Below are 121,896 nucleotides of genomic sequence, written 5' to 3'. Positions count from 1 at the left end.
AGTTTGCCAGGGAAACAAGCAGGAAGGAAATGCATTCCAGGCTGGCGGAACTCCAAATCCCGCATTGAAAGGCCCGGAGGTCCCACTGGGCATAGTGGGTTTGGAGACATAAAAAGAGACTTCCACGGTGGAAGATAAAGTTCATAAGGAGTGAACCTGGTTGGTAATCAGGGGCTGATTACTAAGGACCTCTTATGCCATGAAGAAGGTCGAACAAGGTGGCTCATGATCAGATTCATGTAATAGAAAGATTGCTTGGGGACAGAGTAGATCCACCATGTTGGGACCAGAGGGGTCCTGAGACCAGTGAAGACATGAAGGACATCTCCAAGCATGAGATAATGACTGTCTCAATTATGGCTGTTGGTGGTGTAGAGGAAAGGTACAAGAGCTGTTCAGGGAGATAGCAATGGTGAGTGTGGCAGAAAGCAGCAGGAGAGAGGAAAATAAGAACATAGGTTTCTGGTCTAGGACCCTGGTGATGGTGTTATCTGTGGTGAGACGGAAGCAGGAGGAACAGGTTTGGGGGTTGAGATAAAAATCCAGATGACACCATCCCTAATATCGTACTTTGATAACCACAAGGCCAGGGTTGCTCCTCCCAGTCTTGGGTGGTGCAATAGCTCATCAGAGTGAGCCTTGGCATACTTGAAGGAGCCACAGGGCTTGCCACATTGCAAGGCTCCTCTATGCATTTCTAAGAAGAGAAAATGTAGGCACATTCATGCTCTTCCTTTTTAAAAAAATCGTACAACCTATGTATGACAATATGCTTGTTGCAAAAATTTAAGTAATATAATTTACATTTGCTAGGTTTTATCAGAATAGATCAGAAGTTCTCAAACCTTTGAACTCAGGATCTCTTTATACTTTTAAAAATTACTGAAGACTCCAAAAAGCTATAGTTTATGTGATTAGTATCTACTGATATTTATCACATTCAAAATAAAAAATGAGAAATTTAGAAACTACTTATAAATTCATTTTAAAAGAATAATAAATGTTAACATAAAACCCATTGAATGTTAATGTAAATAACATATTTTAAAATAAAAATTGTATTTTCCAAAAATGTAATTACTGAGAACAGTGCAATAGTTACACAGTTATGCCAACCATTCAATGACAGGTTTAATATTCTCATATCTACTTCTGCTTTCAATCTGTTGCGATTTCATATGTCACATACCTCTGGGAAACTTCAGTGTACACTTATGAGAGAATAAGAGTGGTGAAAGGAAATAATAGTTTTATATCATTAGGGAATAGTTTTGACTTCACAGATCCCCTGAAAGTATCTTGGGGACCCAGAGGCTCCTGGACTTTGAGAATCAAAGTAGGCACATTGGGGAGTGCCATGGTCATAGTGTAATTGGGTTTCAGTGAGGTATTTGGCAGTCTCAAGCGAGACAGCCACAGCTGACCACCCAGCTTCTCACTAAATACAACTCTGCCTCAGAGCTTTGTGCTGACACGTAAAAGTCACACAGCTCCTGGGCCTCAGTTAGATCACCTGAGAAATGAAATGGTAAGACTAGAACATCTCCGAGGACTCTTCCCCCTCTAAAATTCTGTGTTTATAAGCCTGCATGTAATAGGTGCACAGTACATATTTTTTTTGAATGAATATATGAATAAATGAAGAAAGAATGGATGATGTTGTTGAAGGGACTTTTGCATTGAGTGGAAAATTGGACTAGAATTCACTGGTTACAAACACACATACCTTTGGACCAGGTCTTGAACAGATGAAACAGACAGATTTGAGACAGTGAGGAGTTGTGGGGTCTATGATGAAATGGAGGGCTCATATACTACTTAAAGGAAATAAAATTGAGATTTTGTATTAGACACTATTTTAGACTAAAAACACAGGCAGATGAGTTGGGGCTTCTAAACCAGATAGCCACTTGGGTTCTTTCTAACTTAAAGCAGAACCTTACTGGACCTCTTCCTGGAAGACCAGGTACCTCATGTTCCCTTCTCTCTCCCCTCAACCTAAAACTCTTCGTGGGAAAGGACCTAATAAACTCATTCATGGAAGACAACCTCAACCAGTGAGACCAATACCATGATATATATGCATTTTTATTGGGTTAATCTTAAGCCACAACCAGGGAGCTCTGATTATGGAATTTGGGCATCAGTGATCAGGCCAGAGCAAGGAGCCTTGGCCATGCTCCAGGATCCATGCCACATGTGCCTACGTGCCCTAACCTGGGAGCTGACACACTACCTATAAAGACCTTCTCTACAGAATCACCAGGTGCTTTGATCGTCAGAAGCATTTCTCCTGGGAATCTATGTCCCAGGGACATCTCAGCTACCTGGAGCCAGGGCCCTCCTTTCTAATAGGAATTCACTTTCTGCAGCCACCCACACCCAGAAATTTGCTACAGTTAAGCAACGTCTTTGATGTCACATAACAGGGTTTCCTGAAGAGCTGTACTTCTTGGGTGGGATTTTTAATAAATGATGAGATGAGCAGCCTGGTAACTTCTCAGAAAACAGATTGGGAAGTAGGTAAACCCCTTCCTGAGTGCCCTGCCCTGATCCTCTGCATTCCATAGGCCCAGGTCACTTGAGGAGGGGAAGGTACTAATGGCTCAATTGAGCCATTCCTGGAAGAACCGAGGAAGAGTGGGAGAAGGGAGAGGGGCTCTTCCATCTCCTAAGAAGTGGGGGATCTAGAGTCTGAATTGACCATCAACTAACCAGTCTTACATAGCATCCTGATTTGCCAACTGACTTCACACAGACATCACCCTGAGAAGCCCATGGCCTCAGACATGAGAATTCTCTCTGTCTCTGGTCACGGAGGGTAATGGAGCTTTCTCCACTAGTAAAAATTAATGCCATCACAACCAAGATCATTACAAAACAAGGTTCCAGGCTCAGGGAGGACGCCTGCCCCCCCCCCCCCACACACACACTGTCTTGATCTGTGTGGAAGGAGGGGAAGATGGAGGAGTTTGAGGAGAGAGTGTAGTGGAGCCCATTCCTTCTGTTCTTCTTTTTACAACATCTGTGATTGAAGGCTGACTCTCTTGAGTCTCTGGAACCAGGGTTTGCCTCAGGCATGCGGGAGGTGAGGCATCATAAGCCTCTTCCCCAGTGGAGGAACAAGTGAACGCTTGAAAGTGGAAGTCCCCACTGGGCAGGGATGTGGCCCGTTAACTTTCCTCACAAAACTCAACCAAAGTGTCTCTCAGTCTAACCTTGTATTTTTGTTGTTGCTTGTTTCTTTCTTTGATGATGGCAGCGGGTGGGGCTTATAGGGATGGGACTTCACTAGGCTCTATTCCTCCCTATAAAATATAAGCATACTTCAGAACAAGCTGCCTGGCCACCTCCCCAAACACCTCAGACATGTCCTGGGTGTGGTCCTGAAGTTCTCCCCATTCACATTGGTTTTAACTTGAACTTCAATGAACTCATCATGATATTTAATGAATATTTTAAAACTTGTTTATTGTTTACAATCTATTTTCCTCACTAGAATATGTATACTTTGGGGACAGGGACCATGCTTGTCTTATTCCTAGTTGACTAGAACAGTTAACAAGGTAGATATTCAGCAAATATTTTCAAATAGTTGAATGAATAATTTCATCACTGGGCTTTTGTTTGGTGGCATGTTTGCCCAGGTGTATTCTACATTGTGTTACTTTTAAATTCTTAGGTGATGTTTATACTCAACAAAAATGCTTGTATATTGCCAATGTTCCCTTCCTTGAAAGGATCTCTTGACCTGGCCTTGGCTTTCAGTGTAATCCAGTTCCAGTAATACCTATTGAGTGCAGAGTCTGGAGTGTAGGCTTCCAAATCAGAGAGACCTGGGTTTGAATTTTGGCTCTGCTATTTTCTAGCTGTGTGTCCTTGGGCAAAGTATTAACATTCCCAAACCTTTGTTTCCCATCTGCAAAACAAGGACAAAAATATTTACCCCATAGAGTATTCTGGTTGCAAGGAGTAAGAGAGAGCATATGTAAAGCTGTTAGTCCACTGCCTGATGTATTGTAAATGCTACAGTTATTAGTATTGGTTTTTCCTCAGTGCCTACTTCTAATGACCGACCCTGTGCCAACCACTGAGGAGACAGAGATGAGCAAGATGCCTTTTGAATCTCCCAATCCAAACAAGAAGTGAGTGGCCTAAGCACCAGACCTGGGTGTGAGGGTGAGGCAGGAGTGGCTTTCAGATCTCTGAGCTTGGAGCTGAGGTAGGTGTGACAGAAGGAAGGGAAGGCCCAAACTCCACCAAAGGCAAATCGATAGTCCAAAATGGTTGGTTATGATGAGACTCGTGGAAGAGTGAGAGTTCAAAGACTGGGAATCCAAGGGTGGCAAGTGGAGCTGGAGAAGTCCCTGAGCTGTAGGTTCTTTTAATAAGGTCCTGGGACCTCAAGCCATAGCAGGAGGGAGGTGTTGAGGGGTGGTCAGCTGGGCACTGTTCTCAAGACCTTAGAGTCTAGTATGGGAAGCCAACATGTAAGCAAACAATAATACAGGCAGGGATACACATGCATGCAAAGTCCAGGGGAAGCACGGAGGAGGAAAGGTGTGGGGAGGGTGGTAGGAACCAAGAAAGGCTTCAGAGATGAAGAGCCTAGGAGGATTTGGGAGGATGAGAAGGAATGTAGTGCAGGTGAGGGATGCAATGGGTGGAGGGTTGGGACGTAAAGTGGAGGAATGAAGCAGAATAATGGCATGTTTGTGTGTGCTTAAGGTTCTGCAACGATTAGGGCTTTACCTGGGCTGCCAGGGATGCATGGCCTGGGCTGAAGGAACATTTTGGGATCCCTTCCAATGACCCCAAATAGTCTGCTTCTCTAGGGTATGAACAAAAACTAATTGTTCCAGTACATTTCCAGATTCCAAGAACTCCTAAAGCCCTACTTCCTTTGAGGCCACGCTTGGGTTTGCACTGGGAGCCCTTCCTCTATAATGGCTGTTAAATGACAAACTCACACAAAATGTCTAAATGCATATTGAAGAGTAGATGTGAGTTAAAGGGACGTGTGCTGTGGCAATTACTCTACAAGTGTCCTGACAGGAAAACAAATCAATAAATCTAACCGAAGATCATCTAGACTAGCTCCTATGTCATCCTTTAAATCTTCTTAGCAATCCCTCCATCCCTGTTTTACAGACCCAAGCTTAGAGAGGCCCAGTGATTCTTCAACACGATTAAGTCAGTAAGCGGTGGGACTGGATTTCAAACACAGGCCTGCCCAACCTTGAAGCCTAGCTTGGAAACTGTCTCCTTCATTCCACACTTGTAGCCTTGAGAACAAATCTGGGGACCATCAGATTGGCTCTCTTGCAGGGTTAGATGAAGTCTCTTTAAATACGAAGATTCTAGGTCACAGAGTAGAGCACACAGAATGGGCAATCCCTTCACCTTTTTGACCCAAAGACCTGCTGCTGAATTAGGTCTGCATGTGCCTGAAGGGCACTCCTCTTGTATCATTTTCATTCATCCTCAGAACGGCAGCTCGCTGTTGAAGGCGATAACCTCTAGAATTTTGGCTGAACTGGGTGATTGAGCTCCTAATTTTTGAATTTGGCAGAGACGGCTCATGAGCAAATGAAGAATTTGTGCAGTTTTACAGCGTTGTCCTGAACTTTATGATGTGAGTTGACTGTTTCATGTAGCCCTATAAAACAAGTCGGAGATGGCAGAGGGTGACTGCATCACGCCCTCTGAGCTACCTAGAGGTGAAGCCTTCTTTAGTGCTTGAGATATTTCCTGATGCTCCGCTCAGGCCAGCCCAGTTTTCAGATTTTAATATGTTCTTATAATTGGTGTGGAGGAGAGAAAAAAAGAAGGCGGCTGGGAAACCTATTAGCCCAACTAGTTGCACTGCCGTTCCTGGTAATGATGAATGATTAATGCGACAGCAGAGTCCCAAACTCTACAGAAACAGGCCTGTTTGGCTTGGGCACTAAATAAATAAGGCAGTTACATGTTTCTTGGATGGCTGGCAAAGGTTTATGTCGTCATAGCAACTCCCCCATCCAGCTTGCTCTGCTTATAGGAGTTGTCAGCCTCTGTCCCAACCCCAAGCGCCCCAGGAGGAGGAGCTGGGCCTCGTGCGCTTCTCATTTATAACTAAGGCCCAGTGAGGGGGAGGGACAGGCAGGGCTGCCTCCCGAACAGGCTGCTTGCCCGAGTTCCAGCCACAAATGCCTTGGAAGCAGCAGGCTCACTGCATCCTCCTCATCACATTCCTGGGTGTGTCTGGGCTGGTTGGCGCAGTTACCAGGACATACCACATTGGGATTGTGGAAGAATACTGGGACTATGTACCCCAAGGGAAGAACATTATTACCGGGAAAAGTTTCGCAGAAGACAAGTGAGTGAACGTGGGATCCTTATAGACTCCCAGGTTGGCTTCCTTTTCACACGACACGTGGAAGGTTGTATTCCCTGGGTGGTTGTAATGGGGGGTGTTGATCTGAATCAACAGGAGGGCTTTGTGTTTGCCTGGAGAGCCCTAGCCTGGGCGGGTGTGCAGTTTGGAAGAGATTCTTAACTCCATCTAGTAGCTGAGCCTTCTATGCTCAGCCTTGTCTGTGAAGAGACATGTACGCAACCAGGTGCTTGAATGATGGCTCATCCTATAAGTGGACAGTCTTCACTAGATACCTCTAGTAACTCAAGGAGGTTCTAGACTCCGTTTGTTGAGAAAGAAAAAAAAATAATGGTAATTCTTGGGATAGAAATTTGAGAATTTTTAAGGGAATTCTTCACTGTTAAAATACAGTGTTTTCTTAGTTTTTATTTTTGCAATGAAACATCATCGTTGGAAATAAGCATGCTGTAAGTAGTTATGTTTTGTTCTTGCTTTGCAATGTTTAAAAGAGGGACAGTTGCAATAGATTTGGCTGGTTTTTTAAGAGCTTCCTTGAGTCCATTAGGAATGGCTTTCTCACTGGTGAGAGGCTTGTTCCAGCCCCGACTCATTCAATCTGAGGGCAATAGCCTATCCCCAGAACCCATAGCGTAGTTGGGTGGGGTGGTTCTAGAATGTTATATATCCCTGATTTTTTATTTTTGCCCAAAATAGCCCTTGTTTCCTGTCTTCCTTGCAAAGTCTGGTGTCTTATCTCTCTCTCTCTCTCTCTTTGCAAATCTTAGAAAATTATTTTTCTCAAGATATCGTAGGAACTCAAGTCCTAGCACCCAGTGGGAGAAGGGATTAATCTCTCTTATTTGTTCCCTGGAGCTCCCTCTGAAGTCACCCCCTGGCTCCAGAGGTTGTCATGCATATGTTCAACTTCAGGCTTCATGCTTTTGAGATGCTCTGGGAACCACTGTTGGATATCCTGATGCTTCCTTCTTTTCTGACAGGCAGAGCCCATTGCATTTAACATCCAAGTTCCATTTTCTAAAGATGAGGTTAGTTGCTAAGGTTCAGGAACAGCACAGGGTCTGCCAAGAAGTCTTTTAGAACCAGGTCCCCCTGCCCTGGGCAAAGACTGAAGATTCAGTTGACTTGGACACACAACTTCCAGGTTATGTCACAAAGGTGACACAGCCATAGTTTTCTGGGTGTTTTGTGTGTGTTTTTTAAATTAAAGAAAGATGATCCTTGTGCCAGCCAGGCTGCCAAGAAAGACTTTTCCTTAAGCTTCGTACCAGGAAATTTACTGTCCAGGGGCTATTTCCAAAGAAAGCTCTGACTTCTTTGAATCCTACATGTGCAGATCATTGGTGGTGGTAGTCTTCACAGTGACAAATGGATATGAAATTGAAAGGCTATCCTAAATGCTGGTGCCCTTCCCTAAAAATAAAACCCCACTTTCCTCAAAAAATGCTCAATAGAAAGTAGTCATTGTGAGCAGCTATTGCACACAAGACAACTCGATTGTGTGATGGTTTAGTGAGTATATTCCTCGAGCTCACTGTAATATTGAAAGACCTTTTCATATGGTTGAGTAAAACAAGAATTCTGTCTTTCTCCTCAATGTTTGTGTCAATATTCTTTGTTCTTTGTTCTTGCACAGGAATTCCAGTAGAGACTTTTAATTCATTGCTGCTTGTACATGTTGTTATTCCCACTTTACAAGCCAGGAACTGAGGTTCCACTAAGTACTTGATGGAGTTTATAGAGCGAAGGCAGCACCAAACACAGCTTTGGCTCCAGAGGGTTGTGTGTGTGTGTGTGTGTGTGTGTTCACCATGAAAACTGTTTCTTGGCAAAGGTGATCTTTTCCTGCTGAATTAAACTCAGCTTTGAGGAAGTCAGGGATTCCAGTAATAAGAAGTTTCTAGAAAGACCCAATTCTTACCAAAGGCAGGCCCAGTCCACTAGTCACTCTTCTCAGAGAGACATTGAAAATGATCGCTGGTATCAGTGACCAACTGGTTACCTGTTCATTCAGAAGCTCAAAATACTTTAAAAACTCAAATACTAGAATGCTATTTCCACAAAACTGGGTGCAGGAAGGAGTTAGGCATTCTCCTTTTTGCTGTAAGATAGTGCTTTGAAGATAGCACAAAAAATGTACAGCCCTGACTGGGTGGCTCAGTTGGGTGGAACATTGTCGCATACACCAAAAGGCTGTGGGTTTGATTCCTGGTCAGGGCACATACCCAGGCTGTAGGTTTGATCCCTGGTCAGGGCATGTATGGGAGGCAACAGATAGATGTTTCTTTCACATCGATGTTTCTCTCTCTCTCTTTTCCTCTCTCTCTCCTTTCCTCTCTGTCTCAAAAATCCTTGGGTGAGGATTTAAAAAATGTATAAAACTAGTTACGGTGAAAAGAAATGGAAAAAAAGAAAAGAGCCATGACTAAAACACAGTTTGATATCAGATTAGAGCGAGGTGGTTTAACAAACATTGTGGTTTCATATTAGAGGACTCTTGCCTTTCAGGGGCAACTAGCATATAGGGGTCATACTGGATGCCAGAGTTCCCACATGTATCCTCCTGGTGTGTAAGAGACAGATTAAAGCAGGGTGGCTCCTGACTCTTGAGAGGGGAGCCTGGTTGAGTGCGCGATGTCTACTGGTTTTTATCAACAATCATCTCAGGAAGTGCTACCGGTGTGGCAGGTGGCTCAGGGCAAATCCCTAAGAAGGCTGTTGATCTTCGTTTGAAGACCACAGGACACATGTCTCAGGTGCCACAGGTGTCACATGTGAAGACATCACGATTGTGAAATGTGTGTAGAGTTCAGTATGTGTGCTCTGTGTGGTGTCATTTTCCCAAGAGCCAGGAGTCCCCTTGGATGATGTGGCCATGCTTGTCACTCTGCTCTTGTAGGATGAGTAGGTAGCATTTCTGAGGACAGTCTGCTATTTAGGATATTCAGAACCAGACCAAGGCCTGGTATTTAGAGGTCCACGGGAGCCCGGTTCCCAGCATTCCACTGTGAGTGGAAGGAGCCTGAAATAGAAATCAGGAGGCCTGACTTCTAGTCCTTGCTCCAACCCCAACTTGCTGTGTAACCTTGAGCGTTACGTATTCTCTCTCAACATCAATTTCTTTAATTTGTAGAACAAGGGAATTGAAATATAATCCCTAAAGTCACTTGCCAAAAGTTAGGGGGATAGGAAGGTGAGTGCCAAAGCTTCAACAATGTAATAAAGCTTGGAAACCAAAATCAGGCAGCAACAAGAGCCTAGTAAATCTTGATTCACAAGGATGAGATGGGAAATGCATTGAGATAATTTTACCGAGACACTATGGCAGTCAGATGGTGCAATTTAACTTTCCAACTTGGTACCTTTGCTTGATTATAGGGTTCAGAAATATAATTGAGGTTGTATGCACTAATATTTTCTAGGAAGGATAGGTTATAGAAGTTATATTCTACCTAGAAATATTTTTCCTGATGAATACATTCCCCCTCTTCCCTGCTGTGCTTAATGGGGACACTCCTTTGATTTGCCTGGGGATGGTGTCAGCATTTGATCCATCGTGTCAGTCCTGCTCGAGCTCATAAAACATTTAATTAGGGTGTGACTGTGCTTCAGTGGCAAAACTTGGTCTTTCATGGAACCAGAGTGGGGTCACCTTATTTAAAGCCACAGTTCTCACCAAAGCCCTCATTAGGCAACCAACACGTGCAGGCTTTTCCTTCCCAGTGGAATGCAGAGGTTTTTGTGGGCACTAACTCATAGGCAGAACCACACTTGGCATGAGTGTGGCTGACAACTGTCAAACCCCAAGTTTGTAGGATCTGTTAAGGGAGTTCACCTAACCACAGCACTGTGTAAGCCCAGTCGATGGCAAAGGGTGGTTTGTTTTTGTTTTTGTTTTTTGGTTAATCAGCACCCCAGGATATTTTTTCCATTGATTTTTTTTTTTTTTAGAGAGAATGGAAGGGAGGGGAGAGAGAGAAAGAGAAACATTGATGTGCTCACATGGAATGGTTGCCTCCCACACACAGGATTGAGCCTGCAACCCTGGTACATGCCCTTGATCAGACTCAAACACTTGACCCTTTTGTGTGTGAGCTGATGCTCTAACCACTGAGAAACACTGGCTAAGGTGATGGCAAAGGGTTTTGAGCACCCACTAGGAGCAGGCCCTAGGATGGATGTGAAAGAGATACCCATATGTCCCTCTGAAAGAGCCAACTCTTTCATACCAGGGACAGCTGGTATGACAGGATATAAGAGGCCTTAAAAATTTCTGACCCATCATCCTTAGCATGTGATTTTACTTCTCAAGGAACTTCATGGTCACAAGACGGCTGCCGAAACTCCAGCCTTCTTGTTTATGTTCCAGGAAGGAAGAGAGGGAGGGAAAAGGGGAGAAGGAGCACAATTCCTGCTGCATCAGCCCTTTTAAAGGGCTCTCTTGGAAACCCCACCCAACCAATTCTACTTATAGCTTATTGGGCACTCCAAGCCATGAAAGGGGCTTGAAAATATAGTCTTTCAGTTATGTGCTTTTGGCCTGAATAACAGCAGGATTTAATTCTGTTATTAATGAGGGGGGCATGAATTTTGCAAGGCAGCTGGAAGTCCCTGCCACCTTCCCCTTCCTCATTTCTCCCAGTTTCCCATCCTTCATGAACATCCTCTTGGTTCCCCTCTTCTCTTTCTCACCTCCAGATAGTGTAGCCCCAAGGCCTGCTTAGTGGGGATCTAGAGAACTCACAGACAACGTTAATACCTAACTGTCATTGAATCCTTACTATCTTCCAGGCACTGTCATAAAAGCTTTCCATGCCATGCAGAGGAGTGACAGATCTTCTGCCCAGTCATGGGGACCAGGAGGCCCAGGGTGGGTTTCCCCAGCCATGTGTGGCCCAGCAGTGGTCTAACAGATGCTAAGGCAGCCTGGCTTGCTGGTGGATGTGGGGCTCTTGCATCAACTGAGAAGCTTGGAATTCTTGCTCCACTTGCCAAGCAAGTAATTGAATCTCACTTTGCCTCAGTTTTCTTATCAGTAAAATAGGGCTAATGATGGTCCTTGCTTGGTGGTGATGGTGGTGGTGTATGAGTTTTCTGTGGCTGCTGTAAAAATTACAGTGGTACCTCGGTTTTCAAATGTGATCTGTTCTAGAGACAGTTCGAGTTCTGAAATGTTCGAAAACAGGGATCAACAGCCGACAGCTAGGCCTCAGGATCTTGCATTCAGCAGAAGCCATGTGGCATGTTCGACCTCTGAGGCGTGTTCGAAAACAGAAGCATTTCCTTCAGGGTTAGGGCATTCATAAATCGAAATGTTCATCAACGGAGACGTTCGAAAACCGAGGCACCACTGTACCACAAACTGGATGGCTTAAAACAATAGAAATGTATTCTCTCCCAGTTCTAGAGGCCAGAAGTCTGAAGTGAAGGTGTTGGCAGGGCCACACTCCCTCTGGAGCCTCTCAGGAGGACCCATTCACTGCCTATTCCAGCTTCTTGGCTTGAGGAGGGGGCATCACTCCAATCTCTGCCTCCATTTTCATATCACCTTCTCCTCTGTGTGTGTCTAATCCCCCTGTTATAAGAACAATTTTGGTGCCATTTGGGACCCACCAATATTGCAGGATCATCTCTCATCTCAAAATCCTTAATTTAATCACATCTACAAAGGCCCTTTTTCCAAATAAGGGGATTAGGATGCAGACTTATTTTTGGAAGCCATTATCAGCCCCTAAGACAGGTATCATAGGTGAAGCCGGGCACTGGGTTGGCAGGCAAAACGTGTTGGTCATCGGGGCACCTCGCCTATCTCAAGGGCTTCGAGAGAGAGCAGGAGCTCTGTGGGAAAGACACTTCCGATGGTCCCATTTTCCTCTTTTCTAATTAGGCCTTTGCCAGAAACAATCATGACTTCGCTTCAGTAACTACCACTGACTCACGGCTGGGACCCTGCACACGGGGCTCCTCCTCTCATTCCGTTTAGTCCCCACGATGCTCTGCCATGGTCATTGGTCAACGGCCAATGGAACTGGCATGTAGAGAAGCTAAGACCTTCCCCAAGACCTCACAGCATCAAGTGGGGAAGTTGGGACCCAAGCGCACTCTCCTTTCCCTTTGCTCAGCAGACTCGTGTCCCAGGGGCTCTCGTGGAAATGAGACGGGAAGAGGGAGAACTACAGGCTCGGGTGTGCTGGGGAACCAGGTGGGGGGCGTCGCTTAGGGGGGATGGCTTCCAGGCCATTACTCTAACTAGGGAGGGGGGCTGCGCCCGAGTTGCAATCCGTAATCACCGTCTCCACCCTTTGCCAAGTGTCATTTGTATCCATCTGGTCCTGTTTTTTCCTCAGGGAGCAATGTCCCTTCTCAAGCTCAGACAACGGTTGCTTATCCATATTGTTACAATGATCTCACATGTTTGCCCTGAATGATCTCACATGTTTGCCCTGACCATACCTTCTGTTGATGTTACTGCGAAGTTCATCTCCGCTCTGCATCCCCCACACACACTCAGACATTCAACTCTATGTGATACACTTGCCACTTAGTATGGAAAACTGGGTGTTGCTATTTATTCTCCAATGCGTATGCTTTGTCTTCCCAGCCAGATGGTAAGCCTTCCAGACCCCAGCTTCTAGATTAATGTCCCGTATGCAGTAGAGGTTCGACAGCTTACTCAGTGGTTGGATGGATGGGGAAGAATCCAGCTAAAAGATCCAGGTTGTGGGGGACAGGTTCTGGCAAGGTGCACATCCCCTGTGAGCTCTGCAATCCTTGGAATCTAACCTGGAGTCCACCTTTGCACTGGTTAGAGGATCCCCACAGGCAGGTTCATTCCCACAGGGGTTAACCTCACCTGCTTTGGGAAGGTGTCTCCTTCCGCAGTACTGTCCTTGGCCTTGGCAATGTGAATGTTTTACATCTCCTTTTGTCCTTAAAGCTGTTGCTGTTGTGAAACCTCCTAGCCCAACTGGATTCCTTCACAGCAGGAAAGAGGTATCTGCTCAATTTGAGTCAAAATGTTGGAATTCATGTTGGGGGTGAGCCTGAGAGGTAGTGATGGCTCAGTCTCTCACAGCAGATCTTCCTGTGGCTACGCTGTAAACAATACGCAGCCACCAAAGCAAGCATTCTAATGCGGGTACTCCAGCTACACCTCAGGCTGCTTCCTGTGGATGGCTTGCTTGAAATTGCCCCTTGCTTTGTTTTGGGGCAAGATTTGCATCTTTTAGATCTCATAGGAGCTGGAGTTTCTGTGCTACTGTTACAAATGCATAATATCTTCTTAGGGGTGGTTGGCTGCATAGGCACCCAAAAACCTGCTTTCTGTTCCTTCCATTCTCTCCCTGCCTTCTCCACTTTCAATAGTTCCTGTGGTTTCAAATATTTACTATAGTTTCAGATCATTTCTATGGGTTTTTTGCTAAGTATTATAGAAACGTGATTTCCAAACTTTCATTCACATCAGAATTGTATGAGTCAGAATAAGACAGGCAGTGCTATAGTTACAAATAACCCCCAAGTCTCAGGGGCTCACACCACAGAGGTGTATTTCTCACCCCCTGGGGTTCCCCGAGGGCCATATAACTGTGGGACTCCCGGGCAAACTAGCCAGCCAGGCTGCTTAGGTCTGGGGGCTTCACTGTCTTCTCTGGATGCTTCCCCTGCAGCAGAGGAAGTAAGGGTGTCTTGCAATGAAACATCCCGGCCCAAAAGTGGCACATGTCACTTTCACTCACAGCCCATTTGCCAAAATCTCATGATCCCCCTAACTGCGGAAGTTCTTTGCTCTCCCCTTCTGCTGGGAGGCAAGAAGACTCCGAATGGGCAAGCACTGGAAAGCTCCGTCGTGAGAATCGTTTAGTGAGCTCAGGAAACATATAGATGCCCTGACACCAGAAAGTCTGATTCGATTGCCCTGAAATGGGGCCTGGGAACCTAAATTTTTGGCAAATGTCCCAGGTAATTCTGATACAGTTAATATATAGGTGGACACTTGGGAGCCACCGCTTGAGTAAACCTAATCCCTTCTCAGGTGACTATTGGCTGTTTAGGTGATAAGACTGATACAGATCCAGGAAAGTTCCAAACAAGTCAATACATAACTCAGTGCTAAAATATGCAGCGCATGCAAGAAGTGCTGTAGGAAGTCAACACATAGTTCCCCTCCCTTTGATGATCGATTCTTGTTTGGGTGGTTCTGCCAGACAATTCATAATGAGTTTTTGCTCAGCATGTATTTGCATATGTGTTTACTCATAGGTGTGTGTGTGTGTCTGTGTGTGTTGGGAGCCCAAAGCACATAAGTGAGGGGATCAGACGTTCGACAGGATTTTTGATCCACAACTGGGAATCCGCATTTGGGAATTCGAAAATATTGTTTTCTATCCGTGGTTGGTTGAATCTGTGGAAGTGAAACCCAAGGATACAGCAGACCAACATTTTTTATTGAAAACTATCTGCACGTAAGTGGATCCACACAGTTCAAACCCGCGTTGCTCAAGGGTCATTTGTATATCTGATGATGCCTGGGTCCAGGGTAGAGTTTGTGGCTACAAGGAGATATCCAGTGAACATCTTTCCAGATATCCGTCAAGTAACCTTATGAGCTTTGGTTTGCCAGGCTTGCCTTTCAAAGACTATTTTCTTTCTCCCAGGGGTCTGCTAACAAGTAGGGTTTATAACCACCTTGCCTTTTTGTAATTTATAAACTGAAGCTTATTGCATAGCAAAATTGAAAAGAGAAGCATTTAAATACACCATAGCATGGTTTTAAAGTTAAAAAGCAATTTCTTCACAACTTTAATACTTCCTCACTCTAAGCAACTGAGGCACCCAGCCTGCCCTAGACCACCTAAATTGATCATAGGACATGGTCAAACCTGTTAGCAAAAGCCCCTTTTAATGAGAACGGCCTTGGCCTTGGAGATGGGAGAGCTTCCAGGGGTCTTCAGCAGAGCCAGATTAAGAGGTGGAGCAGCTGGGCCTCCCCTCTGAAGGGCACTAGAACATCTCTGGGGCGCTGGAGGCATCGTTGCGCAGACCAAATTCACTGGAAATGATGTTGAAGGTGGAGAAAATGACAACTTCCAGAGCTTCTCTGCTTGAGTTGGGGTTTGGGAGGTAGAAGGAGGAGACCTCAGGGTATATGTTCAAATAATAACAGGTGGTCACTTAAGTCCCTCCAAGGAGGACTGGTCCAGTGAACTGTAGTGTGGGTTCCTTCTTCTTGTGACCAAGGGGAAGGTGAGAACTGCCACCACCAGACCACCTTCTCCTCTCCACAGCACTCAGTCTTTTCACCAAATAAGAGGTGAACAAGGATTTTTTGCAAGTATCAGTTGGAGCCACATATTAGTTATCTGCCCAGAGCACCAGATTACTAGCCTGCCCAGGCATCCACATGTGCCAGCCCTGCCTAATTCCATTGGGTGGGTAGGCCTGGATCACAAGGCCTCCCTCCACAACATCTGAGGGGACTTGATGTCTGATCGGTTAGGCTGAGTCACTTGCTCTATCACTAGAGCTGGGGTGGAGCCCCCTCCAGAGCACTTAGCGTGGGAATGGGGAAGGTGTGTTATCAAATCAAAGAATGGAGTGTGGGCACTGAGTCAGCAGAATCCAAAGTGTCTACTACCTCAGCCCTTTCCATATCATCGCTTGGGTAACTCCTCTTTGATCTTTGATACCATATTTAGGCATTACTTCCTCTGCGAAGGCTCCCCTGATTGGTCTTCCCCTCTAGAGTGATGCCCCAGAACATAATTGGTGTTCTTAGGATTGTCTTTTTCAGAATGAGAGCTCCTTCAAGGCGTTGCCTTTTTTCTCTGTATTCCAGGACTGACATAAAGTTTGCTGAATGACTGAGAGGGAATGCATGTGTGTGCCGGTGCAGGAGTGTTCATGAGGGTGGGACCAGCCGCTCACCCTCAGAGGGGCACAGCTACATTAGGGTGGCTGCACCTGGGAGTGGTGGAGCTTTTACTCAAGCAGAAGCCAGTACTTCTGGGGTTGGACCCTGAGCTAAGCAAAGACCGAGAGTGGGGAAGGGAGCTCCATCTTCCCAGGAGAAGATTGTATGGCCACTTCTGAAGCAGTGTCACCAGTGCTGCTATTATCTCAAGCTCCCAGACCCTGGGACTGAGTGTTGCCTTCATCCTGGGGTCCCAGGAGGGCATCTAATCACATCACATCTTACAATCCTGTTTTTTCACATCTACCCCTTTCTTTCTATTGCAACACTACACCCCACCCCATCTCTGCTGCTCTCCCTACAGCCTCCCTTCCCCTCACCTTTGCTCTCCCCTCTGCCTGACTCCTCTAAAACTTGCACACCACTGTCATAAGGATGGTCCTTAAATACTGATTATCATATCACCACTTCATGGAAAACCAGTGCTTCCCAGATAAATCCTAAATTCTTCAACCTGGAATTAAAGTTCGTGGTCAGTCTTTTTCCAGATGTTACCTGCATCCATACTTCTCACTCCCCCCCTTCCAGACTGGGGTCCCAGCCTATAACCTCCCCCCCCCAATACTATGTGCACTGCTTCTTTCTCATTGCTCATGCTCTGTCCCTGCTCAGTGTCCTCACTTTTCCATTTTGTTATCTAATCCTACTTCTCCTTAACTCCAGCATTTTTCATGAAGTGTTTTCTTACCTCTTCTACCCCCTGCAATCTTTTCCTTTTCTGAACAAATATATTCCTAGAATATTTGAACCTATATCAATGCATCAACCACTCACTTGGCACCTAATCAAATACTGCACCCATGCAACCCCTTAAGTTTTCTGTTATTAGGTAATGAACTCTTTTGTGTCCCTCTGCAGAACCCAGAAAAGTGCTGGGAGAGCAGTAAGTGCATATTAAGTGTTGGTCCAACAAAAAGCAAAGGGGAGGTGTGGAATGAAAGGGGGCAAAAAGTCTTTGGGTTTTATTTTAATTTGGTTGTGAATACTATTTGTCTTTTGGCTTGTCACTTAACTCTCTTAACCTCAGTTTTCTCATCAGTAAATTGAGGATAATCTTACCAGCTCTCCAGTGGTTACCAGGTTATGGTGAACAGCAAATGAGAAATTATATGTTCATGTACTTTATGACTTCTTACGGTATGTTATCAAGATTTTTCTTTTAATTTCCATTTTAAAATATTTTTCTTCTTACTTTTAGACTTGCAACCTTATTTCTCGAAAGAGGGCCCAACAGGATAGGCGGTCTTTACAAAAAGGCTGTTTACAGACACTACACAGACGAGACCTACTCCACGGAGATCCCCAAACCGCCCTGGCTTGGATTCCTGGGCCCCATCCTGAGGGCTGAAGTGGGGGATGTGATTGTCATCCACTTAAAGAACTTTGCTTCCCGGCCTTACTCTTTGCATCCACATGGTGTTTTCTACGACAAAGATTCAGAAGGTAAATATCGATCCTGTATTATCGGTGTCGTGTCTCCAAGGCAACTGCCAGTTACAATGAAAGGGAGTCTAAGAACACAGTGAATACATGTGTCGGTTTGTCATCTCCCTGTCTCCTCCTGTCCTATCTCCATCCGTTCCCCCTTCTCTTTCTCTCCTCCCCATTCCCCCCTCTTATTTCTGCCCTGCCTTCTTTCTCACTCTTAGTTACATTGAAAAGGAGCTGGGTGCTGGGCCCCTTGGCACGGGCACACTGTCGCTGTGACGGGCACACGCTGGAGAGAGGGCTCCTCGCCCCAGCAGCTTCCAGGGCCCGTCCGCAGAATAGCCGTGGCTGTGGGGAGGGTGTCTTGGTGAGTCCATCTCAACTCCCCTGCTTTAGGCTACTGTCTCTGGTACTTCGTTTCTGAAGCTCCCTGGCTTCTTGTCTGCACTGCAAGAGCATCAATAGTGCGGTTTCCTGAGTCCTCCCTAATGGTTTAAAAAATCTTAAGAAATATTCTTAGACTTTGGATATAAAAGTATTTCTCCAACTTCAGGACCTTTTTCTCCCTTTTCCTCCACTTGAAGTGTGCAGCAAAGCTCTCGGTCCCAGTTTGGTGTTTCTGAGCAGCTGAAGATGGCACATAAAATGGTGCCAGGTAAACTTGAGGAGAGTTTTGTAACTATAAGGGATGTCCCATGATAGCTGTGTCTATCTTTTTAGATGTAGAGAAAATAAGGGCATCTATGAAGCTTTAATTTTGTCTTTACCTCTTCATAGATTTCTGGGAAGCATACCTTAATAGAGTTTTTCAAATACCTCCCAGATCTAGCCCCACATCGTTTCAGAGGAAAAGTACCTGGACCAGATCCTTACAGCTGGTTGGGAGCTGAGTTGTGATAAACACAGGACTCCACTATCCCACTCCAAGGTTCTCTCCACCATTCCACACTGTCCGTGTGTCTGTACAGGCAGTTAAGCAGCACCTCTCCTCTCTGTGTGCAAATCTCAGCCGGCCACTGGAGGCCTTGGCCCTCACCTTCCTGCCTCTCCCAAAGGAACTCTCCATAAAAGTTCAGAGCGAAGGCCAGGTCCTTACTTCATGTGCTTTCAGGCCCTCGATTCACTTCTTTTTTTTACCACCAATATATATATTAAAAGGTTTGCCTTTGTTCATAAACCTTCCATTGACTACCCACCAGGTGCCAAAGACTGAGTCCTGGGAAAAAAGATGAATGAATCATAAGCTATAGTTGAAAATCAATGACTATAAATGTAAGGGTTTATTTTGGGGATCTCAATTCCATTCCACTGATCTATGTGTTATCCTTGCACCAATGCCATACTGCCTTGATTACTGTGGATTTATAGTAAGTTTCGAAATTGGGTAGATAAATCCTCCAACTTTGTTCTTCTTTACAAGACCTTTTAGCATTGCATTTCCATAAAAATTTCAAATTCGCTTGTTAATTTAAAAAAATCCACTAGGGATTTTGATGAAGATTGCATTGAGTTTATCGATTAATCGCGGGGAAATTGCCATATGCATTTTAAAGATGAGTTACCATCTAGACAACATTGATTTTCCAATCAATTAACATGAAATTTAGATCTTCAGGTTCTCTCAACAATGTTTTAGTTTTTAGTGTACAAGATTTGCATTACTTTTGTTAAGTTTATTCCAAAGTATTTTTATTCTTTCTAATGCTGTTATAAATAGAATAATTTTCTTAATTTTATATTTTGATTGTTGCAAGTATGTAGAATACAATTGATTTTTGTATATTTATCTTGAATCTTACTATCTTGTTGAAATAGTTTATTAGTTAATGCTTAGAGGGTTCCTTGGAAGGAAGATTTGAATTGCTAATTACATTTATTTACATATTATATTATTTACATTATGTGTTACACATACATAATTTGTGTCTAAGAATTCATTAATTTCCTAAGTTGTCTAATACTTTGGCATAATATTTTTTATAATATTCTCTTATGATCCTTTTAATTTTTGTATGATCAAAGTAATGTCCCATCTTTCTTTCACTTTTGGTTGTGGTAGTTTGCTCACTTTCTTTCTTGGTTAGTCTAGGTAAAATTTGCTCAATTTTGTTGATCATTTCAAAGACCAACACCTAGTTTTATCTATTTTATATTATTTTCATTTTCTCCTTCATTAATTTCTGCCCAAATATTTATAATTTCCTTTTTTCTGCTGGTTTTGAGGTTAGTTTCATCTTTGTTTTATAGTTTCTTAAGGTGGAAATTTATGATGTTGATTTGAGACTGTTATGCTCTTTTGACATATGTACTTAAAGCTCTAAATTTCCTTTTAAGTATTACTTTAGCTGTATAGCACAAAGTTTGAATTTTATCTCCATTTTTTATTTAGTTCAAAATATTTTACAATTTATCTTGTGATTTCTTCTCTGACCTATAGGTTATTTAGAAGTATATTGTTTTATTTCCAAATATTTATAGAATTCGAAAGATTTCTTTCTGTTAACAACATCAAATTTAATTTCATTGTGATTGGAAAATATACTTTGCATCCTATCAGTAATTTTAAATTCATTCAGATTTATCTTATGTGTAGGCTATTGTCTACCCTGAAGAACATTCCCTATGCTCTTGTAAAGAAGGTGGACTCTGCAGTCATCGGGTGGACTGTTGTATAGAGGTCAGGCCGAGTTGGTTGACGGTGTTGTTGAAGTCTTCTATATTCTTGCTGATCTTTCACCTACTTCTATCACTTACTAATAGTAGGGCATTGAAATCTCCAACAATTTTTGTTGAGTTGTGTATTTCTCCTTCAGTCTTGTCAGGTTTTGCTTTATGTGGTTTGAGACTCTTGTTAGATACAAATACATTTATAATTGTTTTATCTTTCTGACACATTAACCCTTATCATTATGAAATATCTTTGTTCCAGCAACATTTCTTGTTTTAAAATCTAGTTCATCTTTTGACAGCATGCCAGCTCTCATGTCGTTACTATTTGCATTCTTTTGCTTCCAGCCTATTTGTGTCGTTGAATCTAAGGAATAGACTGCATATAGCTGGATATCATTTTTTAGTTCAGTTTGACAATCTCTGCTTAGATTATTTACATTTAATGTGATTATTGAATGTATGTATTCATCTACATTTGTCATTTTGCTAATTATTTTCTATATGTCTTCTGCCTCTTGGTTCCTCTGGCCCTCCTTTATTACCTTCTTTGTTGTTAAACAAATATTTTTAGTGTACTCTTTATATTCTTCTGTTGATTATGTTGGGGAAGTTTTGCTGGATATAATATTTTTGGATGACATTTTTCCCCGTCACTTTGAGTATACCATCCTCCTGTCTTCTCATCTCCAGTATTCAGAAGGGAACTCAACTGTTAATCATGCCGATGCTCCCCTGTATGTGATGAGTCATTTTCCCCCTTCTGTTTTCATGTTACCTCTTTGCCTTTTAAAAAACACTTTGACAGCCATGTGTCTACTTATGGATTCTTTGTATTTATCCTACCTGTGATTCATTATGCTTCTTTGATGTGTAATGTTTTTCATCAAATTTGGAACATTTTAAGCCATTATTTCTTCAAACATTATCAAAAATTTTTCTGGTTGACAGTATTACAGATGTCCCCCATTTTCCACTCCTTTGCCCCCTTCCACCCAGCCCTCACCCTACCCCAGGCCTTCCCCACACTATTGTCTGTGTCCATGGGTTATGCATATATACATATATATTCTTTGGTTAATGTCTTCCCACCCTCCATCCCCTTCCCCTCTGAGATCTGTCAGTCTCTTCAAACATTTTTTTCTGCCCCTTTTTCTTTCCCCTTTCTTTTGGCAGACTATTACACTTTGGTTAATACACGCGATGTTTTGTTTATTTTCTTCAATCTTCTTCTCCCCCTCTTTCAGATACGATACTTCTATTGATCTATCTTTAAGTTCACTTATTCTCTCTTTTGCCACCTTGAATTGTTGTCAAGCCCCTCTAGTGAATATTTTATTTCATTTAATGTACTTTTTCAATGCCAAAACTCCAACTTGGTTCTTTTTTATAATCTGTCTTCTTATTGAGATTCTATATTTGTTGAATCATTTTGCTCTATTTCCTTTAATTATTTTACATAGTTTATTTTAGTTGTTTGAAAATATTTGTAATAGCTGCTTGAAGTCTTTACCTGCTAGATTCTATATCCAGAGACACTTAGAGTTTCTGTTTGTTTTTCCTGAATGTGGTCACATTTTCTTGTGCCTCACTTTGTTGCTGTTGTTGAAAACTGGACAATTTTGAGGATGTATGGTAGCAGCTGTGGATTCTGACCCCTGCCTTATACACAATTTTTTATTGATTATTTGCTTTTTGTTTAGTAATCTGCCTGGGACAAATCTGGGAAATCTATCTTTCCTATAGTGTATGGCTACTAAGTTTTCCGTTCTTTTTTCTTCTTGTTTTTATTTCTAAGCCTGTCTACTGAGAGTCACCTCTGTATCTGCCCAGCTTAGAGGATAGCAAGTGATTGGACAGAGGTTGTGTTTAAGCATCAGTAAATCTTCTGTTCTCTGCCATTAGAAGGATAGGAAACAGTCAAAGTTTAGGTGATTTTTGTCTGCCTTGGCTTGTACTTTTTCCTGGGCCTGTTGCCTCTTCTCCTCGAATGCACACAGCATCAGAGTTAGCCAGGAGTATGTGAATAACTGATGTCTCAAGCATAAACATTGCTGGATGCCTTTATTTAATCTCTGGAGCACTAAAATGTTTGTGTGGGGGTTTTTGTTATTGTTGTTGTTTTTTAGTCCATTTCATCCAACTTGTAGTTACTTTTGTGGGAGAGGATTTGCTGACCTCAGTCTCTCTTAATCAGTTTTTGTCTTGGTTATAGTTGCAAGCTTGTCAGTGTTGGAGTCTCTCCTCAACTCAATTTAGTGTTGACTCTGAACTAGACACAATGCTGGATACTGGGGCTGCAAAAACAACAACAACAGAAAAACATGGTTGTTGCCTCCAACATAATTATCTAAGGAGAGGTAAAAAATTAAACAGTAGAGTTAGGTGGGTGGCACTAACATTAATTGAGCAGTTACTATAAACCAATGCTTATACTAGAACTCTTACAATCATTATCTAATTTAATAATAGAATTAACTAGTGCTTTCTTGATCTTCATGTGAAATATAATTATGTATTAGGACTATTTTAAAAAGAAAATTTATTGTTTTCTTTTAAGAGTACAGAAAGGTATAAAAAGTAAAAATTTCTCTTATTTGTCTCTCATCTGAAAAGCAATCACTTTTAATAATTTCTTATAAATTTCTCTTAGAAAATTTATATATATTATTGTGTGTGTGTATATATATACATATAAATATATGCTTGTTTATTTCTACAAAAGAGATTATATTATAATGTTATGATGCACTTTGTGTTCATTTTTTATTCATCTTGGAGATTTTCTCATATTGTTACATATAAAGAGACCATATTTTAACAGTTGTGCAATATTCCATTGTATGAATATACCCACTTGGTATTGATGATTATTTAGGTGGCTTTCAGTTTTGGGTTGATACCAGCAATTCTACAGTGAATATTACAGTTCATGTATTTTTTGAAAACATTTTCAACTATGTTTCTAGGGTAAATTTTTAAAAGTGAAATTGCTGGTTATATTCATAGGCATTTCTTCTTTTTTGATAGGAATTGGCAAGTTGTTCTCTAAAAATCTGAACATTTTACTCTTCAACTTGTTTATGAGCTAGCCTGTTTCTCCCACAACCCCACCAATCCTCAATATTCTCAAATCTGATGAGTAAAAATCTGTATAACTTCTAAAAGCCCATATATCATAGAATACATACAGCCAAATTAATGGTTTTAAAAATACTTTAATATTGTTAATGTTACCATTGCTCAAAATCTTTGTCAAACTCCTTCTTGGGAATAACTTTTGGAACAACTTAATAAGCTACTTGCCCCCAAATCACTTTTATTTTATATTTACTGTTTATGTTGGATCCCAAACGATATTCCTCATCTTGAGTGGTGGCACCAAGGATTTGTTTGGGGACTCTAGCCTCACCTTTCAATAATAGCCATTAATGACTCCCAATAATAATAAACAAAAAGAAAGCACATTAAATATATTGTGACTAAAGGAATCTCTAGAAAAATTGCTATCTGTATTGATTTGTATCGTAATTAAAGCAAACTGTGTGATCTTGGTTGAAGCTTCAAGACACCCTTCCCTAACTCCTGACCTGTAGCCTCTCCATATATAAATTCAGAAACTGCCAAGCCATGCATTTTATTCACAGGGCTTTGGATAAAAATGGTGTACAGTCATGTCACTCATTCATTACTGTATCCAACAGATATGTATTGAGTACGCACACACCAAGTGCTGGGATAGGTCTTGCATATACAATTTCAAGCAAAAACAAACCTAATTTTTATGAAAGTTACAGTCTAACATGAGAGACAGGCCTTAGTCAAGCAGTCACGCACCTTATATATATACATAATTTAAAACTTAGGTAAGTGCTATTAATAAATAATAACCAATGTTTATTGAATGCTTACTATATAACAGGCACTATGGTAAATGCTTTATAGATATTGTGTCATGTCAGCCTCAACAACTCTATGAGGTAAGGATTATAACTATCACCATCTTACAGATAGGAAACTAAGACTCATAGAGGAGAAGGGAATTGCCTAAGTCACAAGCTAATAAGTGATGGAGATAGGATTTGATTACAAGCAGTCTAATTTCAGTGGCTGTGAACTTAGCCACTGTCACCACTGCCCTCCTCTCTGTGGGATGCATTTTCGAAAACTGACCTAGTCCAGGGGGTTCAGGACTGCTTGAGCCAGATTATGCTGGGCCTTGCAATCTTTGGGCAATACATTTGACCTCCATCCGAAGAGTGATGGGAAGTCATGGAGTGATTTTAAGTAAAGAACAATATAAATATAATCAGATTTGAGATTTAAAAAGACACTCTTGCTATGGCTTGGAAAATGTATTAGAGAGGCAAGAGATGCTGTGAAATCAGCTAGGAGGTCACTGCTGAAGTCCATGTGAGAGATAATGTTGTTCAGACTAGGATTGTGACTGCGGAGATGGACATGAATGGATAAATTTGTGAAGAATAGAGGACAGGACCTTGTGGTAATTTGAAAATGGCAATGGGGGGAGAATAAGATGATGAGAATGCTTCCTTTGATTTTAGCCTGTGGCATTGGGTACTGGTGGTGTTTTTCATGGAGACGGGGTGGTGACTGAGGACCAGGCTTGGGAGAGCCTGTTTTTGGGAAAGGTTGCTTTGGAGATCTTTCTGAGATTTACAAGTGGAAACGTCCAGTAGACAGTAAGATATCAATGTAAAGTTCAGAGGCCAGGTGCAAGTGGGAGTTGCTGGCACGTAGCCTGTTGGAGCACTGTTGGGATGGGTGCTATCGACCCGGGAGAGGGCTCTGGGCCTGGAGCCAGCATTGTAACTTGAGGATTTCTGACAGTGAATGATAGATAGAGGAGAATGTACTGGAAAAGTAGACCCCAAAAAGAGTTACCAGGGAGGATGGTGTGATGTCACAGGAGTCAAGGGAAGAGAATTCTTTTAAGAGGGAGGAAAATGGTAATAATATCAAATGCCGCTGAGAGGTTAGGTAACAGGAATTTTTTTAAGTGTCATTTGGATTTAATGGATGGTGGGTAGAACTCTGGATTTTTCCTATTCTTCTATCAGGTTAGATCATTTATCAAGTTCAAAAGCAGTAAACTACATTAGTTTAACTTTGAGTAAAAACGGTTTTGTGAAATATTTTTCAGGTTTATATTCTCACCTTATATTAGAGACAATGTAAGCAATTATTTTTTAAAATAACATTTTTGCAACTTTTGAAAACATAGAAGACATAATTTATTATATCATGCAATAATTTGTATATAATGATTTTCTTGAAAATATTCTCTTAGAATTTAATACCAACAAAAAAAATCATCTCTCTTAAGGAACTGGTAAGATCCTTTTTATTGGACAAAGAAAGAATATAACCTAATTATATCAACCTAATACATATTAAAGCTAGACATAATAATATAACCTAAATATAACCAGGAAATTCAGAGCTACACTTAATACTAATGGGATCTAACTAATTACATTAATCTTCTGATTCCTTTATAGAAGTTTTGTTCTCTGACTTTATCTTTTCAGTATTATATAGTATATGAGTGTAAATTTGTAAAATAATTCATATTTTTTCAGATTAAAAGATAGCATGTAAAAGAAAGTTTTACATAAACGTATACATAAAAAGAGAGTATGTAAAAATAAAGTGAATAAAAATGTAAACAGTCTACACACTATATTCCCAATAACTTGTGGGGAAGTATCATAGTGTAGTGGGCAGTCAAGCACGACTAGGTTGAAATCTGGCCCAGCCACATGCTAGCTGTGTCACCTTGACTCAGTCTAAACGAGATATTAACACACACCACATGGGGCTGCTTTGAGGAGCGAGGCAATACACACAGAGTACACACTATGCTTGGCACACAATAGGGCCTTAGCTGTTGTTTTCTCCTGGTATCCTTCTCCAAAAACCAAATGATGTTTCACGGCAGAATTTATTAAAAAGGTATGTTAGATTTTTTTAATTATATCTTTTCTTCGGCTTGCCTTGGGTACACCTGCTCTTGCTGTCTTATTTGAATTTATATTGCTAACACCAGCACATTTGCTGGCACGGGGTTTGTTAAGTGAATGAATGAGACAATGGAGAATGAACTTGGAGTGTTGTCACATCCATCTCCCTCTCAGCCTTCATAGTAACATTGCAGCTGTGCTGATAGGAAACTGAGGCATTGAGAATTTAAGTAATTTGCTTCAAGCCCACAGGAAATGAATTTTAATTCATACGGGTTTGCTTTCAAAGCTCTGGCCCTCACCGTGGTAGCCTGTGGTCTCTGTGTTTAACTGTTTTCTCTTTTCTTGGAAGGAGCCCTGTACCCAGATGGAACGTCTGGGAAGAACAAGAATGATGATATGGTTCCTCCTGGCAAAAACTACACCTATGTCTGGCCAGTGAGAGAGGAGTACGCCCCTGCTCCAGCGGACGCCAACTGCCTGACCTGGGTGTACCATTCGCACATCGACGCCCCTAAGGACATCTGCTCTGGGCTAATTGGCCCACTGCTGGTGTGCAAGGAAGGTAAGGAGGTGCTCCCCCCACCAAGGAGGCTTTACCCAGGTGTGATAAAAAGTGTGTATACATTTCAGGTCTTGTTTTGCCTACCTCCTTTGCTTTATAGAGAATGTGCCTCTTTTTCCAAGCTTTCTGTAAGATTAGAGAAATTCTTCTAACATAGAAGGTCAATCTGACTCCATAACTGGTGCAATAGTTCAGACTCCTGTCTAAGAACCATTATAGCCTTCTGAAACGTATGTTTTTTGTTTTGTTTTTAAAGAAAAAGTCAGGACATTCCATATTCACAGCTGTTAACACCACACTGACCACACATAGGAGAGTGAGACATGTAGTCAAACGACCAGGAGCGTCTTTGCTTCAGGATTTCACCCACATAGTCACGTTGCTGTTTTCTTCCCTGTCGATTAGGTGTGTCTGTGCTCTGTCAAGAAAGTTGACTTCTCTAGGGATAGACAGATTTCCAAGCCTGTGGTTGTGAAGATCCCTATTTTATGACTTTTCTCCTCTACAGTTGTCATTTCCATGAACGGCCTTTGCTGTTTGCATGGTGCAGGTTACTCTTGTACATATAGGTCTTTGATGTGACACCATTGGTGGGAAGCAAAGCTCACCTTGCTTTAGGTCGTTCTGAGCTTTTCCTTCTTCTCTTTTGAATGTGTTTGGTAGGTGTCCTGAACAAATCTTCAGGGACAAGGACCGATGTGGACCGAGAGTTCATCATAATGTTTACTCTGGTGGATGAGAACCAAAGCTGGTACCTGGATGAAAATATCAGGCATTTCTGCACGGACCCCAACTCGGTTGACAAAAACGATGCTGTTTTCCAGAGGAGTAACAAAATGCATGGTAGTGCCCCCCGTGTTACCAAACACATACCGACTGCCTGTGTATATCTGGTACTATGAAGGATGAAAAACACAGAAATATAGAACTTAGTTTTCCAAGATTGGTACCTGCGTGATGGGAATGATTAGAAAGTGATATGAAACACACACTCCATGTCAGAACCCAGAGCGATCTGAGAAGGGGCGAGGCAATAGACAGAAGCTAAACTGGTGTAACAAAGCTATGGTACAGCAAGCAGAAGGATTAATGTTAGAATCAGGAAAGAATCAGGAAAGAATCAGGAGGTGACTCCAGAGGAGAATGAATCATCATCCTGTAATAATCCCGTGATTCTCAACCTCTTGCTTTATCCAGGAACCACGTTCTAAGCAGCTGCTAAATTTCAAGAACTCTGCTATGCCTGGAGTTCAAATACCCACTTGTGAATTTATATTTTCCCTGACATTCTTTAAATCAACGACATTTATTGAGCATTCACTATGTGCCATAAGTCCCTTCTAATCAGTACCTTTTCTTTCCATCTTGTTTGCAATCTTTTGTCACTTTAAGTAGTTATTATGTGCCAAGTTTTCTACTAGGTTCTGATAGCTGTAAGATAAGTAAGACAGGGTTTCTGGTTGCAAGGAGCAGAGTCAGGAGAGAAGGCAGATATGCAAATGAAGGATTGGGAAAAGAGGAGGCTGAGGGGTCCTGGAAGTATGAGCAGCACTGTTCACACCTGATCTCATTGTGTCCACATATGCTCCAAGGCTGTTTTCACTCTTGCTGACTGTCCCTTTCATTGAGTGCTTTTCTCTCAAAAAGACCAATACCTTTCATTCCTTTCTGGGACTATATTTTATAAAAGGAGTTTTCTGTACAAAGTCATTACAGTCAAGTGACCTGCGCTGGTTTTCCAGCTGTACTAGAAAATGAATTGCCAGAATTTCTGGTTCTGCTTGCCTCTGCAGGGGCCTCTATTCCACTAATGTGCTTCTGTTTTTCAGCCCTCAATGGATACCTCTTTGGAAACTTCCCAGAGCCTGATATGTGTGTTGGTGAATCAGTGTCCTGGCACCTCTTTGGGATGGGGAATGAGATAGACATCCATTCCATCTATTTTTATGGTAACACCTTCATCAGCCGTGGGCATCGGACTGATGTTGTCAACCTGTTCCCAGCCACCTTTCTCACAACAGAAATGATAGCTGAGAATCCTGGGAAATGGATGATAACCTGCCAAGTCAGTGATCACCTGCAAGGTAAAAGTACAAAGACCCATGTAAGAAGGTTACAATGGAACAATTAAATCTCACTGTCAATGGTGCTCATTCAGTGCTTGCTCTTAGGTAGATTTTTGTATGTGTTGTGTTTAATTAAATATTAAATATACAGGAAAATGTACAATGCTTATGTGGCATCCTATCAACAGATATTGATTAATCTGCTTGCTATGAACCAAGTGAGAGGCAATTGAAAGATATGATAAGGCCTTCAAAGAACCTACAATCTAGTAGTTGGACATAGTGAGACATTTACAAAATGAGTAACACTAGAGGCAGAATGATAAATGCTCCTTGGGTGTCATAGTCACTTCTCTAGAATGATCAGAGAGGCTTCCTGAGGAGTTGGCTCCTACTCTGAGCATGGAAGTGGGTAGAAATTGAATAGATGAAGGGAAGAAAGGCTTTCCAGGTAGCGGAAGCAACATGGACTGGGAAAACATGTTCTCTAAGAGCAACTGTAAGTAGAATAACAAATTTTTAGTACTGGAAAGGAATTTGTAGATAATCTCAACCAATCCCCCATCCAATTCTTCAATGTCCTTTGGGGCATCTCTTTTTAAGTAACTGTAGCAGCCCATTTCATTTCTGGGCTGCTTTGTCAATACATTCTTCCATGTATCGAGACAAGATCCATTGATAGGTGAAAAATCCTATGAAAGGCGTACAATAAACATTTGTTGATTTACATGCCTACTGAATGACTTGGTCCTAGTTCCTGGGGACCACATAGGAGAGGAGTGCTGAGAGAAGCCGAGAGAGGCCGTTTGGCCCCAATGGGAGCAGTTTTGAATGGCAAGGGTAAGGAGGTGGGACTGTGTCTGGAAGGCAATAGTGAGCCCTTCTAGATCCTTAAACACACTAGTGACATAATCAGATCAGCGATTTGGGAAGAAAAATATGATATCTGTGTGCAGAAAGGTTTCAATGGGGAGATTCTGGCCACTAGATGCTAGTTAAGAAGCACTGACAACATTAGAGCTATGACATATAATAGGTCTGGCCTCACATGGTGAAAATAAGATTAGGAAAACAAAGTATCTCAGTGAGATACACGCAGAAGAAACGCTGCGTGATTAAATGTGGGTATTGACTAACTACACGCAGTCACTAACAGCACAGAGATGCAAACCTTGGGAGCTGCTTCGATAACACATCCTTGTTCCCATTAACTTAAGGCAGCCAACCTCGGCATTAGCCAGCTGGGTTATTCCAATTCAATTTAATTCAGCAATGTGGAGTTGGCCGGTTAATAGGTACCTTAGGGAAGACAAAGATGAACAAGATAAGTTCCAGATCCTCTCCCCAACCCCAGCTTTATTGATGCCTAATGACAAAGAGGAATTGTATATGTTTAAGATATACAACTGGATGTTTTGATACATGTTTACACTGGGAACTGATCACCACACTCAAGCTCATTAACATAACCAGCACCTCACATAGTTACCTTTTATGTGTGCTGGGAACACTTGAGATCCCAAGGAGTACAAAGCTTCAGTGATTCAAGATGAATGAGTTCTAATAACAGCATAACATCTATGGTCAATAATACTGTAGCATGTGCTTGAAATTTCCTAAGAGGGTAGGTCTTAAGTGTTCTCAACACAGGATCCCTACTCTTATAGGGGCTCATGATGTTAAATCTGAGAAGAATCTAGTTTTCAACTAGCATTAGCAGCCATGTGAGACTAGGAAGATTGCTAAGCTTGGCTAGCAGCTATGGACATAAACTAGTGTTTATACATTACTAAAATACAATACTTTCTAAGTGGTCCATACCTTCAGAAAAAATTATTGTGAAAAATTAAAAAATACATACGATTCAATTTAAAAACTCAGTACTCTCATCTAAAGATAATGGTGTCACATTTTAATGAATATCCTCCATCACTATTTTCTAGACCTTTATACTCAATATGTTATTTATAAAATAAAATAGTGCCTTGTAGATTATTTTTTCTACTTGTTAGTATATCAGAAATATATTTCCATGTCAGTGAATATGAGCTACTTCCCTTCCAGTGTTCTTTTTTAAATATGTTTTTATTGCTTTCAGAGAGAGGAAGGGAGAGGGAGAGAGAAAAATAGAAACATCAATGATGAGAGAGTCATTGACTGGCTGCCTCCTGCAAGCCCCCTAATGGGGATCAAACCTGAAACCTGGACACATGCCCTGACCGGGAATCGAACTGGGATCTCCTGGATCATAGGTCGATGTTCAACAGCTGAGCCACACCAGCCGGGCTCCAGTATTCGTTATAAAAAGATTACAATTTACTTAACCAGTACTCTATTGCTTAATATTTATATTTCCCCCATTTTTTGCCTTTATAAACTATACTGGTAAACATCAATTTACAGATAAGTTTATACTTTTGTCTGATATTTCCTTAGCAATGTTTTGCATAAATCCTCTAGGTCCATCACGTGGTGTGTGTGTGTGTGTGTGTGTGTGTGTGTGTAATGGAATATTATGCAGCAATAAAGAGGAACAAAATCTTGCTATTTATTCTTTATTTTTAACTTTGTTCATGGTCCTATTTTCTGGTCAAAAGTTTTAAACATTTGTTCATGAAATTTAATCTATCAGTGTTTTCATGTATGATTTCTTTTGTGAGCATTTATACGTTGGCTGATGGTCTTCCTCTGTTCTGCAGCCGGTATGCTGGGCCAGTACAATGTTGGTTACTGCAAACATGATACTCCTCATCCCAAGATGAAGGGTAAACAGAGGCACTACTTTATAGCGGCTGAAAAAATCCTTTGGGATTACGGTCCTGAAGGCTATAATAAATTCAGTGGTCTTCCCCTAAATGTCTCTGGCAGGTAAGTTTTTTTAAAAGGTGTTTCTGAGCCTCTTATAAAAGCGGCACCTGTTAGGCTTTTCCCTGTGATCTCATAGGTGACGTAATGACACCACTTGAGGAGTTCTGAGCCCTGGATAATCTACTGGAATTGGCACCCTATTTATTGTTTCAAGATTTGCTGGCTAAATTAAAACACTAGATTTATTCATTCATCAAACATTTCTTGAGCACCAACTATGTGCAAACTGCAGTGCTAAGTGCCATGAGCAATACTAAGCTAACAGAGAACAGAACAAGGCCTTTGTACATATGGAACAGACAGTTTTAAAAAGGAAATAAGAAAGGACTCTTTTCAAATGGCAATGAACTGGCCAAGGAAGGTACCCTTTTCTGTTCAAGGACAACCTGCTGTAAGTTATGGCCCCTTACCCACAGTGCCTTTCCTCCCTACACAGTAAAATACTGTTTTCCTTCAAAATCTAACACTAATGTCACCTCTTAAGAGAGGCCTGCCTTGACTCCTGAATCACAGTTAATAATTTTCTCTCTTGGCTTCATAGTACATAGTATGTTTAAAATTGAATCTAATGATTCATTACATGGTTGTGGACTGCTGTTACTTCTTACTGTAGAATCATATGCAATGATGTCTGTGAAAGCATTTAAAAATGTACAGTGTGATACTAAAAAGTGTTGTTATTACCCTATTACCCTTTTTATGTTAGAGGAAATGTTTTTAAAATTCTCTTTGTGGTCAATAGATTCCCTTTGTTTTTTTCATTATAAATTTTATTCATTCATTCATTGTTTCACCAAAATGATGCACTTGATCCTTATTAAAAGAATTTGTGTGAACCATATATGAAAAACTCTGATATCAACCTTCTCTATAGACCAGTATTTCTCCATAAACAGAATAATGAAAATAAGCATTGAAAATTTTGTCTTAGCAGCCTTTTGCAGAATATGAAGCACCTTTTAAAATCTGAAATTATATTAAGATTTTATGTATGTTAAATGAAATTAAATTACACTCAACAGATATGTAATGTAATATATGAAAGGACAACATCCTAAAGTGACATGAGGAATGCAAGAAGATCTAAGACAATGGTCCCACCCTAAGGTGTTGAAAGACCCTGTATGCACAGAAGAGAAGTAACTTTGCAAGTTACAAATAAGAGTGAGTTGTTCAGGCAGTCAGCCCTCTGGGCATTCAGAGAGAACAGAGATAGCCAGGAACACATCACAGAGGAAATGGGACCTAAGCAGGGTCATGAAGAATGATAGAACTGATACAGTAGTGAAGAGAGAAAATTTGAGATGCAGGGGTTAATGGAAAGAACCAACCATGTAGTGGAGAGTGATTGATCATTCTGATGGTAGGTGGGGAGATTTGCATAGGTGAATGGGCATTTGCATGGAGCTATAGGGAGAGCATTGGGACAAAGTAAGCTGGATATCAATTGCAGAGTTCCTTTAATCCTCATTTGGTTGGCAATTGGGAGCAAACAAAGGTTTTACAGCTGGCATTTGACTGCGAAGGTTGCCATTTTGGAGATTAAGGTAGTAGTGTGTATGCTGAGAAAAAACTGAGTAAGCTGAGCCCACGTGAAAGAAAGGGTGGAGAGTGTGCAGTCAGAGGGCCATACAATGGTCCAAACACAAGCTGATGGGGGCACGAACCGGGGCCGTGGCGGGGGAAGGCAGGAAAGGAAAACATGCTAAAGGTTACAAAGAAGCAATGGAGAAAACAAGGGGGTAATGCGCGGGTGACTGCGAGAGGGATGGTACCACTGACAGAAATAAGATAACCTAGAGCTAGTACTACAGAATTTATAGTAGTATATTTCACAACTTTGAAATTTAGTATTTCATGTACAGAGCTTGTATGATCACTATCCATTAATTAACTATTTGATTAACTAGAGACCGCATTCCTTAATCATGCCAGAGATCAAAGAGCTTACTATATGCAGAGACTATTCATATTGGCATCAGCAGGAGATAGAGGGCTGCTTATTCTGCAAAGAAACCAGTTAGCTCTTTGTTACTTTGTAGGACACCGTTCTGGGACTCCAGCACCGGTAAGTAAGGGGACCTGTGCCTTCTTCGGTTGCTGGATCTCTGGGGAAGGAAATGCAACGGGAAAGAAAAGAAAAGAAAGAAAAGAAAAGAAAAGAAAAGAAAAGAAAAGAAAAGAAAAGAAAAGAAAAGAAAAGAAAAGAAAGGAAAAGAAAGGAAAAGAAAAAAGAAAAGAAAAGAGAGAGAGAGAGAGAGAGAGAGAGAGAGAGAGAGAAAGAAAGAAAGAAAGAAAGAAAGAAAGAAAGAAAGAAAGAAAGAAAGAAAGAAAGAAAGAAAGAAAGAAATGAGCTCGCTCATCAACCAGCTTCTGATGACTTTTAATGTTGGTTGACTCTTCCTGGGAACTTCCTTGAAGCCTGTGTGGTCTCTTCTGGGGAGATGGGTGGGTGAATGGGCTAAAGATCAGAACACCAAGCTCCGCCATTCAGGCAGCTGATGGGTAGGCAGAGATGTGTTCTCAGTCAGGTTCCTGTTCTTTCCACAGTGACTCCGAGCTCTACTTCACGCAAGGGAACAACAGAATAGGAGGAAAATACTGGAAGGCTCAGTACAGAGAGTATGTGGATGCAACTTTTACTCGAAGAAAGAGACTCTCTGAGGCAGAAGCCCATCTTGGAATCCTTGGTAGAGTAAAACCATTGGGCATGTTTTGAGAGGGGGAGGGGAGATGTTTATGCCTCTGCTTGAAATGACTTCTTCTCTCGCCTGTCTTCATGTCTCTCTACTTTCATCCTCCTATCCCTCCTCTTCTGGATATTTCTCAGGCCCAGTCATCAGAGCAGAGGTGGGCGATACCCTGTTAGTGACCTTTGCCAACAAAGCTGACAAAGTCTACAGTATTTTGCCCCATGGCGTGGTCTACGACAAGGCCTCTGATGCAGCCCCAAACATAGATGGTAAGTCTCGGCCAAAGCTCAGGGGGGAAACAGGATGAGTGTGCAAAGGACTTAGAACTGGACAGACCAGGTTCAAATCCTGGTCCCTTCACTTACCAGCTCAGTGAGCTCGGGCAATTATTTCAATTTTCTAAACCTTTATTCTTCTCACCTATCAATGCAGATGATGGCACTTAGCCCACAGGGCTTTGGGAAGCAATGGAGCGAATTCAGGACAAGGTCTGGCCCATAGTAGGTTCTCAGGAAATGTCAATTCCTTTGCTTTTCCCCCAGAAATGTAATCAATCTCTAAGTGAGCTACATTCACAATCACTCCCATTCCTTTTTTTTTTTTCCTATATTGTAACTCCAACCCTAGAAAGTGGTGTGGTCTGTATAAAGAGAACTGTGTTCTCTATGATTTCAACTGGTAGGAAAAAGAAAGAGCATATGAAGGAGACATACCATCAGGTTTTGATTTTGTTTTTACTATTGTTATCTATTTATTTATTTTTTTATAAATAAATTTTAACAGATGTCCCCCTTTTAACCCCACCGATCACCTCCACTCCACAGCCATCCCACCCCCAGGCCCTCCCCACACCAATGTCCACGTCCATGGGCCATGCCCATAAACATACAAGTTCCCCACTTCTTCAAGGTGAAGAAATTTCCTGCTGTAGGTCACATGGAATTCTGTGGGCAAAGGCTGAGGGAAATATCTGATTTCCAATGTTTTGTTGACATCAGACTCTTACGCATAGCCCGGCCGGGCGTGGCTCAGGGTTGAGCCTCGACCTGGGATCCAGGCGATCAGGGTTCAATTCCCAGTCAGGGCACATGCCCGGTTGTGGGCTTGATCTATGACTCTCTCATCATTGATGTTTCTGTCTCTCTCTCTCCCTCTCCTTTCCTCTCTCTGAAATCAATAAAGATATATTTAAAAAAAAAATCTTATGCATAGTCTTTGCTTTGTATCTACAGACAAATATTTATTTTAAACCAGTATTATGTGCTTATCAGCATGTACAGCTTCTCCCCATCAACAGTAGGTAGCACGGGTTCTCTGCACATAAGGAAGGCAGCTTCTGCCCAGCGCTGCAGGAACCATCCTTCCATTCATGATGCTGCTCTTGGGAAACTCTGGGCCTCCTTGGACCTTCCCTATCACTACATGGATGCCCGAGCTAGTTCTTCACATCCCAGTGTAAGGCCAGGCCCATCCAGAGCTGGCTTTGTGGTGATGGTGAGAGGACAGAGGACAGAGGATGAAGGGATGGAGGAAAAGTCCTCTTCCCCAGGCCCATCCTCACCCGCCCTGCTGCAGCATCTCCTGTACCTGCACACTCCTCTTCGGTTAAAATGCTCACAATGGCATTTTGTATGTTTGCAGAAAAGACACTAGTGACAACCCAAATGTCTATATTTTCTACTGTTTAACTCAGCAAATTTACTGGGTAACTTTTTTCAGAGCTCTGGACAAGATGCAGAGAGCCTCAGTCTAGCAGGAGAGATTCAATGCGTTCATTTGCCATAATGTGAGGATTAAATGCACAGTCTTAGGAAAATAACCCTGAGTTTGAATACCAGATATGCCACTTATCAACTTTGTCACCTTGGGCTTTCTCTTACCTTCTCTATCTTGTAGCTATTTGGGTTAGTTCTTAGATTAATCTTCAAGATTTTATACTCTTTAAAGATAGGTCCTTTGCCTAACTTTTTAGGGCCAAGTATAATATATTCCACATAGAAGTCACTCAATAATATTATATGCCTTTACATTTAATTGCTAAATGGGCAACTATCATTCTTTTAATATTCTCTAAACCTGGTATTTGAGTAAGAAACGGTATCTACAAAGATACTAAATGTAATCTATGAAGAAGACAATCTTTTGACAGAAGCTTCTATCTCATGAAACAGCAGACTGTGGCAGTGGCTTCCTTGGGTAGATACAAAAGCAAAGTCAACTGTCCTGCAAAATATATCAGACAGAGACACCCACGGCTGGAAGACCCAATCTGACAAGTTTAATAATGTTCTTGGCTGTTGCTTTGAGTAATTGTTTCATTTGTCTCCTCAGGATTTGTGAAACCAGGGGCACATGTTAAACCGGGTGAAACCTTCACATACAGATGGACGGTGCCTGAAAGCGTAAGCCCAACAGCTGACGACCCTCCCTGTCTGACCTACCTTTACTTCTCAGCAGTTGAGCCAATCAAGGACACCAGTGCTGGCCTTGTAGGGCCTTTGCTAGTCTGTAAAAAAGGTGTTCTCAATGCCGATGGGACACAGGTAAGTCACCAAATGTTAGCAAGTTCTTCCCAGGCTTGTATGGAGGAAAAATCAGTTATATGGCTCGATATTAGATCACAATAAAGAGTCAGTTACAAAAAGCAATTTCTCCTTCTTTCTCCTGAAACTGACTTCTACACAATGGAAATTTTTTAAAAATTTACATTCTGACATTCCTGACTCTCAGATGCCCACCCAGAAACCCAAGATTTCTGCTTGTTGGCTGGCATTTGGTGGGTCTCTCCCTGTGCATTGCTTTGATTCTGGAATATTCTGAGATCTACATGGAATGCAAATTGGGATCCTTTCTTCTTGGACAAGGTTTCTCAAACTTCGCCACCCATTAGAGTCACCTGGGCCCTTTTAAACAGCTTTGATTCATGTGTTCCAGACCAATTCCATCAGAATCTCCGGGTGATTCCAATGTGTAGCCAGGGTTGAGAACCAGTTAACTCATCACTACAAACTGGAAGTTAATCACTATGGACAAAGGGACAAGAAACATGTAGATAACTTCTGGCAAATCCCACCTTAGAGACTTGGATGGTAGCACTGGTTAGTGTGACAAAACATAGCATTCCAAGCTATGTCCACATGATATTAAACACATTGATGAAAAGAGGAAAATCCAGTCATTTCACTATTTGAAATTACTTCACCCATCAGAAATAGCAAGATTATGTATTTAAATGGTATGTTTTATAATGTTTGGCATTGTAAAGACCCACCCCTGGGCTCAAAGGAACTTCTAGGTAGAAGACACAGTGTCTTGGTCCACCTCACATACTCATTTTTCCTGCACACAGGAGCAATCCTGGAAATGTCTATTGGAGGTTCATTGTGTCCCTGGACCTCTGAATGGCCCTCAATAAGGCTTGTGCAATAAGACTGAATGTTTACACTGTACCACAATAATCATACAAGGCAAAGGAGAATGATTATTCCTATTCTAAAGCCGAAGAAATGTTGAATGATATCTCAGGAAACACATGTAGTCAGTAGTGATAGCAAGAAGTAGAACATGGAACTTTGAGCATCCAACTTTGATCTTTTTTCAATATACTACCCTGCTTCCTACTAGCTAAACACCTGAACCAAAAAAAATTGAGTGCCAGAAACATTTTGTTAGGTACTTTTGATTTTTTCCCTGTTGCATCCATTCAACGGTAGCTTTGAGGTTTCCTAGAAGCATCTTATAGTCTCCTGGAGTTGTTACTTGAGCCAAATACCATTCGTGGTCAGTCCACTTACATAAAATCTTGAAAAAAATAATGGCATTAGAACCTAGGTCTGCCTGCTCCCATATCCCTTAACTTTAAAAAATATATTTTGACCCCTTATTTCCTCTCAATTTTTTATATTTTATTTTGAAAATGTTTAAGCCTACAGTGTTTCTTTCTATAGCCCACTATCTTATCTACCGCCTTCTAAAACACCATGTGATAAAAGCAGAAAATGTACAGGTACAGTCTGAGTGTAAAGCAAGGATTATCCACGTCTTTGATGAGGCGTTAGGAAAGCACCACAGAGGTGGGACAGCTAAGCTGGCCCTTGAGGCTGGATTAGGGTGGCAGACCATCAAAGTTAAGGGGTACATGCGTGAAGGACAGAGGCCTCCAGAATACAGCAAGTTTAGATTGCTGCAAGGAGCTAGGCCTCTCTTTAGTCAAAGTGCCAGGCGGGAAGGGCCAAGAGATGAGGCTGTACAGGCAGGCAGGGAACCAGATCACTGTGGCTTTAGGTTGTATTGTCCAGTTTGAGAAGAAGAGAGATGTGATCAGATGACACTGCTGAGGAGCTCTCTGGAGCAAGCAGCAGGATGAAGGGTGGATTAGATAGGAGCATGTTAGAGAAAAAAAGACATTGGGTTGGACAGGAGATACAGTTGTCTTTCTGTTTCAGCTTTAAAGAAAAGATATTTCAGGAATTTGAGATGCTGTGTGGTCAGATATGCTCAAGTAGACGGATTAGGAATATACTCAGTGGGAAGTAATCCATGGCCCCTTCAATATCAACTCAAGTTAACATAATATAGCAAAGTCTCATGGGTCATCTGAATCCATTATTTCACTCATAAACATGTATTGGGTGCGTGCTTTCCCAGACTTTTTTTTTTTTTTTTGGACCTGGGGATACAGACAGGAACCCAAAATATCCCTACAAAGCCTACATTGCAGTGAGAAAACAATCAAACAATATAAGTTTATGAACAAAATGTAATTTCAGGTAGGGATATGTGCTATGAAGAGCAAAGTAAGGTAAAGGGGACGAGTTTGCAGGCAGGGTGGAAGGTGAGTGACTGTTCTGAACAGTGTGGTCAGGGAAGGACGCCCTGAGAAGGTAACATTTGTGCAGAGAACTAGGTGGAGTAAGGAAGCTGCCCAAGCAAGATCTGGAAGAACCTTCTAGACAGTGGGAACAATACATGATAAGGCCCTGAGGCAGGAATGAGTGAGGTTGGTGTGTTCAAGGCCAGATGTCTGGAATAGGCGGGGGTGAGTACAAGGGCATGAAACCAGGGAGAGAGAGGCCAAGGCCAGGACAGGGAGGCAGGGTCCAGAGAATAGGACAGTGACAACCAGCCTGACAACAGTAGTATCAGAAGGTAAGAAGTCTCCTGGGCAGGGACTTATTTCCCACACGGGGAAGGAGAAGGGCATAAGGAGAAAGATGAATTTTTTGGGTGTGTAATAAATTTATCAGAATCATCCTCAGAATCCTGATTTACAAAATTACCCAGGAAATCTATGGCTGATGCTGATCTTTCTTTACTTCATATTAGCTTTGAAAGTGAAACAGGGCTAGGAATTCCTCCAAGCTGTACTTTTCACATATTCATTTCTTTCTTCCCTGTAGAGAGGGATAGACAAGGAGTTTTACCTGCTGTTCACAGTCTTTGATGAGAATCTGAGTAGGTATCTTGATGAAAACATTCAGAAGTTTACCCTGCGTCCCTTCAGTGTTGACAAAGAAGACAAGGAGTTTGTGAAGTCCAACCGAATGCATGGTATGAAAAATGACTTTTCCGCCTGTAAAGAGAAGGGTGTCATTGCATTTGAAGTGAAAATGTCTGGAATGCTTTAAGTATCTTAGTTTTTAGTTTCTTGGATATTGTGTTTGGGTGAGTAAACTGGTTCATGGCTCCAGCCTCATGAGGTATGGTGAAACCTCACTATCTCCCAGAGAGGCTGTGACCTTAATACTTCTAAAACACTTCGTCAGCCTTAGATGAAACAACACAAAATTTGAACTACCAAAGGTCACAGTACCTCGTAACTGTATAAAATTACTGACAAAATGCCCTCCTTGGGTTCGGGATGACATCATTAAGTTTGTTAACCTCAATGATAATTGGAGGTAGTCACTATTCGGCAAAGCACCTCTTATCAAGTTGTATGAGTGCCTGTCTAAAGAGTTAATTTGTAACATACTAGCCATTCCTATTCCAGATCTTCATTTAGGAGGAATTACTTAACTCTCCTTTCCTGCAAGAGTACAAACTCAAATGCCTCCAAGAGTGTGCAGCCAAAAAAAAAAAAAGTAGTGCCTAAAACAAACACTGTAATACAGATAACAGGTGCTAAACTGTTTGTCTTAGGACCAAGCGTAACATCTTTTTATTGCCTTTAAAACATTATGGAAAAATAACAAAGCAGCCCTTAATCTACCTGCTCCACAAGGAAGTCCAAAAAAGTCCAAGGTTCCAAGTGATTCACAGCAACTGGACTCCTATGGTCCCTGATGCTCTGTTCTAAGAGTTCCCGCTGGGGCCAATGGAAAGCATGGACTCATGCATTTTCATTATCATCTTCCATAAAAGGTTTTGTTGTAACTGAACACCAAGTTTGTTTGTAACTTTCCAGTGGCCAATAAAAATAAAGGAGACTAAACTAGAAATGAGGAAACAGCAATTCCTTGGCTGAGAAGATAAGTTGCAAAAGAAATTTATCATAAGAGAGGACTGTGTATAGAAAACATTCAACAACCTAGTGGTCCCATCCTGGTTTGACACTGTGACATGTTCTCATATTTTAGACATGCAGAATATGTCATCTTAAAAGTAAAATTCAAGGAAAATAACGTATTTTAATTTGAATTTTACATTCATTATAAATTAAATTCTCTCTCCAGTCTTGCTTACATGGAGAGGGAGGAAGAAAGGTGGCAACAATACCGAAGAGAAAGTTCCTTACATGGTATACAGTGCTTTGCATTGCACCTATTCTGTCATTTATATTCAAAGGTGTTTGCTGAATGAATGAAGGAATATTCCAGAAAGAGAAGCATTAGAGTTGAGTTCCAGGGCAAGAGAAGATTCTTCACCAGCCATCCAAGGACTCAATTATTACAATGCTATCTCTTTGATATTCCATGGACAAGATTTAGATAACATATTTGCAAAGCATCAGCAAAGATTCTTTTTTTCAGAAAATGAGATGTTTTTCTCAGAAGCCCCAGGACTTCTTGGAATTTCTACTGATAATTTCAGACATCTGAGTAAAATTACCAAGCACCACTGGTTCTGTAGACACAGAAATAAGAAGTAATTTTGTTTGGCAATGGGATTATAATAGATCATGCAGAGTATAATAGTTGTTTTTTTCCCTACTATGGAAATTAATAAGAATTGGGAGCAGGGATGGAACCTTTATCTCTCTAATGGACATCAAGCATGAGACATAATTATGTGCAGTTGCCTCTCAGACTGTGGTGCTCAGTCAAGGCATTCACTGCCCGCCCCCCGCCCCCCCCCCCCCGAGGGAGAATATGGTTTTTAAATTCTTCTCTATGCACTGCTCCAGGTAGTCCCTATCAATGATTGAGGCTAATGTAAAAGATTAAAAAAAAATTGCATTTTTGGAGATACAGAGGGTCTTCTATTTAAGTAAGGAATATTCCAAGTTCTTTCAGTTATTTTACTGAGGTAGGAAAAGTTATCATAAGGCAAAATTATTTACTGAAAGTCTACCTTCTTATAAACTTAGTGTTCCCCTTCCACACACTCCCCCTAAAATTCCTCTCCACTGACCAAACAGCCAATATAATGCCAATAAATTGCAAATCTTTCAAATGATGCAGGATCCAGCTAGAAGTCTGACAACTTCTAGAATCAAATGCAAAGCATTGACAATTAAGGATCTGACAAAATTAAATGAATTAATAACTGAGAAAGAGACATTTAACAAAGGAGGTGACAGGATAAGAATCTCAAAAGAAAATGGTTTTCATATCAAGAGTTTTAGAGAAGACTTTGGGGAAATTGGTAAAGTTCATAAATATTTTTACAAGGATGATCCTTTTTATAATCTGCAAAACTAAAATTTAAAATGAAGAATAGCATATTATACCATCAAACAATTTTATCAGGAAAAAATTATGCCAGAAAACAATGTGATTTATCCCTTATTGATTCTTAGAACTCATGCATGCCCTTGTATATACACTGTTAAATATAACATTTTCACAATTTTGGTATATTTTCATTATTCATTGTTAATTTCAGTTTCCATTTGAAATTGGCTCACCAAGTGACTGTCCCCTAGTACTATTTATTCTCTGATAATAAGGATCTTCTGTAAAGAGCTTGAGCACTTGAACACCTCATCCCCATACATGCTGATAAGCTTTCACTAAAATTATGTGTTTTGGGTATATCTACAAAATTATAGTGGGCTTTGACTACATCTTTCCTTTCATTTAGCTATTAATGGCTATATGTATGGCAACCAGCCAGGCCTAAACATGTGCAAAAAGGATAGAGTTTCCTGGCATATGATTGGAATGGGCACCGATACCGACATGCATGGAGTTTATTTTCAAGGCAACACCATCCACCTACGAGGGACTCACCGTGACACCCTGGCCCTGTTTCCTCACACTTCTACAACGGCATTTATGCAGCCAGACCATGCAGGTAAATTTGGCAGGGCCGTCCCAGGTGACCAAATTTCTATCTTCAGGCATATACTCTTAGGGTCCTCCCTCAGAAGAAATTGGTCAAATTTGGGCATTCCAGGGAGTGAAGAAAGAGGTACAGTCTTGATTAGACTCAGAGAATCCTTCTTTATTCCAAACACATAGTGTAAAAGACAAAGGAGCAGCATCTAAAATAACATTCACGAAACAGAAGTTGGAGTCCTCTAAATGACCTTGCTGTACAAATCCTAGAAGAATGCTCTTGATTCATATTCATGAACAATTTAGCCCCAAGAAAGAGGACTTTTTTTGTTGTTCTCTTTAACCACAAACATCATTTTAGTTTCTGCTCTGAAGCATCTTACCAGGCATGGACAGCCCAATGGATGCTTCTAGGTTATGGACATGGCCTGGTTTGCCTTGTCTAGAGCTTGATAGTGGCCTTTTGATGAGTTACTTGGGGGCTTCTCTATTTTCATTCTGTTGGGCTCCCTTCATTTCCCCAGAGGATAAACTGCACTGGGTCTGAAGTCCATGGAAGGCCCACTGAAGTGCCAGCACCTGTCTCTTTTTTCAGAGATTTCCAAGCCAATTAGACACACGAGGCACTTTTATAAGAGATATAGAGCAACACGTGGCAGCATATGCTTACCATGAAAAATAAGGTTAGCAAGTGCTCTGGGCTTTCAACATGTTTCTACGCCCAACATTTTCATTACCTTTGAAAAGAAGCCAATATGCTACTCAAGACAAGTACTTGACAACTCTGCCTCCATCGTGAATGGATGTTTACTTCTTTAATTAACACTAAAATTGTAACGTAGATGCCTCCTGGTGCCATTGGTTAAGAACTTGAGGTTTGGACTTCAAAACCTTTGCCCAAAAATTGCCTGAGAGTAGGAGCTCCATAATTCTTGCCTTGTAAACGTCTAGGATTCAATCTTTCTATATTAATATAATTGTTCAATTATGAATCATTTAAACCAAGGGATGCCTTAGGCACAATGATTTCTTTTTTAAAACATACTCTTCAAAACCAAAAAGGGGAGGGGAGGAAAATAGCCAAATAGCTTTAATCCATTGAAGCAGGTGTTCAAAGCTAGAGCTGGCTGGGATAATTTTAGAGACTTGGCTACTTATTCCAGTGCCAAGAGTATTACTCATGTGTCCTACAGGCTTCTAAAGAGCTTCATGACAATGGTTTCCTGTTTATGTTTGGTGGTAAGTATAAACCTGTGACTACTTAAAAGCTTGCTCATTTCACCCATTCCTGTCCCTTATCTAACATCCAAAAAGTGCCCCAAACGTGGGCAGAGTAGACTATAGTCTCCAACTCAAACACTTTCTTTTTCTTTGTTTTAAAACCACTCTATTGAAGTATGATTGATATACAAAAGCTGTACATATGTAGCATCTACATTGGAGATTAGCCTGCATCTCTGAAACCATCACCACAAACAAGTCCTTAAGCTCCTCTTTGTTCTGAGAGAAGATAATTTCTTGACTATTGAAGAACATGATGAACACAACATATGCAGAAGAAGCTCTTCCCAAGTCTGTCCTCAGAGGTGGTTTCCCTGCGGTTTCAGAGGCCCTTCGTCATGAGGGTCCTCACCAGTGCTTGGGGGCACTAGGGTACCCACTGAACTAATGAATTTTGCTCATCCTGAAGGGACAGCTATCTCTGTGCAGCGTAGATAGTTAATGAGAGTCATAGTAAATACTCACCTCAAAGAACAGAATCGACTAGAGGAAGAGATTTATTGATCCAATACTTTCACTGAGAGTTACTATCTTCCAACAATTTTGTTTTATATGATTTTATGGTGAGTTCAATTAAGATATGTCTACCTGATGCCAATGCATCTAGAAAATTCAGTTTAAAACATACACAATTCTCAATCATACATGATTGTTGGCTCTATGTGGGGAAATCTAGTTGACTTTTTTTTTTTTTACTTTTCATCTGGCATAACGTAGACCTATCATGGGTAATGAGACTCTCCTGTGTGCAAAGGCTTATTGCAGTAATACATTTGGCTTTAATAATAATACCTTACATGTGTATGGCGCTTTATAGTTTATGACATCCTTCAGGGCAAATACGTGACTTTAGAAATGTGTCCTGATTTGAACTTTGTCTAGGACATTAATCTTACAGGTAATTAGTTCTGTTTCAACTGGGCTGGGCTAAGATAATCATACCCATCTGTGATTTTCCAGGAGCGACTATCTTCTAATAGGTGTGCACCACAGGGAAGACCCAGAGAAATCACTTCCTGGCAGCAACTATACAAGTTTCACTTTTCCATCACAAATGAATCTCAGATGGCATTTTTCCCTTAAGTAAATAAACTTAAAGCAATTTATTCCCCTTGGGGTCTGATTTTGAAATACTATATTAAAAAAAATGATGTTTTTAAAATCTACCTTCCAAGTCATTTATTTTGGAATAATATATGTAAGTTTGCTAGCAAACCAAGAGACTTTGCTGTGAGCACCACACCCAATGCCAAGCCTTTCTCTTCCAGGTATTTTCAGGTTGTTCTGTTCCACCATGCACCACTTCGTCAGAGGCATGAATCAGATATATGAGGTCAACAGCTGTGGCAACAAGGACCCTTCAGAGCAGCCCTACGGGATGATAAGAACCTTTTACATCGCCGCTGAAGAGGTAGAATGGGATTATGCCCCTAACAAAAACTGGGAGTTCGAAAAGCAGCACTTGGACGCAGGAGGGGAAAGGTACCACGGGCGAAGCCACGCCGCTTGGGTGGGATGGCACGTGCGCTCTAGGCCTGTATCAGTGTGGAGGCCCGAGAATGCCCGAGTTTCGCCTGCGGTTCTGGCAGAGGACTCTCACTATGAGCGCGGAAGGCTAGGGCAGCTGCCCTCCTCCACCCGGGACGGGGGTCTGGGGTCCTCTTGAGGACACCCTAGCTGTGGGCTCGGTGCACCTCTGCCGGCGGTGGCTGCTCCAATTGTGGCTGTGGACGAATGAATGGGCCTCTGGTGAGCGTCTAGGTCGTGGGACTGGGAGGATAAAAGGCCACAGCAGGTGGCAGAGGTGATGGTGTGTAGACTGAGTGAGAGGGTGGACTGCTGTAGAATGAGAACCGGGGGAAGGGGGGCTGAGGATGTGCCGTTAACCAGGCACTGATCCCGGGGGGGACAACCCAGCAGCGGGCAGATGTGCCCAGTTGGCATAGGAGGAGCAGGCCTCCTCTACAAGACCCTGTTCCCAGAGAGTCCGCAAGGCTCATCTTCCCGTGAAAGTGCTGCCAGCCATGCTAAGCAGCAAAGAATCAGGGAGGCTCAAGCCCCCCCAACACCCCAATGCACTTGGGTAGAGTCAAACAAGTTATAGAGGCACCATCAGGCTCAGACCTGTAGACTGTCTCCCCAAAGTTCAGGCCCCCCACTTCTCAGCTACCCTCTTTTTGGGTATCACTGTCCCCATATACAGACTCAGAGTCTGTGCAGAGAGTTAAACTCGTCCATCTGGTCATTGGCAGAGTTGGAATTGAACACAGGCCTTTTGAAGGACAAATCTGTGTTCTCTCTACCTACATGTTGACTTCGGTGCCCCTGTCCTCTTGGTTCTTTATTAGCATCCTTCCTTCTCTCCTCCCCTCCCCACCCCTCATACCTACCCTTTGTGGCTATGCCTCACACAAACTCCCCTGCACACAACTCTTCCTCATCTTAATGTGCTCGTTTCTCTTCTGCCTTGGCCTCTGTTTTGAGGGTTCAGACTCCTGGAAAAGGGAGCATAACAGTGCCACCTTATGGATAAATGAAGAAGGAAATGAATCTTCATTTTAAAAAGATTTGTCTCAAGGACAGGATGACTTAAAATTCACTTGAGTATTTACCAGCCCATTTGTTAAACCAGACACCCCTCTCCTAAAAACCAGTGCTGCCAATACAAACCAAGGACTGATGTTGGTGCTGTGGAATAAGAAATGAATACCAGTTTGGCCTTCTCTAAATTTATTATTCCTTTAAAAGACTGCCATAACTAAAGAAATAATAACTGTGTTGTATGTTCAATTTTAGCCCATGAGCATGTAAGATACATAGCCTTCCTTATTTTCTTGAAACTCAGCATAATTTCAGTATTAAGCCACCCCACTCCCTGCCCCTAATCCCTCTGGGCTGGCAGGAAGCTCTAGCTTCAGGCTTCTGGAATTGTCTCTCAAGTTATAGAGAGAGATAGAAGGTGCCGAGTGTATTTGCTCCCTGGCCCTGCCACTCTGGATATTCCCCATAAGTAAATAAAAGCAAAGTGAAATGAGAGCATGCTCATATGTTCAAAGTACAACGGATTTGTAGATAAAAGCACAGTACAGAAATGAAATGACAAGTTCCCCCGGTGGCACATCTGTGGCACCCCTGTAGATAGGAGCACAGGAACAAATGCCCCTTCTACACCACAGTTGTTATTCCTCTGCCCTTTGGCCCAAGGCCAGAGCATGGGACACATCTGGTTTTCAAACCACCACCGGGTACAGGAAATCTTTCCTGGGGCTTCCTAAGAACACACTGGGAGAGTGTCAGGATCCCAAAAGGGAAAAAAATAGGACCATCAGCACAGTGCCAGGGTTTGTGCAGTGGGAGGAAGTTTAAAAACAGAGGTTCAATTGCTATAGAGAAATAAAGTTGAATTCCTAGTATTCCTGAGCTTGTGGACTGAAATCCAGGTAATGTAACTAACCTGGGATTCGAGATAATAACCATCATCTATTGAGCACCCATCATGATCCAGGCATTTTGCTAAGGCTTTTACAAATCTGTCGGTATGACCCTCACAACACACTTGACCCATTCGATTAGCTTTGACTCAGCATCACACACAGCATCCTAAAGAGATAATGATAGAGCAAGTGCTTGCCTGGTGCTTAATACGTGTTGACACAACACACTACAGATCTTATCTCATATAATCCTCACACCAATCCTGGGAGCTAGACAAATTATTATCACCCCTCTTGCAGGAAAGGAAAGCTGAAAACAGCAGAGCATGGCTCTAGAGTCTGTGCTTGTCACTTGTCACTACCACAAGTGTTATTGGAACTCCTGGAAAATAAAAGTAGAAAAGAGTTATCTTCCCTTGGAAAGCATACAGTGTAGAGTAGACGGTATATGTGCATTTGTTAAATACCTACTGTGTGCTAGGCAATGTGCAAAGTGCTGGTGAAACAGTGCTGAGAAGGGCAGACAAGGTCCTTTCCACACAGACTTCATGGTCCATGGGGAAGACATTAGACAAGCACATTGAGAAGGAAGTGCAGAGTGCACCAAGAACTCACAGCTGGAGCACACAGCCCCATCTGGGGGAAAGAGAGGATAGGGTAAGTGGTTGGAGAAAGCTTCTAGGAGGAAGGAGTCTCTGACCTGGAACATGAGGAGTAAACAAGTTGAAGAGGTAGGAATCATGCTTCTGGCACAGGGAATGGCAAATGGAAGGCCTGGAGGTGAGGAAGGCATGTGGTGCTCGGAAGAGTGAATGTTTAGCCTGGCCGTGTGGCCCAGTTCAGCCCTGGCCGTGTGGCTCAGTTGGTTGAGCATTGTCTCATGCACCAAGAGGTAGCTGGTTCAATTCCCAGTTGAGGCACAGGGTTGTAAGCTTGATCCCTGGCAGGGGGAGTGCAGGAGATAGCCAATTGATGTTTCTCTCTTATGTTGATGTTTCTCTCTCTCCCTCCTTCTTCCTCTCTCTAAAAAATCAATAGAAACTTTTTCTTTTTTTAAAAATAGTGAATGTTTAGAGTGACTGAACATAGAGTATGTGGGGTCCAGTGATGGGAAACAAGGCTTGCGGGGCTGGCACTGGCAGGCAGTGAAGTGGCAGCAAGAGAGCCAATCCGAGGAGTTTGGCAGTGCAAAGCCATGAAAAGGCTTTCCACAAGGACCAACTTGGTCCAATTCATTGTTTAGGATCACTGCCTGCAGTGTAGAGGACAGAGGGAGGGGAGGAGTGTGGGTGGCAGGGAGAGTGATGAGGAACGATTCCCGTTACTGCGGGTGAGTGCTGGAGGTGGCTCAGATCGGAGTGTGGGCAGTTTCACATGAGAAATGGAAGGATGCGAGACATGCTATATTTTGGAGATAAAATTGATAGATTTTTTTTCCTGTCTTTGGGATGGTCTATCTTGGTGATAGATTAACTAAATATACAGTCAGTCTTCATCGTTGGTTGACACCGCATTTGTGAATTTGCCTGTTCACTAAAATTTATTTGTGACCCCCCAAATCAATTCCTGTGGTGTTTTTGTGACCATTTGTCCATATGGAAAAAGCAGTAACAATTTTGTGTCGCCTGATATGCATGTTCCCAGCTGAGGTCAAACAAGGCCTTGCTCTGCCTTCTTGTTTCTGACTGATCTCATGCTGTAAACAAAATTTCTATTTGTGGTTTACTTAGTGCCACTCCCCCCACCCCCAATTTTATGCTTTTTGTTGGTGATTTAGCTGTTTAAAATGCCCCCCAACATAGTGCCGTCTAGTGTCTGAAGGCCCAAGAGGCCTTTCAGAGGAGATACATGTGTTAGACAAGCTTCATTCAGGCCTGAGTTACAGGGCTGTTAGCTGTGAATTCAATGTTAATGAATCAGAAGTATATATTAAGTAAGTTGCCTTTAAACAGAAACACATGTAAAACAAGGTTCTATATTGATCTGTTGACGGAAATATTATGACAGAGGTTAGACAGAACCCAGCCCTGTATTTCTCCGAGGAATAATATTTCAGTATTTGTTAACTCAGTGTTTGCAGTGACTTTCTAGAACATAAGCGCTGTGATTAATAAGAATCAACTGCGTCTATATTTGTACATGGCATATGCACAAACACAAACCACAGGCTTTCTTGAGATCTTTCAAAGTGGGAAAGCCTAACAAGGTATAGAATAATAGCATGACATTTGGAGGAATGCCCGGTGGTAGAGTGTGGGTGTGTGGGTGTTTGCACGCACGGGCATGTGTGTGAGGTTAGTTAGTCCTCAGGAGAGAAGTACAACCTCAAGGGGTCCTCAGCAGTCTCTGCCTAAGGCTCGCTCTACTCGGCACCCAGCAGGGCTGTGGAGCAATGGTTCCTAAGAGTGAGCCATGAGCCAGGGCCTGGCTGCCCATAGCAGTACCCTCTGAGCACTTTCAAATGCAGATTCCTTGCCCACTTCCAGTCAGCTTGGTGCAAAAGGCCAGCTCCCCAGGGAGATCCTAATCGCAGCCAGGTTTGGGAAGCACTGCCCCAGAGTACCCCAAATCACTCAAAAGCACTCAAGGTTTTTCTACCATCTGACAACTTTAATTTCTGCTGCTTCTGGTTTGCAGACATGGAGATATATTTATGAACCACACTGAAAACTGGATTGGCTCTCAGTACAAGAAGGTGGTTTACAGGGAATATACGGATGGAGAATTTGTGGAGATCAAAGCCCGGCCACCGCGAGAGGAGCACTTAGAACTGCTGGGTATGGCACGGATGGCAGCGAGTATGCACGTGCGCACACACAAGTCCATTTATTTGATTTAAACCTGAGAACGGAGGAGAAGAACAGAGTAGCCCGCCTGCATTTAGCCCAGTGCGACATCTTCCTGTGCTCCCATTTTCAGGGAGCATGCTGTGTGCTCAGGCCATCCAAAGAATAGTCATAGTAAGACTCCCAGAAAACACGCGAGCAGGAATCTGTATCATCAGGGCTGTCTAACCACCTTCTGTTGCCCTGAAGTTCTTTTTCCACTCCTCTGCTGAGCTGGGTAACTCTAATTAGAAACAATTTGATGCCTCAGAACAGCAGGCAGGGTGTTTGTGTAACTTCTTCAAGGTCCTTGATTACCCATGCACAGGACAGTAACAACGCATAAAAATAATTCTGACACAAGAGGAAGCCCTTAGTGAGAGGGGTGCTAAGGGTGAAAGGCCTGGTTTCTGCTGACGCCCGGGGATGCCTGACCTGACTACCAAATAAACCCTCCCTACCTTCCTTCCCACTTTTCTTCACCGGAGAGTCCCCAAACCTGATCCCATCATGAAGGTGAGATCTTAAGGCAGAGGAATATTCTAGATGACTTTTCTGAAATCCATTCCCATGTTTAAATGGACAAGGTAACTTATGTACAGAGTATGATTTTACATAATGCTTTTTAATATTGAAATAAGGCCCCACAACTGCTAGCTTGATAAATTATTAAATGCCACACCCACCCACACCACACCTTCACCACCTATTAATATTGGCACACAAGCTTGTTTGTCACACTAAATGAAGTCAGCCCTGGTGGAAATGTTCTCTCTTTTGAGACTTGTATGTGTCAACTGAGCTCTGAAGAAATGGTACTGGTCCCACCAAGGGGGCTGGGTTGCCCCTCAAAGAGCCCCAGTTTGGGTCTTCTCAGTAAAATGGCACAAATAAGTGACTCCATTAGAGGCAAGCCCAGCAGCCCTGCAGCCAGGACAGCAGGAGGCCCATCTACTCATTTTCTGCGGCTCAGGGAGAAGCCACACTCCTGAAGTTATAAAGGTTACAAGGCAGGCACATTACTGCTCATTACTGCTCCCTGTGACCTATAGGCCACAAATCCGAAGGTGTTTGTTATTACCAGTACAGCTAGGCCTGTGCAATTTCAGTAATAATGAATATACAAATAGTAATTTTTCATTTATGCGTACACATGCCCCTACCTGTAATTATACCCAAACTTACCGTTTAAATACATGCCTAGAAATTTCTTTTCTAGCTTTATCATTTTTTTAAAAAAATGAGCATTTTCAGATACTTCCTGATTCACACTATTTCCTTCCAAAGACAATAATAGTCCAACAAATTTTAGATTTTTTTTTTAGGCTTTTAGTGGTTTTTCTCAGAAAAGCAATTAAAACCATGGACTGAATCAGTAACCAATGGATGACTATGGTCAAACCTTCCTACCATGAGTATATTTCTCTGTGAATGTAGAATGCAATAAATGCCCAAGAATGTGAATAAAGAGGGAGCCGGTCTGAGGTGCTTCCAAAATGGGAGTTTGCTTCCCTACCCCTCAAGGCAGTGCCTCCTGAAGACCGCTGTGTGTGTAATGCTCCGTCAGTGTGGTGTGGGGCTGGGTAAACTGCATGGACCACGCTCCAGGCACCAAGAGGTGAAAGGCACCTGGCGTGGGCGATGAGCACCCCACAGTCATGTTGGCACAGGCTTCCCCAGTGGGGTGTGGACCTGTTTCCACTGGCACACAGGCTGATTGCTTCTAACAGAAATGCTCACATCTGAGGAGCTGATGAGAGCGCATCTCATCAACTATTCAAATATTGAGAAACAGCATTGGGTATGCATTAGTGAAATCACTGTATTGATCATAAATCAATATATAAATGTTTAAATTTTGTTCTTATCTTTTAAATCCCTTTTATATACATTATTTCATTGGATCCTTACTATTATTATTATTATTATTATTACACCCATCTACCAGATAGTGAGCAATTTCAGACATAACAAAGGTTACACAGACTTAACACGGGGCTAACAACTGAAAGTCTTTGTATGGTGGATATGGCTTTTCCTGGAGATTATGTCTAAACAGTAGTTGAAATTTAGCATTTATTATTGTCTTTCAGTGCACTGAAATAAGCACTTTACATACATTATCTTATTTAATCCTATGAGAAAAGTGTAATTAAACCCATCTTACAGAAAAGGAAATTGAGACTCAAGCAGGCCTTGACTACAAGGCCTCTCTAATAAGCAAAGGAGGCAGGAATTGGACCCAAATTGGTCCAATTGCTAAAACTACATGCTATTTAATAGTATGTATATGGCCTTCTAGAGGAAATAACACTAATGAAGAGGCTAACCCTTGTTTTATTTTGCCAGACACTACCTACATTTAAATCACTTCAGTGTTGAAAGAGCAACGATAATGCACGCATACCTGTGTTTTGCCTTTAGGCCCCATGATACATGCCGAGGTGGGTGACTCTATCCTGATCATATTTAAGAACAAAGCCAAACGGCCCTACTCCATCTCTGCCCATGGTGTGGAGAACACAGAGAGTGGGAAACGACTTCAAGTGTCCATGACAAAACCAGGTAAGTTACGCCAGAGATCTGCTCTGTCCTGGTGAGGACACCAGACTCAACTCTTTTTTGATCTTTTCTGATCTCTGAAGGATCTTGAAGAGCTCATCTTAATGTTAATGTGTTCCAGCCATCACCTAGTTACTCCCAATAGGAGACAATCTTCATCCAATGACCAAATGTTTATGGAGGTTCTAGGGTCCATTAGGGACCTAAAAACCTAGTAAGATGTAGTAATAGCTAATACATATTGAATGTTAACCTTGTGCCAGGTGCTATGCTTTATATTTAAAAAACCCCACAAAACTCATTTATCTTTATAATAACCCAGTGATATAGACACTAATAGTTCATTAAATCTGATACCATTGATTATAATGTCCATCATTATTTTATCTGTTTCTAAAAAAAGAAAAAACATTCCACCAATTAAATTTTAACATGCCACTGATTGAAAAATACATCCTGACTTCAGTTATATTAAATTGTGAAAATGTTTATCCTATAATTGATGAAATATGGTATATTATGTCCATTTAATAGATGACAAAAGCATAGAAGAATAAAGAACTTGACCAGGTAATGGGGGAACCCCAGGTTATTTGACATCAGAACTTGACCTCTTAACCATACATTTTTCTCAAGATGCTTCAAATGAGTTTGGAAGAAAAAAGGCAAGCAAGAGGAATCATTTCAGTAGTAGTGTGGATTCCAGACAATGATGAAATTCTAAGTAGTGATGAATTTCAAGAATATGTCTGGGTATGTTTATAAAAGTTTCAGAGATGGAAAATCCATTAAGACTGATTGATCTTTTAGGAGCAATTAAGAAAAAGAATAATTAGGTAAAGCTTTATAAAGGAGGAAGAACTCCAGTTGGGTTTTAAAAGATGCACCGAAGGGAGGGGAAATCTCATAATTTAGGCAGCTTCCTATAAGATTTACATAGTTGAAGTGTGGTTGGAATAAATGTGAAGAGCCACTGTGACTTTCAGGTATGAAACTGACAGCAACCATAGTATAATTATAGGGTACTTACATTCCATTTTGCCTCTTATGTATAGTAATATTATAATACTTAATACTATAGTAATTATAATAAAAGTCATATGAACTTTAAAAAAGTAAAGATGCATAAAAAGGAGAAAAGAAAACAATCTCACGCATCAGTAGAAAATGTGAGCAAGGTACCTAAACAAGGACAGGCCTGGGGGAAGGAAAATCTTCATTGGCCGCTATTCCAACTTCTGCCACCCCCACTCCCCCCCCCCCCCCCAGTAACAGAAGCCTGTGTTTTGCTGCTTCAAGAAGCTTCTCATGAACATCCTAAATGTCTGTCTATAGGAAAACAGTTAAGTAAATTTTGGACTATCCTTACAGTGGACCATTAAGCAGCCAATAAATGATATTTAAGAAGGTTTGAATGACATGGGAAACACTTGTGGTATCATGTTAAGCAAAATACAAGTATAGAGGAAAGGCCAGAAGGGAAATAAGTAAAAATGTTAATAATGGTTCTATATCTTTGTGGTGATATTTGAGTGATACTCTTTTCTGCTTCTTCACATTTTTTGGTACTTTCTCGATTTTCTGTAATAGATCTGCCTCATATAGATGAAGAAGCAAATGTTTTAAAATGGGCCCCAAAAGCCCATTAAGTAAAGTTATTCATTTTTGATGGTCAAAAGCATCTCCAGAGAGGGAGAAAGGAAGGTGCCAGTCAGCCCCTGGTGGAGCTGTGGACAAGCTGGGTACTTTCACAGACTGTTGTGCCCTAATGGTGAGGCTGTGCAAGGGGCGCCGCTCTAGGCTGGCTGGCCTTCAAAGAGTGCTTGATGTGACGGTTAGGGGAGTGGGGAGTGACAAAGGAGCATTTTTCTTGCTGGAAATCAGAGGGAGAGAATCCCAAGGGTCCAGCAGGCTGAAAGGCTTGGGAGAGCCCAGAGATGGGGGTAGGAGCAAGACACTAACTTTGTGCAGAAAGCCCTGGCAAACTGGAGAAAAAAGAGTAGTCTGGGCATGCAGAAGATAACAAGAGCCAACTAGCATTATAAGAAAACTAAGCAACCCCTATCAAATTTCTCCTTCTCTCTCAAAATTAAATGACTCAGAAAACAGTTATCAAGCATCTTCTTTTTACTTAGAGCTGTGCTCTCTGCTGGATTGTTCCAACTTTAACAATACCACCCCCGTAGCCACTTGCACTTAGGAAGCTAAATATCAGCGGTTTATCTTTTGATTAACGAGGCATAGAGGTGATAATGAAACTTACTGGAAATTAAACCTGAAGTTATTTTGCTAACCCACTGGTGTATGAGCCCACACGGAGCAAAGTTACACATAAGCATTACTTCTGTTTTCCTTTGCGCCTCACATTCAGCTATAGGTTATTTGTCCTGAGGGAGTGGGGATGGGACACAGTTCAAAAGGAGATAACGATTTAAATGTGGCTTTTATTTGAGACGTTTATGATGTAATTACCTTTCTAATTCATGAGTACAGTTATGACTCCTCTGCAAGGCTCTGGAATGGCCATGAGGGTCGCGTAGATATGCTATCTAGCAACAGGGAGTGCATACATCTGTTCTTAGCATATATATAGATATTAACATTTATTGACTACCTTCAATGTGAGTCACTATCCTCGGTATTTAATTTCATTTAATCCTTACAACAATTTGAAGACTGGGATGACTAACCCACTTTAGAAGAAAGGAAACTAAAGGTCAGTGAGGTTAAGTAGGTTGTCAAAGCTTGGGTAAATAGGAAGTCATGGGGTTGATATTTGGAATTAGATCTCTCTGACTTTCTGCTTCTAACTAGATCTCACCTGCCTGCACATTAAAATCTCCTGAGAAGCTTTAAGAAAATACTGATGCCCTAGTCCCAGACCTCAGGCACTCTGATTTCATTGGTTTGGGATGAGGCCTGAGCAGCGAAGGTTTACAAAGCTTCCTGGTGATTCCATAAGAAGCCAAGGCTGAGGTCCATGATAACTCAAGGGAGCCTGAACATAGCTCTTGGGAGAGCGACATGAAGTTTGAGGGCAAAAACCAGTGAGGTGTGAAATAAGTCTTCATTTCCTGAGTAAACATCAGTTAATAATAGGAAGAGCAAACTAAAAGGAAATCTCTAGTTGGAAATGAAATATATGCCACTTTGAAATGGCAGAAAATCAAGATGTGAGTTTAATGGGAACATTTCTAATGAATGGGTGCTTCTCCCCAGCAATAAACATTTACCAAAGTACATAAAGATCTGTTTGTATACTCCAGCTAAATCACATGGAATAGAGGTCACACTCGTAAATCATTTCTTTTTCTTCTCGCTTGTTTCAGGAGAAATAAAAACTTACATATGGAATGTCCCTAAAAGGTCTGGCCCAGGGCCATCTGACCCAAATTGTATTCCGTGGGTTTACTATTCAACAGTAAACTTTGTGAAGGTAAGGTGGAGAGAGCAACCAACATGCTCATAATAATATGGCCTTAAGTTGACTATTAAGTTATCACAACTCTGGTGGGTATATGTGAAGGGTTGTCATGGTTTAGAGCAGGGGTCTCAAACTGTGGCCAGGTCCACTTGTTTACATTTTCTACGGTAGACTTGAGTAGTTGTGAAATTATGGCCAACGAAGTAAAAAAAATATTTACTATCTTACTGTCTAATGTATGGGGAAATAGAACAAATAAAATCTCAATGTTTCAATTATCAAATTTAGAATTTACATAGTAGTTTGAAGCAAAGAGGTTATGTAAATAGATAACCATAAAATAAAAATATTTTTAATATAATTTATGCCATAGTTTTTGATGTGTGGAATCTATCATTTTTAAAAGCATCAGGGCTCAGGAAAAGAAAGCACATTCCAAACATAGTAAATGGAACTACAAATTATTTGAATAATAACAGGCTAATTTTATATAGAAATTAAAGGCAAAGATTCACTGTTTATTGAGTCAGAGATATACATGGTAAAACAACCAGTTTTTAATTATATGTCATAAATCAAAGTCCAAACTAAAGTCATGATATAAAATGTAAGTATTGCCCATTATTTAAAAAATAAAAGATTATCTTAACATTCCTCTTAAGTATCAGATGCCTGCATTAATATCCTTGAGTTGTACTGAACAGTGCAGGAGTTACAGAGTGACGTACAAGACATTTCAAAAAGTAAGCTTGCATTTTGGAATTATGGGAGATGCACACATATTTGTTTAATTTTTTTGTACATTCCAACAAATATTTATTGAGCACTTGTTATTGCAAATGACTCTACCAAGTATTACAAGTGATGCAAATATTCTTATCTTGAAGGAACTTACACACTTTGGGGAAAATAATGCATGTGCACAGCCATAATTATGACAAATTTCTGAACCTGGTGAGTTCTGTAGCAGTGCAGGGGAAAGAGAGTCTAGGAAGAAAGAACACCGTGAGCAAAGCCGAAAATAGGAAAGTAGGTGTGTGTTTGCAAAATGTCGAGAGTCCCATTTAGCCAAATGGGTAATAGGACAGGAAAGAAACGGAGGAGCTTAAGCTAGAAAAACCCATTGAGGAAAAGCTCCGGGTTTAAGGACCTGTTGAGGATTTGCTTTCTTTCTGGTAGGCCAGGGAGATTCACCAAGGACTTCCAGTGACGGGAGTGATGACATTAATCTAATGGCAGTCAACAGGATGGGTGGAGGTGAGTGAGCCAGAGACCAGACAGGAGCTGATTTCTAGTGGGGGCGAGGTATTAAGATCCTGCACTAGAAGGGTGGCAGATGGAGTGGAAAGGAAGTCGCAGAATGGAGAGGCATGGTGAAGGGAAAAGAAATGTAAGATCTGACAGCAAATGGGATGGAACCAAGTGAGAAAGAAAGAGGAATTAAACACTGAACTCAAGTTATCTGATCTAAATGACAGGTAATATCATAGCATTGTTAACAGAAATAGAGAACTCAGGAGAAGGAAATGGTTTGTGGGAAATAACAAAGTTCCACTTTGGAAGTGCTTAGCAGATGGAATTGTTGCAGGTGTATCTAAGTAGGCAGTTGGAAATGTGGGAGTTTTCCCTCAAAAGAAAGTTTGGGCTGAACAACTTGGCATGGAGGTTATCCATGTTCCTGTATCATTTGCTAATCACCAGTTAGCTTTTACCTGTAGAAAGTGGAATATAAGCATGTGTATAGAGCTACAAATACAATCTCACTCAAAAAGCCAACAAAGCCTGGCCAGCATGGCTCAGCGGTTGAGCATTGACCTAGGATCCAGGAAATCGAGGTTCAGTTCCTGGTCAGGGCACATGCCCGGGTTGCAGGCTCAGTTCCTAGCAAGGGGCATGCAGGAGGCAGCCAATCAATTATTCTCATCACTGGTCTTTCTATCTCTCTCTCCCTCTCTCTCTCTGAAATCAATAAAGACATATAAAATTTTTTTTTTAAGAAAAGTCAAAAGAAAAATAGAAATAAACATTCATTTATTCACTGAATATTTATTGAGCACTTTCCATGTACTAGATCCAGGACTGTGCTCTGAGACTCGCGATAAGTGAGGGACACAGCCTGGGCCCTCAAGGAGCTTACTCTGTGGCAAATTTTTAGGAATATTCCTGAATTTTAATAAAGATCACCCTGTTTCTTCAGGGCTTCTTAGTACTTATTTTGTATTCAGTAGTCTTTTTACGACGACTTTCTTACAAGCACTTAATCTGTATTATTAAATTATTTTAAAACTCTTCTAATACCGCTTTCTTTTTTTTCAGGATACATACAGTGGTTTGATGGGTCCTCTGATTATATGCAGAGAAGGAGTGTTGAATGAAAAGGGAAGAAGAAGCGATATTGATTATGAATTTGTTCTCTTGTTTTTGGTATTCAACGAAAATGAATCTTGGTATCTGGATGACAATATTAAGAAGTATCTCAATAAAGATCCACGAGATTTTAAGCGCACTGATGATTTCGAGGAGAGCAACAGAATGCATGGTATATCAGAGATTTAAAAAGAAGACCCTTGGTGAGATAAGCTCATAGAAATTCCTATAACTGTAGGAGGTCCCCAGCCTCCTTCTCTGATCCCTTCCCCATCCCCAGGGGCACCTGGACTGAAGCAACGCCTATAAATCTTGCCTTCATGGGGAACCAGTCAAGCCAGCAAGGTCCAGCCAGGCTGTGGACCTGCTATTTTAGGGAGCTCTACCTCTGAATGCTGGGATCCCTAAATTTTAAGACTGAAACAATTCTTTAAAAATGAATCATCACATATTGGCATATTTTTATAAGAATACATGACAATATCTAATTGATCAAATTTAAGGGCCTGGTTGAACTGTTTCTGGGATATAAAATACCATCACCAAATTTCTGTTTTAATGTCTCCGTGTTGTTTAATTCTACTTAATTTAAGGTACTTTTTTAAGCAGAACTAATGTGTTTAATTAACACATCTACACTCTCTCACCAAGATCTACTTTGGACCAAAAGTGTACAAAAAGATAGGTCTTGCCCAAGGTCACAAAGTGAATTAATTGCTAATATAGATCAGAATTAGCCTGATCCCAGATTCAGCTACTCTTTCCCCTACCTGTTTTGCTCCCCTCTCCCAAAAGTTCCTTAGTATGTTCTCTATTTTTAATGAATGTAACTCATTTGGTTGTGTCATGATGCACAGAATAAAAACTTAGTAGAAAGTGAAGGAGTGAGAGTCCCCCATCATGTCATCCCAGCTTGAGCTTGCTTTGATCACTGTGAGGTCATGGGCTCAGCTGGTGTGAAGCTGTTTGGAGAGTCAGCCAGGCTTAGAGACTTTCCTCAAGGTAGTTCTCAGAAAGCGACATGTTAGGAAAATAACTTCTAATTGGTTCAATTATGATTTATATGAACTCGAGTCCCTGTGCTTGAGTCCACTCAGCTATAGAATGGTATAAACCTGTCTGCCTCACAAACGAGAATGTAATCTACTCCATAAAGTGAATGTATCGAGAAAACAAGTAAACAGCACACAATGCTACCCAAGACGGAGCTTTCAAAAATAAACGGCTACTTCTCTTTTCTAGCTTTCTTTGTATAAGGATTTCTTAGCAATCTGAATTTGGGGTCTAGAAGGGTAAGAACATTGGTAAGTGCAAATGAGACTGTTCCACTTTTATCAGGCAGTTGAGAATATTGATGACTTAAAGATTGGCTTGACCCAGATGAAGTAATGAGCGTTTTCTCACTGATCGAAAGCTATTTTCTTTTCATCGTCTTAGCTATTAATGGAAAGATTTTTGGGAACCTCCATGGCCTCATCATGAATGAAGATACAATGACAAACTGGTATTTGTTAGGAATGGGAAGTGAAGTGGATATCCATACCATCCATTACCATGCTGAGAGCTTTCTTTTCAAAGTAAGTATAAGGAAAATGCTTTCGGGGAGGAGACATTTTAACCTAATAAATTCAGTGCATTTCCACTGTGAAATAAGAGGATTATCTGGCAATAAGGCTTGTGGGGGGTGGTCAATATTAGAGAATGGAACCGAATAATGTGATTATACTCTTCCCCTGGCAGAAATTTCTTAATATGTACATATATCTTATTGTGCTTTTAAAAAAAAAAACACAAAAAAGAAAACTTCTCTGAGCTTCAGATGAGTTTTCTCATCACTTATGTGAGAATAATTCTGACCGCTCTGGATTATGCTGTTTATATTGGATAGGAAAGCGCCCACAGTATCTTTGTCCCCTTTTCTTATCCTTGCTTTTTTCCTTTCTCTTTCCTTTTCCCACTTCTTTTCTATGTGATTAGCCAACAGAACAGCCCTATCTAGTAAAGGAGCTATTCTGAGCTTTGGCCAGGGCCCAAAACATTATCTAGGCTTTTGCCCTGGATCTGGATCACGTGTGGCCTCTGTCTCTCTAGCATCTGGGCCATATGGTAGGTGCTGGCTGCGCAGAGCACCTGGGTTTCCTATACACATATAAGAAACCAATGTGTGTATAGGTATAACCCATGGACGTAGGCAATCTCGTGGCGAAGGCCTGGGGAGGGGCCTGAGCGAGCTGGAGGGGGCCGATGGGGGGGGGAAGGGGGACATCTGTAATACTTTCAACAATAAAGATTTTTTAAAAAGAAACAAACTGCCAGGCCCTACCCCAGACCTGCTGAATCAGAATCTCCAGGAACAAGGTCCAAATAGTCTGTCATCTCAAGCGCTCAGCGCAGTCTATAAGGAAGTAGAACAGAGTAATCTCTCCTGTTTGCAGGGAAAACCCACACTGGCCCTTTTCTAGTTACACAGGAATAAACAGTAACTTAGTAAACTCTTAATACCCTCTCCTCCCTGTAAATTTATTCAACATACTTTAAGGCACCAAGTATTAGCCTATAACAATTACAGTTTTACATGTTAAATGGCCATGCTCATTTTCAGAACTTGGCTTTATTTATTTATTTATTTATTTATTTATTTATTTATTTATTTTTCATCTACAGTTTAATTTAATATTATTTTGTATTAATTTCAGGTGTACAGCATAGTAGTTAGGCAGTCATATACTTTACAAAGTGGTTCCCCCACCTGATAATTCAAATGCCTACCTGGCACCGTACATAGTTATTACAATTACAATATTACTGACTCCATTTCTTATTCTGTACTTCACATTCCTGTGACTGTCTTATAACTACCAATCTGTAGTTCTTAATTCCTTCACCTTTTTTCAACCAGTTCCCCAACCTCCCTCCCCTCTGGCAACCATCAGTCTAGAACTTGGCTTTTTAAACCCACATTTTAAAAGTAATATTAAACTTTTACAAAATTTAATAAAATTATAAAATTTTACGTGCATGTATAAAATTATTTTATATAAAGATTTTAAGTTAAGGTATGATTTACATTGAGTAAAATTCACCCTCTTTAGTGCATAGTCCTGTTTTAATAAACACATACAGTGGTATAACCAATGCTAATCAAAATATAGAACACCTCCACCGCCACCTAAAATGTTCTTGTTGCACTCTCTAGAGTCAGCTACTTCCCCATGCTTACCCCTGGCAAACACTGATCTGCTTTCTAGCACGATAGCTTTGCTTTCTCAGGAATGTCATGTAAATGGAATCATACAGTTTGTAGAATTTTGAGTGGGACTTGTTTCATTTAGTGTAGGCACTTGCATTGCATCCGTCTTGTTGTGCGTATCAGTACTTTTGTTCCGTTTGGTTGCTGGGTAGTATTCCACTGTATGGATATATTGCAGTTTGTTTTTTCACTCCTCTGTTGAGAAACATTTGGCTTATTTCCAATTTTTGATTATTACAAATGAAATCATTATAAACATCTGTGTACATGTTTTTGTGTGAACGTAAGTTTTCATTTTCCTTGAACAAGTACCTAGGAGCTGGATTGCTAGGTCATGTGATAAGTGTAGGTTTAACTTTCTAAGGAACTGCCAGGCTATTTTCTGCAGAAGCAGTACCATTTTGCATTCCCACCAGAAGCATGTGATAACATCCACGTCGGCACTTAGTATCTCCCTTTTAAAAAAAAAATTTTTTTTTGCGATCCTATTATGTGTGTAGTGGTATTTCACTGTTTGTTTGTTTTTTATTTATTTTATTGTTGAAAGTATTACAGATGTCCCCCATTTTCTCCCCTTTACTCCCTTCCCCCATCTTCCACCCCTTTCCAGTTCTTCCCTTGTCTATTGTCTGTGTCCATGGGCTGTGCATATATGCTTATAAGTTCCTTGATCAATCTCTTCCTGCCCTCCTTATCGCCTTCCCTCTGAGATCTGTCAGTCTGTTTCATGCTTCCATGTCTGTGGTCCTATCTTGTTTGTAAATTTATTTTGTTCCTTAGATTCCACATATGAGTGAGATCGTGTGATATTTGTTTATTTGCATTTTCTTAATGGTTAGTGATATTGAACAGATTTCCATGTGCTTATTTTCCTCTGGTATCTGTAAATCTTCTTTGGTGAAGTGCCCAAATTTTATGTCCATTTTTTAATTAAATTGTTTGGTTCCTTATTGTTGATTTTTGAGGGCTTTATACATTCTGGATACAAATCCTTTACCAGATTTGAGGTCTGTAAATATTTTCTTTCAGTCTGTGATATCTTTTCATTCCCTTAACATTATCTATCAAAGAGCAGAAGTTCTTAATTTTTATGAAGTCCAATTAATCATTTTTTCCCTTATGGATCATGATTTTGGTATCATATCTAAGAAATCTTTGCCCAACTCAAGGTCACAGAGATTTTCTCCTAGAAGTTTTATAGTTTTAGGTTTTATATCTAGGGCTCTGATCCATTTTAAGTTAATTTTCATATATGGTTCAAGGTTTATTTATTGCATATAGATGTCAAAATGTTCCATCACCATTCATTGAAAAGACTACCACTATGTCAAAATCATATTGGTCATATATATGTGGATCTGTTTCTGGGTTCTCTATTCTTTTACATTGAACTACATTTCTGTCCTTTATTTAATGCCACTGTCTTGATTCTTAGTGTGATAGTAAGTCTTAAAACCAGGTGGTAATTTCTTTAGTTATTCTGTATCTTTTCCTTCTCATATAAGTTGTAGAAATAGCTTGAAATTAATGTAAGGTAATATTGAATATCAACAGTAATTGAAAAATAAAATTTAAAAAGAAACATCTTGTTGATTTCTATTTTAAAATTCTAGGATTTTTATTAGAATTACATTGAATCTGTACATTGGTTTGGGAAAAATAGCTATCTTAATATTGAGCTCTCCAATCTATGAACATGGTGTATCTCTCTATTTATTTAGATCTTGTTTGATTTCTTCCATCAGTCTTCTGTAGTTTTCTGCATACAAATCTTGCATATGTTTTGTTAGATTATCACCTAAGCATATCATGGATTTTGGTGATAGTATAAATGGTATTGTCTTTATTTCAATTTCTATTTGTTCATTGCCAATATGTAGAAATATAATTGATTTTTATCGAATTGAGCTTATATCCTGCAACTTTGCTAAACTAGTTCTAGTAGCTATTTGTAGATTTTGAGGGGATGATTTTCTACATAGACAATCATGTTATCTGTGAATAGATACAATCTTACTTATTTTCAATCTGTGCGCCTTTTATTTCTTTTCTTGCCTTATTGCACTGGCTAGTAGTTCTACTATAATGTTGAATATGAATTGTGAGGGTGGATATCTTTGACTTATTTTTAATCTTAAGAGAAAGCATTTAGTCATTCATCATTGAATATAAAGTTAGCTGTAGGTTTTTTTGTAAGTCCTTCTATTCTTAGTTTGCTGAGAGTTTTTACTATGGACAGATGTTAAATTCTGTCATATCAAATGCTTTTTCTGCATCTATTGAGATGATCATATTTTTCATTTTTAGTCTTTTGATGATTTTCTTTAGTGTATTGATAAATTACATAGTTTGATTTTCAATTATAATTCCCAGTATAAACTTTATTTTGTCATAATGCAATATCCTTTTTATATATTTCTGGACTCAATCTGTTAATTTTTTTTAAAGGATTTTTGCATCTATGTTCATGAAGAATATTGGTAGTAGCTTTCTTTTCATGTAAACTATTTGTCTGGTTTTGGTTTCAGGGTAATTCTGGCCTCATATAATGAGTTTAAAGTGTTCTCTTTTCTTGTATTTTCTGGAAGTTGTTTAGAATTGGTATTATTTCTTCTCTAAATGTTTGATAAAATTTACCAATGAAGATCTATGTATGTGGAGTTTATTTGATGGAAGGTTTTAATATAATTTTAGTTTCCTTAAAAGATAACCTGAATAGTGATATTTATCAGTTTTCATCTTAAGAAATTTGTCCATACCATCTAAGTTGTAGAATTTTTGAACATTTGTTCATAATACTCCTTTTGTATCCTTTTTAATGTCTATAAGGTCTTAGTAATGTCCCCTCTTTCAATCCTAACATTTGCAATTTGTGTCTTCTTTTTTTCCCTTGGTCAGTTTGTATTAGTTATCTATTGCTACAAAGGAAATAATTCCAAAACTTAGTGACCTAGAACAATAAACATCTCACAATTTCTCTGGGTCAGGAATCTGGGAATAGTTTAGCTAGTTGGTTCTGATATAATACCTTTCATGAGGCTACAGTGAGATGTCAGCTGGAACTGCAGTTATCAGGCTTGACCAGAGCTGGAGGATCCACTTCCAAGCTCACTCACAGGGCTGTTGACTGGAGGCTTCAGTCCCTCAACATGTGGGTATGGCACCGGGGCTGGTCTCCCCTAGAATGAGCAATCTAAGAGGAGAAAGCAAGAGAGGGTGTAATACAGAAGCCTCTATCTTTTATAACCTACTCTTGGAAGTAGAATGCTGTCACTTCTGCCATATGCTATTGGTCTCATAGACCAACTCTCATGCAGTGTAGGAAGGGACTACAAATATTATGACTACCAGGAGGTGGATGCTTGTGGATGCTGGTTAACCACAAGTTATCAATTTTATTGATCTGTTCAAAGCACCAGCTTTTGGTTCCTTTGATTTATCTGTTATATTTATATTCTTGATTTTATTGATTTCTGCTCTTATCTTTATTATTTCCTTCTTTCTGCAGATAGACAAATCTTATCGAGAAGATGTATATGATCTCTTTCCTGGGACATTCCAAACCGTCGAGTTGTTCGCAGATCACCCAGGGACATGGCTGTTACACTGTCATGTGTCTGATCACATCCATGCTGGCATGGAAACAACCTACACAGTCCTTCGGAACATAGGTATGCTGTTGTCTGCTAGTGATGCGGGGGGATAGAACCAAGCTTCCTGTAGACCCTGAAAACAGTAGGCATGAGATCCCCCCAAGGAGCTCAGAGTCAAGCAAGAGAGAGACAGATATGTAAATAGTAACCATAATAGAATATGAAACATACCAAAATAGAGTGCAGAGCACAGGATTCAGCAACAGCAGTAGGAAGCAATGGTTAACAGTCTGGGGATATGAGCCAACCTTCCACAGAGGCCATATAGTTTAGATGGCTCTTCACGGATGAGTAGAAGTTTAAAAGATGATTGGGGTAGGAACAGCATATATAGTGGAATGAAGAGTAACACAGTCAGAATCCAAGAAAGACTTACAGATACTGAAGGGATAAAGTCCTTGGTGAAATGAAACAACTCTTGAAACAACTCTTGTCACGAAAAGAACCTACTTCTATTGTTTATAAAACAATCAACTTGTCTTCTTTGTCCAGACAACAGGATTCCTTACTCCACCAAGTCTCCTCCAGGAACAGCGACCCACCCGGCCACCACGCCCTCCAGCGGTAACCACCCCTCCCTGAACCCTGCATGGGAATGGCCAGTGCTCACTCTCCTGGGAAAGGTAGAGGGCTGACACCTCACTTTTCTTTTTCACAGAAGAACCTGTGAAGGAGCAACTCTATTTCTTTGGCAAGAATCTGGGTCCTAGAGGAGCTAAAGCAGCCTTGGTCATCCTTTTCATCATCGGCCTCCTCCTCCTGGTCGTCACCATGGTCCTCTCCCTCCGACTGCATTCTGCAAGGAAGCAGGTGGCCTACCAGGCCGTCCAGTCCTGCGCGCTCCCCACCGATGCTCTGTGAGCTGGCTGCTCTTCCAACGCAGGGAAACTGGACAAGGCATCGTTCACCAAGGAAGGTCGACGCTGTGCCCTGGATCGGGCTCTGATCCTCGGGAACACAAGCGAAGCAATTTGCTTTTATTTATTTATTTTTAAATGGGCTGTGAATAATCCTCAGGTATAAAATACAGAGAGAGGAGAATGGGTGTGACTAACAGAACAGTCTTAGCCTGTTCTCGGAATGAATTTGCTGAAGTGCGGGTTCCCTTCGAAAGATATCTTTATTTTACACCTTTCATAATTCTTAGACAGCCAGCGCTTTCTTAGCTAACAGTAAGTTTTTAGAAGGACGACTTCTGGAAAGAGTGATACTGCCTCAGACATCTAACTGGAATAGCACTGATTTTTCAACCCTATTAAGTAAGACGCTTCCCTTAGCTGTTCCAGGGAAAATGTCTTTCTGGGGAGTTCATGGAAATGTCGCGTCAGTATCTGCTGATAGAATCTGACCAAGTGAATATTTGAGAGGCCTCGGCCAGCTCTCCCAACCTTCCCCACTTGATTATAAATAGCCTGCACACTATTTGTTACAAAAGGCAAAGTTATAAACATTTTAAAAATATGGCTGCTGTTTTTTATGCAAACTCGTAGGGACACTTGAATGTTTATGACTCACTTTATGTTATTAGTTTTTACAATGTTTCCGTGGCAACGTTTGTATTTTCAAGAATCAACTAGAGAACTTGCATGTGTTTCAGAAGGTGGGGGGCTGGAATCTGTGAACCAGCAGGCCGGGTTCTCCCACCGGGAGTCAAAGGCTCCCTGGGAGTTTCGTGGGCGCTTCTAAGATGGAGGGAATCTTTGCAGGAGGCGAGTCCAGGCTTGAGTCCTGAGTCTGATTTTGTATTCACATAAAGGATCCTTCCAAGTCTCCACCTTCTAGGAAATAAAAACTGTCTCATCATGTAAGAAACGCCAGGAAGAATTCGTCAATGCAGCTGACTGGTTGGGGGGAGAAGGGAATCTCACAAAATTCTTGATTCCACGCCTCTTAAAGACAGCCCTTTGTGGGAGGAGATAAAAAAGAAAAGGAAAGGCTAGAAAAAGAGCGTCCCACTGGCAATATTTTACTCCATTAAATCAGCTTTCAAAATAAGTATTACAGTTTTCAAGGCTCAAATGCAAAAATAAAATATTGAACAACTAAACTCAAGCCCACTGTGAGGCAATCCATGCTCTCTGTATTCATGCCTAAACGTTAGGTGTAAGATTAATAAAAGCAACATTGTTTATTACTAGACTGAGAAATTGCCCTTAGCTCAGGGCAAGAGGCCCTGTGATGCCAATGCCAATGCCAATGCCAGACTAGGGATAGTAGTACATCTGCCTTAGCCATGGACTACTTGGGTGTCCAGATGAATGAGGAGGACCTGCTAAATACTGGTGGAGGTTCTTTCATACTTTCTGTCTTCATCTTGGTGAAGGGAAACAGGTAATTTGATAGAAGCTAGTTTTACGTAAAACAAGATGTGAACGCTAATAGTTCTGTTCATAGTTTGGTTGAATGTCCTATCAAGCAGGGTACCCAAAGGGCTTTGAACTCCACCCTGCTGACCACTCATAATGTGATTTTGTGGTAGGTGCTCTACAGTTTTCATACACATGTCAGCTGTATAATTTCATCATAATGATTATAAGAAATGACTTATTTATAACTCACTTAGACAACAAATTATTTAGTTGTAAGTTTTTTCCCTTTTCTCTTAGTTTATTTTTTTAATAACACGAAAACCACAAAGTAGTGTGATTATACCATTTCTCTTTTTAATAAAGTTTCACATAAGATGGCTATTTGCATGTTTCTCCTTTATTTTTAAGTAAAAGTTACCCATCATTAAATCTGGGGTGGGGGGATGGTTAAAGGAGAATATATTTTAGATATTTAGCAGCTATCTTAGTTATACTTGCTAAAGGAAATGAAGCAAAATAACAGTAGAACTCTTCCCACACGTTGCTTCTTCAAGGATACCACACTTCTTCATTCTCAACCTCACTCCTTTGAGAAAATCAACCACATTACCTACCTTTTCCTCCTGTTACAGTAGGAGATGTGGCCCTGCTTCTAGCAGGGCCAGTCTCTCACTCGGCTCTGGACCTCACCCCTTCTCGCTTTCTCAAGGACTTTACTCCCTCGGTTATCAGTGTCTCCTCCCGCATGAAGTCATCAGCAATGCCTACCATTAAAAATAGAAAGCAAAACAAGAGCCATTGGCCTTAACACCAGAACCTGTCCAACCCAGTTTCTCTGTTCCCTTGAGAGCAGAACTTAAAGCACTGTCCACGCTGGCTGCCTGTACCACCCCCCCCATGCATTCCTCACCCCATTCCAGTGGCTTCAGTCCAGTGTGCCTTGTCCCCTGCTCCCCCCCATCCCAATCTACTCTTGTCAAAATCAATAACATCATGCCATTCCCCTGGTTTCTTCCTACGTTCATCTTACTCAACCTCTCGGCATCGATTGAGGACTCCTTCCTTCTAAACATCCTCTAGTTTCTTGGTGCTGCAACATGACCCCCTGCCAGCCTTCATCTTCCTCAGTTGCTATTCTGTCTCAGTCTCTTTTGCTAGTTCCTTGTCCTTTCTCTGATTTAAATGTTAGCATGCCCCAGGGTCTGCCACTGGGAACTTATCTCTCTTTTACTCTCTGGGGTAGGCTGAATGATGGCCTCAAACATTTTATGTCCTAATCTCCAAGTCTGTGAATGTTACTTTATATTGCAAAAAGGACTTCGCAGGTATGATTGAGTTAAAGATCTTAATATGAGAAGTTGATACTGGATTACTCAGATTGGCCATAAGTATAACCACAAAATGCCCTTCTAAAAGAGGCAGAGAGAGATTTGAAAACAGAGGAAGACAATGTGATGACTGAAGCAAGATTCTATGCTGCTGGTTTTGGGAATGGAGGAAGCGGCCACAAGCCAAGGATTGCTGCTTTAAAAGCTGGAGAAAGCAAGGGAACAAATTCTTCACCATAGCCTATGGAGGGAGCATGGCCCACTGACATCTTGATTTTATTCCAGTAAAACTAATTTCAGACTTCAGACTTCCAGAACTCAAAGAGAATAAATGTATGCCACCAAATGTGTGGTAATTTGTTAAAGACCTTTCCATAGGTTATCTCATCCATCTTCATGAATCTGAAAGCCATCTTTATGCTAATAAATTCAAAATATGTTTCTCGTTAGGCTGCAGACCATAAATCCTGCTCAAGCAGGGTCACTGCAGGAGTCCCCTAACCAGCCTCTCTCTGTCACTCTTGCTCCTTCCACCCACTCCACATAGCTGCAGCAGTGTTCTTCCAAATCTGATCACATCACTTCTTGGTGAATACTCTTTAATGTCTTTCCATTTTGCTTTTATTTCCCCTTTCTGTACAAACCCAAAATGCCCCCAATTGCTGAGCACAGAAATACTAATGTAAACAGGAAAAATGCACAAACATTGCTTGACGTTTTTTAGCACATTTATCTCATTCATTAAGTCAATGGTCCCCTCACTGATCATTTCTTTTCTCTGCTGTCTAGATGGTCTGTTTCTAATCCACCTGCCTACCCATTCTGGGCAGTCCCCGTCCATATAACCCATTTTAGAATTATGGCTTTTTCTCAGGGATGGACCTACAACACTGCAAACATTGCAGAAAGATCATGGGCTTCAGAGTAATAACCCTGTTTTGGATCCTGGCTTTGTTCTTACCAATATTTTTGTTTCACTTTAAATAATATTCAAACTCCTTAGCCTGGTCTATAAGGCCCATTCTGATCTGGTCCATGCCCACCTCTCCAACTTTGACTCTGTTCGAGCTCTTATCAGTTTTCAGGCCCTGCTAGTTTTTTCTTGCCTCAGGGCCTTTGCATGTTCTGCTTGCTATGCCAGAAACACTCTTCTTCTCCAGCACCCTCATACCCTCTCCTGCCTTCCGTAGTTCAGCTGTGAGCTTCTCAGAATGCCCTCTCTAAAGTGGGTCTCTCTTCCTGTTAGTGCTTATTTCCATTGTTTTCCTTTGTAGCACCTATCACGAGACATAAACATTTAATTGGTCGGTTAGTTTCATTGTTGTCTGCCCTTTTGACTGGAATGTAGGCTCGATGGAAGCAAGGATGTCTGACCTGTTTTGTTCACTGCTGCATCCCCAGCACGCACCATAGTTCAGATACATAATAGTTGCTCAGCAAATATCACTTGAATAAATGAATGAATGAATATATAAACAGAATAGACATTGTAGTGAGCTCAACTATTTGGACTTTGACTATGTTGGCTGCAAAAGGTCTTATATTCAAGTGTCAAAAGTCAAGGGTCTCAAACAAACAAAACAGTTCTGGGACAGTAGCTTTGGGGCCCACATGTGCTTTGGTCTCCTTCTAACAAATGACACTAGGGCAAGGGGTGGGGGCAGGGAGGACTATTTAATCCCCAAATGTACCTTACAATGATTTTTAAAAAGCAATATAAAAAAACAAGGAAAGCCTAAGAAAGTGTCGCAGCCAAGAGTTGCTAAGGAGACATGACCACTGTTGATGAAAGAATGTCCAGTCAAAGAAAGAGTCTTATAACAGTTTATTTGAACCAAGCCAATGACAATTGCTGGGAAGCAAAATCTTAACAAAATGAGAAAATGCTCTCAAGAAATGCAGTTTTACAACTTATTTTTTAATTGTTTTCTATTTTTATTTTTTTAATAACTTAAAAATTTTTCCCCTTACAGTTGACATTCAATATTTTAGTTTCAGGTGCACAACATAGTAATTAGACATTTATGCAACTTACAGCTTATTTTATGCGCTAGAATCAAAGGAGAAGACATAAGCGGGGTTACATGAAATCTACTGGTGGTAGATTAGGGAGGCAGGAGAAAGTAAAGCAGGAAAATCTCTGAGATTGGATAAAAAGTAAAACAAAGAGACATATACTTCTTTTACATTGGTGAGTATAGGATAATTAACAATTAACATTTACAGCACAGAGATGGTATTTGGGCAATAAGATAACAATGAGGGTTTCTGTGGTCTCTTGCTCTAATGGGAGATTGAACCCTCAGGAGTCTGGAAAAAGAAGATTACTCTGACATTCTAAAGATATGTTATTTTAGATGCAAAATAGACAGGCTCACTTAAAGACTGACCTTTGTCAAGGAAGATACCAGCCTAGGACATGACTGCCTGTCATGACTTGCTTTTAGTTGGGAATTTTTATGTTCAGACCATCCTGTGTGGTTACTTTCAGTCTGTGAGTTTGTAAGGCCCACCACACAGGCCTTCCCTGAGCTTGTCAGGTTTAGTATGTGGCCCTTTTTTGGTCCATGCAACTAAACATAATGTAGTAACCTGGATGTATTCCTAGAACAGAAAATTAAGGAAACCTGAATAAAGTAGACTTTAATTAATATTAACATATCAATATTGGCTCATTAATTGCAACAAATGTACCATGCCAGTATAAGATGTTAATAATAGGGGGAAATGAGTGCAGGAGTGGGGGGTATGTGGGAACTCTTTGCACCATCTGCTCAAATTTTCTGTAACGCTAAAATGGCTCTAAAAATTAAAGTCTATTTTTTTTTTAAAGCAATGTTATATACACTCTTGTGTGACACCTTAAGCTGCTGAGGTTGGTAATGACAGCTATCAAGTGCTAAGCATCCATGCTGTGGCAGGCACTGTTACATATATTATTACATGTAACACTCAGAACAGCCCAATGAGATAGGCAGTATTATCCTTTATTGGCAAATGAGGAAATTGAGGCTCAGAGATTGCCAGTGACACATGCTTGATTGCACAGCAAGCAAGTGGCAAATCTAGGAGTTAAAGCTGCTTTCTCTTTTTCCTCCCAAAGAACCATGGCACATGTCAGATTGTTTGATCTGATTTTTATAGTAGGAAAAATGGCTTTCTTAACTATCACTTTCTTTTGTGCCATTTCATCTCTGTCCTCAAAGGCAGGCCACCAGTTTGGGCTCTCCTTACTTCTCATGTGCAAAATTTCAACAATCTCTTCACTTCTACTCTGCGTTTCAATCCACTCTACATGTGGCTGGCAGATTTACCTTTTTAAAGCACAACTCTACTTACATTACTTCTCTCCAAACACTCCCTAATACTTGATGGGGGGAAAAAGGCCAGACTACCTTCTCTGGCTGCACCCTTTTCATCTTTGACTCCCTCGCCTTCATCTTTCCTTTATCAGTGTTAGATGTCTCTACTTCCCATTTCCTAGCAAGTTCTCTTTCTTGCCTCTATTGTAAGTTCAACAAACGTGTATTGACTTTCTGCTAAATGTAAAAAAAAAAAACTCTGCCAGGGCTGAGGGCAATTTACAAAACTGCAAATTCTGTCCAGATCCTCAGAGGAACTAGATATGTAATGAGAAAGCAGGAATGCGATCCACCATCACGCAAGGCACAATGAGCTAAACACTGGACCAGAAGAAGAAAGTGCTAGGGAGGGAGTGATTCATCACAACTGGGGGATCTGGGAGGCTTCCAGAAGGGACATTTGAGCCTGTTAGATGTGTAGATTTTGACAAGGAGAGAAGGGTCAAAGCATCCATGCTTTCATTCACTCCTAGGAGGCTCCCATCCTGGCTCTGCCTGCCACAAACAGACTGATTCATCTGGGTCCCGCTCTTTTATGCATCTCCCTTGGCATACCCCACCTTTCACAAAATCACTTAGCCTTTCCAACTTGTATTATAGTTCATTGTGCACATGCCTTATTTCTCTTATTAAGCCATGAGATCTTCAAGGAAATGGAATGTGTCCGCTTCAGCTTTGCTTCCCCATCTACCAAGCCCAGAACTGGCCCTTCTCTGGCTTCTAACATATGCCTTGAGCGTGTGGATAAATAAATGTAAGTTGGGCTACTTGTTTTCAAGGTGAAACACTTTTAGATTCCTTCAGACAATCAATATTTATTAAAAGACCTATGATGTACAAGGCATTTGTGCAAAGTGTTAGACATAAGAGTTGTATACACAGGGATGGACCTGCACTCGTGAAGCTTACCATATAAAGGGGGAGACAAATATTAAATAAATGAACAAACAAACACTTGATGGATTATAGTTGTGATTATCGTTGAGAACAAAAAATAGAGGGCAACAATTACAGATAACACTTACATAGCACTCAGCAGCTGTCCTAGGCACTTTATATAGGTTGTCATTTGATCCGTATCACAATCTTGAAAGGTATTACCACTTTATAGATTAAAAAACTGAGGCACAGGAGGGTCAAGTGACTTTAAGCTGGTGAGGCAGTCAGTGACCATGCTAAGAAATTTGAATTTTATCCTAAAAGCAATGTACACTTTAAGGGGGAGGTGACATGATCAGATGGAGCTTTTAAAAGCTCCCTCTGGCAGATGTGGAAGAGACCCGCTTGCAGGCCTATGGGATACATTCCTTTGTGGTTAGGAGAGAGGCTGGTGGCCTGAATTGGGGTGTTGGGAGCACAGGATAGAATAACTGCCAGGTTTTCTATATTTAGGAGAGAGAAGCAAGAGAATTTGGAAGTGGTTAAGGCAGCTGGGAGAGATGGAAGTGGGCAGACGGGTGGATGGTGATGCGTTTAGCAAGATGTAGAAGACTAGAGTTCAGGCTGAGAGGAAGATGCGGATTGCAGTTCTGGCCATCGTGAGTGTGAAGTCCAGTGAGCCATCCAAGTGGAGATTTGTGTAGGCCGTTGGACGAGTGCTCAGAGGACAGGCCAGGTGGAGATGTACATGTGGGAGTTGAGGGCATATAGAAGAGGCTTGTGTGCATGGGCCACCACCACACACACACACCTACAAAGGGCAGAGAAGGCAGCCCTGCCAGCTCCAATGAGACCTCACGTTTAAAGGTCCTGTCTGCTCCAAATGTTCCTGATGAGAGCATCTCCTGTCTATTTTCTCAGCATCCACTTTCTGTAAGCGGTTCAGAAGCTGCTCTCCCCCAACACCCCACTCATCCTTGGTCACCCCTCTTCGGGCTCCCAGACCAAGGCTCCGAGCGGGAAAGCAGGAGGAGAAAAGCTTGGACTGAGCCGCGACAACTGCGGCCTGAGACCCCGTCACCCTCAGGGCCGCCCCGCGCCTCCCTGTCACTCAGAGCTCCTGGAGGGGCTCCGGGCTCCCGCTTTCCACACATGCTCAGCCTACACCGCGCAATTGGCTTTTCGTGGCACCCGTTGCTCTTTGAAGCATTCAGAGCTCCTTTGAACCCGAGTCACCGCGTGGAAATGTTGGGGGTGGGGCGTAAAAGGGGGTCATTCTGCCCACCGGGGAAGGGGTTGCTTTCAGAAATGTTTTCAAAAGTCCCGGGCCAGGAAGTGGGAGAATGAGGACGGGAGGAGCGCGAGAAAAACCCGACTTAGGTCATCCTGCCGGCGGGACGATCCCTTTGGGGATGTAGATGCCAGGGTCGTGGATGTGGCCGTGCCACTCCGCTCCCCGTCACTGCGGTTTTCGGGCCCCCGGGTCCTCCGTCTCCCTCCTCGCTCAGCGAAACGGCAGCCTCGCGGGCTGAGCGGAGGGATCCAGCGAGAGGGCAGCGCTTTGTTCCCGGGTCGATTCTCGCGCCTCGGGGGACCGGAGAGGCGCGGGGCCCGGCGGCGCGCGCGCGTTGCGGGCACCTTGCGGGCGGGGCGCGCGGGGCGGGTCTGCGCCGGCGTCGGCTGCGCGGGAGCCCGAGCGCTCGTGCGCGCGGCGGCGGCGGCGGCGGCGGCGGCGGCGGGCGGCGGGGCGCACGGAGGCACCGAGGCTCGCGGGGTGTGGGAGCAGCTGGGGAGCCGGCAAAGGGAAAGCGAAAGTCGCGGGCGGGGCCGGGGCCGGGGCCGGGGTGAAGGCGCCGCGCAGCCCTCCCGAGCCCGGCAGTTCCCGTGCCTGCCCTCGGGGGCTGGACAGGCCGCGCCGGCCGCGCCGCAGCCATGGCCATCGCCCACCTGGCCACCGAGTACGTGTTCTCGGACTTCTTACTGAAGGAGCCCTCGGAGCCCCGGTTCAAGGGGCTGCGGCTGGAGCTGGCCGTGGACAAGATGGTCATGTACATCGCCGTGGGGCTGCCGCTGCTGCTCATCTCGCTGGCCTACGCGCAGGAGATCTCCATGGGTAGGGCCTGCGCCCCGGGGGCGTGGGGGCCGGGGTGGGGGCCGCGGGCCGGGCGGAGCGGGCACCCTGAGACGTGCCAGGCCGGAGGAGTGGTTTTACCTCGTGCCCCAGGCAGTGCTTATTGCTGAGATGGGCGTGAACATTGGGAAGAAAGGTAGCCCCGGTTTTCTGGTCTGAAGCATTCTTTGTCCCGGTGCTTCATTCGTACACCAGTGGACTCTGCTCGCATCCCCCCTCCTCAGCGTGTCTCCTGCGCCCCACTGATCCCAGCTGTGGCTTTGTGTGCATGTTCCACTCTTATGACCGGCATCCTTGCCACCAGATTTGCCCAGAACAACTGTCTCCCCTCTTTTCCCCTGCACACATTGGTGTTGCCGCCTAAAATTTTGTACCAGAGAAGTTCCTGAGTGGCTAAATGCTGAATATGTAGACATGTGCTCCATGAAAAGTAGAGTCTCCCTTTGTTATCTTATTTTGATTGATATTTACTGAAACTTTAGTGCTGCTGGATTGTGAATGATAGGAAATACCTGTACTTGGCAGGTAATAGGGAGATACCAATATTCTCCACCTGGACATTCTTATTATGAATGTGAGATGAATGAGTCCCCTTCATGTAAATTTTCACTCGATCATAACAGTGCTGTGAGATTTGAAAGTCTGGTGGCGGGATCACGTAGCTAAAAAGTCTATGGTCTTCCTCAGCCCATCTGACTTTCAGCACAGGAGAAAGTGAGTCAACAGGAAGGCCCTGTGTGACAGACAGCTAGACACAGTTGTCCCAGGGGAGAGGCTGGTGCGACTGTACCTGTGTGAGAAGTTGGAGCCTTGGAGCGTGGGTGAGATTTGCATAAGCAGAGGTGAGAACTTGGCCAAGATTTTGAGATGGCAAAAAATGTTACCTTTTCCCCAGAAGGGGAGAGACATGATAATCCTAGCTGAGGCAGGAGGATTAGTCAGGGTTCCTGGGATAGGAGAGTGAATGTGGGCCTGGGTCACGTAGAAGAGAGGAGTACAGACGTGATGGTTTAAAAAGTACAAAGTTCTTTTTTGAGCAAAGGATGGACCCATTGGAAACAGCACTTACTAAATAATAGCCCGATGGTGGCATGTAGGATCTGTGAAGGAGGAGAGTAGAGTTAGGGAGGCTGGATGCTGTAAGATGGGGCATCAGTTGAGGTCTTGTGCATGTGTGGGGGCCAAGGGTGGAAGGGAAAGTGTGGGAAGGGGTGATTTCTAGAGATCAAGGAGCAACAAGCAGTGCTCGGGTACCTCTTTTTAATAGGCCACGAAGAGCAGAGTTTTGGAAAGGCTGCAGGCCTGGGTGAGTGGAGAATGGTGTTGTTGATGGAAATAGTGAATTGAGGGAACAGTTGGTTAGAAAAGGGTTATGACGCATTGGATTTTGTGTTCTATGGCACCAAATTGTTCAGCTTCTCAGGAAGTTGCCAAATTCATTGTGGAAAAATAAGTGTTCAGTTTTCCTTGTATCTGGGTGGGCATAGCCATAGGGTTTCCTTCCACCTTCCAGATGGCCAGGTGTTGAGGCTTCCTGTAGGAAGGACAACCACTGAGTAGCATGGGTCCTGGAGATAGTCTCTACCTTCAGCAAATGTTCCTTGAGTATACTAGCCGTGGGGCTGGACCCAGTGCTGGGCACCAAGGACCTAGGTGTAAATGAGACATGGTCCCTGTCATAGAGGAGCAACAGTCTTGGGCACCTGATGCCAGGAGGGAGGAGTTGGTTACCATCCATGGTCAAACTTCACCTCTGGCGTCATATATTAAAGGGACATCTGAGATCTCTGCACCAGTAATGCTGTAGACTCATCCAAATTGATGGGTTGTCTGAGAGGCATTTAGTTGGCATTAGGAGTGGGTTTATGCAGCAAGGGCATGACCTCATGCTGTGTGTATAGCAATGCTGGATGTTGAGAGGACATGAAAGGACTTTGAGACATGGTCCTCTCCCCGCCTTGCATGAGTTTACCACCAGCTGGGTACTAGAACAGACATGCTGACAGGTAATATCATCCAGTTGTGTGTGATTCAGTGACAAGACAGTGGAGAGCTCTGAGCACCAGGCAGGTGAGGGTTGGCTGGGACTTGGCTAAAGAGCTATTGAACAGACTCCTGTGTCTCAAATGCTTTAGGACCTCCAAGGGGAGGACAGGCATATGGGATGAAGCCATCAGGACCAGGGAAGATCTATCAGCTTCAGTGCACATTAGATAAAGCCAGAAGAAAGGCTCTAGAGAGGAGAGGAGAAGAGAGGTACATAAATTAGTGCCTGGAGTTGGAAAAGTGGGGTCATGTCATGCAGCATTTTGTTTTGTGCAAATTTAGTTTTTGTACAAAAACAAGCAAGCAATAAATGAGAACCACAACAACAAGAGAGAAGGGTAGTTTAAATGGAGCAGGCACTCTTGCCTACCACTGTGGTGAATGAGCACTGGCCCAGAGTATGAAATAGGCCTGTAGGTTTTAAACCTGGCTTCATTGTTCTCTCTTGAGAAGAGCTCCCCACCTCTCTGGTGCCTGGAATAGTCTTACATTGTCGTACATTGCACATTGCATTATAACCTGTCCCTGTGGCTGCCTCACCTATAAGATACTTCATTTATCTTCTACTGGAAGCTGGTCCCTGGAAGCTGGCCATTGATGGGGAGGAGGCTGTTGAAGGTTAGAGAGAGAATGTCTTCATAGGATAAAACATACTGGGTATCATATTAAAGGTTTCTTCTCAGCCTTTGACCCATTTTCTCACTTGTTCAGCCCACTGGTTTCCTTTCAGAAAAGAGGGACAGAACCTGCCCAGGCCTTAGAGACTGATGTGCAGAGCAGCAAACTGACCTTTAGGCTGTGCTGGGTGCCCACCTGGTGGCTGCAGGTTGAGTTCACCTCCCGCATCAGCTCTCACAGGTCTGGAGTGGAGACTGTAAGAGAGACAGTTCTGTGACACTGAAGAACCCTCATTTCTAACACAGCTGTCCCCAGGTGCCTCTGGAGGTACAGCAGGCTTCACCCTGGGAGGGGGAGAGAGAGATTTAGGAAATAGCTGGGTGACAGTTCTGTGTAGAATACAAGCATAATTGGACTACGTGGCCTTCAAGCTCTGAATTCTAGCAGTGTTTATCCAAATGATTAGAGAAACGAATTCCCTTACCTTTCAGTAAAACAGACTCTGAACAGGGTTCATGTTCTTGGGGACTTTTGGGAAGGTTTGTAGTACCCTGGGCCTAGGGTTGTGCAGGGGCTGCTTTGATTCTTTAGGGCCCTAACCTGGTGTGTTAGGAGACCATAGGAAAGGAGAGCCTCTGTCTCCTGCCAGGATGCTTCTTGCCCTGAGCCTGGCCGGCTGGACCAGATGAGCAGTAGAGGCAGGCAGTGCACCCCTGGGAAAGGGAGTTTGTTCTACTGGTCTACCCAGGGAGCTGTCTCTCCCTGCTGCCCTCCAGGGGGTAGCCACAATTCTGGACAGATGGATTTGGTCCCTTTGGGCCAGCCCTAGAGAGCCAAAGGACAAATATAACTGCAGCTGCTTCTGATACTACGTAATTACTTAGTTTCCCTTGTGTTTTTTTTCCCCTCTGAGTCAGCATCTGGGTGGCTTAAGTTATCTGCTCTGTTGTGGCTGAATTTAGGCACATCTTTGGGAGTATGTTTAGGCTTCTTTTCAGCACGTACTAGATGGCAAAGCTAGTTGATTCTTTTCAGGATGTCTATAGGAATGGGCTAATATTTAGGGTCTCGGGGTATAGCCCCCGTAACAGCACATCCTCAATTCATACTTAAAACCAAAGAACCAGAGAGCCTCCTGGACCCTTCCAGAAGGATGCCTGCCATCCAGAGAGGCTGCTGAAGCACATGTGATTTTCTCTGTTAATGTTTTTTGTTATATTTTTTTTAATAACAAAATTGTACCTAAATATAGTGTACAAAATATATTGTACTAAATATGTTCACATGCTAAAGGAATTACAAACCACCTTCTTCATGTGCTAGAGGTTAGCACCGTGGGGACTATCGTGCAGCCTTAATGTCCCCTTTGTCCGCATTAATATAACACGTACACATTTTTTAAAACAAATTTGAATCATACCATAGTAGTTTGCTTTTTCTCACTTACTGTTTTGGACAGCATTCTGTGTCAGTACATAGAGTCACCTCACTATTTTTTAATAGGCAGGCAGTATATTACATAGTCTAGTATATTCTTTTTTTTTTTTTTTTTTAACTATATCTTTATTGACTTCAGAGAGAGGAAGGGAGAGGGAGAGAGAGAGATAGAAACATCAATGATGAGAGAACCATTGATCGGCTGCAGCCCACAACCCGGGCATGTGCCCTGACCGGGAATCAAACCCTGATCGCCTGGATCCTAGGTCGATGCTCAACTGCTGAGCCACGCCCGGCTGGGCAAGTCTAGTATATTCTTATCATAACTCATCTAATGCTCCCCTAGTGATGTACGTTTAGGTTCTTTCCAAATGTCTACTATTTCACATGAAGCTCATGGGTGCATCAATCCTTGTGAATGTTCCCTCCTCCCAACATTGAAAGGAAAAGGGAGAGAGCAGTGGCATTTCCCAGAAGGATGAAATCATCTTCCAGGATAGTTTGCATTCCTGAGTTTCTATTTCCTGTAAGTGGAGGAAAATGCTGCCACCTCTCAGTTCCACTGAAGGCGACGCTGTCAAGAGATTGGAGGAGGCATTTTGATGTGCTCCTGGTTTTAAGAAAGCAGTACCTGTTCAGGGGTAAAATTGCAACTTTCGGTGGATTTCCTGATGTGTTCTCAGAGCACACTATAAATTTCCTTCCTGACACTGACTCTAAGTTGCAATTAGGTAATTATTTGTATTATTTGTTGAATACTGTCCCCCCACCAGATGGTACTTTTGTTGGGGACAGGGATCACCTGTCCTCTGTCGGATTGACTGCTCAGTGCATAGCTTCCAACAGAAAAGTTGATATAGTTGACATTCAGTAGAGGGTGTAAATGAAAAGAATTATCAGAGATGTCAGTAAGGTTTTAGCATTTGGGGATCCAAGTGTTGTTATATTATCTATAAAATGTGATTAATAGAGCAAGGAATATGAATTGACATATAATAGCAAACGTTTAGTAATGATGAGATCGATTTAAAAAATATGGTAGAGCCTGGGCCATGTGGCTCAGAGGTTGAGGGTTGACCTATGCACCAAGAGGTTGCTGGTTTGAATCTCAGTCAGGGCACATGCCTGGGTTGCAGGCCCAATCCCCAGTAGGGGGTGGGCAGGAGGCAGCCAATCAGTGTTTCTCCCTCATCGATGTTTCTCTCTCTCTCTCTCTATCTCCCCTTTCCTCTATCTCTAAAAACCAATGAAAACATATTTAAAGAATATGTTAGAACTTACCAAGTAGCATTTGTCCTATTTCAATGCATACTGTTCCCTGACTTTAAAAAACCCAGATCCATCTTTAATTATTTACTATTCCCTTTTTTTGTCACCCCACCTACCACCTCAAGAAAAAAGGAAGAAAAGAAAGTGAGGCTGTGGAAAATAATCTGTTATTGCAAAATAGATGGAAGTCCCATCCCCAGCAAAAACTGAACATACGACTCAGAACCTTTGCAGAAAGTAGGTTTGGATTAGTGACATCCTTTCAAAAAACCATGCCAACACCACCCTTCCCCTGCGGGTTGTGTCCTTGGACCTCCTTATTCTCAAACCCCTGACTGAGGCAAGGAGAGTTTGGGCCGAGTGGAGATGGGGAGGCAGTTGGGGAGCACTGGGCCCTGGTAGGGTGAGGCAGGCACAGCTGCATGCCATGGAGTTACTGAGGGCAGCAGAGGGAATCTTCCAGATACTTTTAATTTGACAAATGGCTTCATGTCTTTGTCTTTGTGGTCAAGTTCAGACAGTAAGAAGAAATTAAACCCTTGTGTGTGTGTGTGTTTTGACACACCTGGTCTCTTCCCCAGAGGTAACTACTGTTACTGTTTTTGTGTGTTTCCTTTTAGTGGTTCAGTGAACATCCCTGGACGTGCTTCCTCATTCAAAATGTAGAGAGTCTCAGACTTTTTGGTCTCAGGACCACTGAACACTCTTAAATTTTATTGAGGATTCCAAAGAGCTTTTGTTTGTGGGCTATATCTATAGGTATTTATCATATTAGAAATTAAAACTGAGAAATATTTCATTTTTTGGTTAATTTGAAATTAGCCCCCTTACATGTTAACATATATATTTTTATGAGAAAATAACTTCAAAAATAAGACTTAATACGAAGAGTGGCATTGCTTTCCAGTTTCACAGATCTCCTTCTGTCTAGCTTAAGGGAAGACCACTGCCTTCTCCTGTTCGCACCTCAATCATTACGTGGCAATGACCCGTGCCAGCAGCCTCTGGGAACTCCACTGTGTATACTCATGAGAGGATGAGAGTAAGGAGGCACATGACAACCTAGTATCACTGTGGAAATAGATTTAACATCAAGAACCTCCTGAAAGAGTCTCAGGTTCCAGACCACACTTTGAGAGCCATTGTGTTGGGATCAGACTTGAGGGTGGAGTTTACAGTTAGAGGATCGAAAGGTGTGTACACTTCATATTTAAAAGGTACTTCTCATTGACTTCCAAATACCAGTTTACACTGCTGCCAGCAGTCACCGTCATTCTTACGATGGAAACGGCATCTCACTGTTTCAGCTTGTGGTTCCCAATTTGCACTGAGATTTCACATGACAGTTCTTGGCTCTTGTGGTAACACTGGCCGTGTTCTGGGGACTGCTCATTCCTTCCAGGCTACTTACCGTTGCCTTTGGCTGGTGCTGTTTGATCCCAGAGAGACTGTCAGGTCTTAGCTGTTTATCATTGGCTTATGAAATCTACCCCTGCCCAAATATATCTTAAATGCCTCTTTCTACCTTTTTCTGAAACTAAATGTTAAAAAAAGTTGTTTCACTTGGATCCCTCTGTTTCCTGTTTAAATTGTCAACTAGCAGATATCATTTATTAGGAAATGTAAAGATGTCTTTTTAAAAAGTCTTTTTTAAACTGTTAACATCTGCTTCACATTTCATGATCGAATGTGAGGGTTCTCAGAGTTTTCAAAAAAGCAGTCACTCTGGTGTGGAAAGGTTACTTTTCAGAGAGAGCGTTCTTACTCAGCTGTACTCTTGCACACTGAGTTTTACCTCTTCTCTCTGACAGCACCAGGTTTTCTTTTGCAAGCAGATAATGATACCTGTTAAATGTGATAATACATGGAAATGGACCTGACACATGGTTTGTAGTCAATTCATGTTGATGAGCTCTGAACTCTGTAGAAGCATTGAGCTTCTACAGTCTGAAAGTACTTGACAATATTGTGAGCAGTTCTCACTCAGATTCAGGAGTTCTTCCCATGGGTGCTTGGAGGCTCAGCCGGGATGAGTCTGGGTGATAGTGTCAGTGACTCTCCTCCCTTCCTTTCTCCAGTGTCCCTAGAGGGAGGAGCACCCACGGGCTGGTGGTCTTGACATTCTTAAGTTTTCATTCCTTTTAAGTCACTTATAAACATTAAGCCTTCATGTTATTAGTGTTTTCTTTGCTGCACACATTGAATACCAGAACAGAAAAATGCACTTTGAAGAATTATAGTACTACTCCAATGACATATTAACAGTGTGGAACAGCTGAGTGCGGCATGTGTGACCAGAAGGCATCTCAGCTTAGAATCAGTTTCACCCCTTGTAACATGAGGACACTGGACTAACATTAGTTATTAGATGCACTCCAGGACCCTGCATTCTGGCAGAATGCTTCATGCCTCGCCTTGCAGTAATTACTTTTGTTCACTTTGGGCTCCCATTCATTCTTGTTCTCATTCATTTGACACACTCATTGAGCACTGTGTTGTGCACTAGGCCCTAACAGTGAGGAAGGCAGACCTCACTGTTAGGTGAGGTCCTGGGAGCTTGCAGCCTGGCAGAGAAGATGGCTTTCCATAACTACAGAGCTCTGGCTGTAAGTGCTTTGGAACAAGCACCATGGCAGGGAGGCTTGCCCAGTCGGAGGCACTGGGGATGACTTTCTGAGGAAGCAGCGCAAGGGCTGTTATCCATCAGCATTCATGAAGCCTCGGGCATAGTTTCTTGGAGAAACAGAAGAGGATCAGTATTACTGGGACCTGTTGGGCAGGGGGAAAAGTGAGTGGTATAAAGAGATTGGAGAAATGGGCAGGGGTCTGATCATGGAGGGCCCTGTGGGACTTTGATTTTAGAATTTATCTAGAGCAGTCAAAGGGCTTTTGGCTATAAGTGACATAATCAGATATGCATTTTAAAACTTCACCCCAGATACTTTGTGAGACTGGATTGGACATGTGGAGAGACTAGTTAGGGGCTATTGTAGTTAGTTTCAAGCTTACTAACTGTACTTTGAGGACGGGACTGTCATATGTATCTTGGACTCCACCATGGTACTTTGTTTGGGTCAAGTATTTCATCAAAGTTTATCAGGAGCTGTTGCTGGGAGCTTTGTGGGAATGCCTGGTGCCTCCTTTTTGTCCCAGGATGCTAGAGCTGACTTGGGACAAAGCTGGTCACATTGAGCACCTCTGTTCTGGGGTTCAGTACCAGGGGTGCAAGGATTACAGACTTGAGGACATTAGCACACAGCTATCTACCCTGTCCTGTAGGCTTTCCTTGTCATTATCATAGAATCCAGCCTGGACTGTCATCCCCGGATGTCCTTTATGTGATCTCTACCTGGACTCTGTGTTCCAGGCACAAAGGTCTGCTCCCCTTCATAACGTGCTGTGGACTCTAAAAACTCCAAGCCTTTATTTGTGTTGTTTCCCTGTCCTGGGTTCTTTCTTCCCTTTGAATATGAACATCCACCATGGCTCAGCCATTACCCCCAGGTAATTTTTTTTTTCCATTAACATTAGTGGTTCATTTCTTGGCTTGCACTGGACTGTAAGGTCTTGGAGAACAGGGAACATGCATTCTTTCTCTTTGAATCCCCCATTTCCCATACGGTACTGTATACACAAGTGCCCAATGAATGCTGTTGGGGTTGAGTTCAACACCATTGAGTTCTGAGTGCATTAGGGAGGACATCTGTGCTTTTTTGTACCATAATAGAGACAGAAAAAAACAGAGCCCTTGGGGAGGGCAGAGGTCCTTGGGTCCCTCTGGCATGTTGCTGGCACAGAGGTCCTGTGGCATTAAATACCCAGTTCTGATGAACTTGGATGCCTCTTTTCTATTTTTTGAGGTTTTGCATCTGTCACGCGAAACCCTGATGGTCTATTTAGAATGTCTTTGTATTTGCATGACAGTCTAAATAATGGTAACAGTCATTTTAAGTTCTTTTCATTTTATTGGAGTCACTTATCACTGATTCAGTACTGAATCTAGATGCTCAAGGCCTCCTCCTACACAATAGGGTTTCTTTGTTGCAGTAATTACAAAAGCCAGCTGTTAAAAGTGTCGAAGAAGGAGGGTCCAGCCTAAGAAAAAGCCTTGCAAGAGTTTATTTGAGCCAAACTGACCACAGTTGCTGGAAAGCAAAATCTTATGGATTGAGAAAATGCTCTTGAGAATGGCAGTTTTACAGCTTATTTTATACACTAAAATCAAAGGAGGAGACGTAAGGGAGAGGAGGGGAGTTACATGAAATCCATTGGTGATAGATTAGGGAAACAGGAGGAAGCAGAGGGAGGAAATCTCTGAGATTGGATAAAAAGTAAAACAGAGAGACACGTATTTCTTTTAACATTGGTGAGTACAGGATAGTTAATGATTAATATTTACAGCACAGAGATAGTATTTAGACAATAAGATAACATTGAAGGATTTTGTGTTCTCCTGCTCTGGTCTGAGACTGTGCCTTTGGGATCTGGAGAAGAAGATTACTCTGACATTTCAAAGGTATGTTATCTTAGCTGCAAAGACAATAGACATGCTCAGTTAAGATAAAGATTGACCTTTGCCAAGGAAGATACCGGCCTATGTCGTGACTACGCACCATAATTGGTTTTTGGTTGGGAATTTTTATGTTCAGATCATCTCATGTAGTTACTTTTAGTCTCTAAGTTTGTAAGGCCCACCATGCAGGCTCCCCTAAGCTTGTCAGGGTTAGTTTGTGGCCCCTTTTTTGACCAGAAAAGGTGTCTTTGAGGGAGAGATGATACAAAAGGACTTAACAAAGTTGAGTCTAGTTTCAGGCTGTGGCCCTATTAAATCTAAGATCCCAGTTATCCAAGGCCTGCATTGTGTACAAGAGTTGCAGAAGATAAGACAAATAAACTAGTGAGTGCAGGTGAAATTGGAATAATTATAAGTGCACTAAGAATATAATACTGGAGCACTGGCTGGTTTCGCTCAGTTGGTTGAAGCATTGTGCATATACTGAAAGGTTCGATTCCTGGTCAGGGCACAAACCCAGGTTGTGGGTTCAACCCCCCAGTCAGGGTGTGTGTGGAAGGCAACTGATCAGTGTTTCTTTCTCACATCGATGTTTCTCTCTCTCCCACTTTCCCTTCCTCGCTCTCTAAAATCAGTGGAAACATATCATCAGGTGAGGATTTAAAAAAAAGAAAAGAATACAGGATGTGAAAAAGCAACCCTATATCTTTGTATCTCCAGTGCATATCGTGGTTCCTGACACATAGAAATAATAATAGTAGCTACCACTCACTGAGTTCTTACTGTGTGCTGAAACTATGGCCAACGTTTCTTTTAATCCTTGTAGGAATTCTATGAAGTTTTGCAATGAGAAGATTTGGTTCAAAGAGGTTAAGTAGCTTGCTAATAAGTGAAAGAGAAAACCCAATGCCTGTTGGCTATAATGGGATCTTTTAAAAACAATATTCAGGAATCAAAATTTCAGAACCTCTTTTTACAGATTTACCTTTTTTTTCCTTTAGGCTAAAATTCCTTGCATATATCTAACTGGACTTTTATATTTTTTCACACAGATTAGGCCTCTATGTCAGTGAAGACCAGCTGGACAGTAATTTTTTTCTAAGCCTTTTTATAATTAACATGTCTATTAAAAGTTGCCCCCCTGGCAACTTTTCCTTTAACTTTTTTTCTTAAGCTGTCCCCTTCCCCCCTTTTGGGGGGGGAGGGCAACATCCAGTTTCTCATGTTCACTTTGGAATGGTGCCCAGTTTCCCCCCTGCCCTTTTACAATGTAGAAGCCAAGACCATGCTTCAATTAGCAGATGTGTGATCAGTCTGGGGTTGCTGCAAGGACTTATTCCCTGGCTCTCACATGTCACATTCGTGCTTGTGACATTTTTGATGATGTAGTTTATTCTCTCTGGCCCTTTCCTTCCATGGGTCCAGTCTCCACCCGTACTGGGTTTACTAACTCGATGCCTGCAGTCCTGTCTGCCCTGCCACCATGCCCGGCCACTCATTCCCAGGGCATCATCACGCTGGGGAAAGAGTAGGGCCACACATGTGAGACTGTGTGGCACCTATACCAAGTGTTATCTGTCCGATTTGGAAGTTACTCTCTCTCAGTCTCTATTTCATCATCTGACAAATGGAACTAAATATGATGACTAATTCACGGGTTCTTTTATTAGATTGAGTGAGAGCATCTAATTCCTACCTAATCATAGTAGTTAGTAAATTATAAGTAGCTTCTATGTTATCAGCACATAGGGAAATATCAGTATAATGTGGAAGTCACGTCAGCTCATACGCCTTTTTTCCCAGCATGTGAATGATTTGGTGCCACCAAGTAAGTGGACCTGGATGAGGCAGGCTGCAGAGGACTGTGGCATGCACACAGTGCCCCTTCACCCCAAGCTCTTCCTCTTGGCCCCATTTGGGCACGTGCCCTGGTTCGGAAGTGCTCTCTGGCTTTTGTGCATTTTGTTTTTGTGTGTAACACAGCAGCTCCAACCCCTTCCTTATCACACTCCTTTATCCCACTACTTTGTTTTTATCAGGATTGGTGCTGTTTGGTTAGTGTTCTAGGTACAAAATCTACAGAAGGGGGAGAAAGGGGAACACCTGCAGTCATGTCAACAGACAATAGTGCAGTGAATAGTGGGAGGGGGTGGGTACGGGGCGGAGGAGGTCAATGGGGAAAAAAGGGAACATCTGTAATATTTTCAACAATAAAGATAATTTTTTTTTAAGTAAATAAATTTTTAATAAAAAAATAAACTGCAGAGATTTTGAGTGATCTGCCCCAATCCTATACGCTCCATAAATTCTGTTAATTTTAGTGATTTTACAGAACACTACTTTTTTTTAAACACATAAATTGTATTATAGCAGAGATGTCTGTATTGATTTCCCTCTACTTTCGATCTGACCTCTTACATTAATTTTCATTTTGTGGAACCAGTGTTTGGCCTGGACCAGGCTAGGATCTAGAGGTGATGGAAGAGACTTTGGGCAGAAGTGTGCTGTGACTGTTTCCTCACAGTCCGTCACCTGGACAGTTGCAGTAGATTTTTGACTGGTCTCTACTTCTATTCTTGACTTGAATGACCAGTTATTGACATAACCTCCAGTGTAAACCTTTTATTTGTTTTATGTTTTTATCAGGCTTAATTTTCTTTATTTATTTTTCTTGTATAAAATTATGTGGTGGCCACAGCTGGAGCCTGGGTCCTCTGCATAGAAACTCTGGTGTGGGTCTTTGCAAGATGGTCAGTGAATTCTCGGTAGGGAGACTTTGTGAACACAGTCTCTTTCCAGAGGTCACAGGTGAGATAGCTGTGTGAAAGGTGGCCTTGGCGAAGTTGCCCAGGGTGGCACTGCTGCCCCTTGCTCAGGTGTAGCAGTTGTCAATACCAGCCATCAGCAGCAGATTCTTGGGCACAAGGCTGAGTCGATGCCACTGACCCTGGGGTGGGGATGAGGCCACCAGCACAGAACCACAGCAGTTGGTCACCTTGCAAGGGACAGTGTGGGACTTGCCAATCTTATTCCCCGGATAGCCTTACTGCACAGGGACAATAGAGAGCTTGGCCAGGATGTTGGCCCCATGGATAGCAGTGGCTGCTTCCTTGAAGCATTAACACCCAGACCACATGTCCATTGTAGTCCTCACTGGGGACAAATGCCTTGAATGGGTTCCTCTGGCCCGCATGGGTCTTCTTTTGCACCTGCATAATCTTCAAAACCTTGTCCTTGAGGGATGCCCCCAGGAAAAAGTCAGCGATCTCAGATTCCTTGATGGGCAGGGAGAAGAGGTAGATCTCCTCCAAGGACATGATCTTCATATCCTTGACCAGGCGGCCCAGCTTGTGAAAGGGGTCCACTCCTTGTCTAGCTCCACGCCTCACCCTGCCCTGGCCCCAGCCTCGACCTCACCAGGCGCCTGCCAGATCCTCCATGGAAGCCGCCGAGGCCTCCCATTCCAGGGCCCAGAAGCCATGCATCCTCCCCTAGCACCGGTATCATCTACCATTTGGTGCTTCCTTGGAGAAGAAGCCAGTGTAAACCTTTTAAAATAAAAATCAGAAGATGCCTTTGCTTTGAAAATTCTGAAATTCTTTCATGTGAATTTTAGGATTGAAGAAGTGAGTAACTATGTTGATACAGTTGGGAGCCAGGGTTCTCACTATAGAAGAAGGAAGGTACAGACATGGAATGGGGGCAGCAAGGAAGAAACCAATGGCACTGGATTGGAATTAGAAGTTTCAGTACACACACACACACACACACACACCCTGATTTCCTAGCTGTCTGCTGAAAGGGCTGGGAGCAGTCGCATCCCTAGTAGTAACGAGTGCATCTAGCATCCCGGTTTTAAAATGTTATTACCCTCTAAAAGGAACCGAGGGCCCTTTGGAGAAATGGGGGGTTGCAGGGCCGGGCAGGAAGTACAAGATGAGCCCAGAACATCTTGTGCCAGGAAGCGTGGACGAGGGGAGCCTGTCAGGACACAGGAGCTGGCTTGAAACAATGTGCATCCAGATGCACAGAAGTAACAGATTATAACATATTGAAAAACTAGACTGCAGAGTCCATAGTGATACTAAAATACAAATTCAGGGAAGGGGAAGTTCCTCCTTGTCGTAAAATGCCAACTAATAAATGTAGAGAGGTTAGAGTTGGGAAATCTTCATTTTGCGACCACAGCTGAGGTGAGGGTTGGTTGGGGAACGGAATACTTACAGTCTCAGAGGGTCTGTGCGTAGACCTCGTGTTTCACAGGGAGAAGGCATGTTTTACAGCGGAGACCTGGCAGCACCTTAACCAAGGGATCATCATAGGTGACATCACCAGTCTTGGTGATGGGGGCTCCAGGGTGGCCTGTGGAGGACCCACACCCTCCCATGGGATGGTGTAGTAATGCAGAGAAACAGTGGGACCAACACCAGCGCAGGGCCCATGGAGGACTGTGCAACCCTGCCAGGATAAGGTGACTAAAGAGACTTGACAACTAAATGTAGAGGAGGGCGCAGGATTGGATCCTGATTGGAGAGGGGGAAAAGTTGCTTGAAAGGATAGTTTGGACACAAGCAATAGCATGAGGAAGGCCCTGGGGTGGGGCAGGGGCTGAGTGGAGGGGGCAAAAAGGGAGAAAATGGGAGACATCTATAATACTGTCAACAACAAAATAAATTTTTAAAAAATAGTTTGGGAAATCTGAATATCGATTGCAGTATTGTATCAGGTTTTTTCTAATTTTGTGATTGCGTTGGGTTATCTAAAAGAATGTCTTGTTCTTAGAAGATAACACACTTATGAGAGTCACGGGTCATGATCTCTGCAACTTACTCTCAAGTGGTTCAGGAAAAAAAGAACGTATATATTTCATAGGCATATGTATAGAGAGAGGACATGAGGCAGAATATTGATAGTGATTGAATCTAAATTCCAGATTGTATGGCATTTCATTGAAATAATCTTTTTTAATGGTACTATATTTTATACAGGTTTACAAATTTGTTCTTTGTTTTATTGAGATATAATTGACATATTATATAAGTTTAAAGTGAAATGATTATCACAATAATTCTAGTGAACATCCATCACCTCACATAGTTATAATTTTTGTGTGTGTGATAACTTTTCAGATCTGCTCTCTTATCAAATATACAGTCCAATGGGGTTTATACTCACCATGCTGTACATTACATCCCCGTGACATTTTTCTTAGAACTGGAAGTTTGTGACTTTTGACCACCTTCACTCATTTCCCCCACCCTCCACCTCCCACCTCTGGCAACCACCAATCTGTTCTGTTTCTATGAGTGCTATTTTATTAGCTAAAACATATAAGTGAGGTCATACAGTATTTGTTTTTCTCTGTCTGCCTTATTTCACTTACCATGATGCCCTCATGGTCCATCCGTGCTGACGCAAATGGCAGGATTCCCTTCTTTTTTTTTATGGCTGAATATCATTGTAATATTCTTGTGACACTTTTGTGGGTCTAAAAAAAATTCAAAATAATATGTTTCAAAAAGAGATGAAGAAACTACAGCAAAATGTCAATATTGCTTTAAACTCCTAGGTACTTGTTATATTATTTTCTATAATTTTCTGTATGTCTGAGTTAGTTAATCTCAGAGGACAAAGTTTTCTAAATAAAATAATATTTAGATACACAAAGTACTTTTTCGCATGTTTACTAGAACATTGAGGTTTTGTGTGCCTGATACCAGATTATGAAATTTTATTCACTGGACAACTGTTAGGTTTTACATCGGATTTATACAAGTTCCTCTTCTGAGTGGTTTAGACATCTGTGTGCTAAGGGACTGGGTCTCCACCACAGGAAAGAAACCCCTCAGACCACTACCTGGTCCTCTAGTCTCTTTCTGGGTATAATCTGGCTTCATGGTTCCTTGGGGCTGTCATCTCAGTCCAGCTTCCTTTTTGCTTTCTCCTCAATAATATATTGTTTATGCCATTATTCCTGATTGAATTAAAGGAGCCTTGTAGGTACCATCTGCAGCTCGCCAGCTTAGTTGTGTGTTCCCTGTGGCCGTGTGGCCCAGTGGTCACACATCCTGGACCCTGTGATTGGTAGGTACGGGCTTATATCCCTCCCCCTGGCCCCATTAGTGAGAGCATTGTGCACCTGAGGAGGCCTTTATCTAATGTGTTAGACCCAGAGGGGAAAATATTAATTCTGAAATGCTGAGCTGTTGTGTATTGCTCTGTACAATGTGGGGTGGGTAGTGAAGTGTCCGGGGACTTCTTGGAACTTGTTTAGAAGTTTACATTTGATTATGTTCCATCTTAGCAAAGGAGCAAATGTTAGCCCTGCTTGGCTTCTCTTTAAAAGCCAGGCTTAGCTATGGATAAAAGAGACCTGGCGAATCAACTTGGGTTAAAGGAAAAGAAAACTATCACTTCAATTCAGTTTTGTTTTGTTTTGTTTGGGCTACAGAGAGTATTTATATTTTTGTGCCAGTTTAAAACTCATGTGTGCCTTGGGGTCAGTTCTTGCAAAAATGAAGGTAGTAATGGACAGTTTGGGCCTTCCAGAACATATTTATTTGCTTGTGTTTAAAGCCAGAGATAGGTGTGGGTGGAAATCTGATGAAGAGGTGAAAGGGGAGGAGTTTGGCCCTTTTTCAGTTTAAAGGTCTAATTGGCTTTATGGAATGATTATGAATCAGGCAGCATCCCATCTAGTAAACAGAAATGTGTTCCTTGGGTCTTTTTTTTTTTTTTAATATGTTTTTATTGATTGCAGAGAGAGGAAGGGAGAGAGAGAAACATCAATGATGAGAGAGAGTCATTGATCAGCTGCCTCCTGCACGCCCCCTGCTGAGGATCGAGCCCGAAACCCGGGCATCTGCCCTGACCCAGAATAGAACCCTGACCTCCAGGTTCGTGGGTTGACTCTCAACCACTGAACAACACCGGCCGGCCCCTTAGCTCTTTTTAAGAGAGTTACTCTGAGAGTCTTAGAATTTTACTGTATTTTATGATAGTTGGGAGCTCTGAGTATTAGGCAAGGTAGAATTCTTTGGGGAAGACCCTTGAATCCTCTGGTTTTATCATGTTGGGGTCAAAGGTGCTTTAAACAGACCCAGACCTGTTTCATCTTTGTGAGTGCTTGTTACTCTTCTGTGTTTAAAATCTGACCGCTACCCATCTCTGACTCTCTCTCTGTTCTGCACATTCATAATCTTCTTTACGTGATTATTCTCATTGAACTTGAGAATTTATAATAGATTTTTTGGCAACCTTAAAATAAGCCAAAACTTTCAAGTTCAGTGCTTTATAGGTTGTATTATGATCTATCTAGATCCCATATATATTTGTATATATACGTGTGAGGTGTGTGTGCATATAAATTTATATTAATTTGAATTTAAATTTTTGTTATGCAAAATAAAAATATTTTATAAATTTTAAAAAGCTATATAGATAGTAATGGTTATAATTATACTCTGTTTTCACTTTGAACCTCAGAACAGCAACCCCAGGATCTACTGTTCCCCTCAAAGAAACTCCTGCCTCCTTTCTCATTCCACCGTCTCTGACCTCACCTTCGTTAATGACCTGTGCTCTATGCCTCCTCTTTCTTGTGTCTGGAAGGTGAAGACAGAGACCCGGGTTGATATACCAGCTCGCCAACCTAGTAGCCACATGATCTCAGTGCCTCACTTTCCCCATCTTTAAAATAGGGGTAAAAATATACACAAGGGCTAGTTCCCTCTGCTTGCCTCCTACTGCCCCTTCAGTCTCTTCAGTGTATTAGTTATTTCAGCTTAGAATATCTTCCATTTGAAAGGTCTTCTAAAGTTCTCCCAGCCAGTTAACTAGATCTTCCTATTTGTGTTTTTATTTTTGTTAAACTTGCGGTTTTGATGAGTTTTCTCAACTCTTCAGGAGGCCTGATTCCTGTGCCACCTCACAGTTGCATTTAGCATATAAATGCAAAAGCAAATACTGGAATCATTCCCACACAGCACCCTGGGAGGGAGGGTGGGTGTTTGTCAGGGGACACAGTGCTTGCCCAGAACTCACAGGGGTTAGTGATGCATATAAGTGAAACAAAAGCTTGTTCAAGAAGTAGGGACAATAATAGCAAACTAGGCCAACATCCCTCTTTGCGAGGTTGGACTGGAAACAGGGCCTTGCACAAGCTGTGTGGGTGCCATTGAGAAACCACTGGACAGGCCTGCCCTCCCTGACTCTGGTCCTGTCTACCCTCAGACCACGTTGCCTTCTGGTTCTCCACCAGCTGCTTCTGTGGCAGCCACACGTACAGGTCTAAGCTGCACCAACGGCCACTTGGGCTGCCACTCAGACGTGTGAACCTCACCCTGGGCTCCCTGGGCTCCAGGCCAAGGCCAGGAAGGGGGGCAGGGAGGATGTCTGTGGTTGGGTTACTTACTTAACATATGTTGTGACTGCTTCCACAGTGCCCGTGAACACGTTTCCTCTTGCGGTCTTTCATTATATCTGGCCAGACACATGAATATGAAGCCCACAACTCCCTCTGCACTCTCAGGCAGTGGAAAGTAGTGTTCTGTCTCGTTCTGATATAAACCTGAGACTTGTTTCATGCTTTCTGTACAGTTGTGGGGGGCAGTGCATATCACACTAAAGCTTCTCGCTAGAAACCAACGCTCATTCAGCCAGCAGCCGCAGGGTGGGGCGGCAGAGCTGGAACTCTGGCCAGAGGATCACTGCCTGTCAGGGGGCTGTTTTCCCAGCTATGAAACAGGGGTACTTGAACATTGAAACAGTATTTATGATAATACTTTCAAATGTTTAAAATACCAAACAGTGTTACTAATTTGATACAGGGTGCTGTGTGTAGGAAAGAAACAGAGAGAGACTCTGTCTACCCTACTGGCCAGGAGTTGAGATCTCACTAGAGGAGATGAGACATACCTGCATGTTTATACAGCATAGTTGAAGGTGATGCGTGCCTCTGATGGTTTTAAAGGGCTCTGGGAGCTCATTGGGGAAGAAGCTTATCTGAGGTGAAGCTTCTATCACCTCAGATAGGTGACTATCTGAGGCGGGTTTTGAAAGATGGGCCACGGAGGTAGATGTGGAGGGGCATTGACTTAAACAACTATTGGAGAGAGGGCCCCCAGACAGAGGGAAGGCAGAGTTTGGGAATGAATCAGGTCTGTGCAAGCCACAGCAATATTGGGTTGGAGTGGAGCATTGGTTTGGATTTATGCACTGTGCGGTGGAGAACCCGTGAAAAATCTTGAGCCAAGGGCGTGTCAAGGTCAGACCTGAGCTTAAGGATGAACAATCTAGGGAGAAACTGGAAGCTTTCCTTATGGGAAGATTACTAGGAAAATGTATAGAACACCTGTTCACCTTCCAATATTATTTTGAAGAGTAAGTGAGATAAAGGCTATAGGAGTGCATTTGGAGATGGATCAGGAGGGTCCAGGACTCACGCATCCTAGCCCCATGGAAACAGCCTGCATCCCAACGCCAGGCTGAGCTGTCACGCCCTAGGTGAAGGTGTAGGGCCACAGTACCCAGCACATGCTGGTCCCCCTGCACCCTCTTGTTTTGCCCCTTTCTTGACTCCTGCTCTTCACTCCCAGTTTGACTTCTGCCCCTGCCTGGCTCTTGACTTCCTTTGTTTCCCATTTCTAGCGTGAGAATACCCAGGACCTGGGGCTTGATCTGGATTCCCAGATTTGCCTTTGATCCTTCCCAGGAAGCTCTGCCTATTCTGCTCACTTGGAGGAACTACTTGTTCAAACCACCCAAACTCCGACTGAGCCCTGGCTCCTAAGACCTCCTCCAGCATGGCCTTGCTGAAGTGACTGGCCCGGAGTGGGGGGAGTATTTTAAGAGAAGGAGAATTGGATACAGATTCCAATTCTGGAGCTACCATTTTCTAGCTTGGGTGGGGAATTACTGAACTACTTTGAGTTTTGGTTTCCTCCAGGATAAAATGAGGATAACATGGATCTTTTTTATCTCTATCTCTTTCTCTCTCTCTCTCTCTCTCTCTCTCTCTTTCTCTCTCTCTCTCTCTCTGTTTCTCTCTCTCTCTCCCCCTTCTTCTCTCCCTCTCAGCTTGGTTGAGAGGTTTAAATGAGGTAATGATTAAGAGCTTCTTGGTGTCCCATGAATATTTGTTGTCTGCTGTCTTTTCTTTTGACCTTCTGTTCCAGATGAAGGATGTTTACTTGTGAGCTCAGCATATCCTCAATCTCCATTTCTCTAGACTCAGTTATATTTCCTTTCATGCTCTTTTGCAAAAGCTTTGGTATAAAAAGTTTAGTTACTTATGTTTCAGCAGTTTCTACCACTACCTTGGCAGAGGTGCCCTGAAGTCCTGAGACAGAACATAAAGCACATTTTCCTATAGAAAGAATGTTACTCCATGGTGGCTACTTGCACTAAGAGGACTACACCTAAGGAACATACGGGCCAGACAGGTTCTCAGGAAATCCTAACAGCATTGTCCATTTTCATGAAAAAGTGTTTGGACAGGTGTTGCCAAGCAAGCAGCTTACCAGGAACCATCCCTGAATCACCTGAGCCTGCCTGTCCTTGTGTGTCTGCCATCATGCTCAGTAAATCTTGGTGGCTAGGACCACATGGGAAGCATTTGACAAAGTCCTGCTGATGGGAGAGCAGTGTGACGCTAGCCCCATAGTCCTGCGCTGTCTTGACTGCTCTGCTTTTATAAAATGTATAAAGAGAGAATTGGAAGGGGCCTTGAAATACCTTACCTACCCCCAACTCATATATAAGGCCTTCCTAGCGGGTATTATAGGGCATGCTCTAATGGCATGTGACTTTTCACAATGATCTTCTCTAAGGGCTCTTCCTGAGAAGTCCTTACTTGATGTCTGTGGACATAAAGACACCTGATGAAAAAGAGGAGGTGCTCAGGGCCTTGCCTATTGCCCCCCCACCATAAGAATCTACTCTTTGGACAACATCTTTGTCACTGCCCTCTCCTGTCACAGCTATACAGGCCACCCCCTCCCCAGGAGAAGACCCTTCAAGGCTTTTTATGTCCAAAGGAGTAGGAAAATCCAGTTCAGTGTCTTCCTGCCCCCTCTCTGTAGGGAGGAAAGAGAGAATGGTGGGCATGCCCCCTGTCTTTAAAGCTATAACAGAATATGCTGGTTACTTTGTATAGAATAATGTCATGCTTATTAAGCAACTGCTAGGAACCAAGCCCTATACTAAGAAAGTAGACATTAATGTCATCGCCCTTTGAGAGATCCCTGACTTTGGAAGGTTAGGTGACCTGAGGTCACCCAGCTATGAATGGCAGAGTTAGGTTTCAATACAGCTAACATCAGAGTGCAGGCATCTAGTAGTCTCTCGTGCTGCACAGGATGTGGAAGACTGTGTCTGCTCCCGGCCTCGGCAGCTGGCCCCTACGCCTGTGACACCCCCAGGCTCCTATGCGAGGAGCAGGGCTGGGCTAGGGGCTACCAGGAGAGGCTCAGTGCCAGGTACCTGTGGTCAAGGAGTGGGGGACATGGCCTCAGCCCCGCACCCCAAAAACCTCAGCCAACTTCCCACCTGGCCTGTGTGAGTCAAGGGCACACAGGCCCCTGGGAGCATGAAGAGTCTTGCAGGTAGTAGGTAGTGGTAGCATTTGCAGAGTGATGTAGTCCCCGTTTGCAGATGAGAAGAATGAGTTCTGAGCTCCCAGAAGAGCAAGTTAACAGCAGAGCCTCAAGCAGGACCCAGCTCTCCTGGTTCCCCATCTCCCTGTCTGGAGGTTTGCCGCCCAGAACATCTGCCTTCCAGATGCAAACCTCCTGGGCTGCAGCTTCAGCCTGTGCCTTTTCTGTTAGAGGAGATGGAAAACTGCCTATTTGTCATTGGGCGAAGTATTACCAAATGTTCCATCAGCCTCTCTACCTCAGGCTTAATGTCCTTCGTTTCTTTGTTCTAAAAAGCCTTTTTTTCTAGTCTAGTTGTCCGCACTGACTCTCTTCCTCCCTGCCCCGTCCCCACCCTGTAATCCCTCTCCCTTCTTTCAATCCTCGCCCCAAAGGGAACCAATTCTATGCATGTTTCCTTTCTATATTTTTGGCTCTGCTTCTTTCCCTGCTCACTTTTTCTTTTTATGGTGGTTTTACTTCTTTCAAGAGTTTTTTCCCACTTGAGCTCAAGCTGCTGTCGTGACCGGGGTTGGCCAAAAAATGCTGAAATACTCAGCTTTACTACGAACGTGGGTGTTTGGTTCAGTTCTGCCCTTACCCGTGTGGTGCTCCTTGACTTGGCTCACACTTGAAAGGCGGAGGCAGGGAGGGAGAGGAGGGCAGGGTGGGAAGGGTCCAGACCCCGTGCTTCTATTCACCTGGAACAATCTGTTTTTGTTTCTTAGGTACACAGATAAGCTGTTTCTCCCCAAGTTCTTTCTCCTGGCGGCAGGCTGCCTTCGTGGATTCTTACTGTTGGGCTGCCGTTCAGCAGAGGCACTCCTTGCAGGGCAACTCTGGAAACCTCCCCCTGTGCCTGCATAAGGTAATTGAGGGGCCATTTTCACATTTCACCTGTTTGCTCTATAGATGGGGGAACTGAGGCCCAGAGAGGCTGTGCCAGTCCACGCCACGCAGATACGTACTGCCAACCAGGGCTGTAACTCCGATTATACAACCATAGCACTTTAAAGTCAAAAGGAACCTCAGAGATACTTGGTTCAGCACCTTCATTTCGCTGATGGGGAAACTGAGACACTGTTTTTTATTTTAGCTTCATAATACCAGGCACCTGATGTACCCTCATCACCGTCTGGGCTACAGTGGGTTCTCAGTATATTCTGCATGCCCGAATGACCATTGTTAGGTAGTGGCAGGGCGAGGCCCCAGACATAGTGGTGGAGGTGGGGGGCGCGCATGGAGGCTGGGCAGTGCAGAACTCGGGCCAGAGTCCACGAGTTTGTGCAGGACAACGTTCTCTGCATAGTGAAGAGGCTCCGTTAGGTCTTCTCTGCACAAAAGCAGGACTTTGTTTCAGCCTGTCATTATTTTCAACCAATGGTTCTTTTGTCCATCATGAGAACAGATAGAACGTTTGTGTGTCTTCTGGTATTCTCCACCGAGGAAAGCGTGGTATTTGAGCTTCTGAAAAGCCAAAGGCTGAAATTCGTTTGACTCTCTCCTGCCTTGGTCTGTTGCCCAACACAGACAGCATCCTTTTTCAAAAAGAACAGTTGAGGTCCTTGGCTATGACTCAGGTCTGTTCCCCTCATGTTTATTTATTGCGTGCCATTAGGCATAGTGAAGCCCTACAGTGACTCTCTTCTTTGGGGTAGTGCTTTTCTCTCTGACTTTCAGCCTTAGCGTGAGTTGGGTTCTCATCAACTTGGCATGACTTAGTAGCCAGGGCAAGAAATAATAAGGCTTTTCAGTATGAAAGGGCACAGTTCCAGAAATAAAACAACATTGTTTACAAGTGTAAATCCACTCTGTTGTAGTTTAAGTCCATTTGTTATAACATTCTCATGAGAATGGAGAGTTGTCATCAGTCGCCGGGCTGGGCCTTGACAAATCCGCAGAAGAAGAATGTATAGCCTTGGATTGTCCTAACATCAGAAAGATTAGAGATTGCAAAACTTTTAGAGCAGGAAGAAATTTGAAGATTTTGATCCAGGTGCATTTTACATGTAATGATAAGGGCCCATTGAAAGGTCAAGCCCAAGAGTCACAGGACTAGTTGCTGGCTGAGACTGGAATGAGGTCTCTGGACTCCCATTGCTCCTGCAGGCTAGGAGGGGAGATCTTGTAGAGCAGCGTGGGTTGGCAAGCCTTAGGTTTTGCATATTAGTGAGAAATTACAGAATTCTCTTTCTGGCGTTGGTAGTCTTTGTTGTTTGGATGGAAGTTTGGCTCAGGGTCTGAGCAGAGCTCCTGCCAGATTCATAGAGCTGGAGACAAAAGTTGAAGTCGGGACCTGCCAAGTTGGAAGGACCCTGGTCAACACCCCAGCCTCGGAAGACCATTGCTGAGGAGTAAGGGGTAATCCAAACTTAAACCAGCCCTCAGAGGGACTAGAGCTCTGGTTTGAACCATTTCAATTGAACCAATTGAATGAGGGAAACGTGGGATTGTCAGTGTCTCCAGCCTACTTGCCGGCCAGAAACAAAAATAAATCAGTCTCTCTGGAGGAGGGTCACTTCATCCAAAGCCTCAGATTCTTGCTCCAGTTTTTCACATGTAATGGTCAGCACTCAATGAAAAATAACCAGGGTGCAAGAAAGCCAAGAGAAAAGCCAGAACTAGAAACAGACCCACAGGAGATACAGGCTACCTTGCTCTTTAGTTCGTCATCACCTGGAACTAAATTAGAGTGTCCCTCTCCCTGCCACCACCTTCTGCCCTCTGAAGCCCTCCCCCACTGCTTTCAGAGAAAATGGAAGCCTTGCCATGAAAACATGCTTAGCTTCCTTCCATCAGACCTACCAGATGTCCCGTGGCGGGACCAGCCTTTTCCTTCTCTTTTGATAAATGGAAAAGGCCCCTGTCTCCTGACCAAAGGCCGGACCCCTTTGTGCCACACTTGTGTTTTAGATCCCCCCCAGTCTCTGTCTGAAGGAGCTCCTCACCCCCTTTTTTCTCCTCTGTGTCTTCAACCCTTCTCTCTTCTGCGTGTTCTCTTCCCATTAACATTTTAGCACATTTTTTTCCACCAAACATCTTGCCCAGGCTACCAACAACCTCCCTGCTGCTAAATGAATTCTCACTCAACAGGGCTCATCCTACTTGGCTTCTTTCTGACATCCAGTTCTGTGGACCACGCCCTCCTGCAGATGCCCTCTCGACTCCTGTGGCAGAGTCTCCCTGGCGGACTCTTGCCCTTTGGCCCGTCCCTGAGAAGTTGTGGTTCCTCTGGCTCTGTCTTAGGCTGCTTTCTTTTCTCATGCTTCACCCTGTCCTTGGATCACCCCATCTCCCTTGTTGCCTCCTCCCACATGCCATCAACACCAGGTCTTTACCCCCAACTCAGCCTGCTCTCCTGAGCTCCAGATCCAGACACCCAGCTGTGTCCTGAACTTGAGCACTTGAGGTCTGGCATGTGCCTCCCACACAACTTGTTCAAGGCTGAACTCCCTTTCCTTTCCTGTCCCCCTTGGGACCTGTAGTTCAGCTGATGACACAACCATCCACCCTGTGACCTCAGCCAGAAATCTGCGAGCCATTTTGACTCTTTTTTCTTGCCTCCCACATCCTGTCAGTCGCCGAGTCCCATCAGTTCTGCTTTCTTAAGTAGCTCTTAATCCTTCATCCCCCGTCCACCCTTCTAAGGCAGCCGGTCATTATATCTCACCTTGCTGCTCTCACTCCTACTCTCCATTTCCACATAATCACAGGTGGTCTTTTTTGCCTGTCCGACTGTCATTTCCCTAAAACAAAAACAACCAAAAAACAAACAAAACCCTTTAAGTCCCTATGAAACACTCTATCACTTTTAAAAAGCTAACCATTTTGTCTAACCAGGTTTACTGTCCCTCTGGCCCCTGTGAAGCACCCCAGCCTCATTTCTAGATGCATCCTCACCACCCCACATGCTCCAGGGAGCCGGACTTCCCTCAGGTCTCATGTTTCTGTTTCAAACACACTCTGCTTCGAAGACTCTTGCTCTGGCAACCCTCCTCCGCCCCCAAATCAGGAGACTCCTAATGTATTATTCTGATCTCAGCTTAAATGTCATTTCTACTTAGGAGCTTCCTCTGAACCTCTAAACTGAGGGTTGTGGCCAATTCAAACTGCTCCCAGGATCAGATGGGTCAACGTTAAGCTTCGAGGAATAAGATTGTGGGGCCACTGTGTGGACAGCAGACCGCACACCCTGACTAAGACATTCAGATCCTAAAAATGGGGTGCTAGCTGAGCAGAACACCAGCCGCACCCCATTCTGGTCTGTATTGCTTGGTTGTACATGCCCCGGAGAGTCACCATGGGGTATGGTAATTACTTGCCTTAATTCTACTTAATTGATTGTTTATTTCCAGGACTCAGTTCCATACAAGCAGATACCATGGCCAGGAATTGTTCGTCAGTGTACAGCTCGGACAGTGCGTAACCCACAGTGGGTGCGCAAAACACATCCATGGAGGGGAGGAGAGGAATAGGGAACTTGTACATCCTGTTCAGAAGCAGGCATAGTTCTCCGGGAGCATCTGACTCTGGATGAGAGGCGCAGGGTTTATGTGGACACCTCTCAGTTTAGTTCTGCTGCCAGAATTAAAACCAGGAGACCCAAATTCCCCCCAAAGGAGCTACTCCACATAATATTTAAATGTTTATCATCACCATAGAGCTTATGGCAGTGATATAATTAATGCTGTAATTTCTCCCCCACCTACTTTCATTTCTCCTTTTCTGTCCCTCTTCCCTTTCTCTCCTATTTACCTCTGGTGGCCTCCAGTACCCTTAAGGAAAGTCTTCTGTGCAAATGTGGGTGCATTCAAGTTCACCAGCAGGGGGCACCTTAGGACTTTTTGATAACTGGCCTTTTTGGGGTGTTCCATTTGTGAAGTTCATAATGTAGGCAACTGTTAGGCAAGATTTCTTTCTGAAACAGAAAATCCTGGGTGGGAGGGGGGTTGCTACTGAAAAACAAGCAAAAAACAGCAAGAACAAGGAAATAAAATTAACAGTTGTCACATCTCTCAGTTCTCTTTAGTGGCTTTACAGAAACTTAGTTGGAGGGGTCCTCTGAGGCTGCCAGATTAGAGGTTTTCAAACCTTAGCATTATCCATACAAAAATATAGGCTTCTGACCCCATCCAGACCATTGGATTGGAACCAGGAGCATGGTTTTTACCCATTTTTGAGGGATATCTCATGCTCTTGACCCAGCTTGGATTCCAGTGTAGATACCACTTATCTACATCCGTGTTTCTCAAACTCTGTGCATGTGAATCACCTGGAGGTCTTGTTGAAACATAGACTCAGATGTAGTGGGTCTGATGGGGCCTACATTCTGCATTTCTAACAAGTTCGTAGGCTATATTGAAATTGCTGGTCTGGGGGTCACTCTTTTGAGAAGCAAAGATGCAGAGCAGGAGTTGGCAAGTTATCACATACATGCTCCAGCCACATGCAGCCCATCACCTGTTTCTACAAATAGTTTTATTGGGACACAGTCATGTTCATTCATTTTCTCATTGCCTGTGTCTGCTTTCACATTATGACAGAGTTGAACAGTTGCCACAGAGACCATATGGCTCACAAACATTTACTGTCTGGCCCTTTGCAGGAACAAGTTTGCCCACCCCTGATCTAGACTTTAAAGCTCTCCCAGCGGATCCCTGGAAAAGGAACTCCTGTCTCGAAGCACACTTTATTCCATTTTCTTTTCTTTTTTAAATCCTTACCTAAGGATATGTTTTCATTGAGTTTAGAGCAGGGGTGGGGCCCTTCTGCCAAGGGCCATTTGGATCTTTATAAAATCATTTGCTGGCCTTACAAAATTAACAACTTAAAAATTAGCTATGAAAAAGCTCCTAGATTTACTAAATTTCGAGTCCCACCTGCGATTGCCTTGGCGGGGCTAGACCAAGTGATTTCCCAGGCTGTATAAGGCCCACAGGCTGAATGTTCCCCACCCCTGCTTTAGAGAAAGAGGAAGGAAGGGAAAGAGTGAGAGAAACATCAATACTAGAGAGAAACTTCGAGTGGTTTCCTCCCTTATACACCCCGGCCAGTGATCTAACCTGAAACCTAGGTATGTGCCCTGACCAGGAATCGAACCCACAACCTTTTTGTGTATGGGACCACGCTCCAACCAACTGAGCCACACTGGCCAGGGCCATTCCATTTTCATACAGACCTTTAAGAAAGCTTTTCCTTGCTTCCTTGTAACTGAGTTCTAATCCTGTTGACAGGAGTCTTTTCCTTCCACACACAAATGCTCTGCTTACCATCTTCTGTCTTCCAGGTTTCTCCTTATGTTAGGTCTCTCCCAGATTATGGCCCAGCACAGAGCCTTGGATGTCTTCCCTTGAGTGCATGTTGGAGTGACACACCACCTTCTCTGTCCTCTGTCAACTGCTCATGGAATACACCAGCCTTTTTTGAGCAGTCCCTCACTCTTGACACCCATATTTGGGATTTTTTTTTAAGTGGGTTACTGTCTAAACACCAGTGAGCCAAGAACAAACATCTTTTGTGCATCTTTTTATTACACCTCCTCAGTACAGTTTGTTTTTGGTTTATCTGCTTCCTACTTTCTAAGCATTTCTTCCCATCTCTTCAGTTGTCTTTTTGCTGAACCCTTAAATGGTAGGGCCTTGTGTCCCCGCCCTGGTCCCTTTATCTTCTCCTCCTACACATTTTCCTTGGATGATCTCAGCTATGCTTTTGGCTTCAACTATTTATATGCTACAAACTCCTGAACTGGAAGGCCAACCAGATTTTCTGCCTTTATTTTCAGTTATGTACAACATGTGTCTACCAGGATGTTCTTGATGACAAGTACCTCATGTTCACAATTTCTCCACTTCTTAGGTCTGCCTTCCATCTCACTCTTTTCTACTGTGAATTTGTGTCTTCTCATTTCTTTTTTTCCTTTTTATTGAATTTAAAGGAATTAGGGGTGACGCTGGTTAACAAAATTATACAGGTTTCAGGTGCACAATTCTACAACACACCATCTGTGCACTGTATTGTGTGTTCACCGCCTCAAGTCAAGTCTCTGTCCATCCCCATTTATCCCCTGTACCCTCCTCCACTAACCCCCACCCCCTACCCCTGGTCATCACCACACTGTTTTCTGTGTCCATGAGCTTTTTCTTATTTTCTTTTCTTTTTTGCTCAATCCCTCTACTGCCCTCCACCCAGCCCCCCCTTCTTGCTTCTTTATTTTAACTAATCTTACCACCACCAACCCTTGGATAAGCTAGAACCCAGAATTAGCCTCACTTCTTCCCCTTTTCATCCCTCACTTCCAAGTGGGCACTGAAGTGCGTGTTCCTCCCTGTATGCAGCTTGCAGGTCGGCCTTCCCGCTCCCCACTGCTGCCGCCTCGGCTCCGTGCTATCGCTCCCGCCTCTGCCGCAGGAACCTCCTGCCGCGCCCCCCTCCTCTCCGGTGCGCTCCCCTCTCCACTGCTGTAATATTCTGCAGCCAGTGCTTATCAGGCCGTCCGCCAGCAGCTTCCCGTTGTGCGTGTGATCAGAAGCCGAGGGCTTCATAATCCAGCCCCTGCTTACCCTTTATGTGAGTTCCCAAAGACTGCTATAAACTTTGTAGCTTTAAACAACAGAATTTCTTCTCATAGTTCTGGAGGCCAGAAGTTAGAAGTCAAGGTGTCAGCAGGGTTAGTGTCTTCCCAAGGGCTCAGGGAAAATCTCTTATGTGTATCTCCTGGTTTCTGGTGGTTGCCAGCAAACCATGGTGGCCCACAGATGCACCATCACTCCAGTCTCTGCCTCTGTCTTCACATAGCTTCTCCCCTGTGGGTCTGTGTCTCCATGTGGCCTTCTTAGAGGGACACCCGTCACTGGGTTAGGGCCCACCCTAATTTAACATGCCCTCAGCTTAACTGATTACATCTGCAAGGGCTGTGTTTCCAAACAGTGTCACATTCTAAGGTTCCAGGTGAACATGAGTTTGGGAGGATGCCATTCGACCTAGTTAGTATACCTTCCTGCCTCAGCTCTGCGCACTCCTCACTGTGTGCTCGTTTCATTTGGTGCCTGGATGGGTGCGAATTCCCCAAGCAGACAAGGAGATAAGATTCCCACAGAGGAAAGAGGAGGTCCGAAGGGCCACAGAAAAGGTGAAATTTGAGCTGAGTCTTAATATAATATAAAAATGCTTTATTTTATGTTTTTTACGGGGTGTTGGGTTTGTTTATGTCTGTTTTGTCTCACTGTACTTTAAAGCATAGCTCAGGTGTTCCCCCTTTTACGGAGCCTTCCTTGACCTCCCCAAGGGCATTTCTGTTCCCTCAGTACTTAGTACCTGCATATATTGTGTGGCCATAACTCTTATGTTTTGATTGGTTAATCGTTAGCTTGTGTTCTCAGCTGGCCTGGGGCAGACTCTGTGCACTTCATCCGTGGATCCACACTTTCAGCTCACGGCCTAGCATCTGGCAGGTGCCCAGGAGATGTTTTTGAATGAATTTACCCGTCTGCATTTAATCCCATAAGACGTGATCACATACATTTCAGGGAGGAGTTGCTCAGCCCTAACTGGACAGCCCTTCGCCTTAGATGAGGCAGAGTGGATTTGAACCCAGAGGGAAGTTACAGTGGATCCCCTCCGTGGTTCCTTCTGTCTGGAGGTTCTATTGTTCTAACTACAGCCCCTTTCAGGAAAAAATCCAATTTTTTAAGGCAGGTAGACTGAAAATTGTGCCAACTGCTTGGTCCCACGTTGCTTTCAGAAGCTTCACTGTCATCGGAAGAGCTCAGTGCTTCCGCGGACACCGTGCAAACGGTGCAGTCACAGCTGTGAAGGATGCTGAGCGTCTCAGACCTAATCTGGAGGCCACGGAGTTGTGGTACAGAGCCGTTCCCATCCAGCAGGTTGTCATAAAACTCAGCAGATTTTCCATGTTCCTTATCTGTAAAAAGGATTATAAAGACTATAATTTAATGCTTTTCTAATTTGCATTTTAGTTTAATTGATTTTAATCCCACCTGTTACAGATTCATTGAAAGTCGCCTTTTTATTTTTGATGGGGGAAAAAGAGGTTTAACTGGAGGACACTAAGAAATGGGGGCATTCAACCACATTTCTAAGGGGTGATCGAGGTACAAGGATATTTTGGGAGAAATCGAACACCCAATATATAATACCTTTAAATATTCATTTTTCTGATTACAATAGGCCATGCCAAACTGCTCGTTGGTACTAATTATTACACTAAGTGGGCATGTTAGAAAAATTGCCACAGCATGTCAGCAGTCACTTTTCAATTCAGAACAGTTTGAGGTAAAATATTAATATTCAAATAGCTTTGACACGGAAGTGTTCTGTAAAAAGATTTTACATCTCCAAGTTAGAAATAGTTCCCTCTGTGATTCCCAAGGGGAATGCCCGGCTCTCTTGCTTATGGAAGCAGCACAAACTCTCTGTTGCACAGTTACATTTTTATACTAATGGGCACCCTTCAGAGCGGGCAAAGGTTGAAGGAACACTGCTTCTCACTGCAGCCAACTCTGAATTATGCAGCCCCAATTCATCTAATCACTGACTGTGGTGTTATTGTGTAGCTGCCCTTTGCAAATTGGGTTAATAATTTTGAAAAAGCCCATCCCATGCCAGAACCTCTAAGCAAAGCAGCTGTGTTGGTGGAGGGCTTGGCAAAGCTTAGGGCCATTTGTGAGGTGTCTCTCTTTCCTCTGTGGCAGGAACCCCTAACCTGGGGTCTGCAGGGGCATCAGGGAGTTTGTAACTGGGATGGGAAAACACATGCCGGCTTTATTTTTTATGCACTTCTAACTAAAATTTAACATTAAAATGTGGGGGGGGGGGCTCACAATCCATAGTGGTATTAGTGGTACTTATGACTTTGTCAACCCACAGAAACCCCAGATAACTAGGAACACTGTTTTCCCCTTACTACTTCAGAGGGACTGCTTTAGACCATCTGTCAGATTCTGTTAAACGTGTTAATAAAGAATCGCATGCGTTTGAAAATGTTTGAAGCATTTTATGCATTTAAAAATGTTATTCCCCTGAAAACACGGAGAGATTCAGGAGCTGTCACAGAACCAAGAAGAGTAGGGCGTCGTGACAACTCAGTGTAATAGGTGCCCTGGACTGGCTCTGGGAACAGAAAGAGGACAGTCACAGCAGCACTGGAGAAATCCAAGTAAAAGCCTGGAATTGAGTTCCTAGTAATGTGCTAGTGGCAGTTTCTTAGTCCTGACAGGTGTACCAAGGAGATGTAAGATGGTAGCAGAGGGGCCAGCTGCCTGAGGGCATTCGAGAACTCTCTCTGCCTGCTCCTGGATGTGGGCAGAGCGGAGGTTTGTGTCAGGTCAGGGCCTCTTCCTATTACAACTCCAAGGAACTGTGGGGAGAGAGCAATCCAAAGGTAGGGGGTTTTCCGGAGAAGTAAAATAATTTGCAGTGTATTGTGGAATAGGCGTGGCTTTGGGGTCAGAGGCCAGGTTTTATATTCTGTCTCTGTCACCAGCTTTGTGCTCTGCAGTCCACAGGAAACTGCTGTGGACTTGCTCTACCCCCTTGCAAAACGCGGCATTCACTAAAGGCCTTATCAGGTTCATTGTGAGAACTAAAGGTAGCGTGCCTGTTAGGGAGCCCTTTGTTGGTTTTAGCTGGTATGTTTTAGGGCCTGTTAATGCCAAGCACTGTGCTAAGCATTTTTCATAAATTATCTAATTTAATCCTTATAATGTCTATATTATATGACCATTTCATAGATGTGGAAACTGAGGGGCAGAGGCTCAGTGACCTCACTGACCAAGGCCACTAAGCTGCGCTGGAATTCATATCTGCGCTGACTGTAGTTCATGGACTTCCTGTGTCACCTCTTGAGGCTTAGCCTTTCCTGACCACCCGACAGGTCTGGCTACATGGTGCTCTTTACTCTCTCTGACTTCTTTTTTTTTTTTTTTTTTTACATGCCTTAGAATTTTTTTTTTTTTTATATATATATATCTCTTTATTGATTTCAGAGAGAGGATAGGAGAGGGCTAGAGAGAGAAACATCAATGATGAGAGAGTCATTGATCGAGCCCGCAACCCAGGCATGTGCCCTGACCGGGAATCAAACCCCAATCGCCTGGATCCTAGGTCGACTTTCAACCGCTGAGCGACTCCCGGCCGGGCATCTCTCCGACTTCTGAACCCCCTCTCATTTGTTTTCCACATCTGTCCCCACCTAGATGCCCTCCTCCTCCTGACACTGCAGCCCATGTGGTTGGCTTCTCCCGACTTAAGATTGCCCAACTGCAAAATGGGGGTGTTGGGCCATGCTCAGGTCTGTCTCACTATGGAAGGTTTGTTCTCATTCTGTGATTTTTAATTGCTTGTTTCAGCTGTTTGATGGAGTGATCACTGAATCACTGGGGACAAAAATTGTCTCAGTTGTTTTGAGCGAAGTTATGTGTTTCTTTGTCATTCTCCCAGATTTCAGCATTGGGGGGTGGGGGGAGTGGAACAGAGCTCTGACCCTTAGAGACCTTAAAACCACAGCAATTTAAAAAAGAGCCAAACAGAGGCCACTGTAACATTGACCTCTTCCTTGACTGGAATTTTGTTGAGGGATTACTCAAAAGGACATGGGAATACTTTTATATTTCTGTGTCCTTCTGTGATTAGGAGACACCATGTAATGGCCAATTATTTCCAATTAAAGTCTATTGAAAGGAAGGAGAAAGGTAATTACCAGTATCAAATCTTACCTGGACAAGTGAATTTAGCCATAAGAAGTAGTTATTAGGTAATGAGCGATTCGTACAAGCCGCATGGGCACACACCGTTGTCTCACAATGAGGAAGCCAGAGCAGCACTGTTAGGTGACTTCAGCCTTTAATCCCATGATTTGCTCTCTTGTGTTTCAGTTTTTCCCCTACATCCTGTTGCTGATTGCCATCCTCCTGTACCTGCCCTCCCTGTTCTGGCGTTTTGCAGCTGCTCCCCATATTTGCTCAGATTTGATGTTCATCATAGAAGAACTTGACAAAGTTTACAACCGTGCAATCAAAGCTGCAAAGAGTGTGCATGACGTCGACCTGAGAGATGGTGTCAGCCCAGTTCCCGGTTCTAATGAGAACGTAGGGCAAAGGTAACTAGTCCCCAGCAGGTACCAAGTCAGGTTTTGTAATACACACATTCAGTCTGCCCATCTGAGCTTCAGATTCCCATTGCCAGTAGATGAGGGGCCATCATCCACCTGGTGACACTTTGTAGGAGCCAGGAAGGCTCACTCTCCCTAAATCTCACCCCCACCCGGGTGCCCCAGCACCTGTCCTCACACCAAGAGTCCTCTCCTTGTTGAGTGAAACATCACTGTCTCATGTTCTAAAATGCAGTTCTAGAAGAGGTAACAGGCTACGGTACTAGGTGTGGCTTGCTTGCTTTGACCTACGCTTTAATGGAGAAGCAGAGAGGATTTCAAGGCCACCGAGCTTAGAAAAGAGGTGTGAGAGAAGTGGGGAGTGAATAGGCACTGTGTTGCCTTTTTCACATTCTTCCTCTGGCTCTTGTTTTTAACAATAGTAATAATCTTAATAGCTCTCATTTTAAAAATGCTTAATATATCCCAGACACTGTGCTGAGTTCTCCAAGTCAATTATCTCACTTAACACTCAGAACATCATTATCAGCTAAGTGCATTTATTTTTGGTGATAAAAACACTGTCCTATAGCAATGAGCGGGCGAGATGGAACCTGAAGCAGGTCTGTTTGCCCCACAGCCTGAGCCCATACCTACTGAGAGGCTGCCTCCCGCTCCCTGCCAATAGGGAGCACATGTGTTCTAGTTGGACCAGAAAATTCTCTTTTACTTTATTCTGCACACTTGAGCAGAAAATTAGAGTTTAAAAAAAGCAGAATAAGAACTACCAAATTTATTTAACAGACATTGACATTTACTAGGTACCAGGTGTTCTAAGAATTTACAAATGTAACTCATTTAACTAACTAGACCTTTTTTAAAACATTAAGGAGAGAGATGTTTTATTATTGCTTTTCATTCTTTATTTTTTTAAAACTTGATTTGCTTCTCTTGTCCTCAAGTGAAGTTATAAATAGAGGAAGAAAGACATTTGAGAGCTTTAGTGTGAGATTGTCGAATGTATTTATGTCTTTAATATTTGATGGTCTTGGTAAGGGTTTAAATTTTTTTTATTTGTTTCTTTTTAGTTTGTGGGAGATATCTGAAAGCCACTTCAAGTACCCAATTGTGGAACAGTACCTGAAGACAAAGAAAAACTGTAGTCATTTAATCATCAAGTACATCAGCTGCCGGCTGCTAACCCTCGGCATTATAGTGTCAGCGTGTGTCTACCTGGGCTATTACGTTAGCCTCTCCTCCCTCTCAGATGAGTTTGTCTGCAGCATCAAATCAGGGATCCTGAGGAATGACAGCACCGTCCCCGATCAGTTTCAGTGCAAGCTCATCGCCGTTGGCATCTTCCAGTTGCTCAGTTTCATTAACTTGGGGGTTTACGTTCTGCTGGTTCCCTTGGTTGTCTACACGCTGTTTGTTCCATTCCGGCAGAAGGCAGATGTTCTCAAAGTGTATGAAATCCTGCCCACTTTCGATGTTCTGCATTTCAAGTCTCAAGGGTACAATGACTTGAGCCTCTACAACCTCTTCTTGGAAGAGAATATAAGTGAACTCAAGTCATACAAGTGTCTTAAGGTCCTGGAGAATATTAAAAGCAACTGTCAGGGCATCGACCCGATGGGCCTCCTGCGGAACCTCGGCATGATCAAGATGGATGTCGTCGATGGCAAAAAACTCAAGCTCTCGGGGGTGCTGGGGGAGGAGCAGGGCACCCAGGCGGCAGAGCTCAAAGGTAGGCGGAGCCCTTCAGGTGTTGGCTGAGGGAGCCCCCGGAGCCTTTGCAGCTGGCTTTTGTGAATGGTTCACAGTCCTTGCCATGCCCCTCCTTGGGCATTAAACCCCTTTCCTAGTGTGGTCTTAGATGAAACCCTTCGGTACTAGGAAAGGGGGAAAGAGTTGGGGCTGCCCCACATTTCCCAAGGGAAGCATCTGTGCTTTCTCTAGACTCTCCCCACCTTTTCCTCATTCTCTGTTTCATACTCTGCCTCTTGCTCAGGCGTTCCTCCTTGCTGCCATTCTTGTTTATTTTTTTGTCTCGTTTTACCGGCTTTTCTCCCTGTACCTCTGATCCTTTTGTCTTTCATTCTCCGTCTCTTTCCGAAAGGAATGAAGGTTTATTGGTTTAATCATTGCCCTGACCTACCTTCACTGTGCAGTGAGATTTGGCTAAGAGGCCTTATCTGGTAATGCGAAGAGCAGGAGAGAGATCTGTAGCGTGAGAGAAGTTAACGTGTGCTGTGTGACTCCTGTCATTAATATTTGCTTTCCGTCTCGACAGATCTGAACGCGCACAGCGAAACGAAAGCAAATAATGGAGAGAGGAATGCTCGGCAGAGACTCCTGGATTCTTCTTGTTGATGATTTTTTTCATGAACTTCAGAGCCGTGACTTCTGTGATGTGGGATTCATTTTGGCTAAAGTGCCTCTGTGAGGTTTCAGCCGGCTCGCAGTAAATGGTTCTTGGTAGGTGCGGAACACGACTTACGGAGTCTTAATGAACAGGATGGTCAGCCGCATGTGGAAGAACCATTTGTGCGCTTCCTTTGAGAAGCAATGCAGAGGTGAGTCAACAACAGCCGGTATGGAAGCTCTCACCAGACGCAAAGTGGAAAGACTAATCAAAGCAAGAGTCGTGGCCCTTTTAGTGCCTCAGAGAAACACCTTTCTGTATAGATGGTCGGATGAGACTCAGAGCGACTGGAAAGCAAGGACTTCGGGACATTTTTGTTTTGTGAAATAATAGTAAGCATGTCAGGATACAATTAAATATGAATCTCCTCCATGCCCTAATGACTACTGGACAAGAAATATACTCACTGGCTCTGGACCCAGAGGCGAACCTGCTCTGAGTCGTGTGCTAAATTGGGAGAAAGTCCGGTGCCTTGGTCTTGCACACCCTGGCTCTCTCTGCGTGGCTCCTGGAGAGCCTTGGCTAACTGAAATCCGCTAACCACTGTTTGTTGTAGTCTGTTACGGAGGGCGCAGGCCCAAGCGCTGCTCTGATTGACAAGTTAGTTTAGAAGACAGAGTCTAAAGGATATTGAATTGTGACTTCTATACAGGAAAGGATGCTTCTAAAAGAGCCAGTGGGGAAATCTAAACATACAGAGTAGGCTGATTCAGTCCCTTTCCAGGGGGTGTTCTTCAGCACGCTCTCCTATTAGCAAAAGCATTTGAAACAAGATGTTACTTAAACAAATTAACCCAGCGCAGAATGCTTAAAGTGAGGGACATTTTGCCTACTGTGATCAGAACATATGAATAACAGCTGCCATATGGTGTGCCTGGAGCCAGAAGAATTTAGCAGTTTATTTTATTTATATTTAAGCACGTCTTTTACAAATTTATTTTAATTTAGAATCATACAACATCAGAATTGATGCCATTTGGGAAAAACATTCTAACATTGATGGAGAATTACAGAATAAATGTCACAAATGGGTATATATTATACATCCAAGCATTATTTCATAAATGTTTAAAGCTGACTCAGAATATATAAAAACTGTAACCAATTCCGACCATGTATATACATCATAACTATGTTTACATTTTATACAGACTTTTATAAAATGACATTTATGGACCTCCTGTTTTTATCTTAGAAAGTGAACACATTGCTAACGTGAGTAATCCTCAGGATCCTCAAAGTTTACATGTGGCTCTTAGGGACAGTTGTTGGCCTGATCTAATGACTGTTTTGTGAAGAACAAACGTTATATAAGCTGCTCTTTGTCTTTCAGGATATTCACAAAAGCAAGTTTTATTTGTGTTTCTGTGATGGTTTCTGAGATGGAAAGCTAATGATAAATAATTAAGGATGTAATCAGTGCCCTAAATTATTCTTATCATGTGATATTTATTATCATTAAATTATAGTGGAAATGGCAGTAACCTAAATGATCGATTTTGCTACCTGTTTGTATCATTGTATCTGAGATGTTCGATCACAGTACTCTACATTCATTTTTATCATTTGAAAAGATTTCTGAAATGTATATTTTTCTATGATATGCTTTTCTTTCTATAGAGTGTCCCTGATTTGTATTTTGAAGTGGTGAAAGTGGATACATTATTTAGGAGACCAGGAACTCTCTAAGTCCAGTCATGTCTAATCCTTCCATAAGTTATAATTGGCCTCTGTTCATGTCCCCATCCCCACTCTCTGAGCTTTGATAGGGTCTGTGATGTCCCAATCATTACACTAGTCACCAACTACATGGGTATAAGTAACACAGGTCCCCATTTTTGAGGAGTTCAGAGTCTAGTAAAAGGCAGCGAAGACAGAGGCAGGTGCTGAGAAGAGTTGCCACAGTAAAAGCCCTTCCAGAAAACTCACAGCCAGTGCTCTGTGTTCCTGGGAAACACCACATTGTTTTTCTCTTTCTCATAGTTTCTGTTGCTGACAGTTTTTAAAGTCTAGTTACAGTTTTTCCCAGAGGCTCTTTAGCCACATGTCCCCCAGGCTGAGGCCTGGACAGAACCATAATGTAGATGGTGATTTTGAACAGTAAAGAGCTCCAGTCACCGACCACCCTTTCGTACCTTACCTGGCAGGGGGTGGCGAGGACAAGCCCATGGGCTTGTTGTCCGTGAACAACAGTTGTGGCGCCAGGAGGCTGATGTGGATGTCTAGGAATACAGTTTTGTTTGGAAAAAAGTGGTATTAGGAAAGTTAACCCACCCGTCCACTGTGAACTAATGGCTTAGTGGACTGCTTTTGAGGAGTGAGGAGCCATTCATTGCTCTATGAAAGGAGACAAACAGATCCTAATTAATCACCCCCCAGTAGTGCTCAACTTGGTCTCTGGCCCAGGTGTGCCTAGTAAATCACCAGGAGGCCTCTAAACCAGACTTGTAACACACATTGTTGCAGCTGGGTCTGGGACCCTTCATTCTGAATGCAATGACAAGCTGCAGGTATAATTTTACCAAGGGACAGAAAGAGGCCCTCCAATGCAGAGGTTCTTAAACTTTTGGAGCTTACAAACTCCCTTGAAAATTATTTCTTTAAAGCTATGGACCTTCTCTTCAGCTCTACACAAACATTAAAGAAACCTTCAGAGGTCCTAGTCCACGCAGCCGAGGTTAAGCTGTGCTTTAGTGGCTGAAGGCCATGCCGCAGAGTAGAGTGGAGGCCCCCACTGCCCCTGTGGAAAGCTGCTGCTTCCCACAGTGAGTCTCAGCTATATGTTTACTTTTGAGTGAAGTGTACCTTTTGCGTAACTGACTTCATTTTCTAGAGCCGAAAAAGTTGCAAGAGTTGGCATAGGTAGCCTGGATGGATCAGGCATTTGGCATTGACCACTGTTCTCTCTCTGGCCACCAGGTATTATCTTACTCCGGATCCGAATCATTGTCCCCATACAGCCTCACTGGAATGTGAGGAGGGTGGCATAATGCTTGTAAAATGCTTTCTCCTACTTTATAGTGGTACTGTGAGAGAGCTGGAAACTTCCAGCTGTGTAGTGGGTCTCTTTGCATGTTCATGTTTCATTTGTGGAAGCAACCTGTTGACTGAGTACCCTCTCCTATCCAAGAATGAGCCAAGGTGGGACAGCAGGGCCCTGGGGTCTCATTCCTGGGAGAATTAGTTCAGCTCTTAGAGGCAGATGGCTGCACACTTTTCTACATGCGTGCATGTTTGGTTTATTTTGCTCTTGTCAGTCCAAGATAAATAGAAGCTTCATGAGGGTGGGAGGTTTTATCCACTGCTGTACCTGAAGCTCCTAAAACGATGACTGTTGTGTAATAGGCATTCCCAGATATTTCTTCATTGCATGAACACACTGTTATGATAAATCCTAGTTTGTTGGCAACTGTGATTTGATTTTAAAAGGCAGATGGTTCTCTGCAGGAGAGGGGAGGGGCTCATTTAGCTTCTTCATAGAGAGGGAACTATTTCTGCAGAGGAATAGGTTTCCACATATAAGTAGCGGCAGTTCTTAGCTTTTTACTATGGAGTTAGTCGTGACCACTTTCCAGGTTCAATGTTGCCTGGCAATGATTAGGAAAACTGAAGTTTTAGAGGTCCTGGTCTCCGTAATTTCCCAGAATAACCTCATGAAAAGGATTGCTGATTGAACTGTGCAATTGTCAGTAATTGAGGTTTCATCTCAGGGCATTGAGATGAACTAGCTCCTTCTGAGCAGTGGTTATTAGCCTTTTGGCTCTATCTTTCACAAGTAAAGTGAATCCTTTAAAGAAAGATGATATTGCATTATTTGTGGGATATCATAAATGTTCATCTGTGGTTGGTTTGTATTGCCTGCTTAAAATAAACTGCTTTGTGTCCTAGGTTCTCTTTTTAACAGTAAAAACACTTTGTCACTTGAAGCATGCGTTTTGATCAGTAATTGTTATTTGGGTGCCTGAAAGTTACAAAAGCTTCTCATGCCTTGAATGCTACCCCACCCCCACCCCCTCCCACCAGAAGAGGAAAATCTGTTGGAGTTCTACAGTATCACAAGGGTCCCTACAAAAACCGAAGCCGTCAGCCCCTCTGTAACAAGATGGCTTTTTAAAAGCATCCTAAGTACAACTTAATGGTATTCTGTAAAGTGGTGCTTCTAGATGTAATTTAAATTCTTTTTAATGACTAAATTTCTTCAAAACTTTTAAAGAAAAATGTGCATGTTCTTCTGCTGTGTCCTTTGGTAAGAATGATGGCTTCTGTTCCACTAAGATCAAAGGATGGGAACTTAACTTGGTTTAGGAAATGATCCTTAGAAATAGCACGAGCGCCTTGAAAGCTCTGCGTTTGGGTGGTTACCACTGGTGTATTTCGTATTTCCACATACATCAATTGTCTAAGGTCTGCATTCTGATCGTGCTGGCTTCATTTAAGGAGGGATGAAAGGCTAAAGTCAAGGCTGTCCATAGATAAAAGTGAAACAATGTTTTGGTCCTGCACTATTATGTCTAGCTAAATAAAACTTCCCTCAGGAATGAAAAAAAAAAAAAAAATATATATATATATATATATATATATATAATTATTGATTTCAGAGAGAGAGGAAGGAAGAGGGAGAGAAAGAGAAACATCAATGATGAGAGAGTCGTCATTGATCAGCTGCCTCCTGCACGCCCCCAACTGGGGATTGAGCCCACAACCTGGGCATGTGCCCTGACCGGGAATCAAACCACAATCTCCTGGACCCTAGGTCTATGCTCAACCTCTGAGCCACGCCCGGCCAGGCAAAACTGTGTCTTAATATTCCTCGCCTTCTCTTCAGGGAAGACAGCAGAAGGTGAGTACTACAGTATCTTGAGGCTCATTCCTCTCTGCTGGTTACATGAAATTCAGTAGGCTCCATGGTGCTTACTAAAATCCAGCTGGTGCTTATGAAAGGAAAAAAGCCTTGATTAAGGGCCCACGGATTCTGGAATTTCTAAAGCAGAAATCACATGCTTCTGATTGGGGATTGTTTGCCTGGGCTCGGAGAGAAAGGAGTACAGACTATATGCTGCTAAACATGGTTGGCCTGCCCACTTCTCTCAAGAAGGGGGTGACTCCTTTGTTCAATGGTAAATTAATACAATTGACTACTGTGGGTAATAAATCGGAACCATCCGAAATCTTAGTATAGTGCCTGCCATAGAGTACTCAATACATGGTAGCTGCAATGATCATTGCTTCCTCCTGCTCCGCAGCTGTTTTCTTGGTGGCACACCAGGAACCTCGGAAGTTGTATTCGTTTTCTATCATCCCATAGCAAATTACCGCTACCTTAGCAGCTTAAAGCAACACACTTATTATCTCTTTGTTTCCTGGGTCAAGAGTTGGGACATGGCTGAGCTGAGCCCTCTGCTTGGGGTCCGACAAGGCTGCAGTCAAGGTGTGGATGGGATACATTCTCATCAGAGGCCTGACTGGGGAAGGTGCTGCTCCCAAGCTCCCTCAGGTTGTTGGCAGAATTCATTTCCTTCTGATTGACGACTTTTTATCGAATGTTGGCTGGAGGCCACCCATAGTTCCTTGCCATGTGGGTTTCTCTAGCATGACTGCTGATGTCATCAAGCCCATAAGGATTGTCTCTCACCTCAAGTAGGGCCTCGTCCCTCTTTTAAGGGTTTTTACCTGATTAAGTCAGGCCACTCAAGATACTCTCCCTTTTGGTTAACTCAAATCAACTGCTTTGGGAACTTAATTGCATCTGTGAAATCCCTTCACCTGTGCCATATTCTGTTGCCTAGAAGCACGTCAGAGGTCCCGCCCACACTTGGGGTTGGGGGAGAGATTTTATGGGGCATGAACATCAGGGGAATCATGGGAGCCACCTTAGGGTCTGCCTACCATGGAAGTTGTCCTAAATCCCAACCTTTCTGTCTCCAAGCCTGTAGCATAACCACCTCCACATCTTTCTGAGGCCTCTCTCCATTCCCAGTGCTATCCTCAGGCTCTGGTCTCCTCCTTCCTGAATTCCTCTAAAAGTCTCACCATGGCTAACCCATTTCCTGCATTGCTGGTCAGTGGATCTTTTAGAATGCAAATCTGACTTGCCAACCCTCCCTGCCACCCCACCCCACCATTTTAGATCTCTCAGGGCTCTTCATGATCTTCAGGATAAAGAACAAACTTGCGGTTGAGGCCGCACAAGGCCCCACCTCCTGCCCACTTCTTGAAGCTCATCCACTGTGGAATTAGGACCCCACCTTTATGACCTCATTTACCCTTAATTACTTCCTAAAGACCCCATCTCAAAATACAGTCACAGCCCTGGCCAGGTGGCACAGTTGGTTGGATCATTGTCCCGCATACCAAAAAGGCTGCGGGCTCAATTCCCTGTCAGGCCACTTACCTGGGTTGCAGGTTCAAGCCCCAGTCAGAGCATGTGGGAGGCAACCAGTCAATGGTTCTCTCTCACATCAATGTCTCTCTCTTCCCCTTCCTGTCCCTCTAAAGAATCAGTAAAAACATTCTCAGGTGAGGATTAAAAATTTTTTCTTTTTAAATACAGTCATATTGGGAGGTTGGGGCTTCAATATATGAGTTTTGCAGGGGGATGCAGTTCAGTTCATAGCAGGGTATATACCAAGAGAATTGAAAGTAGGGTCTTGAAGAGATTATACATCATGTTCGTGGAACCATTATTCATAATAGTCAAAAGATAAAAACAATGCGAATGTCCATTCGTGGATGAATAGAGAAAATGTGGTACATACATACTAGACTTAAAAGGGAAGGAAATTCTGACACATGGGACAACATGGATGAACCTTGAGGACATTTTGCTTAGTGAAATAAGCCAGTCACACACAACCACATACATGATTCCATTTATGTGAGGTCCCTAAAAATGAAATTTATAGAGACAGAAAGTAGGACGGTGGTTGCTGGGGGTTGGGGAGAGGGGAGAATAGTGTTGTTTGAAGGGTACATGTAGCGTTCGGTTTTGCCAGATGCAAAGAGCTCTGGAGATCTGTTGCACAACCTAGCACTACTGAATTGTACACTTAAAAACAGTGAAGATGGTAGATTTTGCGTTGCGTGTATTTTACCACAACAGAAAAACAAAGCTCTAACATCCCCTGCAGGAAGTTCTACCTGACCTCTCTCCTCCGTCTCCCCCGACCCAGGTGATTCTCCGGTGGGGCCTGCATGTTGCCTCCGTGCTTAGCCACTGCAGCACTGCACTGTGTTCTTCTGTCCCCCACCACTGTGGGAGCCCTGGAAGGCAGGGGCGGTGCCTTCCTTGCCCCTGTGTCCCCCCCACCTGGCCCACAGCCTGACACCCACCAGACACTAAGGAATCCTTTATGCCTTCATGTTCCCCGTGCCTGTCTCCTGAGGCCGCCCGGTGTGGAGAGGAGCGTCAGTTTAGAAGGGAGCTGTCCCCAGGCCTGTCATAGTTTTCACTACTGCTCTCTCTATTTTGCCCAATTTGAGGTGACCAAGGACAAGGCATCCTCCGTGCCCCCATTTTAGCGACTGGGGGCCTTTCTGAAACACTTCGAAGGAGCTCCCCTGGCCGGTGGTTTCTCCACCTGCACTCATGCTAACTGACATCTGAGCAGCCTCGCTTCGTTTTCTAAAGGACCTAACATGCTCCACCCTATTGGGACCCTACAGTTGGGACGAGTGTTGACTTGAAACACTGATGCCATTGTAATAAAAGAATGCTGATGCCTTTCTCTCCACGATGTGTGCCCGGTCAGGAAAGAGGCTTAGTCTATGATGCTTCCCTCTACCCCTCCACCATCGCCACCCAGGGCGAGGACGGGTTAGGGCGGGCCCCCCAGCTGGAGGCTGCTGGCCTGGGCCTGCAGCTCGCTACTCCCTTCTTGAACGTGAGATGAACAAAGAGAAGGAACAAATACATGCTCCTTTGCCGTGCCATGGAGACTGCAGACCCCGTGGGGAAAGGGAAGCATGTCAACTGTGGGGAATGAAGGAAAATCGAGAGCCCTGTTCCAATGTTCCAATGTGTCTCTCCTCAGACACAAGGAAAAGGAAAACCTGAGAAACTAAAGTGCTGTCAAAAATCACTTCCAAATCCCTAGAAACGCAATTTGCATTACTTCAGGAAATGAGTCCTGTAGAACCCGAGCTTCCATGGAAACTTATGGGATGTAAAATGAAATATTCTGATGGTAATTGCAGAGGTAAAGAAACCCTAAAAATTTTTAATATTCAATGCATTTATTCATTGTCAAAACTGTTACAAAGGAAGTATTGTTAAGCACAGAGGCCCTTGAAGCTCTTTACCATCTAAGTACTTTATTAATAATATCATCTCTTGAGATAAGGGACACTTCATTTAAGAAAAGAGCCCGGTCGGGCATGGCTTAGTGGTTGAGCATTGACCTAGGATCCAGGAGATCAGGGTTCGATTCCCCGTCAGGGCACATGCCCAGGTTGTGGGCTCGATCCCCAGTTGGGGGCGTGCAGGAGGCAGCCGATCAATGACGACTCTCTCATCATTGATGTTTCTCGCTCTGTCTCCCTTCCTCTCTCTGAAATCAATAAAGATATATTTAAAAAAGAAGAAGAAAAGAGAAAAGAAATTTTCCCAAGCTATGGCTGCTTCAAAAAAGAGCAGAAAAAAAGAGCAAGCATTAGACAGAAAAAGGGTGGTGAAGACAGGTATTTAATAGCCTGTGATGAGAGCCACATAAGTAATTTTAAATTTTCTGGTAGCCACTTAAAATGAAACAGGCAAAAATAATGTTAACATAGCTAATTATTTTAACTACGTAAAATATCCTTGTTTGAACATGTAACTAGTACAAGAAGTATTGGAATTTTTACATTTGATCCAGTGTGGATTTTACACGTATGGCACATCTCATTTCAGATTTGCCTCATTTAAAGTGCTCAGTACTATGACAAAGGAGGCAAAGATATACAGTGGGGTAAGGACAGTCTCTTCAATAAGTGGTGTTGACAAAGCTGGACAGATGCAAAAAAATGAAATTAGATCCCTTTCTTTCACCATATGCAAGAATAAATTCAAAATGGATTACAGACTTAAATGTTAGACCTGAAACCATAAAACTCCAAGAAGAAAGCATAGTAAACTCTTTGATATCACTTCTAGCAATATCTTTTTTGATTTAGCTCCTCAAGCAAGGGAAATAAAAAATAAATGAGACTACATCAAACTAAAAAGCTTTTTGCACAGCAAAGGAAACCAAAACAAAAAGACAACCTACTGAATGGAAGAAGATATTTAAAAATGATATATCTGATAAGGGGTTAATATCCAAAATATACAAGGAACTCATATAACTTAGCATCAATCCTCCCCCCCCCACACACACAATCTAATCAAAAAATGGGCAGATGGCCTGTATAGACACTTCTCCAAAGAGGACATACAGATGGCCTATAAACATATGAAAAGATGCTCTACATCACTAATCAGGGAAATGCAAATTAAAACCAGAATGAGGTATCACCTCATACCTGTCAGAAGGGCACCATCAACAAATCAACAGACAACAAGTGCTGGCGAGGGTGTGGAGAAAGGGACCCTCCTGCACTGCTGTTGGGAACGCAGACTGGTGCAGCCACTATGGAAAGCAGTATGGAAGGATCCTCATAAAATTAAAAGTAGAATTACCTCATGCCCCAGCAATTCCATTTCTGGGTACTTATGTAAAAAACAAAAACACTAATTGGAAAAGATGTACGCACCCCCATGTTCATTGCAGCATTACAAGTAATAGCCAATACATGGAATGAACTTAGATGTTCAGTGATAGATGAATGAATGAAGATATGGGACTTAAAAACAAAGGAATATTTACTCAGCCATAAAAAGAGACTGAAATCTTGACCTTTGTGACAACACGGATGGACCTAGAGGATGTTATGCTCAGTGAAATAAGTCAGAGAAAGACAAATACTATGTGATCTCATATGTGGAATCTAAAAACACAAAATTAATGAGT

At 42.8% G+C, this 121,896-nt stretch overlaps 2 protein-coding genes and 1 pseudogene across 3 annotated transcripts; 2 read left to right on the top strand and 1 right to left on the bottom strand.

The window, feature by feature from the left end:
- Positions 1–6,188: 6,188 nt before the first annotated feature.
- Positions 6,189–66,715, top strand: HEPHL1 (hephaestin like 1; the record flags this gene model as incomplete). The annotated part of the gene is made up of 20 exons (XM_081153631.1): positions 6,189–6,358; positions 17,545–17,789; positions 26,778–26,990; positions 27,654–27,833; positions 28,820–29,074; positions 31,756–31,924; positions 34,475–34,614; positions 34,755–34,886; positions 36,949–37,160; positions 40,017–40,167; positions 42,862–43,074; positions 45,608–45,821; positions 50,411–50,550; positions 53,023–53,163; positions 56,490–56,596; positions 58,901–59,123; positions 60,389–60,528; positions 65,710–65,872; positions 66,347–66,418; positions 66,513–66,715. 20 exons carry the CDS (start codon positions 6,189–6,191, stop codon positions 66,713–66,715), a joined length of 3,483 nt encoding a protein of 1,160 aa, XP_081009757.1.
- An 8,781-nt stretch (positions 66,716–75,496) lies between these two features.
- PANX1 (pannexin 1) lies at positions 75,497–115,836 on the top strand. The gene is made up of 5 exons (XM_081154677.1): positions 75,497–75,845; positions 98,108–98,247; positions 109,271–109,494; positions 110,574–111,232; positions 111,779–115,836. The coding sequence occupies exons 1-5, from the start codon at positions 75,665–75,667 to the stop codon at positions 111,856–111,858; spliced, it is 1,284 nt and encodes a 427-aa protein (XP_081010803.1). The 5' UTR covers positions 75,497–75,664; the 3' UTR covers positions 111,859–115,836.
- Positions 88,428–91,150, bottom strand: LOC308564877 (small ribosomal subunit protein uS5 pseudogene; annotated as a pseudogene). The gene is made up of 2 exons: positions 91,130–91,150; positions 88,428–89,113 (listed from the first exon to the last, which is right to left on the bottom strand). The product of its transcript is annotated as a small ribosomal subunit protein uS5 pseudogene (transcript).
- Positions 115,837–121,896: the final 6,060 nt, after the last annotated feature.

The sequence above is a fragment of the Miniopterus schreibersii genome, assembly GCF_964146895.1.
Source record: "Miniopterus schreibersii genome assembly, chromosome: 12".
Lineage (NCBI taxonomy): Eukaryota > Metazoa > Chordata > Mammalia > Chiroptera > Miniopteridae > Miniopterus > Miniopterus schreibersii.
The sequence above is the reverse complement of the archived record's forward strand: the minus strand, read 5'-3'. Positions and strand labels throughout refer to the sequence as shown.

Bases quoted from the DNA above. Each gene is read 5' to 3' on its own strand.
- PANX1 (XM_081154677.1), top strand. From the start codon at position 75,665: ATGGCCATCGCCCACCTGGCCACCGAGTACGTGTTCTCGGACTTCTTA. The intron at 98,248-109,270 runs GTAATTGAGGGG...CTTGTGTTTCAG, and splicing joins TCCCCCTGTGCCTGCATAAG to TTTTTCCCCTACATCCTGTT. The intron at 111,233-111,778 runs GTAGGCGGAGCC...CCGTCTCGACAG, and splicing joins CCAGGCGGCAGAGCTCAAAG to ATCTGAACGCGCACAGCGAA.